This window comes from Cibotium barometz, chromosome 54, assembly GCF_041138505.1.
Source record: "Cibotium barometz isolate CiBa-2024 chromosome 54, ASM4113850v1, whole genome shotgun sequence".
Classification (NCBI taxonomy): domain Eukaryota; kingdom Viridiplantae; phylum Streptophyta; class Polypodiopsida; order Cyatheales; family Cibotiaceae; genus Cibotium; species Cibotium barometz.
The window spans coordinates 37,126,488-37,270,666 of NC_141099.1; the positions used below are offsets into that span (position 1 = coordinate 37,126,488).

The 144,179-nt window shown below is 44.0% G+C and overlaps 3 protein-coding genes across 4 annotated transcripts; all 3 read left to right on the forward strand.

The window, feature by feature from the left end:
* Positions 1–21,122: 21,122 nt before the first annotated feature.
* Positions 21,123–86,086, forward strand: LOC147608111 (Plasma-membrane choline transporter family protein). 2 transcript variants are annotated; one of them, XM_086789565.1, is made up of 4 exons: positions 21,123–21,250; positions 77,631–78,841; positions 78,967–79,315; positions 85,413–86,086. In XM_086789565.1, the coding sequence occupies exons 2-4, from the start codon at positions 77,676–77,678 to the stop codon at positions 85,665–85,667; spliced, it is 1,770 nt and encodes a 589-aa protein (XP_086645691.1). In that variant the 5' UTR covers positions 21,123–21,250; positions 77,631–77,675; the 3' UTR covers positions 85,668–86,086. The 2 variants fall into 2 exon arrangements, with proteins under 2 accessions (XP_086645691.1, XP_086645693.1); XM_086789567.1 differs by having other exon boundaries at positions 21,136–21,250; positions 77,620–78,841.
* On the forward strand, positions 50,329–51,165 carry LOC147608112 (uncharacterized). Its single transcript, XM_086790159.1, has one exon. The coding sequence runs from the start codon at positions 50,329–50,331 to the stop codon at positions 51,163–51,165; it is 837 nt and encodes a 278-aa protein (XP_086646285.1).
* Positions 86,087–105,133: 19,047 nt separating the features above from the next.
* Positions 105,134–105,629, forward strand: LOC147608113 (flowering-promoting factor 1-like protein 5). The gene has a single exon (XM_086790097.1). The coding sequence runs from the start codon at positions 105,205–105,207 to the stop codon at positions 105,619–105,621; it is 417 nt and encodes a 138-aa protein (XP_086646223.1). The 5' UTR covers positions 105,134–105,204; the 3' UTR covers positions 105,622–105,629.
* The last annotated feature ends 38,550 nt before the right edge of the window (positions 105,630–144,179 follow it).

Genomic DNA, 144,179 nt, shown 5'->3' on the forward strand with positions numbered 1-144,179 from the left:
TAAAAATGCTCTGTTTTTCTGTAACCAATGGACAGCCTGTTTTAATCAGCTCATTCCCAACTCAATTAGGCATCATTGACCAAGCAAATTACATAGCCCTCTTCTCCAAGGTGTAAAGCATCCAATTGCTAAAGAAGTTGTGGAAGATATCAAGCACCCACTGAGAATTTGATCTCCTCGTAGTCAAAAAATACAAAATCTACCCTGTTTTCTCTGTCTGGCTGTGCCACCTGCTGCTGTAGAGCCCTTTGGGAGTGGTTGTAATGCTCAATGATGAGGTAATAAAGTCCCCAACACTCCTAGGTATGTGTGCAATCCACCAATGCTTTGATTTTTAAAAAATACATGCTCCAATTTCATCAATTTTTGGCTTCCTTTTCTCTGTTTTGTGTGAGCTCAAAAACCAGAGTTTTTCACACTTTGAAATGCATTCAAATTGCTCCAAAATTTGTTCAAGGCTTCTTGCACATGGGTTGCCAATACATCCCTCTTTGTCAAATACATATGTCTTTTGCCAAAATCACACGTATTTCCACCATACATCAATGTTCCCAAGCTTTAATGGAAAGCTTCAAAAACCAGAATTTTGCTTTGCTTTGTTTTTGCCTGTATCACCTGCAATCCGCTCAAGGATGTTTAGAAGACCTTACCCGGTAGGCCAAGCTCTCAGATCTGATAGTATTTGGTGTGCTCCAAGCTTCACAGCTCCAATGGCCAGCTTCACAGCTTCTTTTCACAGCTTCTTCTCCCTCTTCACTCACTCACTCATAAACCCTAATAAACAGCACAAGGCTCTGATACCATGTTGAAAGAACGGTAGAGGGAGAGGAGACACACACACAGGAGCAAACCCTAATGTATATTGCAAACCCTAACCATAGAGGGAAGCCATGTCCACTCTCACACAAAGCATAATGCCCTAATCCATAATCCACACAACACACAATGAGTTGTGTCCACACTCCACTAACCCTAGCTAATGTCCACACTCCACTAACCCTAGCTAATGTCCACACACTATGACCAGCTAGACACACGGTCATTTATGTCTCACACATGTTCCTACCTAATCTGCCAGCACATAGCATAGCTGGCTCACACTGACATCGAGCTTGAATCTCAACAATTATCACACCCCTAAACATAATTGGGGTAAGTAATCAAAATCAAAGGTAGATCCTAAGAAATCTAGATCACACAAAGTTGAAATGTCATGACAACAAAACAGAAGCCTAGACAGCACGGGCGGGGTTCAGGGGAGCCAAGAGGCCAGTTAGACTCTAGGGTGACCAGGCACTAATAAGAGGGTCTAGGCACATGTGAAGAGCACTATGCTATTAAAAGATATTGGGTCTTGATATAGGAATTGGGGTTTACTTTTGGCAAGGTTGGGTGGAGAACAAGGAGCTCTCAGCCCCAGTCTTAAGAGGAGGTCGCCTGCATGAGGGTGCCACAACATGAATGATATCACCTAGCTACAATCCCAAAACCAACATGTTCTTGAGCAACGATCTGTGGCCTCGATAGCGGAATCTAAGAAGAAAAAGAAAAATAGGAGAAAAGAGTTCGTCAAGAATGGGAAAATAATGGAAACCAAAAAGACAAATCTTGGAGCACCTCAAGAGCTAGTCTTCATTAGGAACCTAGATGAGGACTCATACTCCTTAGACACAAGGGCTGATTCTAAACATGGTAGGGAAATACCCTCCAAAACCAAGAGCACGGGGAAGGAGACCCACGGGAACATGCAATTCTTGAAACTAGATCACACATGAAAAAACTTGGCTCTTTTCCTGACCCTTAAAGGGAAATTTAGCAACTCTAAGAATTCGGTGATTCACGCATAAGGCACGTCCCCAATACACAATGGAGACACCTCAAGTTGTACCCGAATCGATAATATCGATGGAAGAAGAAAATACGAGATCTATGTTTAAAACTCCACTCAACAAACTAGGACAATATTTTGAAGGTAATGAATCTAACGCATTACTATCAATTATGGCTAAGGGCATCATAGTAATGACAATCCTAGAGGGTGGTTTAAGAGTGAGAATAATCACCAAGAAATGCCACGAGAAGATGGACAAGCCATGTCTAGAAGTCTTGAACATCATTGTCAAGATGGCTGACAGGACTGTCGCCAAACCTATTGGGATGCTACAAGATTTGAAGATAAACGTTCTTAAACATTGAGTCAAATATACCTTCATTGTTATGTACTTTTCTAAACAACAAGAATGATATGAAATGATCTCGGGATGCTTGTTCATGAGAGAAGCAAAGATGGAATGATATGAAATGATCTCGGGATGCCCGTTCATGAGAAGCAAAGATGGTACATGACTGGCGTAAAAACCATGTCTATAGAGATGGGCAAACTAACACCGAATTCTCTATTTCTGAGTCTACTGCTGACATAGGGTTTGGTTCTAACAAAACTCATTACTTCTACCCATTAGATAGAAAAGATGATCTCAGGAATGCCTTAGAACTAGGATACAACTATGTACATCTAGGCGTAATCTCTAGGCACCATTCCACTATATAGAAAGGGTATGCCTATTAGGCTTCTAGTTTCTCTTATGGGGACACAAGAGTCAAAGACATGTAGAAGTCTATAATTGCTGCTTGGGACACTCCCCTCTCTGAAGGACCCTCATTCTCTATAGTCTATCCAAACTATCTTCTATCCCTCAGAGATCCCTACTACCATCTTAAATCCCTTGCCATCATGGTAACCCTTGACACACAAAACTTCATGAATTTCACAGAAACTGTGTGTGTGTGTGTGTGTGTGTGTGCAGTGGAGAATGTGTAACAAATATGTAAATACTGGAATTCCTCTGCTAAAGCATATAGCAGAGAAGGAAAAGATGCAGATCAAAGCATCACAATATTCATGAAGCTAGACGAAAGATCTATCAGTATTATGCTCGTGGTGGTCAGATCTAAAGATTTCAAAGGAATGGACCTTCGACATAGAGCAGAGAAGTCCCTTATCTAGTGAGGTTGCAGATCAGAGAAGAAGCCCCTGAAGCTTCAACCAACAAGTCTCTTTGTGTATCTACAAATGTCAGACCAAGGTCAAAAGAAGATAAGCTGGAGCTTGAAGATAAGCTGGAGCTTGAAGATTTGTCCCAAAAACTAGGGACAATGAGGCTTGATCTTTGTGATCACTCCCAAACCATCACCAATGGAGATACAAAGCTTTGCATAGCTTATGGATGCATGGTAGTTAGAGTAAAATGTAGAGTATCTATGATGAGTACACTTGCTAGTAGACAACAAGGTGACACTAAAAATCTATTTCCCACTCTAGATGTCACCATAGTCACTCACCAAGAAGGCATGAAGCAAAGATACCTCTACAAGTATATGCACCATATGGAAACTATCCAGCCGACCAAGCAGTAAACACTGGTCTCTCTATTTCAAACTGGCACTCTAAGGCTCTTTCTGCAATAAATGAAATGAAAATACCAAACAGGCAAGCTATCATGCCTTAGCGTCTGATGTGGTGCCCCCTGGCTATGCTTAGTGACTTAACAGCTATGGAATAGGCTTCAAGAAAAATAACACCTTAGACTGCAAGAGACAGATACTCAATTACTCCAATACAGATGGGCGAATGATGATCAATACCAAAGACTATAATAAGAACATTTAAAGAGAGATTAACAAGCTCTGATAATCAAGGAAAGCAATAAGGATAAATGACAAGAGGATCGGAAGGCCAAAGTGTTAATCCTTATTGCTTTCCTTCCCATCCTTCGATTCCGTGAGAATGCCACCCCAATATTTGTCAGAGGCATCTAAATAGATTGTAAGATGTTCATTTGTGGGGAGACGCATCTTTGGAGGAAGAGAGAGGGATTTTTCTTTGATCGTCTTGACCACTTTTGTTTGTTTGCTAGTCCATTTGGACTTATAAGTCAAGAACTTTTGGAGAGGTTACCGATCTTTGGGGAGGTGGAGGCGGTAGATCCAAGGGACATAGTTGAGACATCCAAGGAAAGTTTGTGCAACCTTGACATCCAGAAAATTTTTGGGAAAACTACAGATCTTCTATATAACATGTTCCTAGAGCATTATCAGTCCCAAATAGATCGTTACTTCTAAAAAAATTATCTTCTAAAGCATATGAAGCTTTGTTTCAAAAATCACAAATCCAGATTTCTGAAGCTCATCGAAGAATTGTTTCTAGGTGTTCGAGGTGCTCTTTTAGACATTTTGAGAAAATTAAAATGTCGTCGATGTAAGGAGCTGCAAACTTCCTGAATTGCCTGAAAATCGAGTAGATTCATCTCTAGAATTCCAAGGGTGCATTCTTTAGTTCGAACGGCATCACTTTCCATTGAAATTGTCGTCGATGTAAGGATCTGCAAACTTCCTGAATTGCCTGAAAACCGAGTAGATTCATCTCTAGAATTCCAAGGGTGCATTCTTTAGTTCGAACGGCATCACTTTCCATTGAAATTGTCCCTGTGGGACTACAAATGTTGTTTTATGTTTGTCTTTCTCGACAATCCTGATTTGATGAAAATCGGACTTCATGTCCAACTGAGAGAACCACATTTAGCAACAAAGATTGACTTGATCACGTCATCCTTGTTAGGGATAGGATATCTTTTATCTATCAGATATGTTGGTTCAGTTTCATGTAGTCAATCACCATTCTCTTTTTTCCTCTTTTGATTTCATTATGATTGTTGACAAAGAAAGCAGGACAGGACCAGTCTGAATCTTCTTCTTCAATCAATCCTTTGGCTAGCATTTCTTGGATAAGGCTTTTTCATTCTTTAAGATCATCGGGATTCATTACAGGGTGAGAGGCTTTGGTAGGAGTGGCTCCTTCTTTGAGTGGTAGCTCAACTTCAAATTTTGATCTTTCCCATCTACCAAGGGGGTCCTTAGAGCAAAGGGTTAGATACTTTTTATGCATAGCATTGATTTCTGAAGCATACCTTTGCCTTTTAGTGGTTAAGAATGCCTTTGTATAATCCTCTTTGTTTGGTAGCTCGACTACCTTCTTGATACGGCTGCTTGTGACAGTGGCTACTCCTTTTACCATACTATCCCTTTTTAATCTTCGAATTCCTCTTTAACAATTGATCTTCAAAATAGTATTACAAACAGCTTGAAGAACTACTGCGACAATCAGATGACTCAAAGAAGGAAGCGGAACATTCTAAAAAGAAGAAGAATCATCTCACCCTATAGAAGGTAACAGAAATAACAAAGGGATTTTCTTGGAGTAGAGATGAATCTCAACCCAGACTACCAGCCAAGGCAAAAGGAAAATTCCAGAGCAACACGAAAGAAGTGACAAAGCTTAAACCAAAATTGGCTGAGCGAAAAATTCCAGAGCAACACGGAAGAAGTGACAAAGCTTAAAGTAGAATTAGCTGAGCAATCAGAAGAACTAAGACATGTGACCTACTACTACAACCAGGCCATAAAAGATAATCAATCGTCTACCCAAGATAATATGCAGCTGAAAGAAGAACCTACAAAGTACAAAAAGGCACTTGCTAGACAGTAGGAAGATCTCGACTGTCTATTAGAAAAGAATAGTGAGCTTCAGGCCAAAATGGAGTTACTACAAATACAATGCATAAAAGCACTAGCCAATTCCTTCGAAACCAGTATCAAGATAGTCAGTAGCTCTCTCAATCAGATAATTCTAGGAACGAGGCTCAAAACAAAGATTGCCAACAATCAATCTGCTTTTCTCCCCCTCGACATGTTCATTGACACTAGCGCCACAATAAGCCTAATCAAGCCAGGGCTCATTCAACCCAAATGGATGAACAAATGCAGAATAGATGTCACTTATGCAAATGGCACTAAAGGGCTAATCACAGAGACATTTGTCCATAGATATCCTGATCAGCAATCTAGCAGTTCCCATCATATTGTATGTTCCCAGAATAGATGTCACTTATGCAAATGGCACTAAAGGGCTAATCACAGAGACATTTGTCCATGGATATCCTGATCAGCAATCTAGCAGTTCCCATCATATTGTATGTTCATGAGAAGCATGACTGTGATATCCTAATCGGCACTTTCTACACACCTTTAAAATGTACGCAGTATATCCTGAAAGGAACATCTTCAAAATCAAGATTAAAAAGGGACATTATGATGATCTGAAGATAAAAGAAGTAGCCGCCCTTTACAGGTAGCCCTATCAAGAAGGTAGTCGAGCTACCAAATAAAGAGGATTCTACAGAGGCATTCTTCAACACTGAAAGGCAAAGGTATGCTGCAAAAATCAATGCTATGCATAAAAATTATCTAACCCTTTGCTCCAAGGATCCCCTTGCCAGATGGGAAAGATCAAAATTTGAAGTCGAGCTACCACTCAAAGAGGAGACACTTCGACCAAAGCCTCTCACCCTGGAATGAATCCTCATGATCTTGAAGAATGCAAAAGCCTTATCCAAGAAATGCTAGCCAAAGGATTGATCGAAGAAGTAGATTTAGGCTAGTCCTCTTCTGCTTTCTTTGTCAACAATCATAATGAAATCAAAAGAGGGAAAAAGAGAATGGTGATTGACTACAGGAAGTTGAACCAGCATCTAATAGATAAAAGATATCATATCCCCAACAAGGACGACATGATCAAGTTAATCTCTATTGCTAAATGGTTCTCTAAACTAGACGTGAAGTCTAGTTTTCATCAAATCGGGATTGCCAAGACAAACATAAAATAGCCTTTGTAGTCCCATAAGGACAATTTCAATGGAAAGTGATGCCGTTTGGATTAAAGAATGCACCCTTGGAATTCCAAAGATGCATCGACTCGGTCTTCAGGCAATTCAAGAAGTTTGGAGTTTCTTACATCAAGGACATTTTAATTTTCTCAAAATGTCTAAACAACACCTAGAACAAGTCTTCAAATGAGCTTCATAAATCTAGATTTGTGATTTCTGAAACAAAGCTTCATATGTTCCTTCATAAGATATTTTTTTAGAAGTAACGATCTATTTGGGACATATAATGTTCTAGGAACATGTTATACAGAAGATCTATAGTTTTCCCTTTCCGGATGTCAAGGTTGCACAAAGGTTCCTTAGATGTCTCAACTATGTCTCTTGGATCTACCCCCTCAACCTCTCCAAAAGTTCTTGACTCACAAGTCTAAATGTACTAGCAAAAGCGGTCAACAAGATCAAAGAAAAATGTGTCTCTCTTCCGAAGATGCATCTCTCCACAGATGGACATCTTACAATCTATTCAGATGTCTCTGACAAATATTGCGGTGGCATTCTCACGGAATCAAAGGATGGGAAGGAAGAAATTAGCAGATATGCTGCAAGAAGATTTCATGATGCAAAACTAAATTACCCTTCCATCCAGAAGGAAATTCTATCTGCCAAAAATTGTTTTGAGAATTTCCGACTGTTTGGTATTCCCGTGGAATTCACACTAACGACATATTTCAATAATTTCATGGGCTTTCTCTCTTCAGAAAATGTGCAAAAAATCGGTAACGGTCGACTTCTTCGGGTGGGCGGGATGGTTTGCCTTGTGGAAGTTCAAATGTGAACACGTCAAGGACACGAATAATTGTGTTGCCGACATGCTGACTCGCAAAGGGTCAGTAGAATCATTATATGTGCATTACGCCAAAATTGATGTAACGTAGCCCACGTGGCTTGGGTGAGTGGTAGTACCTTTTTTGTCAACTACAAAAATATAAAGATGCTATCTATCGGGCTTGTCAATAGAGTATGCTACAAGTTACAATAGCGATATCTACCGTGCATGTTGGTAGCATACACCTCACTCCAAAAGGTACACTTTTCGGACTACACCATGCGCTTGTCGGTAGCATACACCTCACTCCAAAAGGTACACTTTCCGGCTTAGGCCTCAAAATGTGAACACGTCAAGGACACGAATAATTGTGTTGCCGACATGCTGACTCGCAAAGGGTCAGTAGAATCATTATATGTGCATTACGCCAAAATTGATGTAACGTAGCCCACGTGGCTTGGGTGAGTGGTAGTACCTTTTTTGTCAACTACAAAAATATAAAGATGCTATCTATCGGGCTTGTCAATAGAGTATGCTACAAGTTACAATAGCGATATCTACCGTGCATGTTGGTAGCATACACCTCACTCCAAAAGGTACACTTTTCGGACTACACCATGCGCTTGTCGGTAGCATACACCTCACTCCAAAAGGTACACTTTCCGGCTTAGGCCTCAAGGCATCTAGCTTGAGTAACAAGACATTCGGCTTGAGCCTCAAGGAATCAAGCTTGGGCATCAAGGCATGCTTGGGCATAAATAAGTGCCCTCATCACAAAGAGCAAGACATGCCTTAGTGTATGTATTCTCTAGTTTGTGAGCCTTCCTTAGCCATCATCTCCCTTCACTCTCTTGTACACTGAGTCGTAGGTTTTTTCATTCTCAGTCCAGAGTTTTTCCTGCCATCATAATATATGATTATTGAGATCATTATGTTCATTTGTCTCATTATACTCTTGACAAGTTTTTCTTTTACGACCTCTGTTAATACAACTATTAAGATTACCACTTTGTATAAGCCCAACTTTACCTCTCTTATCCGCAAAAAACTTTCTGGCCACGGATGTACGTTCGTAAGCGTATGGCCATACCCCAAAAAAAACTTTAAAAAAAAACCTTTTACGTCCGTTCCACACTTACCACATCCATTCCACACTAAAGCCATGAACGTACGTTCGTAAGTGTACGATCCCTCCCCCCCCCCAAAAAAAAACTTACCATGGCCATTCTACACTTGCCATGGTCGTTCCAACCTAAAGCTATGGACGTACATTCGTGCGTACAGCCATACCCCAAAAAAAAACTCTTTTTTCAAAAAAAAAACTTGCCACGACTGTTCCAACCTAAAGCCACAAACGTACATTTGTAAGCGTACGGTCGTATCCAAAAAAAAACTTGCCAACGGCTGTTCCAACCCTAAAGCCACAGATGTACATTTGTAAGCGCACGCCCATACCCAAAAAAAAACTTCTTTAAATTTTTTTTTTGAACGGCCATTTCAACCTAAAGCCATGTGTATTCGTTTGTGAGTGTACGTACGGCTGTACCAAACTCAAAAAATAATAATTTTTAAATTTTTTAAAAAAAATAAAAAAATCCTAAATTTACAAATCTTTAGAGGTGCTTTTGGTCTACCTCCTTGACTCGCTAGGGTCATTTTTACATGCATAAAATGTCTTAAAAGATCTCTTTTAACTTTAAGGGTACGTTCACGCGCAAGGCAAAAGTGAGCTAAAACTCCTATTTTGGCTTGCGACACCTCCCCTTACGCCACAACTTGACATTCCAAGCTTAGCACAAGCTCTAGGAAGAGGTGTTACCATATTATAGTAGTGATGTGTGTGAACACACTTAGGACCGCCGGGGCACTTTTTCCCTCACTAGGAGGTTTTTTCCCCCGTGCATTGTATATACGCCCATTATCTTCTAGGGCTTGTTATCTTTCATTTTTGGCACTCATAATACACTACTGTGTTGTGCTCAAGCTTCCTCATCTTCTTGAAGTTGTGTGTGCATTCCTGCAACCCTAATTCCAACAATTGGTATCAGAGCAGGCTTCCTCCTCCCGGGCAGCATCACCGGCACCTGCCGCTTCATCTCCTCCGATTGCGACGAGGTTTCACGAGCGTCTGCAGGTTAGTATATGCCGTGGGAGAGCCCGTAGGGCTCGGTAATTTCAGAATTTTGATCTGAAGTCATTTCGCCCTCCGTTTTTGCATTCCAAGTACTGCGCAGGCAAAATCGTCCTACTGTGCAGATTTTCTGTCAAGATTAAAATCTGCAGGACAGGTGCCCATTCGTCTGTTTTGGGCTGTGCTACATAGCACAGGTCGATTTTATACAGGTTTACCTCTTACAGACAGCATTTACATCTAATAGTACAGTCATTGGCCATGGCTGACAACAATGATGTATTCCGCATGTTGGCTGCTGAGGATAAGTTGGATGGCACCAACTATCCATTGTGGGCATATATGATGCGACATGTATTGGTAGCAAAGGGGTTATGGAACATTGTGCAGGGTATCGATGCACGTCCTATTGTGGCTGGGAATGCTGCAAACACATCAGAAACAGGTACTGTTGATGATGGTGCAGGCACAAGTGCTGTAGCAGCTGTTCGAGAACCACCACTTTCAGCAGAGCAGATTCGTTGGGATGGTAGAGATGCGCAGGCTCATGCCTTGATTGCGCTGTCTGTCAAACGTACCATTATCCCACATATTCGCTCCTGCAGGACTTCTAAGGATGCTTGGGATGTACTTGCCACATTGTATCAGGCAAGAAATGAGGCTCGTGTTGCTTACCTCCGAAAACAGTTGGAGAGTGAGCATATGAACGAAGGTGATTCTATGGATAGCTTTTTGACAAAGATCAAGGATTTCAAAGAGCAGCTCATTTCTGCAGATGAAATCCTGTCAGACAGTTCACTTGTGCAGACTGTTTTGAATGGTCTACCAGATTCTTATCAGGGTTTTGCTTCCACTCTTCGCTTGATGATGAAAGGCAATCCCAATGCCTTATCATTTGAGGAGTTGGTTTCTGTTTTGCTGCAAGAAGACCAGTCAAGGCAAAACAGGAATATTATGCGTGTCGCAGATCAAGCTTTCGTTGCTAATCAGAGAAGCGGGAAAGGTAAAGCAGGCTTTTCTTCTAGTAAGCAGAAATCTGCAAATGCTGCGCAACCAAAGAAGGAAGACAAAGATGAGAAGAAGGGTGACAAACAGAAGACATTTTGCAAGTACTGTAAGGGAAATGATCATGTCATCAAAGCGTGTCCTAAGCTGGCTGCGAAAGAGGCTAAGAAGAAAGAGGCTGGTATGGCTGTTGTTGCAGATGCCTCTCCTTCTAACAATGAATCTGCTAATGTTGTGCTAGATACAGAATGGGCATTCAATGCGCAGTGCAGTTATGACCCATCTTTGCATGACACATGTATGTCTGCAGTAGATTCAGATGTATGGTACTTTGACAGTGGTGCCACTAAGCATATCACCTCGCAGTGCAGTTTATTCACTTTCCTTGAGTCTGCTCCCACAGGGAATACTGTCACTTGTGCCAATAACTCCTCTTATCCCGTTAAAGGAGTTGGACAGATTGTGCTGAATGTTGCAAATGGCAACACCTTTACACTTTTTGATGCATTATATGTGCCAGGGATCAAAAAGAATTTGCTGTCAGTCTCCGCATTTGCCAAAACAGGTTTGGTTGTAAAATTTGTGGATGACAGATGTACTGTTCATGATCTCTCTTGTGGTGACATCATTGTAGCATCTGGTTCACTATGTCGAGGGCTGTATAAGCTCAATATGGATGGCAAATGTGTAGAGGATTCAGCATGTGCTATTATGGATACGCAGGCTATTTCAAATGCAAAACTGTGGCATGCACGTTTTGGTCATTTGAATTTTGCAAGTTTGCTGCGCCTGCAGAAATCTGAAATGGTGTCTTCTTTGCCTAAGCTTGAGGCACCTGTCAAGCATGTTTGTGAGGGCTGCATATTGGGTAAAATGCAGCGTGCTTCCTTTCCCAAAGATGGATCAGTGAGAGCTGAACGCAGATTGCAGCTTGTTCACAGTGATGTTTGTGGTCCCATGCAAACTCCATCATTTGGAAACTACCTTTACTTCGTGACTTTCATTGATGATTTTACCAGGCATGCATGGGTATATCCTTTGAAGGCAAAGTCCGAAGTGTTTTTGTGCTTCAAACAGTTTTTGGTTATGGCTGAAAATGTGTCAGAAAGTAAGATGGGCACCCTCCGTTCAGATCGAGGGGGGGAGTATATGTCTTCAGAATTTAATGCATTTCTGGCTGAGCGTGGGATAAAACACCAATGTACAGTGCCGTATACACCACAGCAAAATGGTGTGGCTGAGAGAAAAAACAGGTCTCTCATGGAAATGGCAAGATGTATGGTTAAGAGTCAAAGTCTACCACATGGTTTTTGGCTTGAGGCTGTCATGTGTGCCACTTATGTACTAAACAGGTGTCCCACCAAAGCATTACAGGTTGTCACTCCATATGAGGCTTGGCATGGCCGCAAGCCATCTGTTGGCCATTTACGTGTTTTTGGTTGCCTGGCATATGCATTAGTGCCTGTGCAACATCGCAGAAAATTGGATGACAAAGCTGTCAAATGTATTTTTGTTGGATATAGTGCTGAGAGCAAAGGCTATCGTTTGTATCATCCACAGACAAAGCGCATTTTGGTTAGCCGTGATGTTGTATTTGTGGAAGATGCAGTTCAGCCCTTGGTTTCATGTACTAAGGAGACAAGTATAAGCTCACGTGATGTCTATGATACATTGTTGCCTCTTTTCAGTGGTGCACAGTCAAGTGCAATACCTCATGAGGCAGTTTTTCAGCCTATGCAGGTTTTAAATGATGGCACAGATCAGCCTATATCTGATGCAGATGTGCATGATGCACTTGAGGATGAGAGACAAGAGATTGAGGGCTCTAGGAATATGCCTAGATGGCTGGTGCAGACTTTGCGTGACAGCAAGTTGGATGCCCCTATGTCTAGTCGCACTCGTTCTGGCTCTCATGGTGCCTCTTATGCGTCAGATTGTTATGCATTGGCTGTTTCTAATATGTGCGATGAAAGTGAGCCTGTTTCATTTGATGAGGCACAAAGTTCAGAAAATTGGATGGCTGCTATGCAAGCAGAATACGATGCTATTATGAAGAATGGTACATGGTCTTTATTTGACTTGCCCCCTGGCAAGAAGGCCATTGGCACTAAGTGGGTATACAAATTGAAGCGTAAGCCTGATGGCACAGTGGATCGCCATAAGGCTAGGCTTGTTGCAAAAGGTTATGCTCAAGAGAAGGGCATTGATTTTGATGAGACTTTTGCTCCCACATGTCGTATGACCACTGTTCGTAGCATCTGTGCATTAGCAGCTCATAATGGTTGGAATGTACATCAGCTGGACATAAAGACTGCGTTCTTAAATGGAGATTTGCATGAGGAGGTGTATGTATCGCAGCCTCGTGGTTTTGTTCAAAGAGGGCAGGAAAACAAAGTGTGCAGGTTAAAAAAGGCTTTATATGGTTTAAAGCAAGCTCCACGAGCTTGGTATGAAAAAATACATGCATATTTGACTGCACATGGGTTTCAGAATAGTCCAACAGAAAGCACTTTGTATGCTAAACGTGTGGATGGTGTACATCTAATCATTGCTCTCTATGTCGATGACATGCTGCTCACAGGACCAAATGAGAGTCATATTGCTGATTTTAAGGCTGATTTGAATGCCTCTTTTGAGATGTCAGATTTGGGGCATTTGCATCATTATTTGGGGATACAATTTAAGCAGTGTGATGGAGGTATTGCTTTGTGTCAGACAAAGTATATTGAAACATTGTTGCAGAGATTTGGCCTTGAAGACTGCAAGCCTATTGCTACTCCAATGGAGACAGGTTTGAAGTTGAGTCTTCATGAGGCTGGAGATCACTTTGATGTCACACTCTATCAGACAGCTGTTGGTTGCCTCATTTATGTATGCATTACGAGGCCAGACATTCAGTTTGCAGTCTCACAGGTGAGCAGATTTATGCATAGCCCAGGCATTAAGCATTGGCAGGCAGTGAAGCGTATCTTTCGCTATTTGAGTGGTACTCGGCATCTTGGGTTGTTTTATCCCAAGGGGGGATCATTGCCGCCAGATTTACATGCTTTTTCAGATTCTGACTGGGCTGGTTGTTATGACACACGCGTGTCCACGAGTGGTTTTTGCTTCATGCTTGGAAGCTCATGCATATCATGGTTGAGCAAGAAGCAGCCTACTGTGGCCACTTCTAGTTGTGAAGCTGAGTACAGGGCAGCTTTCACAGCTACGGTTGAGTGTGTGTGGCTCAGACGCCTTATGGCTGATTTGGGTGTTGGGCAGCCATCTGCCACCACCATCTTCACTGACAGTCAGAGCGCATTGGCAGTTGCGCGGAACCCAGTGTTCCATGCTCGTACGAAGCACATTGAGGTGCACTACCATTATGTCAGGGAGAGACTCTCTGCAGGAGAGATCAGTTTGGCTTATGTGCCAACACAGGATAACCTTGCAGACCTTTTCACAAAGGCTCTGCCTCGTGAGAAGTTCGAAGCTTTTCGCAAAGCTTTGGGCTTACTCCCTTTTGTGGATTCGTCCACATAGCTAGACACTTCCCTATACATGAGTGCTAGCTCTTGTTCACCGCATCACTCCAGGGGGGATTTGTTACCATATTATAGTAGTGATGTGTGTGAACACACTTAGGACCGCCGGGGCACTTTTTCCCTCACTAGGAGGTTTTTTCCCCCGTGCATTGTATATACGCCCATTATCTTCTAGGGCTTGTTATCTTTCATTTTTGGCACTCATAATACACTACTGTGTTGTGCTCAAGCTTCCTCATCTTCTTGAAGTTGTGTGTGCATTCCTGCAACCCTAATTCCAACAAGAGGAGTGTCATGACACTTACACCCACAAACATTGCATACAAAACCTATGTGGGTGAAAATTTTCAAACTTCTACCAAAATTCTAGGGAGTTGGAGACCCCGTATTCCACATCGAGGTTTTTAACCAAATCTGTCAAGGATTTGAAATTTTTGACGATACAACCAAAGTCCATCTGCTTGGACTCAGCCTTGAAGGCAAGGCCGTGCAATGGTTCCAATCCTTGGATCCTCAGCACAAAAGCACTTTCAACGCAGTGAGGGAGGCATTCATTCTCGGATTTGCACCCTACGGGCCCAAATGGAGCCCCGTCATCTGACTGTTCCAATTGAAACAAAAACTAGAGGAAACATTACGCAACTACATTACACACATCAACAAGTACCTTGATTCGTATTGCAAAGAGAGGGAAAAATTAAGGCTTCATGATCACATGTTGGTCAAGGACCCCTCCACCTTTAATCAAGCCTGCAGATGGGCGATCTTTCTCGATGACAATATGCGAGAAAGCTATTCCACGCAATTGGCCACCGCACCAATGCCACCTCTCAGGTCATTTGTAACATTACCTTTCTCTCCTCCCAGGCCCCAAACCTTATTGGTGGCACCACCCCAAGCTAACTACTCACACAAAGCGCCACCACGACCTTCTGCTGTGTCCATCTTTCCACTCCAACCGAAACCCCATTGCTTATGGAAAGATCCCAACTAGGTCCATTGCTAAACCTATGGAGCCCATGCGCTCCGCCATCCTCGAGGCAGCCCTACCACCTCATCTCCCTCTGCCAATGCCTCACATGGACCCTAAACCACTTGTTCACACTATAGGTGCACTCGCAGCTCTTCTGTGTTTTCTCTGCCTGAACCCCATAGAGTGGCGGACTGCCCTCAAAAGAAACGTCTGCCAATGCAACCACAATGTCATGGTTGTGGAATTGACCATTACTATAAGAATTTCCCTTTGCAATCAGTTTCTCATTCCACAGTCGAAGGTATGCCATCCCTCAATGTGTTGAGAGTTCAGCATGGGAAGATATCCACTATCCCATTGAATGTTATCACACGGTTGCAGGCCAAGCTAAAGAAAGCCACATCCCAAAAGAAACAACGCTCTAAGCACATTGGCCATGGTGAGGATCGGGTCAGCATCCTCACAGGCTCAACAAAGACCACATCATCATCCTCCTCCGCGGCGGCGAGTGATGATCGTGCCGAACTACCCCTCCCCCATGTAGCCCACCAAAAACTCACCAAATGGAAAAAATAGCTGACCACATATCCCAAAGCAATCCTTGAGAAGCAATGTCTTTAGGAGGCCCAAGCACTGGTAGAGCAATACCAATCTCAACTTGAACCGCCACCTATTTTCATAACCCCTTCGACCCCATACCGGAGTGTGCGCCATCCCCCATTGAACCTGAACTTTCGCACCAAGTCAGCACAGCAGGCAGGAGCCCCCGCAGCCGGTCCAGGCTGAGGAAGGTCCGTTCGCCAACATGACGTTAACAAATGACAATTTTGTCCCTCATGCACCTCCTCATCCTCCTATGCCTATTCCACAAACGGCCAAGTCCAAATCCCACGTTTACATCGAACAACTCAATGCAAACACACTAACACAAAGTCTGACACAGAGACTCACAAGGTCCGTACACCAAATTTGTGGAGGAATTGTATCCTCCTAGTGCAACTACCTCTCTCCTCCACACCTGTCAAATAAGGACCAAATTGACTTCCATATACTATTGCTGGTCCACCCTATGATCAAGGCCCCACCCCTCATGAAACTACTCATCAACGCGACCTGGCTGACCTCTTTGCCTTCCTTTCCTTCCAAATCCAAATGCCCATTGGTAAAAGGTAGTCCAAATTTATGGAATAGCCTTTGGGATTGGATGGAACACAAACTACAGGCTTATGTGGATGAGGAAGCCCCAAATTCCTTGGATGAATTTGAGCCCCGTCATCTAGACTTACTCCATCACCACCATCCACAACCCAAAGGTGCACCAACAATTCAAGTCAATGCGTTGGGACAATACTTTGAAGGTGATAACACAAATGCAACATTTCCCATTTCCTATAATGGACATATGGTCAAAGGCATCTTAGATGGAGGTGCTAGAGTAAGCATCCTCACACAAACATGCTGGGAAACCTGGGGCCAACCTCAATCCCACCACATTGGTGATCAAGCTTGCGAATGGAAACTCTGCAAAACCCTTAGGCCTAGTGCATTACCTCAAGGTAAAAGTCTATGGCATGACATTCCACCCCACATTTGTGGTCATGAACTTTCGTAACACCTCCTATGATGCCATCTTGGGTTGACCCTTCATGAGACAAACCTAACTGCTCCATGAATGAGGCCTACATAATGTCTACCTCCACAAAGCATCACAAACACTTAAGGTCAACTTATATACATGGCACACACATCCCATGGCATAATCTCCCCTTACTAAAGATTCAGCCGCTTCTGTCCATAATGACAAAGTCGACCACAATTGGCTTTAAATCATTGCTATAGTTGACACCCTCCCATGTCACAAACTCAACACACAATTTGTGCTCCCAAACGGCCAGACCCTTCATGAACCCTACAAAGCCATTTCCTCTCTTAACACCTTGAGTGCAAGCGTAGCTCCACAACCTGAAACAACTACCCTTTGGGTCTGGATAGATTTTCCCTTTGGTAGAAACATACAACGGAAATGTGCCTTACTGTCTCCCACAACGAGCCACAATCTTTTGCCATGGGAAACATGGGTCGCTCTGGGCAAACCATCTCTAAAAATTGCCCATGCCAAAATTCAATTACCGGGTGGACAACGCATAGGAAGTTGGGTCCAGAATGCTACAAGTAAAATTAACTCAACTAACAACACCGCTACCTTCAAGCTTCCCCAGGGCAAGGTAACAATGATCCTCTGGGACAGGGAGTGCATCGACTATGATCCTCTGCCCCCACGAACTGCTTCCACAAAGGGTATTCTCACACCTCCCCAACAATTGGTAAGTCTTCCACTGCCTCTGAACTACCACCAAGAATATGGACTCCCGAGATGGAGAATGGTCTACAATGGTGGTAAGCCCACATATATCCTATGGTCCACACCAATCTCATATTCTTGGAGGCATGGAAAGCTCGTGGAAAACCCACACTAACAAAAGAAAACACTTATATTCAACTTTCACATGAAATGCATCTAATGAGTGTTGGGTATTTCATTCCTAAAATTTCTATTGGAAATAACACTGCCAAATCAATTGGCGTGAAGAAACGAACACCATGGAAATCAATGGCAAAAAGTTCGTCGTCCTCTTGTGTCCCCAAGAGGAAATCATCCACACAGCCTCATCCTCGACTGCCCTTCCCCCTCACACCCCCTCCTCATCACCAGTAGTCTCCCCTATTCCCCCACCCCATGCCTCACCTAAGCTAGTCGATCGGCAACTATCGACACCACCCCACCAATGAAAAACAAGCCTTGTCATCGACATTGCCCCTCCACTCTACATCCTCAACCACCCACACTATAAGCACCCCGACCTCGTATCTTTATCATGACAATCAATGGTGGGTGACAAAGAATCTTCTTACTGCTCTCCGGGATTCTACGGTGGCTACCCATAATTATGGATCCCCAGACAGCCATCTCTAAAACCCAAGCACAAAAAGCCAACTAAGCCAACACACACCAACCCTAAGACAAAGCTTTAACGTTGACTAGTCCCCGACCACTTGTTACGAGCACAAGGCTACTATGAAGGCAACACTCACCTTTGGCTACCCAAGCATGTTGCTTGTGCTCATCCACTACAACTCCCCAAGAAGCCATGACAAAAGGTCCCATAACCACAAGTTTGGCAACCCCAAGCACAACGAAGCCAACACCGTTGGGTGCCTACCAATGTGCTCAAAGCACAAGGCTTCCATGAAGGTAACACACACTTGTGGCTTCCCAAGCGACAATCAAAAGCCTCTTCTCTACGTCGACAACCACCTCATAACTCAAAGCCTCGTCGACAAAAAAGCCGGAAGCCTCACCAACCAACGGACCTTCATAACTCAGCAGCGTTGGGTGCCCAAATGTCTCTTAGAAGACCAAGGCTTCCATGATGGCAATTCCATCATTTGGCTCACAAGGCATACCCCTCAGCAGTTCGCTCAAACCACACCTACCTATCCAATCGACAAAGATGGTTTGGCGACCACCAGGCAGGCAAGTCCCCTCTCCTTAACAAAATCCTTTGGACTGGCCCACACCCAACCCATGGACACTCCAAAGCTCAATTCGCCCAACCATTTCAACCCACGGAGCCTCATCCACGAAGCTCCACCCTGCCCCTTGACTTCATCACCAAACCAAGGGGCAGTGCTACACATGGATGAGCTTATCCAACCACTCAAAGATAAACTCAAAGGTAAGCTTAGCCACATGGGCCACTTAGTACAAAACCCTTTTTTGGGGTGCTGACTAATAAACACACAAAAAAAAAGAGAGAGATTCTCTAGGTGATTAGGACCATAGACACACCTTTTGCCCTCGCCCATGCATAACACCTGTAAATCTCACTGGGCTGCTCTGTCCTATGTGCACACACCACATAAAGCTTCATCCTCAATTGCCATCCAGATACATCTCTAGATGAGGGGACCATGGTGGGCGCAAGCCTGGTCCATGGTATGACCCATCGCCTGGATCTCCTTAATCACCCCTACTGCACCCGAATAATTGCGCTTCATGTCTAATCAATTGTACCCAAAACTTCTTCTTCGACTCAACACCTATGGATCCTTGACATCAACTACCACTCCTATCAACATAAGATCCCAGAGCTCCAATGATAGAAGAAGACAAAGCATACGTCAATGTACACCAAATGTATTAATATTTATAATGGTGGCATCACATATGCTACTAACATGATTTGGCATAATGAAAAGATAATCCAAGTATCCTCGAAGTATCTAAGAGGGTAGAATAATATTTTTAAGAGAGCTTAAAATACATTCTCATAACAACTATTTTGTTTTTTCTTGCTTTATTAGCGTGTAGGTAGTATTGGGGGTTGAAACATTTGGTAGCATTAAAAAAGCAGATATTTAAAAACTTATCATTTATGCAATCCACTTCAGATAAGCATCAATGTCATTTACTTTTAGTGTCCAGTACAATCTTGTTCCTATATTTGCAAGAAATACTAGAGTACAAAAGCCTATGTATATATATCATTTATGTGTCACAACATCACGAGTTTCTTGAAACCTTTCAAGTAAAATGTTTTAATTATTAAATTTGTCTTGCATTCATGTAAGTCTGAAGCTACTTATTTTTCTCATGTTCTTTCATGTAAGTCTTACTCTACTTTTTCTCATGTTCTTCATAACAACAACATGTTGAGACATTTTCGTATCATTTTCACTGCACCATTTCATGTTGCCAATTTGTGTTTTTTAAATCAAATTTGGCTTTTGACTAGCACATGGTTATGCATCCTTTCCCCCTTCCAAATGACCTCCTGGGATTTTATATTTTTCACACAAGTTATTCTTCCTTTCCATGCATAATCGATTTGAGAAATGTAAACTTTGATACCTACTCTTTAAAAAAAGAAAAAGTTCAAACGCAGTTCATTTTTAGAAAATAGTTCTTGCTCATCTCCTTTGTTAGAAGACCATGAACTATCGGGCAATCCAAACATTTCCACATCATCATTTAGCTTGTCTTCATTTTATTTTCAATTCCATAACCATTTGCCTCAACATCACTAGAATTTATAATGTGAAATGAATCGTACATTATCTTCTCTAGGCTTATTTACACCTATCATTTAAAATAGTGCATTGGCTCATGAATCTCTACTTAGTACACAGACCATGCAAAGTGCAAATTAGATTATAGATTACTAAGACTAACAAAAGTGTCATCCAAATCAAATTATAGATTATTAAGACTACCAAAAGTGTTATCCAAATGACATCTAGTAATAAGAAACAAAGAACACACACATGTGACACATATACATTGTTCAACCACAGTATAATAATCATTAATATAATTAATATATGTGCGTATTGAGATGTGTCAATAATGAGAGACTTACTTGATTACAATCTGATTTGTTTTTTTGGCTTTTTCATGGCATAATCACCAACCTAGACGTTAACATTTACACCCACATCTCCTTGTTCAATTATGTTTGCTTCCAATAACCAAAAGCATGCAAATCCTTGTGGAAATTAAAACCAAACATTGCCAACCTATAATGCAATGCTAGTGGCCCTTCACACACGAGTAGAGCGACCATAGTGTTTAGTGCTAGTGGTTCATCTTGAAACTCTATGAGTGTTAGGACTTGGGAGCTTCTTTGTAGTAATAATAGGACAGAGAAACGCTTTTGTCATTAGTTTTGTCGTCTCCAGTCTCAGAGTCGATTTAACATTGATATGGAGGTCGGTAACAACATTTTTGTGTTGTAGTTCACATGAGGATTCAACAGCTCTTAATGCATCTTACAAGATCCACAGTGTGTAATGGGGACTAAACGCAAAGGGTGTCCGACCGGACAATGTCCGAGTTGTTTGAAACGAAAGGCATTGGCCAGGCTGGCACATGGTAAAAAGAGGGAGTTCTGGCAGGTGACCAGAGTGCACTCACTCATTTATTTCTGTGAACGTTCACGTTTGTCAGCACGTTGGAACCTCGGTTCCGCCGGATAGAAGAGAAGCGGGTGCTGTAAGCGTGCCGATCAGGTAAGAAACCCCTCGTTTTCGAACTTCTGAGGCAGTCTGCTCTTGCAATTTAGGGGATGTATCTATCCATTCGCCATTACATCAATGGTATTCTGTCCCTGCGTGTGAAGAGGCCTGAGCACGTGGCCTACCCCCCCTCCCCCTTCCTCCTTCTCCACCAACACCCACACCCACACTTACACTCACTCACAGACACATTGTCAGCACAGCCTCCATTGTCCATCCGGCACTGGAGGGTAGCCGGGCACTCCTTGAAGTGTTAACCTCTTTAGTATGAGCTCTGTCCATGGGCAATCAGCAGCTATAATTAATTACTCCTTGAGCCATAAACCTCTTATTCAACCACGTTCTTTCTGCAGTGTTATTAGTGAAGACTTACCATCCACATAACCGAATTCTTAAAGACGGGTGTTCTTCGAGAACTTGCATCTTGTCTTTTGGGTTGTCTGCTTGAGAAGAAAAGAAAGAGAGACAAAAAAACTCTTTTAACATATGTGGAAGGTCAAAATGACCTATGAGACCAATACATAAATGAAGACCATGGAGGTCTTATGCCCATGTCATTGGTCCATAATAAAAAGGAACATCAAACCAAACAAAAACTTTAGAAGAAAATGTCCTAGTGCTCATCTACTATGTCACTAGAAGATGCAACATTTGCAATAATACAAGATTGTTGGTCGTTGGATGTTGGTGGTGAGGCTACATTGACAGCAGCAGCTACCACTTGCAAAGCAAGTAAGTTTTTAATGAGGGGCTTTTCCATGGCTCGTGAACTTTATGCGCCTTTTGAACTTTAGTGAGTTTGGCACCTTTTCGTGCTTTAGGTGTGTTGAGGTAAGCCCATTTGCAATCCATACCTTGGTTTTCTTTGATTACTTAAGGATATCCACCTTGTTGGCTTTGTAGGTGGAGAGAGAGAGAGAGAGAGAGAGAGAGAGAGAGAGAGAGAGTTGTATTAACATCTTCCAAAGGCCAAAATGACCTATGAGACCAAAAGGTTACATCATATCCATGAGGTACATCATCCTGGGTACAAAATTGTAATAAAGAAAGATAACAAAAATCTAGAACTATAAAATCTAATCTAGGTACATGAGCTGAGAGCTCTCATATCACCCTAGTACATCCCTTTGTCAGAATATGCAGCGGAGATGAAGACAAAATCTGAAAACACAAGAGCAAGTGCACTGCAGAAAAACACAGCAATAGAGAGGGAGAGAGAGGCGTGTAACTCTGCTATATATACACAAGAAAATCTCGGAAACTGAATACTACAAGTGGGGAGCAAGGGGCCATTATATATGGCCCCTGTGATCCAGTTGACCAGCAGTAAGGACAGCCGACAGCAACATAGGGACACCCGACCTGCTGAACTCCAGTCGGCTAGCTTCAGTGAGTTGGCCATCACACGTGTGAAGTCGGCCAGCAGAGCAGAGAGAAGCAGGGAGCAGTAGAACCAGCCGCCCATCACCTGGATCACTCCAAGAACCACAGGACAGCCTCCCACACCTGGTAAAAATAGGGAAAAATATGGAGAGTGGGGAAAAATGAGAAAACACCTAAATCGGGCGGGCACACCCACAACAGAGGCCCTGGTGTAAATATACAGACAAGAGATGACTGCGAACACCCCCTTTCAGCTCCTGGATGTGGAACCAACCCCAGTGAGTTGGAGTGCCACCGGAGCATAGCCCGAGGTAGAGACTTCGTTAAGAGGTCCACGGCACTGTTCTCCGTCGAACAAAACTCGAGCAAGATGTCATCAGCAACAATCTTTTCACGAACAAAATGCCTCTGGATGACCATGGGTTCCTCCGGTGTGGAAACCCAATCTTGCCAAGTAACCTTTGCAACCTTACCACCTCGTAATAAGCAGCACCACAAGTAGCCCGATACTTTGCCTGAGTTGACGACAATGCAATAGATGGCTGCCTCGTACTACTCCATAAAACTGCGCCTGAGCCAAGGGAAAAACTGTAGCCTGATGTCAAGGTCCTCGTGTCTGGCTCTCCTCCCCAATCTGAGTCATTCCAACCGTGGAGTCTGACTCCATCCATCAATCCCCCTCCTGTGTAAAAGAGTCCAAGATCCTTCGCATGTGTAGAAACCACAAGATACGCAATCCTGCCTCCCAAAGAGTCCTCTGCAAACATGAGCTCAACAGCCTCATCAGGAAGCTCCCGTTCAATCTGGTATCCAACAACTAGATCAATGAACCATCCTGCTTCCCAGTCAAGGAGGCATCATACTGCTCACCAGGATCAACACCTATTATGGTGGGACGCCAAGTCTTGGAAACCTGTGGAAGACCACTCAAGGCCTTCGGAAACCTGTAACCAACCCCCTCTGAATCCGGAACCACAAAAGTCCTCGTGGAACGAACTTCCTTATCTACAGGAGATTCTTTGTCCCGAATACTACGAGACATCAGAGCACAGGTTACCTGTAAAGTTTCCTTTGACTGACGAACACAAGAGCTACCAACATCTGTAGTGGAAAGTTCTTGCCAACTGGTGCCATCATCTGGCAAGCCATCCACCATTTGGTCCGGGAAAGCTTGCGTCTGCAGCGTATCGACACTTAAGTGGCCATTACCAGACTGCCACTCATCACAAAACTGAGGACCTGTGAGAGAGAGTGCTGAAAGTTTGTAAACTCCATTCTCCACTCCACCTTCCCAAACTACTTGGCTTGTTGCTTTGTCCCGGAGAGCAACAAAATGCTCATCAAACTCCACCCGTATGCCAATCTTGCAAACCTGATGCACTGACAACAAATGAAAACCAAGTGATGGAACATACAGCACCTGGGAGGAATGCTTCCTCCCTCTGCCATCGGGAACTATCTTCAACCTGCCCTCACTATGAACTGGGATAGTGGATGTATCCCCAATAAGGATGTGACTAGAATGCTTGCAAAGATCCTGTAAAGCCGAATGGGAAGGAGTCATGTGCGTGGAAGCACCACTGTCTAGAATCCACTCCCGAGTATCCGTAGTGGAGAGTCCTCCAACCTCCTCCTTGCACGACGAAGATGAAACACCGGTGTCCATAACCTCCAGGTGCACAAAAGCTGGAGTCTTCACGGTTGCTGCCGAGGATTCTGCACCCTTCTCGGTGCTCCGCTTGGGACACTGCCTCCAATAGTGGCCTTTCTCGCCACAATCATTACAGGTCCTCTCTGCGTTCAGTTTCTTGTTGTCTGAGTTGGACTTCTTTTCAGAAGACTTCTCCGGTGAAGCCTTCCCTTTGCCCTTGTTATTACGGCCTTTCGACCGTTGGCCAGTTAAGGCCTCCGAACCTCCGCTACGGAGTGTCACACCTTCTTGGTCGAGCACTGCACTAGCCTGTGGTCCGAGTATGATGGGTGGTCTGTGTTGGTCCTCGAGCAAGTACAGCTGATCTGGATCTCACTAAGGACTCCCTGTGTCTATGGAGCTCTAGAAGAAAAAGTCCCAGGCATCTCTGATCCGAGAAGTCCATGATCCTGGAAAGTGGTCCAAACCCAGCTCGGAAGAGGCAGTGGAACCTCCCCTGAATCTAATAGTATATAGGGCATTGACATATGTAACGATCCTTTGTCTCGTGCTCTATCTGACAGAGCTGGCATATCCTGTCCTTTGGTGCGGCCGTCCTGGGCCCATATCTAGCAGTCTCCACTCTTAGTTGGTGGGACGAGGTGTGGATTTGGCCAATCGCACATCTCACCCCAAAATATAGGTGTGTCCATGTAGCATGGGCGGATGATGGAACCATCCTCTGTCAGGCATATGAGGTGATCTCTGTAGAAGGCCATCTTCGTCCCCAGTGGACGACTAGGTGAACACCATGTCCTCTGAGTATCCAATCTGACAATGTCCTTCCTAATAACCCTGTTCCGCTCTGTGCGGCTGAGAGCAAATGATGGGGCCTCTATGCTGTACTGGAACGGGGGAAGTGCCTCCATCTGCATACCGTGCATGCCAAACCAAGTGCCTACGTGTGCATACCAGCACTTTGTATCTCTCTCAAAGAGAGAGAGAGTTTATTTATGTCTACGAAAGGCCCAAATGGTCTATGAAACCAAAAGTAGTACATGTGATCTATGAGTAATTTTATACCAACAAAACATGTGATCTATGATTAATTTTATCTATCAGTAATTCTATGAGAGAGAGAGAGAGAGAGAAAGGAAGATATATTAAGCGTCTACTAAGACCCAATGGGCCTATGAGACCAAAGTGATACAATAATGTCCATGGCATATCTCATCATGGAATGGAAAATAAAACAGAAAGAAAACTTAAACATAAACATAAAGAGAGAGAGAGAGTTTATTTATGTCTACTAAGGGTCTATGAAACCAAAAGTGGTACATGTGATTGATGAGTAATTTTTTACCAACAAAACATGGAAGGAAAAACTAGCTACCCAAAAAACAGGGCTTGCATTCTACGTGAGTCCTACATGTACAATGGAATTAACTAATCTTGTGTTATCCTCATCAAGAGCCAAAGGTGACATAAATGTCAACCTCTTGTGACGAAGTGGCTCTATGGCGCTGGTGTACGTCTTTGATAAGGAGTTGACGAGAAGAGGGTCTAGATTAGGAGGCTTGTTGGCATCTAGGTCTCTGAAGAATTCGTTCTCTCGCATGACGTGTGTGGGTAGAGAATACATTTTTGGCACGAGGTGTACTCTCGTCACAGTCAGGAGGGTTCCCAAGAGCTGGCGGTCTACGTGGAATGCCAGCTATTAGTAGGTTTTAGCAAAAGAAATTAATGATGGTGGTATGGGCAGTGTCATTGTTGGGTTTTAGAGTCTTCACGTGTGTGTACGTGCTTGTGTCTGTGTGTGAATAGCCCTTTGTCACGTGCACACCATTCAGGTGTACAATGACATGGCATTGTTTTATGGCATGGCATCATCAGGCATTTAATCAAGATTTATCAGGCATTTTATGGACATTTAAATGAATGTTTCAGCATGTACCACATGGTATGGGTTGGATTCAGCATTGTAGCATCATATTAACCATCTAGACAAAAGCATTGGGGCTTGTGGAGGCAGCCGACAGCATTCAAGTCAGCCGACCAGCCTTTAAAGCATTTATGGCATTTAAATGGCAGTCGTGAGCATATTCAGAGCTGGCCGACTGTAGCCAAGCTGGCCGACCAGCACCAATTCCCCATATATAAAGAAACGCATCATTTCAGCATGGATATCTGGATCTCTTCAGCGTTTGAGTGGATGAAGGGGCATCTGACATCAGCGTTTCAGCCCTTCACCGCATACAGTCCAGCATCTCATCCAGTTGAGCATTCAGCCAAGTGTCCCTCAGCGTTTCTACTCCAGGAGGGCTGAGAACAGCAGCGCATCCATCATCATCAGCATTCAGTCCATCAACGCATCCAGTTCAGCCAACGCATCTGTCTCCTCAGCGTTTCCTTCCCAGGTAACAGGAGAGCATCTGCGTTTACAGCATCACATCAGCATTGCTTCAGTCCCAAAGCCATCCCTTCAGCGTTTCCTTCCCAGGAGACAAGGGAAAGACAGTGGGACAGCAGTTCATTCAGCATATCAGTATATTCAGCATATAGGCAGCATATTCAGCATCATAGATCTATTCAGATCTCATTGTAACCGCATTCATCATCTAATATAGCTGCATTGCATTGACACATATTTGTCTATCTCTTAAACATCATTAAGTGCAGTTTAGTTAGACTAAGGTTGTGTTTACTACGGTCGAAGACCTCACATGTCACATTGGTATCAGAGCGTTACAGGGTAACCAGCCTTAGAGCATGTTCATTCCATCAGTCATTCAGTCAGACATCATGATAATCGCTTCCGCACAGTTAAACCCAGTTCTCAAAATCTTGCAGGCCACCCTTAGGGATTTTCCCTTAGGTATGCATTAGTAACCCATCCATCTGCATTCTTGCACAGCATATAGGGTTGCACATGGCTTGCATAGTCATCATCATAGCAGTCTGTCATGTGCATCACAGATGCCATGGACATTTCTAGGGCTAGATCCAGAAGAGGCAAGCAGATAAAGACTATGAACCAGTAGAAGATGGACATGGAGCAGGACTTGGAGCAAAGCATGGATCAGAAGGGATGTCGGCTGGATGGAGGATGACATCAGCAACACCAGTGGGCTGTCGGCTGTAGGACAGAGGGGTGCTGGCTGAAGGCGCATCAAGAGATTCAGTCGGCAGCATTTAAATGGAATTAATGACTTATGAACTGGCCGACCAGCAGTCGGCCAGTTTCTCATGCACTCCAAGGGGCTATAAATAGCCCCCTTGCTCTTTGTAATAGGCATTCCACCCACTAGGGGTGTGAGTCAATAGGAGGTCCCATAGGGGACAGAATTTAGGGTTAGGAACCTTTTTATGAAGGCAGCCCATGGCTGCAAAGATCTGTACCTTTTTTGTACATAGTATATACTGAAATTCCAGCACTTCTCACTCTCTCTCTCTACTCTCTCTCTACCTGCGTTTTTGCATCAGATGGTGCGTTTTTGCATCAGAAGGTTTTCAAGAGTGTTTAGGGCTGAAAGAAGACTACCCAGAGCTTCCGCGCGTTACATTGGTATCAGAGCATCAGGCTCAGCCAAGCTAAACACTGAATCAGTCCCATATGATGGTGTACAGGTCCAAGGTACAGGAAAGTACACGGATTCGAAGCCCAAGGCGGGAACACAGATCGGGAAGAACTCCCAGGAGGTTTGTTGGCGGTGTTCCACAGTGCCAGACAGGGATGGCAGTTCCGTGAGCCAGATAGGTTCTAAGGGAAACGGTCCCAAGGGAGGTTGATCCTCCAAGGGTGATGTGAGAGTGCCAGACTCAGTTCCAGGAAAGAAGACCAAGACGGTGTTCAAAGTCAGGGCAGGAATGGTGTTGGAAGAGAATGACTCAAACACAAGAGCCTTAGCCAAGGAAGTGCAGAGGAGATAGAGAAGAGTGAGAGTGAGAGAGAGAGAGAACTCACACAATGCTCAAGAATATCTTGAATGTCTTATTGAGGCTCAAGGGAGACCTCGTATTTATAGTGATACAAGGGTATGGGCGGGCGCCCAACTTATGGGGCGCCCGGCGGACCAAATACAAAGAATGCCGTTACAAGGCCCAAATGGGGGCCAAATGTACAAGTAAATATATGGCCGCGAAGCTCTTGAAAAGAGCTACGCGATGATCAAGGTCCGGAGGCGAAACTGGGACTTTATACCCAACAACCTCCCACTTAAAGGGCCAGTGAAGCTCCTCTAAGCTATGTAACTCCCACCCGCTGTAGACACATATCAAGCTGTGCTTTTGGCAAACTTTTGGTGAGAGCATCTGCAGGGTTCTCATGAGTGCCAATCTTGACCAAACTGACCAAACCATCATCTAGCACCTGTCTGATGAAGTGGTACCGTACATCAATGTGTTTGGTACGAGCATGAAACATGGCATTCTTAGCCAGGTATATGGCACTCTGGCTATCACAACCAAGGACCGGAGCCCTCTCTGGCAATCCAAACTCTGTGACAAGGCGTGCTAACCAAATGGCCTCCTTAGAAGCCTCTGTGACGGAGATGTACTCGGCCTCAGTAGTAGAAAGTGCTACTATCCTCTGGAGTCTAGAGCACCAAGAAACAGCACCACCTGCAAGAGTATAGATGTACCCACTAGTAGACTTGCGGGTATCAGAATCACCTGCCATGTCTGAATCACAATAACCCTGCACCTCAAGTGGACCTTTACCATACATAAGGCATTTCTTCTGTGTCCCCTTCAAGTACCTCAAAATAGACTTTATAGCATCCCAATGTGCTTTGCCAGGGTTGGACATAAAACGACTGACTACTCCCACTGAATGAGCAATGTCTGGCCGTGTAGCAACCATAGCATACATAAGAGATCCACAAGCAGAAGCATAAGGGATCCCACGCATAGTACTGGCTGCATCATCATCTTTTGGGCAATCATCCTTGGATAGTTTAACATAGGGCTGCAATGGAGCACCCAAAGGCTTAGAATCAGCCATGTTAAATCTATCAAGGACTTTCTGGATATACTTCTCCTGTGAGAGGAAAAGCAACTTCTGTGCTCTGTCCCGTCTAATCCGAAGACCCAAATATGTTCAGCTGAACCCAAGTCCTTCATAGCAAAAGCTGACTTCAGCTGGTCCTTAAGAGCTTCCAAAATGCTCTTATTCTTCCCTGCAAGAAGCATGTCATCAACATACAGCACAAGTATCACTGGGCTGCCATCTGCATCAGTTTTAGTATACAAGCAATGATCTGCATGGCTACGATTAAACTTTTGGTTAAGCATGAAAGCATCAAACTTTTTGTACCACTGCCTCGGGGCTTGTTTCAGCCCATAGAGACTACGCTTCAGCTTACAAACCAGATGTTCTTTGCCAGGAATGACAAAGCCTTCAGGCTGCTTCATATACAGCTCTTCATCTAAATCACCATGTAAGAAAGCTGTCTTTACATCCATCTGATACAGTTCTAAATCCAAAACAGCAGTGAGAGCAAACAAAACACGAAGGGTGGTCATTTTGACCACAGGAGAGAAGACCTCCTGAAAATCAATCCCTTCCTTCTGAGCATAGCCCTTAGCAACAAGGCGGGCTTTATACTTAGGCTGGCCGTCAACTGTCTTGACTTTGTACACCCACTTGTTAGGAATAGCCTTCCTTCCTTTGGGCAACTCAACCAAGTCCCAAGTGTCATTTGCATGTAGAGACTTAATCTCCTCCTGCATAGCATGCTCCCACTTGTTTCGGAGTTCACAAGACTTAGCCTCTTTGAAAGTAAGAGGCTCACCCTCATCTGTAAGCAAAACATGTTGCAAAGAGGGATCAAAACGCTGAGGTTCCCTCCGAAAGCGAGTAGACCTCCGTACCCAATGATCATTGGCTGGTTGGGGGTCAATATCGGGAGGAATCATAATTTCAGCATCAAAAGGCTGCGGGTTTTCACGAACAGCTTGATTTTCAGCATATAGGGGTTGCTGCCCTACACCTCCAGGAGCATGAAGCGGCTGTCCAACCTCTTCTGGCTCAAATATCACGGACTCATTATCTTCAGCCCTTTGTGAAGCATCCTGGGGCTCATTTTCAGCATCAATGGGTGGCTGCCCTTGCTGAAATTTGACCTTTTTCTGATCACCATGAGAGGCACAAACATTACGGAGCAGCTTTGCCTCATAAAATACAACATCCCGGCTGCGAACCACTTTGTTGGTTGATGGCAACCACACACGGTAGCCCATCTCACCTTCATCACCGTAGCCAACGAAGGTGCCCTTCTCGGACTTAGCATCAAGCTTGTTCCGGTCTTCCTTGCGGATATGCACATATGCATCACAACCAAAGATGCGTAAGTGGGCATATGAGGACGGTTTGCCAGACCAAACCTCCTCAGGGATTCCACCTTTCAAAGCTGTGTGTGGAGATCGATTGCAAACATGAACTGCAGTTTTCAAGGCTTCTCCCCAAAAATCCTGAGAGAGATTAGCTGTGGACAGCATGCATCGAATTCTTTCACACAGTGTACGATTATACCTTTCAGCCACACCATTTGAAGAGGGGCTATAGGGGGGTGTAAGTTCCCTCTTAATGCCATTATCATCACAAAATTTCTGAAATTTAGTACTAACAAACTCACCCCCATTGTCAGTGCGTAAGCATTTAATCTTCACTCCTGTTTGAGTATGAACAAATGCATAAAACTTTTGAAATGCAGCAAAAGCATCATCCTTAGATTTCAACAAAGTGATCCATACTTTTCGTGAGTGATCATCCACAAAAGACACAAAGTACTTTGAACCACCTTTAGATTTAATGGGCATGCTGCACACATCAGAGTGGACCAAGTCCAACTTTTCAGCCTTGCGAGAGGCACGAGAGGAGTAAGAACTCCTATTCTGTTTCCCATACAAGCAATCATTACAAAAATCAAGCTTGCTTCCTTTTGCATCAAATTTGTTCAAAGAGGACAAAATGGAGAGACCCTTTTGGCTCATGTGGCCAAGTCTCTTATGCCAAAGCTCCATGTGGGAGCGTACCTCTGCAAAAGCAATAAACTTACCAGACAAAGCCTGACCATGAAGGCTATATAATGTTCCTTTCTTGCATCCTTTTGAAATCAGCCTTGTGCCTTTGGTCAATTTCCATGTGCCATTTCCAAATATGGCCGTGTATCCCAAGGCATCAAGCTGGCCCACAGACAGGAGACTGGTTTTCAAACCAGGCACATACCTCACATTAGGCAGCACAAACTCACTACCATCCTGCAAAGTCAAATTCACGGTGCCCATACCTTCAATATTGCAAGCATGATCATTCCCCAAGAACACCTTTCCTCGGGAGCCTGCAGTGAAAGTTGCAAAACACTCCTTGATAGGAGTTACATGAAAAGAGGCACCCGTGTCAATAATCCAAGTCTGTGAAAGCACATCAGATTCATACATCAAGGCATGAATAACATCTGGTTCTGTGACATGTAAGTTATGAACATCAAGTGCATTAGCAGAAAAAACACATAGCACATCATCTGAGTCAGACAGTTCCTCTATGACAACACCAGAGGCCACATTGGCCTTGCTCTTGTCCTTTTCGAACTCTTCTGCTTTGCTGGAATTACTCTCTTTTTCCTTCTTTTTGTCATTTGAATGACTGGATTTCTTCTTCCGGTCTTGCTCCATCTTGTAAAATTTGCAATCTGGCTTCTTGTGGCCTTTACGACCACACTGGTAGCATGTAACATCAGACTGCTGGCCCTTGCTCTTGCTTCTACCCTTTGAATTGGTAGTAGTATTTCCCCGCTTGGTCGTCCTCCCTCGTGAGACATTTGCAGAACCGCTAGTCTCTGAGGTCTTCCTCCGGATATCTTCATTGAGAATAGCACCCCTGACTCCATCAAAAGTTAGGTTGGGATTTGTCCCAAGTGACACCACAAGTGTTTCCCAAGAGTCAGGCAAAGTAGTGAGCAAAAAGATAGCTTTCAACTTATCATCAAAAGCAGGCAATCCAGAATCCTGCATCTGATTAAGCACCCCTGTGAAAGTAGTAATATGCTCTACTGCATTCTTAGAATCATCAAGTTGCATATTCATGAGTTTCCTGATGAGATGTACCTGGTTCACTGGCGTGGTGATCTCATAGGTGCTTCTCAGCTTCTCCCAGACGGCATAGGCTGTTGTCAGCCCTTTGAGGTCTACAAGAACCTCATCAGCAACAGCCATCTGGAGATAGGCAACGGCCTTTCTGTTCAGGATTCCCCATTCATCATCTGTCATAGCAGCGGGTTTGAACTGCTCAAGTGCAGTATCACATTCCCGCAGATAGAGGATATTCTGAATCCTCACCTTCCAAAGATCAAACCCAGTGCCTGCAAACTTCTTAATCTCTAGTAGACCCTTAAGATCACTTGTAGACGCCATGACTTATCAAACTGACACTTCAGAAAGTAAGTAATAGCAAGATGTTATGTACCAGATATGGGTTGACTGTAGGATGCTCGTAGATTGATGAAACAACTTCAAGTGAAGGTGACGGCGGAAGAGAATCACCGGATGTCGATGTAAACTCGCCGAGGGGCAGAAAGTTGCTGTCTTTGGTGTTGCTCCAAGATCCTGTCTGCTGGAGGCAGAGACGGCTGCTGCTAGTGGCCGTGGGACTGCTGGCTGCAGCCCGGACTGTTTGCTGGTGGCCTTGGGGCTGCTGGCTGCAGCGTTGGCTGCTGCTGGTGGTCGTGGGGCTGCTGGCTGCAGCCCTAGCTGCTGCTGGTAGTCGTGGGGCTGCTGGCTGCAGCCCTAGCTGCTGCTGATGGCAGCCGTACAGCAGGCAGAGAACAAGACCACAGAAACGCTGCTGTTTACAGCAGCGCAGCACCAAAAACGCAGCACAGAAACGCAGCAATGGAGAGCAAAAAAAAAACGCAGCACAAGGGGCAGCAAGGGATAGAAGAAACGCAGCACAAGGGGGCAGCAGAGGGAGAGAAAAAAAAAACGCAGCACTCTAGAAAGAAAAACGCACCATCTTGATGATAAAAAGGGAGGTGTTTGACGCGAAAAACGCAGACGATCCCGTAGTCAAGTGGTGGAAGACACCTCTAACTCCATAGCTTCTGCATACAGCTTCCCTCCATAGCTCTGATACCAGTTGTTGGAAGAGAATGACTCAAACACAAGAGCCTTAGCCAAGGAAGTGCAGAGGAGATAGAGAAGAGTGAGAGTGAGAGAGAGAGAGAACTCACACAATGCTCAAGAATATCTTGAATGTCTTATTGAGGCTCAAGGGAGACCTCGTATTTATAGTGATACAAGGGTATGGGCGGGCGCCCAACTTATGGGGCGCCCGGCGGACCAAATACAAAGAATGCCGTTACAAGGCCCAAATGGGGGCCAAATGTACAAGTAAATATATGGCCGCGAAGCTCTTGAAAAGAGCTACGCGATGATCAAGGTCCGGAGGCGAAACTGGGACTTTATACCCAACAAATGGGTTGTGGACTGGAGGAAGACCAGATGCATAGATCTTCATCAGAGACAGAGTGGTTTGGAGAACAGATCGGATTTTCAAAGAAAAAAGTTTGCCAAGGATGGAAGATGACAGAGGGACTTCGGAACAGGATTGGGATGATGACAGTCATCCAAGAGCAGGTTGGATTCCCGTCATCAAGTTTAGCAGAGGGGGATGTCATGTGCATCACAGATGCCATGGACATTTCTAGGGCTAGATCCAGAAGAGGCAAGCAGATAAAGACTATGAACCAGTAGAAGATGGACATGGAGCAGGACTTGGAGCAAAGCATGGATCAGAAGGGATGTCGGCTGGATGGAGGATGACATCAGCAACACCAGTGGGCTGTTGGCTGCAGGACAGAGGGGTGCTGGCTGAAGGCGCATCAAGAGATTCAGTCGGCAGCATTTAAATGGAATTAATGACTTATGAACTGGCCGACCAGCAGTCGGCCAGTTTCTCATGCACTCCAAGGGGCTATAAATAGCCCCCTTGCTCTTTGTAATAGGCATTCCACCCACTAGGGGTGTGAGTCAATAGGAGGTCCCATAGGGGACAGAATTTAGGGTTAGGAACCTTTTTATGAAGGCAGCCCATGGCTGCAAAGATCTGTACCTTTTTTGTACATAGTATATACTGAAATTCCAGCACTTCTCACTCTCTCTCTCTACTCTCTCTCTACCTGCGTTTTTGCATCAGATGGTGCGTTTTTGCATCAGAAGGTTTTCAAGAGTGTTTAGGGCTGAAAGAAGACTACCCAGAGCTTTCGCGCGTTACATTGGTATCAGAGCATCAGGCTCAGCCAAGCTAAACACTGAATCAGTCCCATATGATGGTGTACAGGTCCAAGGTACAGGAAAGTACACGGATTCGAAGCCCAAGGCGGGAACACAGATCGGGAAGAACTCCCAGGAGGTTTGTTGGTGGTGTTCCACAGTGCCAGACAGGGATGGCAGTTCCGTGAGCTAGATAGGTTCTAAGGGAAACGGTCCCAAGGGAGGTTGATCCTCCAAGGGTGATGTGAGAGTGCCAGACTCAGTTCCAGGAAAGAAGACCAAGACGGTGTTCAAAGTCAGGGCAGGAATGGGTTGTGGACTGGAGGAAGACCAGATGCATAGATCTTCATCAGAGACAGAGTGGTTTGGAGAACAGATCGGATTTTCAGAGAAAAAAGTTTGCCAAGGATGGAAGATGACAGAGGGACTTCGGAACAGGATTGGGATGATGACAGTCATCCAAGAGCAGGTTGGATTCCCGTCATCAAGTTTAGCAGAGGGGGATGTCATGTGCATCACAGATGCCATGGACATTTCTAGGGCTAGATCCAGAAGAGGCAAGCAGATAAAGACTATGAACCAGTAGAAGATGGACATGGAGCAGGACTTGGAGCAAAGCATGGATCAGAAGGGATGTCGGCTGGATGGAGGATGACATCAGCAACACCAGTGGGCTGTCGGCTGCAGGACAGAGGGGTGCTGGCTGAAGGCGCATCAAGAGATTCAGTCGGCAGCATTTAAATGGAATTAATGACTTATGAACTGGCCGACCAGCAGTCGGCCAGTTTCTCATGCACTCCAAGGGGCTATAAATAGCCCCCTTGCTCTTTGTAATAGGCATTCCACCCACTAGGGGTGTGAGTCAATAGGAGGTCCCATAGGGGACAGAATTTAGGGTTAGGAACCTTTTTATGAAGGCAGCCCATGGCTGCAAAGATCTGTACCTTTTTTGTACATAGTATATACTGAAATTCCAGCACTTCTCACTCTCTCTCTCTACTCTCTCTCTACCTGCGTTTTTGCACCAGATGGTGCGTTTTTGCATCAGAAGGTTTTCAAGAGTGTTTAGGGTTGAAAGAAGACTACCCAGAGCTTCCGCGCGTTACACAGTCAGTCTTGCATCTGCAAGGCATACATGTTTACCCATGAACTCTCTGGAAAAGAATGACATCCATCATCAAAGGAGGACATAAGTTTTGGGCTTCAACTGGCAGCAGCCGGGGGTTTCTCTTCCACAGAAGACGGAAGTTTGCTCCAACATCGCCTCAGGAGGTTCAGAGCTTCAGGAACGACGGAGATGGTAGGTGAAAGGTTTCCACAAGTAGGTCAGGGGTGACTCAGGTATTTCCAAGCAGTTTTTAGCAGCATTTGCCGTTCAGTTCCCGCAGTATATAGAGTCTTGGCTCAAAGGATTTCACTCCTGCAGACGACCTTAGTCCCGACAGCAGAAGACTGATATGCTGAATGAACTGCTGTCCCACTGTCTTTCCCTTGTCTCCTGGGAAGGAAACGCTGAAGGGATGGCTGAAGCAATGCTGATGTGATGCTGTAAACGCAGATGCTCTCCTGTTACCTGGGAAGGAAACGCTGAGGAGACAGATGCGTTGGCTGAACTGGACGCGTTGATGGACTGAATGCTGATGATGATGGATGCGCTGCTGTTCTCAGCCCTCCTGGAGTAGAAACGCTGAGGGACACTTGGCTGAATGCTCAACTGGATGAGATGCTGGACTGTATGCGGTGAAGGGCTGAAACGCTGATGTCAGATGCCCCTTCATCCACTCAAACGCTGAAGAGATCTAGATATCCATGCTGAAATGATGCGTTTCTTTATATATGGGGAATTGGTGCTGGTCGGCCAGCTTGGCTGCAGTCGGCCAGCTCTGAATATGCTCACGACTGCCATTTAAATGCCATAAATGCTTTAAAGGCTGGTCGGCTGACTTGAATGCTATCGGCTGCCTCCACAAGCCCCAATGCTTTTGTCTAGATGGTTAATATGATGCTACAATGCTGAATCCAACCCATACCATGTGGTACATGCTGAAACATTCATTTAAATGTCCATAAAATGCCTGATAAATCTTGATTGAATGCCTGATGATGCCATGCCATAAAACAATGCCATGTCACTGTACGCCTGAATGGTGTGCACGTGACATTCCCCGCTGCTAAACTGTTGCTGGGTGGTATACCTGGCAACCTTCGACTCCTCTGTGATCCTTCTCCGAACCACTGCCCCCTTCTGTCTATTCAGCATATAGGCAGCATATTCAGCATCATAGATCTATTCAGATCTCATTGTAACCGCATTCATCATCTAATATAGCTGCATTGCATTGACACATATTTGTCTATCTCTTAAACATCATTAAGTGCAGTTTAGTTAGACTAAGGTTGTGTTTACTACGGTCGAAGACCTCACGTCACACCCTTGTATGTGTGTGAACACTCACTTATGTGAGTAAATGTGTGTGAACAACCTCTTATAGCCGTTTTATGTGTGAATGTGATAAGCAATGATGTCATAGGCCTAGCCATGTGTTGTTGCCCCAGTAAATGTGATGTGCCAAAGCTACGGCTTTTAAGCCTATAAAAGCATGTACTTGGTGTTAGCTTTAATCATCAATTAGTATCATCATTTAGTTGTGCAATCGTGTTATTTTGTAACATCTCTCTCTCTCTCTCTCTCTCTCTCCACGGTACCAGGCTTTTGATACGGTACCACGGGCCAGGCTGATGCAGAGGATGTATGACTTTGGGGTTCTGCCAACACGCACTTTGGGGGTACTTACTTTATATGTCAGTCACACTGGTAGAGTGAAGACTGCGGAAGGAAACTCAGACTTCATTTACAGCACCATAGGGTTGAAACAAGGCTGCCCTTTGTCTCTGACTCTTTTCGGGCTATACATTGATGAGGTTTCAGATTTTATTGATAGAGGAGAGGGGAGAGGTGCTTCCTTGGCAGGAGTTTGGATACCATTGCTTATATATGCTGATGATATAGTCCTTAGAGCAGACTCTCCAGAGGGGATGCAAAGACATCTGGATGCACTACAGGCCTACACGGAGGCCAGGGACCTCATGGTCAACCTGGGCAAGACTAAAGTTATGATTTTTAATACCTCAACGCAATGGATTAGTAGATCAGCACCGGGTTTCATTTATCGAGGGGAGACTGCGGAGTAGGTTACCTCCTATGTGTATCTGGGAGTTCCTATTTAGGGGCCTATCTTTTTCCATGCGAGCAGCCGCTGAGGCGAGATTGACACGAGGATATGCTTCCCTAGGGATGCTAGAGAAGATGGGCTCACAGGTACAGTTTCAGGAGCCCAAAACCAAATTATGGCTCTTTGATACTTTGGTCTCCCCTACTCTACTATATGGTGCCCCCATCTGGGGACCAAGCCTAGATCATTGCCGCCGCCGCACGGGGGGGGCTACGATGGATGGGGGTCTATGGAGAGACCTCTTGTTATGATGATACGCAGTAAGTCATCAGTCCCCCATGAGATCATTCGAGCAGAGATGGTTGGTGCACCACTCATAGTAGAGGCTCTTACCAGGTCAGTATCTTTCCTCCACAGTTTATGGGAGCTCCCTCAACACAGATATGCTAGGCTCGCTTTCGAGTCATCACGACAGCTTGCAGAAAGGGGAGATGGGTATGACAGGTGACTACATGGGATCTCGATGGATAGATTGCCACCTTTTCAGTACTCTTTAGACGCCCCTTCGTTGCCTCTGCACCAGTCAGAGGTGAACAGAATCATCAAGCAGGATATTATCAATTTTTAGACACTGAGAGGACATGGGTATCACCAACGGCCCCTCTAAGGACGAAGATGAGTTTTTATAGAGATCACCTGCTTTGCCTCACAGAGGATGGTTTCATCACTCCTCCGAGATACACGGACACACATTTGTCACATGGCATCAGATGCACTATTGGTTAGATCCGCACTTCCTCTCATCAGCTGGGGATTGAGACAGGTAGATATGGACCACAAAGAGTACCAATAGAGCAGCGCATATGTCAGCTAGAGCCAGAGACGGAGGAGTACTACGTTTGCCGATGCCTCGTGTACTATGAGATTAGAGGGAGGTTCCATTGCCTTTTGAGAGAGGGGTTCGGCCCCCTTGCTAGAGTGATGGACTACAGTGACCAGAGATGCCTAGGACTTTTTCTACTAGAGATATGCCGGCATAGAGAGACTCATACGTGGAGGAGTAGCACACACACGTCTTGTGCAGGGACAGCTTACTGATTTCTTTGGGAGCACCACTTTAGCACAGCAGAGGTAGCGTCAGGACACAACTGCATCCACATCCAGAGGGATCACTCTTGAGCGTGCCTCTCAGCAATGTCGGGACAGATGCCCTAGACCTCAGGGTATCCGTAGCAGATCCAGATGGCATGGAAGGATTAGAGAGAGCATCTCAAATCACCAGCAGATACCCTCCAGGCAGTTCACCCCAGAGGAGCTTGTCTTCATGCTTCAGCGACCTATGAGCGATTTCATCAACTAAGGGCCCGTCTATACCCTCACACATTCATGAGCCTCACGTGCCTAGAGATCTCTGTGTGGACACTTTCGTCCCCTCTTAGTAGCTTCCTAGGTTTCCCATGTTACTCTTGATCTCTAGATCTCTAGATCTATAGATCTTTAGATCTTTTCTCACTTTTTTCCGTTACACACCACTGACATTTGTACTTCATCTAACCAGATTATTTATGATGTCAGTGGTTCTGTGTATCTGGTATGGTTCTGGATGCCAGATCACTGTGTAGACAGTTAGGGTCTGCATATAGGAAAGGGGCCAGCCCATAGGGCTACCCCAAGGACACATGTGGGCATGGGGAAAGTGTAAGACCACCCCCATAAGGGCCAGGAAGGCCCTGGCTGTACCCACCAGCCATGGGAGGGCCATAGGAGGGCTGTAGGACAGCCCTAGGGCTCTTGCAAGGGTAGCTGACTGGTTATCCAGCCCTAAGGCACTGTAGGGCAAGTGTGGGGCAGCCCACACAGGCTGCCCAGCAGCCAATACATCATGCGCATAGTGCCCAGCAGCCATTTTATCATGCACATAAGTGCCCAGCCCAGTGTGGAGTCATGTGCAGCATTTATTAGGATTTTTATGCTGTATATTCAGTCGTGGAGCTTATCTGGGCCAGCCGACTGCCGTAGGGCCAGCCGACTGCTGTCCAGAAGGGTATAAATACCCAAGGCCACAAATCATTTCATTTATCTCATCATTCATCAAGTGTTGAAGCTGAACCAAGGGCCAGGACAGCCTAGAACAAGCTAACACAGAAGGGGTGAAGGATTGAAAGTCAAGGGTAGAGATCCATCTCAGCCAAGAAGGTTCAGTCAGTCTTTTATTTCAGTATTTTACATCATTCTAATAAAAGCAAATACACCATTCGTGGTGGGGGCCCTACAGAGGGTATTCGGGACCCAATACTGTGTCCTCTTCTCCCTCTCTCTCTCTCTATCTTTCTGCACATCTATATTCAGTTTTTGCGTTAATTTCGTTGCAACAAGTGTGCTGTTTTTCTGAGCATTGAAGTTACCGATCTCCCCCGAAGCTTCCGCATGTTACAGCGGTATCAGAGCCTACTTCAAGTGTTAAGATTCAGCAAGAAACCGTAAATTTTTTCTCGCTCGTGTGGTTGGTTTTCAGACTCCGGTGGACTACCCCCTTTCGGAGTGACTCCTGTTCCTCGACAGGACGGTTGGTTTTCAGCCTCCGAAATCCTCTGGAAGTCTCCCACACATAGTGGATGGTTAGATTGGGCTCCGGGAAGGAAGTGCGTTTTCCTGCTATGGCGAGCTTTGACGATCAGAGAGACCAAGAACCTTGGGACTAGAGTGCACCAGGCAACCCAGCTAGGGCACCAAGCTTGAGTGTTACAGAGATGTTCCAACAGATGATGCGAGCAATCGCAGACTAGACGACTAAGTTGGAAGAGCAGAAGGCGCATATCTTGGCTCTGGAAGAGCATACCCGTTCTCCAACGCCGCGTTTATATCTCCTCCTCCCTCTCCTTCCGTATCCTAGATTCCAGATCCTCTACACAGGGACCCTCTCGCAGGGTCACGACCACAGCCGAGTTCTTTGCTTGAGTTGCAGATGCGTGCATTGGAGATCCGACAACGTGAAGACGAAGCCATGCGACGCGTGGAACATGAGCGATACCTTGCAGCTTTGGACGCCAGATTACACCAGCGGTGCCCTCGAATCATTTTCTCGAGAAAATGATAAGTATAATGGTGAACTTGATCCCACAACTCTTTATTCATGGTTGACAGAGTGATCTTAGCCAGTTGGTACCTGGAAGGTGAGGCCATTCCTTGGTGGACCCAGTGGGCTTATGCCCACACCGGATTAGGTATGACATCTTATGTGGGGGATGAATATTTGTGTATGCATAAAAAGGCGATACTGCGATGGAGACATGCTATGATATACACGGTTCATCACTGATAAAGGTGCTGTAATTTTGCTTCTAGGAATAAAGCGGCTTAGAAGTGTAAAAATTCGGCAAGAATTTCTAAAATTCCGGGGCGAATGATTAAAGAGTTAGACATAATGAACAACTCCTAGCCTTATCAAGATCATGGCTAGTGAGATATTCTACCTGAGTCTTTGAAGCTGATTGGTGTTGGGATGAGATAAATCCAAAGAATAAAAGAAAATACCCAAAAATGAGTAAATGCTCACATAAGATGAAGAGTTGACTGAGTACAAGGTTTATTAGTTAAAAATTAAGAGATATTACTAAAAGAATGAGATATTTTGGAGAAATGATGAATTTTTGACACCTTGGTAAGGAGAGGGGGAGCTTTGAGGTGGAAGGGTTAAGCAGCGGTTTCTACCGCCCCATTACCTTGAGCGACTCGAAGATGAGTTCAGGGGAGCGCGTCAGAATGCACAACCAGTCCTTCAATTTGCCAATAGAATTTCGACTTTATGTTTGCAATTAGGCTTATCTGATTCGGACAAGAAAGGGTAATTTTTGTATGGCCTTGACACACAAATCTAGTGGGAGGTGCGTATGTTGAGGCCAGCCACCTTCGAAGACGCACTCTCGCTTGCGCAGAGTGCTGAAATGAAGCATAATGGTGGCAAGCCCAAGACTTCCCAGCGGGCTACTCCCAAGGCTACCGCCTCGGGGGAAAAAGGCCAGAACCAGACGAGGTCTTCCCCAGGACAGAGCACGGGAGCCTCTGGCTCCAAGAACTCGAACAATGCGTCCAAGTTTACTCCAGACCAGAAAGCGGAGGCAAGCAAGACGGGTGGCAAGTTGAGTGCTGAGGAGATTTCTTTTGTCATACAAAAGAACACACTTCTGGGGAGTGTCCTAAGAAGACTACCGCTCCAAAGATAGCCGCCTCAGCCTCCACAGCTTCCGTGGTGAGCCTAGCTCCCACACAGACCCCAGTGGCTGCCTCTAGTTCTTCAAATCCCAATGCTTCAGTTGGATCAATCATTAGCCAGGAGCTCAAAGATAAGCAAAAGGACGCCCATGACCAGGAGTATGAGCGCAATGAATTGCTCAAGACCTTTGGCTACATAGGTGGCCAGAGAGTCGTTGTCTTATTTGACAGTGGCAACACGGAGGACGTGGTCACGGAACAGGCCGCTCGGTGTACCCGTTTCGTCTTGACTTCGGTGGACAAACAAGTTGAGGGTTTTAGCACAGGCATGACAACGAGCGTCAAGTATGAAGCTCTAGGTGCTAAATTGGTTATTCAGGGCATAGAGTTTGTGCGTGATTTTATGGTTGCCCCTCTTGTAGGAGCAGACATAATATTGGGCATTCAGTGGTTTCACAAGTTTCTTCTTGATGTCAAGTGGGACAAGCACACTTTCCAGATTAATCGGAATGTGTCAAATGCCCCAGTGACCATTAAATGTGAGCCAAGAATCCCGAACTTTCCGCTCATAAGCCACTTGCAGGCTAAGCGAGCAGTCAGGAAAGGCGCACATTGTGCGATGATATACATCCAGACGGCCCAGACGATGGCCAGTGCTTCCGAGAAGTATTTGGCTCTCCATGAAAAGTTCCAGAAGATTTTTCTTCGGGACATCTCCTTCCCCAGCTCCCCCCGTCCAGACCGGAGGACCACAAGATTGACCTCTTCCGAGGCTCAGAATCCACGAGCAAGTTTCCACATCGCCTTTCCAAGGCAATGGAATCGGAGTTGGACCGCTAACTCCAAGAATTGTTGCAATCTGGCTTCATCCGTCCCAGCGTGTCGCCATTTGCAGCCCTGATCCTGTTTGTCAAGAAAAAAGATGGGTCTTCTCGTTTATGTGTCGATTATCGTGCACTCAATAAGCTGACTCTCAAGAGTAGATTCCCGATGCCTCGAATAGATTATATTCTTGAGAGGCTGAATGGAGCTAAGGTGTTCTTGAAACTCGATTTAAAGAGTGGGTACCACCAGGTACAGATTGTGGAGGGGGACATCCCCAAGACAGCCTTCCGTACGGAAGGGGCCCACTTTGAATTTGTGGTCATGCCGTTTGGCTTGACGAACGTCCCGGCTACATTCAACCGCATGATGATGCGTGTTTTCCGGAAATTAATTGGAAAGTGTGTGTTCATATTTCTGGATGACATACTGGTATTTTCAGCTGCGGTTGAGCAGCATGACATTGATGTGGAGAAAGTCCTTAAGTTGCTGGAAAGCAACGAGCTCTACGTGAATGAGAAGAAGTCAGAATTTTATTTGTTCCAAGTTCATTACCTTGGATACATAATTAGTGCAGAAGGCATTCGACTTGATCCGGCTAAGGTGGCCGAGATGGAAGTACCTCAGACAACTTATGACATTAGATCCTTTGTGGGTATATGCCAGGCATACTCCATCCACATAGACAAGTTTTCTGACCTCTCGACGGATCTCACCGATCTGCTAAAGGGTGTCAAGACAAGAAGGCAATGGATTCGAACGACTCCACGAGTATTGGAGGCATTCAAGAACCTCAAGGTGGTTTTGTCAGAAGCGCCTTGTTTAGCAATTGCCTCGTGGGACGAGTCATTTCAGGTGATCACCGATGCGAGTAACATTGCAATTGGTGGTGTACTACAATAGAATGGTCATCCAGTAGCTTACATGTCTCGTAAGTTATTGCCCGCAGAGAAGAATTATTCAGTCTACGATCGTGAACTCCTTGCAGATATACAGGCCTTCAAACATTGAAAACATTTCCTTTATGGCCGTGACTTTGAGGTTCACACTAACCATCAGGCATTACGCTGGATTTAGACAATACCCAGTGCATAGTGGAGTGACCGACAACACCGCTGGAGCCAGATATCCGAGCAATTTGGTGGTATGATTGAGTACATTTCAGGAAAGGTCAATCTAGTGGTTGATGCTTTGAGCAGGAAGGGACAAGTGACTTGGATTCAGACCACTAGACTTGACCTTGGTGGTACGGGACTAGATGACATGAAGCACACGTACGTGGATTCCGAGGAATTCGGTACACAGTGGGAACAAGCATTGGATGCCACAGGACCATGCCACTTTTGGATACGCGATGGTTGGCTTTTCTACAAAGGCCAATTGTGTGTCATGAAGTCATTCAGGGCAGCTCTTCTCCATGATGTCCATGACGCCATTATTGGTGGTCATAGGGGCATGAATTTGACTTTGGAGAAATTGGAACGGCAAAAGGTGAAAAGCTCATCGTGGAAAGAAGATAGGGTTGTTACAGCCCTTGCTAATTCCGGAGGGACCTTTCCAAGATATTTCAATGGACTTTGTCATGAATCTGCCTCCCAGTCCGAGTAAGTGTAATACTCAGTGCTTAACTATAGTTGATAGATTTAGCAAATTTGTTATGCTTATTCCATGCAGGGCCAATGTGACCGCCGAGGATGTTGCCCAATTGTTCATTCGGCATTGGTATCCGATTGGCAGGATTCCTAGGACCATAGTGTCGGACCGAGGTGCCAAGTTTACCAATCATTTTTGGAGGGCATTGTTTGATAACTTTGGTACTAAATTGAATTTTTCCAGTGCATTTTATCCACAGACGGACGGCCAGACAGAGATCTACAACCAGTTGGCTTTTGATGTGTTGAAGTGTTATGTCCACGATCAACAAGGTAAGTGGGAATCATATTTGCCTTTAGTTCAAGCTTTTTTGAATGATTCTTTTTCTTCAGCTATTGGCAGGACTCCATATGAGGCATTGTTTGGAAGACCATTCCAGTCGCTATTGACCAGGGCCTCGTCTTCAGTACCTGAAGTGAACAGAGTGATGGAGTCTTACCAGGAGATTTTACAGTCAGTAAAAGACAGGTTGGCTAAAGCGCAAGAGGCCTACACTCGACAGGCCAATAAAGACCGAAGGGATATGAAGTTTTCGGAAGGGGATTGGGTTTATCTTCGGATTATGAAGCAAAGGTTGAAACAGGTGGGCAAGCGATGCCCAAAGTTGTCTTTCAGGAGCTTCGGACCTTTTCCCATCCAGAGAAAGATTAACGAGGTTTCAATGAAGTTGAAGCTACCTCAAAGTTGGACTATGCACGATGTGTTCCACGTCAGTTGGTTAAAGCTATATGCAAGTCTGATCCCTTCAGAAGTTATAGACGAGGTGGAACCAGATATTATTGATAAAGATGAAGTTATGGTTCCAGAACAGATCCTTTTGCACCATTTCAAGCATGGCTTAGGCCGAAGGCAAAGACAGTTCCTCACGAAGTTTCAGGACCGAGGGACCCATGAAGCAGTATGGCTTGACAAAGAGTCTTGACGACTATCCTGTGTTATTGATGGATTATTTGGAGGCTATGCATCTTCCGTCAAGTTAAGCAGAAGGGGATGTCACGTGCATCCCGCACTTGGATGCCACGTAGATACATCTGTACAGAAGGTGCAGGACCTGGGATGGAAAATTGGTCCCATGTGAGCCCAGTTAGGGACGAGTCAGCCAGGATTCCATCCCAGTCGTTCGAGATCACGTGTGCATTGTCCTGCACATGAGTCCAAGGTTAGGTGTGCATTGTCCTGCACATGAAACAGTGCCAGTCCGCGCTGTGAGTCTCTCCTCTGGAATGATGTCAGTGGTTCTGTGTATCTCGTATGGTTCTGGATGCCAGATCACTGTGTAGACAGTTAGGGTCTGCATATATGAAAGGGGCCAGCCCATAGGGCTACCCCAAGGACACATGTGAGCATGGGGAAAGTGTAAGACCACCCCCATAAGGGCCAGGAAGGCCCTGGCTATACTCACCAGCCATGGGAGGGCCATAGGAGGGCTGTAGGACAATGGTAGCCGACTGGTTATCCAGCCCTATACCCCAAATATGGTACAGGATGGAGCTAGCTAGGTTGCATATCATGATTGTATACTCCATACATATAGCATTCTCCTAGTAGTAGAGCTCCATCCTCTCCACCACTCATTGTACTTATTGCACACCCAGATTCAGCTTTTTAGTTCAGTACTTTTTCATTTTGTTGGGATGACAGAGGATACCCCATACAGGTACACCGATTTGTCTCATAGGCCGAGTTCGGTCTTTTGGAAGACGTTAATAAAATCTTTCTTTCTTTCTTTCTTTCTCTCTCTCTCTATCTTTCTGCACATCTATAATATATATTCAGTTTTTGCGTTAATTTTGTTGCGACAAGTGTGCTGTTTTTCTGAGCATTGAAGTTACCGAGCATTGAAGTTACCGATCTCCCCTGAAGCTTCCGCATGTTACACCAAACCCCTCCATGAGTGGACTTGTGTACAATCTAATCATGCATGTCAATGATTTTCAAGCTAAAGCTGGTTGATTAGATCCTTTAATGGTCAGATGGTATTGACAGGTAACAGTAATCCCCTTGGAGTATCATCTTACTCCCCACTTGGTTTAGACTAAATTACCATCTATCAGGGTTGCACATGATCATATTTGTGGCAAAAGTCAGCTGATCCTCTCGTCCTTCTGGCCTTGAGTGTTCTTACGATCATTCCGTCTTGGAGAGGGAACTCTATTCCTTCGTGCTGTTCTTGAACAACAGAAACTGTGGAGAGGATAAGGATGTTTGGGTCTGAGGTGCTCGGGACGGTGCTGCTGTTGAGAGGACATCCTCTATATCTGTGGGTTTGATCCTCCTTTGTCACGTGCACCATCTGCCCTAGGGTGCTACGTGGACATTCTCCTTTATGTAGGACAAAGGATCCATTTTCTGATGGGCCTTGAGCATGCTGTGATAATGTTGTGGACAGCCCGTGGACATCCGGACCAGAAAGTGCAATGTATAGAGTGGGCCAAAAGTGGGCGCCCATCTAAAAGGGGAATGGGGCCTTTGAAAAGTGTGCCATTCCCAGCCAACCCTAGCCCACCAAAGACTCCTATTTAGGACTATTTTGGGCTGACTTGGAGCATCTTCCAGCCATAGCCAAGAGCTCTTGAGCAAGTTCCACCTCAGCCTATCAAGCAAGAGTTGTACTCTCAGCCAAGGGGCAGCCTGGGTAGGAAAACACACATGAGCAAGGCAGTCAAGGCATCCAGTTTCAGCCAGCAGCATAGAGCATTAAGGCACATCCATAGGCGACTTGTGGGCAGCATAATGCAGTTCATACAGGGCAGCCAGATTAGCAGGGGCGGCTTCAGGACAGCAAACACAGCTCAGAGGGGTGGCCCAAATCAGGTCATATTCTGGTCCTAAGAGTCCCGTTCAGTCCAAGTCAAGTGCGGTCCAGTGGACAGCAGTTTTCAGTATTGTACTTCATCAATATATCAAGCAAATACGCTGGCCAGCGGTGGGGGCCTTTGAGAGGGTAGTTTAGACCCACCTAATACTGTGTCCTTGCGTATCTTCTAAACCCTAATCTCTGTGCATTGAGTTTTCAGCAAGTGTTAAGCATCAATATCTTATCATTAAAAATGCTTCTGCAAGCAAGTGCATGCTACATTGGCATCAGAGCTTCAGGCCTTGTTGCTTTGATAAGAGAAGGTGCTAATTTTTTTTCCACATGGTTAAAGAAGGCTTTGGTGCATTTTGGGCATTGTGGCTTTCCCTATCTCACCCACCCTTCCTTATGGCTTCATTGCAAAGGGATGAAGCCCTCGCCATGGCCTTGACGAAGAAGTGTTGAAAGTTTTTTTCTTCTCTCACAACAGTTATTTGTGTGGTTGGTTTACAGGCTGTAGGGAGCACACCCTTAGTACCGAAGTGGCTTCCATCTCTCTAAGTGTGGTTGTTGGTTAACTAGCCTTCTAGGAAGCCCCTAAAAGAGCCTCCCACGCTTGTAGTGGATGGTCTTAATGCGTTCGGGCATGAACAAGAAGGCTTCCACTATGAGTAACGAAGAAGACAGTTCCAAGGTAGAGAGGGAGCAGCAAGGCTTCCATATCTCTACAAAAAGCTTCTATTGCAAGTGTTCCCCCTTCCATGGATGCTTACGCTACGATGCATGTATGATATAGTCCACACTTCAGACACTACTTCCGGCATTGCAACCCAACCTCAAAGACGATCCGGAAGTGACACATGGAGCGGTTGCGACATTCCCTTGTAGCACCGAAGCAGATGGAGATGTTTCAAGCTAACCTCTCAGCCAACAGCAGGAAGTTACGGAGGCACAAAGCTTCCAAAGCGACACACCAAAAGAAAGTACGCTTCCGCCAAGCACAGAAGAGCTCTTGAGAACGATGATGGAGCAAATAAATTCATTGAAGATTGAGCTTGTAGCCGAAAACAAGAAGCCCAAAGGTGGCCTCCGAGATCTGGCAAAATGTTCTTCGGTTTGAAGGAACAAAGAAGAAAAGGCGACGAAAGATGTGAAGAAGCAAGAACATAGAAGCTAAAGTATGCGTATTTTATATGAAGTACTCTACATTACGTTTTTTTAGTAAAAAACGTCTACATGATAAAAAACGTGAGTCTTTGTAGTCTTAAAAAAAAAAAAAGATTTTATAAGGTTGTGAAAGAGAGAACGTTTTAATGTTCGAAACTACAGCGAATACTCCCGTGTGTGTTTCTCTCTCTAGAGTTTGGCGATTTGGCCGTTTGAGCTAACTTGGACTCCTTGTCTTCTCTGCGCACAAGCTTGGTAACCAGAAGTCTCTCTCTCCTCTTCTCTACCTTTGCTTCCCTAGAGACAGATATGCTCGCTTAGCCCTGGAGTCTTCACGACAGTTGGCATCACAGGGAGACGGATCATGTTGGTATGCGCAGATGACAGCTTGGTTCCAACTGCATGGCTTTAGTATGGACAGGCTACCTCCATTTCAGTACTCCCTAGATGCACCCTCCCTCTCTCTCACGCGGGCAGAGATTACCAGACTTATCAAGCAGGACTTGACTCAGCTAGACACTAGGAGGACATGGATACAGCCGACACACGAGCTTGGTACGAAGATAGCTTTCTATAGAGATCATCTTCTCCAGCTCACGGAGGATGGGTTTGTGATTAGACCCAGCTACATGGATACTCATCTTTCTCATGGGATACGGTGTGCTATTGGTCAGATGCGCACATCCTCACACCAGCTAGAGATCGAGACTGGCAGATTCAGAGTACCAGCTGAGGCCAGGATTTGTCAGTTGTGCCAGATGGAGCCAGAGACAGAGTTACATTACATGTGTCACTGTCTAGTATATTATGAGATACGAGGCCATTTTCACTGCCTGTTCAGAGAGGGTTTCGGACCACTTTCCAGAGTCATGAGATACCAGGATCAGAGATGCCTCGGATTATACTTGCTGGAGCTGCGTAGACATAGAGAGGGTCTCTTGAGAGGGAGGGGATCAGAGAGGGAGAGACACCTACAGAGGCAGATTATAGACTTCTTTCGACCAGAGATTGAGCAGTCAGGCGAGCATGTATTGCAGCTAGCCCCATAGTATAGCCGCACCAGAGGTACACTGATGATTGATCGGGCTATAGAGTTGGGGTGGTCCAGGCGTCCCAAGATGAGAGGCCCATCTCGACACCGGCGGAGACTACAACAGAGGATCAGGACCATACTAGCACGGCATGGGTCAGAGTACTCACCATGGAGGACATTGAGGATATCCGCCATCGACCGATGAGAGACATCTTTGGATAGTGATGTATATGATGCTTACCTTTGTTGCTGGAGTTTTCCTTCCCAGATGTTATCCATTAGGAGCTCCTAGTACCTTACTTTTCCTCATAGTTGTTTCAGTTTCAGTTAGTTGTTTAGTTGTTTTAGCTTTTCTTACACAGACATTGTATCAGATCCACCAATTGTTGTAACCTTTTTGGTCTCATAGGTCATGTTGGCCTTTTGAAGACGTTAATATATCTTTTCATTTCTCTCTCTCTCTCTCTCTCTCTCTCTCTCTCTCTCTCTCTCTCTCTCTCTCTCTCTCTCTCTCCGCCGCCTTCTGTTCGCTTTGTTCGCTCTCTCTCTCTCTCTCTCTCTCTCTCTCTCTCTCTCTCTCTCTCGCCGCCGCCTTCTGTTCGCTCTGTTCGCGCCTCTGTGCGTAGCCGCTACCTTCGCTTCGCTACTGTTCACCGCCCGTAACTCTCCCTCTCTCTCTCGCCTTCGCTTTGCTACTGTTCGCCGCCGCCTCTCCCGCCTAGGCTAGCTCTGTTCTGTCTGGACACGCTATGCTATTCTGTTCGCCTTGCTGCCCTGCTCGCGCTATGCTGGCCCGTCTCCCTGTCCGCTAGTCTCTCCTCCTCCCTTTTCCCATCCACCCTTCCTTAAGCCCCCAAGGCAGCAACATAACTCTCTCTCTCTCTCTCTCTCCCCTCCCTACCTATGGGAAGCGCTGCAGAGTAATCTTGAGGAATGGCTCCGAGTGTCCAAGAGAAGCTCGAGGCCCTTGAGACAGCAATGAAGACACTAATCAAGGAGAACAAGAAGACATCCAATTCCAACAATGAGGTGGAGAACAAACTACACCGGCACATCATGGCCCTCGAAGCACGGGTCACGGACCGTGAACAAGAGAACACGGCACTCAAGGAGGAGGTGAGTGCATTGAAAGTGGAACTGGTAGCCGTCAAGAACACCGAGAAGGAAGAAGGGGAGATCAATAACAACACTCTCACGGCGATCAAAGAAGAGATCTCCAAGGAGATCTCAAAGGACATGGAGGGAAAACTCGAAGCCAAGCAGTCAGGATGGGTTGAGGTGGTGAAGAAGAACATCCGTAAAGAAGTGAGGGAGGAGACTCAAAGGGAAGAACACCAAATCATTCACACCACCATTGAGGAGGAGAAGATGAGGCATGCCCGCCGCCTCAACATTCGAGTCACAGTCATAGCCGAGACACCCGACTCCACTCTCGAGAAAGATGGACAGCTTCTATGCATGAAGCTCGGCTACAGGGAAGAGGACCCTCTCCCCTTCACCAAAGCATGGAGAGCCGGGAAAGACTCAACACGCAGGCGAGCCCTCATCCTACAGTTTGCAGGAGAGATGGAGAGGGTCACCTTCATGAGGAAGAGGGTGATTCTACGAGGCTTACAGGGAGATCCCATCTATTTGGATGACGATCTTACAAGGATGCAGATAGAACACATGAAAACATGCATGCTGAGAGTCCTACAGGCCCGGAAAGAGGGCAAAAGATCATTCTATCGCGATGGCTGTGTCATCATCGATGGCAAGGCCACTGATTAGCGCTAGGCGGCCTATGGGACATCGGCTATGGAGGATCCAGATTCACAGATACACATAGCAGTTTGGAACTGAAATGGAGCACTTTGGACACATCCTGGGAGGATGGAGGAGGTCATGGAGGGACGGGACATCATACTACTTACAGAGACTCACCAGAGCCCAGAGAGGGGGCTACCCAAAGTAGAGGGCTATCAATGGGAGTTTACATACAGGGGGACCACATGGCAGAGCACATCGAGAGGATCTAGAGGTATAGCGGTACTCTTCAAGCAAGAGCTACAGGAGCGCCTACAGGTGGTAGCACGTGACCAGGAGGCTAGATACATGTGGATTAGACTGCAGCTCTCAGCAGACAGGGTGTTATACATTGCTCTATGCTACTTCTCTCCTAGAGGATCGAGATATGCCATGACAGCAGAGGATGAGAGTAGAGGCGAGGAGGAGGGCACAGGGCCATTGGGAGAGTCACCATATGCAGCCCTTTCAGATGAGATCATACACTACTCCAACCTGGGGGAAGTCCTTATGGGGGACTTCAATGCACGGAGAGTGTGCGACATTTATGATTTCGAGCACCCCGAGGTGATGCACACACTAGAGGTGGAGGACACGGGAGCTTGCAGGGTGTTAGAGGACATGGGGCCTGATAACACCAGATATGGTCATCGCTTACTTGAGTTGGGAGTGCGACACCATCTCGTTATTTATAACGGGATGAGACAGTGGTAGGATTCAGGAGCACTGACATGCTTTCCACGATCCGAAAGGGGGGGGGGGTAGCACAGTGGACTACATCATGGGGTCCATGGAGACCACACAGGCAGTGACATCTTTCACCATCCCCCCCTGTTCTATTGGTGCAGATCACATGTACCTCTTACTGTCATTGGCGAGCTCCACACCAGAACCCACACAGCCCACACAGGCATCGCATACAACTTTCTACTTCACCCATGACTTGGCAGACATATATGAGCATCATGTTTATGACTGGCTATTCCAGATGGATCCCCTGTCACCTCTAGAGTCTAGACACACTCACCACCCAGCTGTCATCTCTACTACATAGGGCCGCCAATCGCAGCTTCCCCCATCATACACATTGCACACACAGATAGATCTGGGAGCATGCCCCAGAATCGGTGGTATGATGATGAGTGCAAAGAGCTATATAGACACCGCCGTGCCCAGAGAGCACTGGGGACCGTTACACAGAGACAGGCGAGCCGACAGATGAGGACCCTCACACGTCGTAAGAGGCGTGCATATGAGGAGGCACAGTATTGGGATATATACCACCTACTCATGAGCAGAGATGCAGCCACTGCATGGTGCAGGATGAGAGAGCCTCGCCCTCGTACCTCGATTGAGGATCCACACACATGGCACATATGCAAAGAGCCTCTACCATATCCCTCATCAGCCGCCCATACCACAGCCACAGGAGTCCCGCCCTACCACCTCTACTTTCTTTACCGCCTCGATGGTAGAGAGAGCTATCCGCCGGTTACAGCATCGGAGATCGGTTGACCACACAGGTATACAGAGTGAGCATCTTATTTATGCAGCTAACACACTGGGACCCTTTGTTGCTCACCTCTTTAATAGGGCACTAGTGGAGGGCCTACTATAGCTGAGTGGACTATGCACACCATCGTGCCTCTCCACAAAGCGGGAGACATGCTAGACCCCAGCAACTACAGGACTATCATGATTGGTCATACATTGGCCAAACTTTATGGCGCAGTGCTCGAGGGAGAGTTGAGCTCATATGCGGAGAAGGAGGGACTGCGAGCACCAGGGCAGGCTGGATTCCGACGAGCTTTCTCCACTATTGACCATATATTCACTCTGAGATGTCTGATTGACCAGGCTAGGGCGCGGGAGAAGAGATTATACTGCTGCTTTGTGGATTTCCGCAAAGCATTTGACACAGTGCCACGAGAGAGACTCTTCCAGCGCCTACAGTCATTGGGGATCCCATCAGAGATGATTTGGGGCATCTAAGCTTTATATGAGCAGGTCCTCGGGTGCATACGATGCCCCGAGGGGCTATCTGATGTTATTGCTAGCACCATAGGTGTGAAGCAAGGATGCCCACTCTCTCCTACACTATTTGGACTATACATCGATGAGGTGGCTGACTTCATTGGTCACGATGGTGGGGACGGGGTAGACATCTCAGGTACCACAGTCCACATTATGCTATATGCAGATGATATTATTTTGGTCTCTGAGTCGCGGATGGGACTACAACACCATCTCCATGGACTCGATGACTTCTGCACACAGAGGGGGCTTACAGTGAACCTTGGGAAAACCAAGGCCATGATTTTCCACACCTCAGGGCCGGTTCGAGGACAGGCCATCTTCACACTAGCAGGAGGACAGGTAGAGGTGGTAGACTCATATGTGTACCTGGGGATTACATTTACGACCCCGCCAGGAAGATTTACTACGGCACAGGCAGCCAGGGATAGACTCACACGAGGGTATGCAGCTCTGGCCATGCTAGAGAGACAGTGTGACCATGCACACTTCTAGGAGCCCCGCACGAAGGGGTGGTTGTTTGACACACTAGTCACCCCTGCTTTGATGTATGCTGCAGCAGTATGAGCACCTGGGCTCGCCACCTCCACATGGTCCAGATAAAGAGGCCTCAAATTCTCATGCTCTCACGGATGATCCGCAACAAACCCTCCGTCCCACATGACATTGTCCGGACAGAGTTTGCTGCACCTCCTATGCTAGTAGAGGTCCTCTTCGAGATGATCTGCTTCATACAGAGGATCAGAGATGCCATCAGATTGACTCACACATAGAGCTTTTGAGGCGTCTAGGCAGCTCGCAGAGAGTGGAGATAGTATTCACAGATGATACAGTGGCTCACTCAGCATGGTCTCGACATAGATCACCTGCCACCTTTCCAGTATGATATACATGCACCACACATCCAGCTCTCTCACAGTGAGAGGAACAGAGTCCTTCGGCAGGATTTATGGCAGCGATACACTCAAGAGACTTGGATTACACCCAGTCAGCCTCTACCGCCGAAGATGCTATACTACAGAGATCAGTTTCTGCGTATCTCAGTGGATGGATTCATACATAGACCTGGATACATGGATGTGTACATGCCTCATAGTGCCCGAGTGGCGATTGGCCAGCTCAGAGTGTCATCACACCAGCTTGAGATTGAGGCAGGTAGGGCAGCACGGATCCCCAAAGCTGAGAGGATATGCAGACTATGCCAGGAGGAGGTTGAGAGTGAGGAACATTATGTATGCAGATGCAGAGCATATTGTGTCATTAGAGAGAGATACACCACCATCTTCAGTGGACATCCTTCACTCCGCCAGATCATGGAGTCTGTAGACCAGCGCAGATTTGGCCAGTTCTTGTTAGAGAGACAGCGCCACAGAGAGACACTGATACGGACTCATACCATAGGAAGAGGTGGGCGACAACTCCAGCTCACTGATTTCTTCCAGAGATCTATCCCAATGCCTACCCTGACACAGGAGGGGGTTACACTTCAACGCGCTGCAGACCTCCAAGCCGAACGGAGACCGAGAGCACTAGGCCACCAGACTCCCAGACTACATCAGAGGGAGATCATAGAGATACGGGCTCGACATTAGCACCATATCCAGGAGCGGCTAGCTCACTTACACTCACACCCGGAGATCATGCTCCGAGGTATTTTTGCCTCGCCATTGCCTATGTATCACATATTACACCCCCATTATGGTACTGGTTGGAGCTAGACAGATCTGCATTGCATTCTTGTATACCCTACGGATATAGGTTGCATACTGAGCCTCTAGAAGTAGTGCTCCATCCATCACACCCCCCCACTAGCTCAGTACTTTCATACTTTATTTCATGTTCATTTTGTCCTTTTTTTTCGTGGACATCCAGAAGACATTGACAGTTGTACATTGATTTGTCTCATAGGTCGAGTTCGGCCTCTAGTAGATGTTAATACAGCTTTCTTTCTTTCTTTCTTTCTTTCTCTCTCTCTCTCCCTAGTTGCTACTTCCGGATGCTCCCTACTGATGTACTCTAGGGCTAGATACTTACCTTCAGTTCTTTTTTTTCTTTTCTAGACAATGTATTAGATGTCACATGGTTGTAACTTTGGTCTCATAGGTCACTTTGGCCTTTTGAAGACGTTAATATAACATTTCATTTCATCTCTCTTTCATCTCTCTCTCTCTCTCTCTCTCTCTCTCTCTCTCTCTCTCTTTGTGTGTGTGTGTGTGTGTCTCTCTCTGCGTTGCGACTGTCTCCGCCTGCTGCACCTTGTTCACTGCGCTGCTGTCTGCGCCCCCTCTCTCTTTGCGATGGCGTGAGCACCCTCGCGGCCTCCTCTGTTTGCGCTGTGCGCTGGTGGCCCTTAATGTTCTGTGCCCCTTCAATGTTGCTGTAGGCACTCATTGTGCTGCCGCGTTGCGACTGTGTGCGCCTCCCTTTTCCCACCCGCCCTTGCTCAGGCCCCCAAGGCAGCTCGGGGGAAATAGCCACAATGAACCTACAGGAGCTGGATGCATACATCAAGATAGTGGAGGACAACACCAAGAAGTTATTGGGCGAACAAAAGAAGGTGCTGGACAGGGTTCTGAACCAACATGAAAAACAGTTGGAAGGCCTCTGCAAGGAGATACAAGGAAAGAACAAGATTGAAGAACTGGCAGCCCAAGTGAACCACTAGGAAGAGGTGATTCAGATGTTGAAAGAGACCCAGCTGTAACAAACAGGAATGCCAGAGGCTGCCCCAATGATAGGGGAACTCCGGGCAGAAATGGAAGCCCTAAAGGCTACGGTCAAGGACTATACAGTGGAGAAAGGGGAACTGAATATTCAGGAGGGTCTAAGGACTGACTTGGAGCAGTTGAAAGCTGCGAGTGATAAGCTGCGGGAAGAACTGCAGACCACTAAGAAAGATTGGGTGGAGGTGGTGAAGAAGCACAAACCCCCACCACATAGCATCATACATGAGACTCTCGAGGAGGAGAAATGCAGGAAGGATAGGGGCCCTCATGTGCGAGTACAGGGGCTACAAGCGGGGGACTTCCCCCAAGGAGGATGCCATGACGCTTTGCCAGATGCTAGGAGTGGACGGGATCGCCTCCCCCTTTGCAGATACATGGAGGGCAGGCAAGGATATGACACAAGAGCGGCCCCTCATCATTAGATTCCTTGATGCCACCAGCAGACAGGCCTTCTTAGACATGCGGGTTGCCCTCAAGGGCACACAGGTGTACATGGGAGATGATCTCACTCCAGCACAGGTGGCACACCGGTGTGAGGCGATGGTGACTGTTCATGAGGCCCGCAGAGCAGGCAAGTGGGCTATCTACAGAGCTGGTAGGGTTATTATCACTGAACGCCGTTCCAAATAGGGACGCGGGGTCTATGAGACCAAACACTTGAGGCTGGCAGTATGGAACTGCAATGGCATGCTGTGGTTGAATCTAGGATGCTTGAGCGAGATTCTCACAGGCAAGGATGTCATTTTTTATACAGAGACTCATCAGAGCCCTGAGAGGGGCTTACCATACATAGCCGGGTATGAGTGGGAGTCAACTTTCCGAGGTGAGACCCACACATCAGGAGTACGTGGCTCGGGGGGGGGGGGGGGGGGGGGGGGGGGGGGGGGGGCTGTCCTTTTTAGATCCCATCTCTGACAGATTCTCAGCATCGTCCGGAAGGATGAGGATGCACGGTATCTTTCGGTGCGGCTACAACTTAGCAGTGACAGAGCCATCCACATTGCTGTGTGTTATTTTGCACCACGCCACCCCCCTTACGCTGCACAGCATGGGCAGTCACCGTACTTACCATTATATGGGGATATCATGGAGTTCATAGCTGGGGGAAGTCCTCCTGCTCGAGAATTTCAATGCTAGGACGGGAAGTCAGCAGGTCTAACTACTCAATCTAGACGACCTTATGAGACTACATGAGTTGGACATCATTGACACAGGGCTGCAGCGATCATCACAGGACCGTGAGGAGGTCACAGTGTATGGGAGATATTTCTTAGAGTTGGGAGTTGCACATGGTCTCGTTATCTATAACGGGATGTCCCGATGGCCCTTCTCTGGCGCCCTCACCTCCTTCCCTCACTCAGGAGGTACTAGCACCGTGGACTACCTTATGGGATCTCCGACTTTGGTACACCTTCTCCCCGACTTCTCCATTCCGCCACCCCCTTTTGAAGCTGACCATGCCTACCTCTCTTTCACTCTTACTTGCACACCACCCGTCTCTCCACCACCACCCCTCATCTCACATTACACTCAGGTCCTTTTTGATCACGAGCTTGACCGTGTTTACTCCAACCACATCTACCGCCAACTCCAAGATGTGGAACCTACTGTACCCCTATCCACCCTCATAGCACAGCTCACCACCATACTCCACACATCCGCGACCGCTTCTTTCATCTGCACGCGACGGTCTACCGCCAAGCCACCTTGCGGTTTCATGCCCCAGAACTGTTAGTATGATGACGAATGCCGGGCCACACGCTCTCGTCTTAAGCATGAGGTACGGATTGGGCAAATCACGAAGCGCCAAGCGCAACAGATATCTCAACGGCTCACCCAACGCAAGAAACGAGAGTTCTATGCTCGGAAAGAGGATGAGTTATACTGACTTTTCTTAGGGCCGAACTGCAAAGAGGCCTGGAGGAAACTCCGAGAACAACGCCCTCCCACACCTATCACCTGCTCGGACACATGGCACTCCTATGCACGCTCCCTCTATCATATCCCCCATCAGCGACCCCTACCCCCACCACCAGATCCTTGTCCCACCACCTCCACCTTCTTCACAAAGGCATGGTCCTCAAGGCCATTCGTAGACTAGGCAATGGGCGAGCCCAGGATCATGAGGGACTCACTGTCGAGTACATCTCGCATGCCGATGATACCCTGGCGCCCCTACTAGCCTACATGTTCAATAGAGCCCTTTGTGAAGGATTTCCACCCTCTTGGTCTACCAACACCATCACCCCCATCCTCAAAGCCGGAGATCCACTTGATGGTAGTAACTACAGGACGATTGGCCAAACTCTATGGATTGGCCAAACTCTATGGATCAGTGCTAGAGGCGGAGCTCAGTTCATTTGCAGAGAGCCAAGGATGCAGAGCCTCAGGATAGGCTGGCTTTCGGAGGAGCTACTCTACCCTTGACCACATCTTCACCCTCCGTGCCATCATCGAGGAGGGTAGAGCACGACATAAGAGGATTTATTGCTGCTTTGTGGATTTCCGCAAAGCTTTTGATACTGTACCCCGAGCCCGCCTCCTACACCATCTACAGGAGATCGAAATCTCATCTGACATGGTTTGGAGCATCATCGCCCTCTATGAGTCCGTCATCGGACGAGTGAGAGCCCTAGGAGGTACATCACAGGAGATTTCTAGTACTATTGGGGTGAAACAGGGCTGCCCTCTATCACCCACTCTTTTTGGCCTCTATGATGAGATCTCAAGCTTCATTGATGGATTAGGTGGGGTTGGTCCCACACTGGCAGACATATTGATCCCCATACAGTAGTACTTTATGCAAATGACATCGTCCTCCTGTCAGACTCAGCTGAAGGGCTTCAGAGACAGTTGGATGCCTTACATGACTTTTGCACTCAGCGGGACCTCTCTGTTAACCTTGGTAAAACCAAGGTAATGGTCTTCAATACCTCTCGCCCCTTCACATCCAGATTGAGCTTCACATATAGAGGGGATCCTGTGGAGATTGTCTCATCCTATGTCTACCTTGGTGTCACTTTCAGTGGCCCATGCTTTACCATGGTTCCTGCAGCAGATATGCAGCCTCGTCTCACGAGCCTTGATGTATGGAGCAGCCTTTTGGGGGCCAGATTTATCGGATGAGGATTGGCAGCGAGTTGAGAGGCCCCAGGTCATGATGTTCTCCCGTATGATTCACAGCAAACCATGAGTCCCACACCAAATTATCCAGGTAGAGTTTGCTGCAGCCCTGATGGTAGTGGATGCACTCTTCCAGACAGTTACATACCTCCATCGCATCAGTCACATGGATCCCCACAGGTACCCGAGGCTTGCCGTGGAGTCCTCCAGAGAGCTAGCACTTGAGGGCCACTCTGGAGTATGGTATGCACTAGTTTCCACTTGGCTCTCAGTATATGGGCTCAGTATATGGGCTTTGCATGGACCGCCTACCGCCCCTTCAGTATAGTTTGGACTCCCCTTTTCTCTGGCTTTCTCATGAGGATACCAACCGGGTTATCCGGTTAGATCTTCTCGGCCTCTACAGACATTGCACATGGATCACAGCTCCGGAGCTCCCCACACGAAGATGCACTTCTACAGAGATCACTTCCTCACACTCACTGAGGATGGATCCAGCAGCCGGGCTACTTGAGTGTTCACATGTCCCATGCCATGCGGATTGCGATTGGCCAGATACGGGTTTCATCCCACCGCCTCAGAGTGGAGATAGGTAGAGTTGAGTGCATCTTCAGAGCCGGGAAGCTCATACGGAGACCCAGAGAGGAGAGGATCTGCTGACTATGCCACATAGAGGTTGAGACGAAGAAGCATTACATATGCCGCTGCCCAGTATACTATGAGATCCGCGGGAGGTTTCATTGTCTATTTCGTGAGGGATTCGGTCCACTCTCCAAGATCATTGACTTCTAGGACCAGCGTTGCCTTGGCCTCTTCCTGCTTGAGCTCCGTAGACACAGGGACACCTTCTTGAGAGTGCCTCGGCCCGAGCCACCCCGCCCCCTCCCTCGCTAGCCAACCATCACCAGTTTCTTCCGGACCCAGTAGGTGGAGGACACCGACATAGTGGATCTTGTGGACCCTCCACAAGGTGCTCTGGACCTACCTCGCCCGAGAGGAGTTACCTCGGACCAAGCCTCTGCACTCCAGCATGCCCGTCGCCCTCGGCCCCCCTGTCGGCCACGATCACCTCATCAGCTCCAGATCCAGGACATGCTCCACCGCCATCGAGCTACCTTTCCACGTGACATAGCTGAGGGAGACCTCTTGGGCCATACTCATTAGCCCCAAGCTTGATATTTTGGAGAGTGGTATACCATCTACTCGGAGCTGATGTTGCTCTCATGTTTCTATGTTCTTAGTATTCCATGATGAGTTTCCATGGACAGTTTTGTAACACCCCAGTGAGATAGCTATGTTTTGTAACACCCCAGTGAGATAGATATGTTCATGTTTTCTTTCTGTTTTATTTTCCATTCCATGATGAGATATGCCATGGACATTATGTATCACTTTGGTCTCATAGGCCCATTGGGTCTTTAGTAGACGCTTAATATATCTTTCTTTCTTTCTCTACGTTCTTCTCTACTTTCCTCCTTCCTATCTCCTACTCTTTCTTCAATTTCACTTTCCTTATTCAATTTCTCTCAGATTCTCTCTAATTCCCCCCAAAATCTCCCAATTTCTCCAATTTCTTAATTTCCCAAATTCCAATTTTTCCCAATTTCTTTAATTTTGTCAATTTTCTGAAATTGCCCCAATTTCTTACCCCCAATTGTCCCCAATTTCACCAAATTTCTTAATTTTCTCCATTTTTTTTGATTTCCCCCAATTTCTTAAGTTTTGCGTATTATATGTCCTGTCCCGTACTTGGCTTCTATGAGTAAGAAGAAGAGTTGAAGAGAAAAAAATAAAGTAGAATAGAAACGTGCAGAAGAACAGAGGGATAAAGGAGGCCACACGTGAGCACGAGGAAGACCAACTCTATCGGGAAGCCGTTGACGGAGAGTTTCAGCAAAGACTTAACTAGGAGGTTATACAAATCCAGCGTTAGCAGACGATGGTACAGATTCTGGCATCCCTCCCCAAGATGGCTCCAAATACCTCGTCCTCCACCACCCCTACCACCACCGTCATCAAACCTCTCCAAACTTCAGTAAGTATGATGGTAAGTGTGATCATGCTGCTGCTTCTCAATTCATTTATCAATTTGAAGCGCATTTTCCAACTAAAGTCCTAGATCCACAAGACAATGTCCATGTGGCAGCACCCCAACTCATTGGGGAAGCTGTTGCTTGGTGGCAATATTGGTCAAAACTTCATACAGATCCCCTCATAGGCCAATTCCAATTTGATTTGGCTACTTGCATGGCTGAACTCAATGCCCTTTTTCTTCCACCGTAGTATATGACCAATCTTGAGGATGAGTTTTATAAACTCACTTAGGGTGGTTGCCCTGTTTTGACCTATTGCAAGGTCATTACCATGGCCCAACAGTTCATTAGAGGTTTAGACAACCATTCGGTACCCAGTTAGGAATTTTCAGCCTCAGACTTATGCACGGTCACTGACCCTCACTTAGAATCAGGAACTGATGCGGAACGGAGGTAAGCCCAAGCAATGACAACCAGGAAGCTTTGTGGAAAATCCGGTGCAAGTTTGCACCCGCAGTTCGGTCTGTTGTAACAGTTATCCCTGGAATAAAGAAGTTCCTATGGGGCTCGGCCGTTTCGACTTAGTGCTATGTTTTTGATATTGTTTGTGGTTCTCTCGTTGTGTTTTCATAGCTTTGTTTGGTATCTGAAGTGTCTGTCTATTGCTCCAGGTCCCCGTCTAGTTACATTGGTATCAGAGGATGTGACCATTTGGTCCCTTCACCAGTCTTGACCAGTGTTTCACACATTGAGCAGAGCCAAGGTGTGAACGGGGATTTTCCACAAAAGAAAGGATTCATTGGCATATTTGGCCTGGAAGATGGCAACAGAGTATGAGGTACATGGGATTTTATTTGTTGGTTTGCTTCTTAAGGAAATAGGTTCACACATCATTAAAGTGTGGCTAGATTTATCACCTTTTGGGCATGCATATGTGGACCAAAAGGAGGCGCCTAGAGGAATCTTGACCAACCAGCTGGGAAAAGCATGAAACTTGATATTTTTGGCAACTCAGCCACTTTTTTCTCAGAAGGGAAAAGCACAGCTATTTTTGGGGCTGGTTGACTTTATAAAAGGAGGGATGGATTTCTCTTTTGGATGGATCAGCAGGCGTCCCCTTCCCTGGTTGGCAACAACCTCTTCCTCTCTTCTGGGTGCTAGCTGTACAGCAGACGAATCATCAAGCACCCTTTTTCTCTCTGGCCAACTGCAGCAGCAGCTTGCTGTCTCCCTCTTGATGCGCTGTCCGTACAGTACAGCATCAGCCGTTTGGTGTTCTCTCTCTCTTGATGTGCTGGCCTTACAGCAAGGCAGCAGCCTGTTTCTTTGTCTGCTGTGTGCTGGTCGTTCACAGGCGACAGCAGCTGATTTATCTTCTCTAATGAGCGCTGGCCACACAGAGGTGACCGTACAGCTGCCGGTATCTTCACTCTTTTCTGGCCGTGTTTGGGACTGAATTTGGGCCTGTTATGAGACAGGATTTGGAGAGTTTTCAGGGCTGATTTGCCTTTGTATTTGTATAGATATATGGGCAAAAGTGTTTGTTGAGCTTTGTGGAAAATCCGGTGCAGGATTGCACCCGCACCTTGGTTTGGTTGTAACAGTTTCTTCTTTGAATAAAGAAGATCCTACGGGGGGCCAGCCGTTCCAGTTTAGTGCTGTGTTTTTGGTGTTGTTTATGGTTCTTCCACTGTGTTTTCATAGCTCTGTTTGGTATCTGAAGTGTTTGTCTATTGCTCCGGGTCCCCCGTTACATTGGTATCATAGCTTAGGCTTTCTCGGAAGCAGAGGCTTCCTTCCAATATTGAGAAAGAAAAGATCAGAAGTGAGGACTACACTAACCAACAGTTTTTGCTATTGAGCTTATAGAAGCAGTCACGTGTCCAGAGCATGAGCAGTAGACAGCTTGGCATAAGGATTTATGGATTCACAGAATTTATTCTCGAAGTCTGGAGTTGGTTTTATGTGCCCGAGTTTAGCACTCGTTCCACATGGACTTTTTTGGATTATAAATCAATTTTTTTTCAAGCGAGTTATATGGAGCTATAGCTTATGTGTATGTTGAGGAGACATTCCCCTACCTCTACCTCCACCATTTCCTCCACCGTGTCCTTCACCATATGCATAATCCCCTAGACCAGGCGGCCTATATTCTCTACCTCTTCCTCTTCAACTCCACAATGGACTTAGGGAATCCATGGTGCTTTAAAATTTGTCGAATAAATAATCTTGCTATATGTTTTGTGCGAATGGTCTTCTTCATTGGAATGAAGTGGGATTGCTTACTGAATCTATCAATATAGTCCATATTCCCTCATTCCCATATCCTGACTTTGGCAATTTGTAGTCAAGATGTCTCTATGTTCCATGGAGGGTGGAGCATGGCATTCTTCCATTACTTTTGGCCTTAAATCTTTAGTCACACATAATCGGGTTCGCATCGTAAGAAAACCCTTGTTGATGACATAGGAGGTCACCAGTGAAGGCAACAGAGGTGCTAGGGTTAGGGTTTAGAGAAGCTTCAAACAGGCGTGGAAGCCAAGAGAGAGAGAGAACACGACTTCAGTGTATTATGCTTGATGAAAAGTGAAGTACAATAGCCACATAATAGTGACCTAAAGATATGTGTTCACATGTCCGGCCATAAAATGTGCCGGGTGGACCAAAACACCTATAAACTGAATATAAGTGAAACTAAGCTAAACTGGGGGAAAAAACCTCCACTAACTGAAGTAAAAAGTGCCCCAGTAATCTACTGATGATCACTAGCACTCCTCTGGGTGCATACACAGCATAAAACCCAACAAACCCCCCTGGAGTGATATGTGATCACTGTACATCATCCACCAAAAGGAAACAAATTCAAAGCACTGCGGAATGCTTCAAATTTCGGACGTGGTAATGCCTTGGTGAAGTAGTGGGTCATATAACCGGTAGCCCTTGCTCTCACGGCTATACCCAACAAAAATGCATTTTGTGGCTTTATCATCCAGCTTCCTCCTCAACTCTTTGGGTATGTGTGCATATGCAAGACACCCAAAGATACGAAAATGCGATACAGAAGGCTTGCGGCCATGCCAAGCCTCAAAAGGAGTAATAGAAACCAATGCCTTTGTGGGACATCGATTCAAAATATGACAAGCACACATGACAGCTTCCACCCAAAAGATATGTGGTAGCCTTTTTGCCTTTAGCATACATCTGGCCATCTCCATGAGTGACCGATTCTTCCTTTCTGCAATCCCATTCTGCTGTGGAGTGTAAGGAGTAGTATACTGATGTTTTATACCTCTACTCCCAAGAAAGGAATTCAGCATATGTGACATATACCCCCCCCCTCGGTCAGAACGGAGAGTCTTGACCTTGCATCCTGACTCTGTCTCAGCAAGTGCTACAAAGGCCAAAAATGCATCGTATACCTGTGATTTCTGTGTCAAAGGATAGACCCAGCATATACGAGAGAAGTCATCGCGAAATAAAAGCAACCACCTAATGACTTCGTTTGCATGGGACCACAAAGATCACTGTGTATAAGTTGCAACTTTGCAGTTGCTCTTAGAGCCTGATCACGTGGGAAGGAAAACCTATGCATTTTTCCCAAAATACATCCTTCACAAATGTGATCTGGAGGCTTCTCCATGAGAGGTAGATCTGTAAACATGTTATGTCGCTGCATAAGCATAAGACTACCAAAATTTACATGCCCCATGCGAGCATGCCATAACTCCGCATCAACCATAGCTGGAGTAAGAGTGAATGCATTATAAGCAGACTGATCCACTGGGTGAAATGCATCCAACTGATAAAGTCCATGACATAATGTACCAGTAAGCATCAAGGTCAAGGCATTAGCTTTGTCTCTGACCATGCATTTATCATCATCAAAGTGAACTTGCATACCACAATATGCTAAAGAAGAAATGGACAACAAATTCTTCTTTATCCCTGGTACATATAAGGCATCTGTAAGGCGGAGAATGGAGCCATCAATGGCTGTAAGCTGAATCTCCCCAATGCCACGAACTGGATATGAAGCATTGTTGGCACACTGAACAGTTTTGCCAACAGGGGCAGGGCCAACATGACTAAACAAATCCCTGCGAGATGTGATATGCTTTGAGGCACCACTATCAAAATACCAAGTACATGCATGCTCTGTCATACTGAGTGCCTGTGAAGACCAAGAGGCATCATAGCTGCATGTATAAAAACAGTAATCCTTGTCCTCTACAAAAGAAGCAGTCTCTGGAGGAGCTTTAGAAGCATCATTAACAGACATCCCAGCTTCCTGTGCCTTCTCTTTGGCAATCCTCTTCCTACATTCAGTGATGTAGTGACCTGGCTTCTTACAGTAATGACATTTGCCCTTCTTCTTGGGCTGTCCATCACCTTTCTTGGTATCCTGTGAAGAACCACCATCACCTGAATTTTGATTTGAACTCTTTGGCTGAGTTTTTCCTTTCCCCTTTTGACCTGTAGTAAATGCTTGTTCAGCATTTGTGTTCATATTCATATTCTTCCTCATTTGCTCCTCTTGTAGTAAGAGAGCAAAAAGTTCCTGATACTTGAGGGGTTCAACAGCATTCCTCATGCTGAGGTTCAAAGAGGTATGAAAAGCCAAGTAAGATCTTGGCAAAGAGTGCAAGATGGTGGACACAAGCTGTGTCTCAGGAATAATCTCATCCACATTGATGAGTTGCTCTCTCAAATCCTGCAGCTTGTTTAAGTGGCTAGACATATCATCTCCTTCATTCATTTTTTGATTTTCCAGCTCTCTTTTCAAAAATAAGATCCTAGCCTCATTACGAGCAGCATACATTTGCTCCAAAGTCACCCATGCATTCTGTGAAGAGCCAGCTGAACGAATATGAGGTATAATAGACCTGTGTACTGACAATGCAATGAGTGACAAAGCTTGTGCATCCCTGGCATCCCATGTCTTTTGAGCATTTGTTCTTTGAACAGGCAATGGCTGTCCTGGAGCCTGTACCTGTTGTCCTCGTCCACGAGCACCCCCTTGGGGAGGAGTCTTTGGAGCCAATGGACCTGGACGTGGTTCATCACCACTAACAAAATCCCAAAGACCTTTTGCCACAAGCACATTTTTCAGCATAAAACTCCACAAGGAGTAGTTCGTGCCGTCCAATTTGTCTTCCTTAGACAAATACGTGAATACATCACTCTGCTGTTGATTTGCCATTATGCCTACGCACAATGTTGTACCTGTGTATCAAAAAACCCAATAGCAAGAACCCTGAAAACAATTGTACTCCACTGAATACAGTTCACCCAAATATGCCTGCACTCTCAATCCTCTGAATGTGCAGCTCAAAGCACCAATGACTGAGTAGAGCAGCAAATGGCGTACACAATGCCAAAATGCCCCAAAATTTACTGCACCCAAACTGTGCAAAAAACCTGCATAGTTCTTTGCTAGAAAATCTGCCTGTTGTGCCTGTAGAATTACACAGAGAAAATAGTATTGCCCAAAAACAGAATGTTTAATGCTTACCACCACAGATTGACTGAGTAGCTTGTGGTACTTAAGCAGGTACAGTCCACCAAAGAGCAAGTACAGTTGATTGTATTGTGCAGGTACAGTCGACTTGTACTACACAAGACTGATGGCTACTGCACGCTAATACTTTGCAGGTACTGTGAAGATACTGATGAGGCGGTGCTGCTGTGTGCAGGTACTGACAAGGCAGCGCTGACGTATGCTAACTGGTACGGAAGGAAGGCGACGCCTGTTGCACAGTGTAGAGCAAGTCGACCAGGTACAGTATACGAGCTGCAGCAGTCGACTGAGTACAGTCGACAGACGACCAGCGTTGAGGCGACCAGGTACTGTATACGGGCTGCAGCAGTCGACTGAGTACAGTCGACAGACGACCAGCGTTGACAAGTACAGTCGACGCTGATTGTACGGAGCAGGTACGGATGCTGACAGTGACGAACAGGTACGGCAGCTGCTGCAGGCGAGCAACTGTACGGTTACTGGCAGGCGGCGCACAGTGTACGGGCAGCAGCAATAATGTACGGGTTGTACGGGCAGCAGCAATAATAACCTGGCAGTGTACGGGCAGGGCAAGGCAAGCCTTCAAAGCTCTGATACCAAATGAAGGCAACAGAGGTGTTAGGGTTAGGGTTTAGAGAAGCTTCAAACAGGCGTGGAAGCCAAGAGAGAGAGAGAACACGACTTCAGTGTATTATGCTTGATGAAAAGTGAAGTACAGTAGCCACATAATAGTGACCTAAAGATATGTGTTCACATGTCCGGCCATAAAATGTGCCGGGTGGACCAAAACACCTATAAACTGAATATAAGTGAAACTAAGTTAAACTGGGGGAAAAAACCTCCACTAACTGAAGTAAAAAGTGCCCCAGTAATCTACTGATGATCACTAGCACTCCTCTGGGTGCATACACAGCATAAAACCCAACAACCGGGTCTCCATTTCTGTTCCAAATATCTTTGAAATTCTCATCTGTAGCATAAAGATCTTTCATCAAAGTGAATTCCATAGAGATTGCATGGCTCACGGGTCTTTGAGACAATGCATATGCTACCTTATTGTCTTTACCATGGGTATGCATAATTTGGGAATGAAATTGGGCCACAAATAACTAGCCCATCTTATATGCTTTTTGGATATCTGAGGTTGAGACATGAAGTACCTAAGACTTTGATGATCCGTCTTGATAACAAACTCAACACCCATAAGATAGTGCTTCCAAATCTTCAATGCATGAATGATAGCCATCTACTTAAGACTTTGATGATCTGTCTTGATAACAAACTCAACACCCATAAGATAGTGCTTCCAAATCTTCAATGCATGACTGATAGCCATCAACTCTTTCTCATATGTGGGTGCGGTCTTTTCGCCTCCTTGAAGTCTTCAACTTTCATAGGCCACAGCACGGCCCTCTTAGTTCAAGACTGCTCCAATGCAATTTCCCGAGGCATCACATTCTACCATAAAAGGCTTTGACAAATCCGGAATAATCAATATCGGTCTTTTGCTAGCATAAAATTTTAATGCTTGATAACACTAGTGGTGCTTGGGTGTGGCGTGGGAACAGCCCACAATGGCAATTTAAATCTAAAACATGAAATGCTAAGGTACTAAGCCTTAGTCAAAGGCTAATCCAGGAAGATAGCCGACGGACGATGCTGTTGCATGATGCACACTTGGATTGATATGGTGATTGAGATGATGATGAAGATGCTAAAGAACTGACGTGGCAAGGCAAGTAATAGCAAGATCATGGCTGCCAATTGTGGACGACATGGTTGCATGCTGGCATGGCCTGGGCTGGTCTCGACAAGGGTTGGCAACAAGCATGAGTGCCACTCGGCATTTGCCATATCCATTCACATGAGGAGGGCGTAGGCAAACCGAGGCAGCATATGGTTATAAAAGGAGTTCAAGGGGGTGGTGTTAAGGGCGTTTGGCGTTGATGTGAAGGAGACGCTGCTGAAATTTTGAGCAGAGCATATATAGTGTATACTTGAATAGCTCGTGATGGTGTGGAGAACTAGTGGAGTATGAAGCTTCTTCATGCTGTTAGCCTTGAAGACCTTTACCAAACTTATTGAAGGTCGAGATACTGCTGAGTGAAGATGGTGGACCTTCCAAGTAACCATCGAGGCATCAAGAAACTTTTCTATCTTGGAAGCTGGTGAAGATCGTGAAGTCTCTTGCTGCTGAAATCTCAAGACTATGGTATGGCGTTTGTGTGTTTGAGTTTTCTATACTCATTCTCACAAGACCTTGACCATCAAGGAGTGACGGGCTGACATCCCGCCGATGGCTCGATCTTTCACATGTGATGGCAACATAATGACTTTGATCCTGAGCTTGGATATTTTGTGTGTGAGAGTGATGTTTGTGAATGTTGGTAGTTTCATGTTCTTTTATCCTGGATGGTTATCATGTTGGGTCACAATTTCAACAACGTATCAATCTTGTTGACATATCTAGAAGTGATTTTTTGTACAAAAGCAAGTTTCTTTGCCATATATCAGTGGTGTTCCTTTAGATGATGTTTTTTATGTTAGGCATTGGGTTTTTGGAGTCTCGTATGTGAGGTTGAGTGCAGTGTAATTGTTTTCCATTGAAGTGTGTCTGTGGTTTTTTGCTTGTCAGTTGGGTGTGTGTTGACCCAATATCTAGCAAGATTACCATATCAACTTCTTCGAACCGAAAGATTATTGTGAAAGTTGCTTAGTAAGTGTATGTTGTCCAGACTGGGATTGCCATGATTAGGGATTGGTGTTTTGCAAAGGGTCATAGAGTGTTCCTCGAGTATATTTGAGGGTTGAGAGTCTGATAGAGGTTAGCTATAGAGGCAAACTGTCATGTGCATCAGCAATGCCATGGACCTTCTCAAGGCTAGATCCAGAAGAGGCAGACAGATAAAAGGGTATGAACCAGATAGAGTCAGATTTGGAGCACAAGGTGCAGAAGTGGCCAGGTTGGACTTGGAGAAGCACCAGGGGGGGCAGTCGGCTGAGTACAGAAGCTGTCGGCTGACGTCAGCAAGGTGTAGGCAGCATGCGCACCAAGATCAAGGAGGAATATCCAGTCGGCTGAATTAATAGATCATTTAATGTATTAATACTGGCCGACCAGCAGTCGGCCAGCTCCTACCTTGTCCAAGAAGCCTATAAAAGGCATCAAGCGCTCATAGCATTGATCACTCTCTCCCACTAGGGGATTGGGTCACTAGAGGTCCCAAAGGGGACAGAATTTAGGTTTAATCACCTTTTTATGAAGGCAGCCCATGGCTGCAAAGATATGTACCCTTTTTGTACCATAGTATATACTGAAATTCCAGCACTTCTCACTCTCTCTCTCTACTCTCTCTCTACCTGCGTTTTTGCATCAGATGGTGCGTTTTGCATCAGAAGGTTTTCAAGAGTGTTTAGGGCTGAAAGAAGACTACCCAGAGCTTCCGCACGTTACATTGGTATCAGAGCATCAGGCTCAGCAAAGCTAAACACTGATTCAGTCCCATATGATGGTGTACAGGTCCAAGGTACAGGAAAGTACACGGATTTGAAGCCCAAGGAAAGAACACAGATCGGGAAGAACTCCCAGGAGGTTTGTTGGTGGTGTTCCACAGTGCCAGATGGGGATGGCAGTTCCGTGAGCCAGATGGGTTCTAAGGGAACGGTCCCAAGGGAGGTTGATCCTCCAAGGGTGATGTGAGAGTGCCAGACTCAGTTCCAGGAACGAAGACCAAGACGGTGTTCAGAGCCAGGGCAGGAATGGATTGTGGACTAGAGGAAGACCAGATGCATAGATCTTCATCAGAGACAGAGTGGTTTGGAGAACAGAACGGATTTTCAGAGAAAAAGGTTTGCCAGGGATGGATGATGACAGAGGGACTTCGGGACAGGATTGGGATGATGACAGTCATCCAAGAGCAGGTTGGATTCCCGTCATCAAGTTTAGCAGAGGGGGATGTCATGTGCATCAGCAATGCCATGGACCTTCTCAAGGCTAGATCCAGAAGAGGCAGACAGATAAAAGGGTATGAACCAGATAGAGTCAGATTTGGAGCACAAGGTGCAGAAGTGGCCAGGTTGGACTTGGAGAAGCACCAGGGGGGGCAGTCGGCTGAGTACAGAAGCTGTCGGCTGACGTCAGCAAGGTGTAGGCAGCATGCGCACCAAGATCAAGGAGGAATATCCAGTCGGCTGAATTAATAGATCATTTAATGTATTAATACTGGCCGACCAGCAGTCGGCCAGCTCCTACCTTGTCCAAGAAGCCTATAAAAGGCATCAAGCGCTCATAGCATTGATCACTCTCTCCCACTAGGGGATTGGGTCACTAGAGGTCCCAAAGGGGACAGAATTTAGGTTTAATCACCTTTTTATGAAGGCAGCCCATGGTTGCAAAGATATGTACCCTTTTTGTACCATAGTATATACTGAAATTCCAGCACTTCTCACTCTCTCTCTCTACTCTCTCTCTACCTGCGTTTTTGCATTAGATGGTGCGTTTTGCATCAGAAGGTTTTCAAGAGTGTTTAGGGCTGAAAGAAGACTACCCAGAGCTTCCGCACGTTACATTGTATGCGGAAGCTTCGGAGAAGGATCGGTACTTCAAAAACTCAGAAAACAGCACTCTTTTCGCGACGGAATTAACGCACAAACTGAAAGACGATGTGCAGAAAATAGAGAGAGAAAGGGGAGATGGAGAGGACACAGTATTGGGTCCCAATTACCCTCTGTAGGGCCCCCACCACGGATGGTGTATTTGCTTTATTAGAATGATGTAAATCTGAAACAAATACAAAGTACTTGACCTTTTCTTGGTTGGAAAACCTGCCCTTGACCTTCAGTCCTTCACCCCTTTGCTTTAGCAAACCCTTGGCTGTCCTGGCCCTTGAATGCTTGGAGCTCTTGGTGAAATATGAGATGGATGAAATGATTTATGACTTGGGTATTTATACCCCTCCCTTCATGCAGTCGGCTGGCTTCAGGACAGCCCACGACTGAGTATTTTAATAAAATACTCACACACTTAATAAAGTGTTTTCACACTTGTTTAATGACTCTGTCCAGCCTGCGCATGACTCTGGGCAGCACCCTGGCTGTTGGACATGCTGCGCAGAGGTGTGGGACTGCCCCCTACACCTGGCCGCCTGCTGTTCTAGGGTTTTAATCTCTGTCGGCTGCCTGTCCAGAAGCTCTGGAGCTGGCCGACAGCCCCTCCAGCCCTTGCCTTGGCTGGTGGGCAATATCTTGGGCCCTCCTGGCCCCTTGGGGGTGGTTCTATACCTCCCCCATGCCCATACTAAATATGCCAATGCAAAACCTTGCCCTGGGGTAGCCCTATGGGCTGGCCCCATCTCTACATGCAAACTACATGCCTACAGAGGCCTGGCATCCAGTTGCAAACCAGATACACAGCACATCTGACATCATTCCAGAGGGAGACTCACAGCGCGGACTGGCACTACTTCATGTGCAGGACAATGCACACCTGACCTTGGACTCATGTGCAGGACAATGCACACCTGACCTCGGACGACTGAGATGGATCCCTGGCTGACTCGTCCCGGACTGGGCTCACATGGGACCAGTTCACCATCCCAGGTCCTGCACCTTCTGTACAGAAATGTCTACGTGGCATCCAAGTGCGGGATGCACGTGACATCCCCTTCTGCTTAACTTGACGGAAGCTGCATAGCCTCCAAATAATCCGTCAATAAAGCCGGATAGTCTTCGAAAAATTCTTTGTCGAGCCATACCGCTTCATGAGTTCCTCGGTCCTGAAACTTCGTGAGAAACTGTCGTAGTCTTCGGCCTGAGCCATGCTTGAAACGGTGCAGAAGGATCTGTTCTGGAACCATTACTTCTGCTTCATCAATGATGTCTGGTTCCGTTTCGTCTTTGACCTCTGAAGGGGGTGGACCTGCATATGGCTTTAACCAACTGACATGAAATACATCGTGCATAGTCCAACTCGGAGGTAACGCTCGTGTTCCACTCGTCGCATGGCTTCGTCTTCTCGTTGTCGAATCTCCAATGCCCGCATCTGCATCTCAAGCAAGGAGCTTGGCTGCGGCTGTGACCCCTCGAGAGGGTCCCTGTGACGAGGATCTGGTATCTGGGGTACGGAAGGAGAGGGAGGAGGAGATGGAAAACGCGACGCTGGAGAGCGAGAACGCTCCTCCAGAGCCAAAATCCGCGCCTTCTGCTCGTCCAACTTGGTTGTCTGGTCTGCGATTGCTCGCATCATCTGCTGGAACATGTCTTGTACACTCAAGCCGGGTGCCCTAGCTGGGCTGCCTGGTGCACTCTGGTCCCATGGTTCTGGTTCTCTCTCGTCGCCAAAGCTCGCCATAGCGGGAATATGCAATTCCTTTCCGGAACGCAATCTGACCATCCACTATCTGTGTGGGAGACTTCCGGAGGCTAAAAACCAACCGTCCTTCGAGGGACAGGAGTCACTCCGAAAAGGGTAGTCCACCGGCGTCTAAAAACCAACCACACGAGCGAAAAAAATTTCTGGTTTTCTTTGCTGAATCTTCGTCCTTGAAGTAGGCTCTGATACCACTGTAATATGCGGAAGCTTCGGAGAAGGATCGGTACTTCAAAAACTCAGAAAACAGCACTCTTTTCGCGACGGAATTAACGCACAAACTGAAAGACGATGTGCAGAAAATAGAGAGAGAAAGGGGAGATGGAGAGGACACAGTATTGGGTCCCAATTACCCTCTGTAGGGCCCCCACCACGGATGGTGTATTTGCTTTATTAGAATGATGTAAATCTGAAACAAATACAAAGTACTTGACCTTTTCTTGGCTGGAAAACCTGCCCTTGACCTTCAGTCCTTCACCCCTTTGCTTTAGCAAACCCTTGGCTGTCCTGGCCCTTGAATGCTTGGAGCTCTTGGTGAAATATGAGATGGATGAAATGATTTATGACTTGGGTATTTATACCCCTCCCTTCATGCAGTCGGCTGGCTTCAGGACAGCCCACGACTGAGTATTTTAATAAAATACTCACACACTTAATAAAGTGTTTTCACACTTGTTTAATGGCTCTGTCCAGCCTGCGCATGACTCTGGGCAGCACCCTGGCTGCTGGACATGCTGCGCAGAGGTGTGGGACTGCCCCCCACACCTGGCCGCCTGCTGTTCTAGGGTTTTAATCTCTGTCGGCTGCCTGTCCAGAAGCTCTGGAGCTGGCCGACAGCCCCTCCAGCCCTTGCCTTGGCTGGTGGGCAATATCTTGGGCCCTCCTGGCCCCTTGGGGGTGGTTCTATACCTCCCCCATGCCCATACTAAATATGCCAATGCAAAACCTTGCCCTGGGGTAGCCCTATGGGCTGGCCCCATCTCTACATGCAAACTACATGCCTACAGAGGCCTGGCATCCAGTTGCAAACCAGATACACAGCACATCTGACATCATTCCAGAGGGAGACTCACAGCGCGGACTGGCACTGCTTCATGTGTAGGACAATGCACACCTGACCTTGGACTCATGTGCAGGACAATGCACAGACGACTGAGATGGATCCCTGGCTGACTCGTCCCGGACTGGGCTCACATGGGACCAGTTCACCATCCCAGGTCCTGCACCTTCTGTACAGAAATGTCTACGTGGCATCCAAGTGCGGGATGCACGTGACACTGAGCGATTCCCGTCACCTCACGACGTTGGCCCTGGTAACAATACCCCATAGCCGATGATATTTGAGTAAAGTCTTCATTTGCAAAGACCAATCAAGGTAGTTGGTCCCATCTAGGATGGATTCCTTGGGAAGTTGGGGAATAGATGAAGAGATGACAAAAGCCATGGAATCCTCCTCTTGAATCTATAGTGGAAAGGCTCCAGGTAGGTACCCAGGGGCTGCCCACTCCTCCCTAGACGCTAGGTGAGGTGAAAGAAAGATCTGGAACTGAAGATGTGGAACTGTACTCCTTTGGGAGATCAATGCACACGCGTGAAGGCGGGAGCCGATCCGATGTGTGATGAAGTAAGGGAGGGAGAGGGTAATGGAGCAAGTGCATAGTGCTGCCATTGGTCCGGGGTATAGACAAAGCACATAAATTAGGGAAACACAAAATGTGCGTTAAAAAAAATTGCCTCCTCTGCAGTGAGAGAGGTTTGGAAAAAAGAAAACGCTCATTGATAGTCTTCATGTAGGGTGTAGAAGCAAGGACCTGGGAACCACAACACTATGATACCACGAGAGAATGGTTGAAGGCAGCAAGCGGAAGCATTTGAGAGACTTGGAGCAGCCAACAATAATCCAACACTTGAGCAAAGTGATAAATGAATCAAATGGCAAAAAGCTTGTTCTTGCATACAGCACAAATAGCCAAGTCTTACATACAATGGTCCGGGGTATAGACAAAGCACAGAAATTGGGGAAACACAAAATTTGTGTTAAAAGAAATTGCCTCCTCTGCAGGGAGGGCGGGCTGGAAAAAACAAAATGCTGGCTGATAGTCTTCTTGGGCTTGGGAACCATAGCGCTTTGATACCACGAGAGAACGGTTGAAGGCAACAAGCGGAAGCATTTGAGAGACTTGGAGCAGCCAACAATGATCCAACTCTTGAGCAAAATGATAAATGAATTAAATGACAAAAAGCCTGTTCTTACATATAGCACAAATAGCCAAGTCGGCCAGTAGAAGAAACCCTTGATTGCTGAAAAATACCTACGATTGGGGAAAAATGCCTAAAATGTGGGAAAAAATACCCACGACTAAGTAAAATACATCAAATAATGTAATAAATGGGATAAATGCTGGAGATGAACATAGTCCAATAGGACCTTGGAAAAGTGTGCCATTCCCAGCCAACCCTACCCACCAAAGACCCCTATTTGGGGTTGTCTTGGAGCATTTTCCAGCCATAGCCACAAGCTCTGGAGAGAGTTCTACCTCAGCCTATCAAGCAAGAGTTGTACTCTCAGCCAGGGGGCGGCTTCAAGAAGACAGAAAACGCACCTCAAAGGGGTGGCCCAAGTCAGGTCATATTCTGATCCTCAGAGTCCCGTACAGTCCAAAGTCAAGTGCAGTCCAGTGGGCAGTAGTTTTCAGCATTGTACTTCATCATTCTCTTGCAATATATCAAGCAAATACACTGGTCAGTGGTGGGGGCCCTTGAGAGGTTAGTTGGGACCCAATACTGTGTCCTTTTGTATCTTCTAAACCTGAATCTCCATGTATTCAGTTTTCAGCAAGTGTTATGCATCAATACCTTATCATTAAAAATGCTTCTGCAAGCATGGTATGTTACATCCTTGGTGTAAGGAGCCTAAAGCTCCTGACCCTTGGAAGTCATGTTTGTAAATACAATGTCTGAAAACCAATGCCAAAACTTTCTCCCGAAGGAGAAAAATTCCTTGCCCAAGATTGTCCAAAGGCCTATATAAGGCACTCATGGCTCATTGTGTTTTTCATTCACTCCCCCTTTGGGTGTGGGTCTAGACTAGGACTAGAATAGGTGTTATACCTTTTCATGGAAGGCAGCCCATGGCTGCAAGAATCTATGTACCTTTTTGTACCATATGAAGATACTGAATTTCCAGCCATCTCTTCTTTCTTCTCTCTCTTCTGTCTGCGTTTTTGCATCAGCATGTTCTAAGTGGTGTTTAGGGCTGAAAGAAGACTCTCAGAGCTTCTGCATGTAACATTGGTATCAGAGCATTAGGCTCAACAAGGCTAAACACTGATTTAGTCCCATATGAAGGTGTACAGGTCCAAGGTACAGGAAAGTGCACAGGTACGAAGCCCAAGGCAAGGAACACAAGACCGGGAAGAGCTCCCAAGAGTTTGGTTGGTGGTGTTCCACAAAGCCCAAAGGGGATGGCAGTCCTATGAGCCAGGAAAGGCTCTCGGGCAACGGTTCCAAGGGAGGATGATCCTCCAAGGGTGGAGTGAGAGTGCTAGACTCATTTCTCAGGAATGAAGACCAAGACGGTGTTCAGAGACAGGGCAGGAACGGATTGGGGACTGGATGGAACAGATGCATAGATCTTATTCAGAGTTTGAGTAGTTTTGGAGAACGGGCCGGGTTTTCAGTGAAAAGGGTTGCCAGAGATGGATGGGATGATAGAGGGACTCCGGGAACAGAATGGGATGATGACAGTCATCCAAGAACAGGTTGGAATCCCGTCATCAAGTTTAGCAGAGGGGGATGTCATGTGCAAAGGTTTTGCTCATGGACATGTCCTGAAGCTAGTCCTGAAGGGGCAGCCAGAAAAAGAGATTAGAACCAGGGATTTTGGAGCATGAAGTGCAGATTTGGCGAGTGTTGGACTAGGAGGAGGACAAGGAAGACCTGTCGGCTGCAAGAAGGCAGGTCGTGAAGAGATTTTGCAATATATGTCTAGTCGGTTGACCGACCAGCAGTCAGCCAGCTCTCTAGTATGTCCAAAGGCCTATATAAGGCACTCATGGCTCATTGTGTTTTTCATTCCATCCCCCTTTGGGTGTGGGTCTAGACTAGGACTAGAATAGGTGTTCTACCTTTTCATGGAAGGCAACCCATGGCTGCAAGAATTTATGTACCTTTTTGTACCATATGAACATACTGAATTTCCAGCCATCTCTCTCTCTCTCTTCTCTCTCTTCTATTTGCGTTTTTGCATCAGCATGTTCTAAGTGGTGTTTAGGGCTGAAAGAAAACTCTCGGAGCTTCCGCATGCAACATTGCTCTAGGTTTTAGGTGAAAGGGTTTTGTTCTGAACTAAGATTTCATGCAGGGAATAATAGAAAATTGAGAAATGGATTTCATGCAGGGAATAATATAAAATTGAGAAATGCCAAGAGGGGGATTTGAATGTCTGGATTTTCTTGGCGCTTATAAATGTATTATTAGATTTTAGGAACTCACGTCATTGTTTTTTGTTTCAAAATAAAAGGGAAATTTTTGCTCAGGTATCTGGGGCGATTATTTGGCAACATAAAATTTGTAAAGATTTCAATTATTACAACTTCTTGCATGAGTGAATGGGCCTTTGACAAGCTTTTATTTTAGTTTGTGATCAGGTTTCAGATGCCTGTTGGAGTGCTGGCCTAATCATACAAAATAATATGGATTCGGGGGCTGCACAGATTGAAGTGGGTGTTGGGAGCTCAGAAGAGAACTTAGAGCCTTTGCTGAATAAATCAGGTGGGCCGGATGAGGGAGAAGATAAGGCACAGGGCCCACCACCACCTCTCCCTTACTATCCCGGATTTGGTTATGTTTATGACCCAAGACCGTACCAAGATATTGCATTTACAGTCGTCTTTGTTATTCTAGTTCTTGCTAGTGTTGTGTGGGGAATATTCTGCATCGTCAATCATAATGAAGACTATGGACTGGCTGATTCTGCATTGTACAACAGCTCATCTGGGTTATGCTACACCTACTCTGGGTACGGAAGTGATTTATCAAATTCTAAAAACTTTGAGTTCAAGTCTCTGAGCAGCATGGAAAGTGTTGCGATGTTCAACAGAAAGAAGAGCTTCCTCAACACAGCAAAGCTTGGGTGGATAGAGATGCTTCCGCAGAGAGGACTTGGGCAGTCTCTCAGTACGGATTCATTTGTCAGGGTCTTGGTGTGGACATTCGTGGTGACGGTGGTGTTGAGTGTCCCTTTAATATTCGGCTTTCTGTGGCTTTTGAAGGCTTTTGCCAAGCAGCTTGTGTACGCTTGCCTCCCTTTCTTTATTCTTATACCCGTGTTCTTGAACATTTTCTGGTTCGTAGCCTGCATAGTAACCAGTGAATGCCAGGAGGCATTTAGTCTTGCCGGTCGGATTGCACTCTTCATCTTTGTATTCTTATTGTGTGGAATCTTTGCATGGATAATCTATTCCAACTGGGAGCGAGTAGAGCTCACAATCAAAATTATGCAGACCTCAGCTGAAGCCCTTCTAAGTAATTGGATGCTGTTGTTGGTCTTACCCAGCCTCTCCGTGGTGCTTCTCATCTACATTGTGCCTTTTGTGGTTTTTTTGATTTTTGCCTACATGAATGGTGAGATAGTCGCCACTTCAGGATCGTATTGTGAGGGAGATTCTGCTACCGATTGCTGCACGTGGACTGCTGACCGGTGGGTCCCGGCATATTACGTTCTCACAATATTCACAGTACTTTGGTCCATATTGTTGATGACAGAGGCCCAGGTTTACATCATTAGCAGCACAATTGCACAGTGGTACTTTGCAACGTCAGGTTCGCGTGTTACCGGGAGCATCAGGCACGCTTCAAAGTAAGCCACTTTCTCCATAGCCTCTTTGCTCATGAGCATGTAAAGAGATTTTACTAGCATTTGTGGTGTATGTTCAGAAAGCTGGCATGCTGTCCCTAATAAAATAAAGGTGTATGGAATTGCAGGAATGCTTTCGGGCCTTCTTTCGGCACAGTTTCTTTCTCAGGACTTGTCCTCTCGTTTGTCCGCATGATTCGAGCAGCTATAGATAGTTCTCAGAATGCACAAGGCCGAGGAGGATGCTTTATTGTTCTACTCCGCTGCTGTGTCAGCTGCGTACTTGTTGCAATTGAGTTCCTCAACAAGTTTACGATAATCTTTGCAGCCATAACAGGAGAGAATTACTGTAGTTCTGCCAGAATGTCATATGACCTTCTAAAGCGTAATCTTCTCTCGCCCGTCTTTGTAGAGGTGATATCGACTCGTCTGCTGGCAGGGATGGTCTTTGTCCTCTCGGTTGTCTATGCTATTGTGGTATGCGTTACTCCTCTTATCACATGTCAAAAAAAAAAAGTACAATCTGAAGTGCCTCAGGTGTTTTTTGTATATTTGGAATCATAAAGTCTCCCCCACCCCCCCCTCCCAACACACACACACACACACACACACACACACACACACACAAACATGTGTACACCCCAAAAAAATTTCAAGTTTCTTATTGTTATATGCAGTATAAACCCTCTTCCTCAATGTGTGAGGTACAAAAGCATTTTTCCTTCTTGTGCAGCGAGGATATGTATGGGGCCTCTCCTCATCTCACCGTACCGAGCCCGTGTGGAGAAAGGCCATGTTACATCACCCATGTTAATGAATTTCCCCTTAGGGCGAGTGTGTGAATAGGGAGTCTAGTGGGCTAGGCCAGTGTGTGAAGTGGCCAATGTGAAAATAAATGCCCCAGGGAGAGGCCATAGGACATTTTAATTGATTAATTTAAGGTAATCATAATTGAGCCCAGTAATAAACAAGCTATATTTGGCCCATTGCTTCTATTATAAGTTTTTAGTCATTAGAAGCCTTAGTTAGCTTTTTTATTGATTCTTGGCCAAATCCTTGCTAGCCCTTAGCCCTTGGGCTGGTCCTAAGGGTCCCTACACCTAGCTAAGCCTGAACCCTAAGGGTCCCTTGGGCTGGTCGTAAGGTTCCTTACACCCGGCTAAGCCTTAACCCTAACCTTCGGTTAACACATCCCCTTAACCTTGGGTTATCCGAACTCCCCGTCAACATTGGCGCAAAGGTCCTAGTTAATGATGTAAGAGTATCTCCCCCTTCTATTAGATTCATGTCCTCGTGAATCCAAGTAGGAGACAATCCACTGTAAGCCTAACCTTGAATTTGTATATCCCAACATAGCATTTGGAGAACCTTCTTGGCCCTTACCTAAGCTAGTGTGGAACCCTGGTAGTGGATCCTTGCTACTAGAATGGCAAGATTCCTATGAGGTAACTGCTTACCAATCCAATTCCATGCTGATGCAAAGGTCAAAGTTAGAGGCAAAGAAAAAATTGAAATGTAAGGAGTCCCACCAAGGACAACTATAGTACGAGTCCACTCCACAGTTCAACCCTCATGCCAAACTGTCTATGCCAGTGCTTACCAACAGTCACTAGCTGACTCTATGTTACAAAGCTGTTAGTGCCTCCTGTTCGCTCTTTGCTCAAAGATTGGACATGGAGACAAAGAAAAAGCTGAAATGTAAGGACCAAGAACAACCGTAGCATTAGTCCACTGCAGCCCTCACGCCAAAATATATATGCCAGTGCTTGCCAGCAGTCACTAGCTGATTCTATGCCGCAAAGTTTTCAGTGCCTCCCATTCGCACTTCGCTTTGTGTTTGTGAGACCATCATGCCTAGTGCGAAGGCTCACATTCCATCCTTGTAGCATTAGGACAAAAACCTGCAAAGAGACTTGCGGAAGACCAATGTTTACCTGATCCAGCACTTTCCATTTGTCCAACGCCGCAAGCCATTGAGTATCCTCCCATGGTTTAGGAGAAGAACACTCCAGAGAATGGCCTTGCAAAACTCCGTTATCCACTTTCCATCTACTAATGCATCGGCTTAGATGAATCACAATACTTGCTTGCACAAACTCTAATGTAGTTTGGTGGAAGGAAGCACAACTAAAAACAAGACTCTTGAGAAGTGCTGCACCAAATCTGTATCCACTAGTACTTCTTGGCGCCTGCATGTCTAGATCACCATCTTCGACTCCTCTTGTATATCCTGAAGCAAAAACCACAGCGGCTGTTGTTGGTACGGTCTCCAAGAAATCTATGCACTGTGAAATACACCAATTAGCATATCCTCCAAGATGAAGACAAATCTGGTGGCATGTCTTCTTGTGGTGCCTCCATGAAATCATACACCAAAGGTACTCCACCCAATGTAATCGGTAGATGAGAAGTGTAGAACACTTGCGTGTTTTCTAGAGATAGAAAGAAGAGTGCGGCGGAATCACACATACAACACACACAAGAATCCTAAACTATGCTTTGTATTATGTACAAGAAAGAAGTAATACAATTGAAATTCAAGTACAAGATGTGGTTGAGAATGAAGAAGTCAAATCACAGTCGTATGACCTACTGTACACTCCTGCTAGCACTTTGCCTACAGAGAAACACGATATGGCTACCCACGTATATATAAACACCAATGCTCCTAGTCGGCCAGTAGTAATGCTATCAGCCAACTGCACTTGACTGCCATGTCATCAATGCCACATCATCACTGCCATATCATCATTGCCATGTGTCACTTGGATGTCCAACCCTACCCGTCGACCTATCTGGTGTCTGACTATGCCTTGCATACTCGTAGGTGTGTCACATTCTCCCCGCAACTGTCCTTAGCTTCATGAGCTGCATGGTGTCCATATAAAATGGCCTTCCATAAAAGAAAAAGACCCAAGCAAAGCTCATCCAAGATACCCAAGATCCCGAACACTGCGAGACCATTTTGTGTCAATTGTTGCGAAGGCTCACATTCTGTCCTTGTCGCCGCGTCAGCACAAAGACTTACAAAACGTGCTAAAGACCAACTTCCACCAAATTGAGCACATTCCGTCTGTCCAACCATCCATGAAAAAACACTGCAAACCACTGAGTATCCTCTAGTAGCCCACGAGAAGAACATTCCAGAGAATGGCCGAGCAAAACTTTGCTATCCAAACTCCAGCTACTAATGTGTCACCAGATTTGACATTTTCTAGTATGAAAGGAGTCTAGTGGACTCCACAACGTCTAAATATTTGGAAGTACAAGCTTTGGGAATGGGGGATTATCCTAGAATACAAAGCATTAGACTCCTAAAATCTAGGAGAGCTACTATTTTTGAACAACCTCGATGGAAATTCTGTTTGTGTCATTACATCCGTAAGCTAAGCAAATGTCAAAGCACATTTGGCAGAAGGTCTACTAGTTGGGATATTTTTAGAGGTGAAGTTTATGGGGAGAACAATCTCTATGTGGCAAGGAAGTGGATCAAATCGAGACAAGTGGCCTCACATGTCATGTGCATCCACATGAACATGCTTAATCCAAGGCTAATCCCTGTTGGACAACAGATAAACACAGATTGTGGACATGATTAGGGTCTTGGCAAGCACGAAGAGATCCAAGTGGACAAGTATCAAGTCGGCCAGGTGTGAAGAGTCGTGTACTGGTGGTCGGAAGCTTTTAGCATTTATTTGTCCAAAGGACTTGCCGACTAGCAGTCGGCCAAGGCACTTTGTGTTCTAGGGCTTATTTAAAGGCAAGGCGAAGATCAGTCCATTCATCTCACTCCCCAAGGAGTCAGATCATAGGAAGGTAGTTTAGTACCTCTTTTGGAAGGCCAAAGGCCACTGAATACATGTACCCTTTTGTACTATACGAATGTACTAAATACACGGCCATCTCTCTCTCTTTCTCTATTCTTTGTCTATGCTGATTGTTCTTGCATCAAGAATTCCTATGCAGTGCTTAGGGCTGAAAGAAGACTCCCGGAGCATCCACATGTGACATCACACTTGTCACCTCAGCTCTCCACTTGTTGCTAGTGTAGCCTTCACTTTCCATTCTTGCTCATAGGAGCCCCAAATCTATAAATTGGAGTTCTCTCTCTTCATTTTAAGAGGCTTTCTCTTGTTGCAGGCTCTCTTCTACCGTCTTGGCTGCCTGCTTTCTTGTCTACATGACTCTATGGAGAGTCTACACTACTTCACTCCCCTCTACAAAAGCCATTGTACCTGTTGTACCAGCCACTGTACGTGCTGTACAAGCCGGTTGCACCAGCCCCTGGACCTGCTGTACTAGCTGCTGTACCGGTTGGACCAGCCCCTGTACCTGCTGTACCAACTGCTGTACCCACTGCACCAGCCCCTAAACCTGCTGTACCAGCTCCTATATCGGCTGTACCTGCTGCACCAGCCCCTGTACCCGCTGTACCAGCCGTTGTACTTGATTTTCCGGCTGAAGTGAAGATTGTACCAGATGTACCCACCCATACGGTTCTATTATGGTAGAGAGAGAGGTATTTATGGTGCTGAATATTTGCAGTCTTTCTCTAAGAGTTGGAAGGCCTGGTCATTGGGGAAGATTAGTACCTTAGCTGATGGCTGAGCTTAGGCTTAGCTAGCCTAAGCCTAGCCTAGCTAAGCTTAGCTAAGCTAAATGTAGCAATGAGATGGAGGGCTGTTGGTGATGCGCATAGTTATGATGGCGGGCTGGTGGTGATGTGAGTGTAGTAGGCTTTGATACCAACTATTTAAAATCAGGCCTAGGGTTAGCTGCTTGCACACGAGCTATGATGGCTTGTACTGAAACATGGCTATGGCATTGGAGCAAAGAGAGAGAAAGAAAGTTATATTAAAAGTCTTCAAAAGACCCAGTGGGTCTATGAGACCAAAAGTGATACAATAGTGTCCATATAGTCTCATCATGGTACAAAAGAAAACAAAGACGAGAGCTATAAGCTTGGAATGTCAAATCCGAGCCATATGATACAAAGTGGGACCATCATCATCATACAATCTATGGAGAGCTAACCCCCAAGTAGGGGGAGGGGGCCTTCAAGAATATTGAGCATGGGGTTAGCCTGTAAAAGGCTCTGTAGATCCGTCGGGTGTGGGAAGGTGGCTATGTGCCTCTAAGATCTCCTCAAGCTGGGGCTGATGTCTGTGTTGCTGGCGAGGTCGAGGGAGTCTGGGGCGTCGGGCTGGCTGTAGTGCCGTGGCCCGGTCTGGAGTCACGCTGACCAACAAACCCCCCTCAAGTGAACGGTGTGAACGGGTAGCAGGGTGATAAAGCTGTGAATGCTGCCTTACTATGCTCCACAATAAGAGTGATCAAGAGAGATCACGATGGCAAAGATGAACTACAATGCCAATGGGAAAAGCAAGCACTATATGACGGGGAAAAGGAGAATTCCCAATGTCATAGTGCTAATGCTAGAGCACAGTAGTACATAAACGCATCACCTGAAATGCATGTCAAAGATCATGTGGACATCAATTGCATAAAATCAAGAGGCATCGCATAACACCCCCCTGAAGGCAAGCATCCAAATGCCAAGCTGAACTGCATGTAATCCACATCAATGACAACAAGAGAGCAAAGCATAGCTCTGTAACTGCACCAGTGATAGGCATAAGAAGAGGTAGCAGATATATGCATGTGTAAAGGCAACAGGATCCAGAAGTCATGCCTGTGAGACATGCAATGTAAGTTGCAAGATAGAAACTCATCAATGGAGGGATCCGAACAGAGAGGGCGGCTACGCACAGGCGCGAAGCGAACAGCGAAGTGAAGCAAGCGGCGAACAGCGAAACAGGGGCGGCGAGGGCAGAGGCGAGGGTGAACAGTTGCGGGCGGTGACAGTAGAGAGATTAACAGCGAACAGGGGCGGCGAGGGCAGAGGTGAATTGGGGCGGCGAGAGTAGAGGCGAGGGCAGGCAAGGGCAGAGGCGAACAGGGACGGAGGAAGCGTGGGTGGGAAAAGGCGGAGGGGAGAGAGAGAGAGAGAGAGAGAGAGAGAGAGAGAGAGAGAGAGAGAAGAAGAAGAAGAAGAAGAAGAAGAAGAAGAAGCTCTTTTAACGTCGTAGGAACAATCCCAAGAGACCAAATATGATCTATCGGACGGGAGTGAGATTCGAACACAAGACGTGTTGAATAACAACTCCATGAGCTAACCAATCTACCACACATTGGGTGATAGAAAGGTTAGCCCATTTTGTTTATTTACCCACACACCCGTTTGAAGAAGCTCTTTTAATGGAGAGAGAGAGAAAAAGAGAGAGAGAGAGTCACACAAGTGTGTCAGTAAGGTTGTACGATCACGTTCATCATTGTTTTGAGTAGGCCCTTCATGATTTTGTGTTGTTATTATTGTATGCAAAAGCTTTGGCGTCTGACTCTACTGATGTGGTCATAATTGGCATGGCACTTCTGAGACATTTTACTGATGCATAATAATAAACTTCTTATTTTTTAAAACAGAATTTTATACTTCCTCTATACAGATGCAAGATTGTGAGATTTCTTGGGTTATTGCAAGCCATCTAAATATGTTGTCTGCATTCGATCGCAGGTGTGTGCCATTTTAAGGGCAGGAACGGATTTGGAAGCAGCTGCTTATTATGTGACTGTACTTGCTTGGGCTCTCTTGTTTGTCATACTTCTCCTATTCTGCCAGGTTCTGGACAACATCATTGATACAATCTACATTTGCTATGCCATCGACAAGGATTCAGGGACTATGTCCAGAATGGAGGTACATGATGTATACATTATGCTCCCTGTTTCTCGTGACCAACCACCGGCACTGGCGGTACAGCAGCCATGATTTCCTTTGAAGTTTCGGGTTTTCTGGATGTCAATATGATTCACCGGCTCCAATTTGCTCTACTTATCAAGATAGCAGACGAGGATGTGGCAAAGACTTGAATTTTTTGTATCATGTATCATTAAAAGTTATGGTTTGATTGATTTGGCAAAATAAGTCTGAATTTCATTAATGATGTTCATTTGTCATCTTGGACTAAGTTTGGATGCTCTTGCACCATGCTTGGTTAAGATGATCCTTAAGCAACCAAACTGATTGCAAGAAAATAGCATTGCAGTTAGCCACTGCAGGGTTTGCTAAGGCCTTGATTTGTGATTAGTCAAGCAAGGTAGCCATTGGGTTCTAGCTTGACGCCAACTGGGCCTGTTGTGAGGCAGATCCCAGGTTCGAAGCTTGGCTAGGAAAAACTCACAAAAGAATCTAAGCAAGGCTACTAGTACAGGTACCTGGAACCTAGAATATTGAAATTGCAAAGTGGATAAAACTATGTGGTTTTTGGTGCTGCTAGGTAGGACCTAGTTCTCCTTGCATTTTAGGGGGTCAAAAGCCTCTTAGTTGAACATGCTTGGTGCCTTGTCAAATTGTCAGTAGGTTCAGAAAAAAAGGATGGGCAAGTAATCACATGAGTTTTAAGATTTATGACTTGTTTTTTATAATGTGGTGTTTACATAAGGATTTGTTTGTTATTGAGTGCCTAAGATGTGCTCGGATTGCTACCTCCTCCTGAATATTCTTAGGTTGTAGGGTAACAATAAACGACTCAACCAGCTAATATCCATGTGCACTCAAAGCCTTATGAAAGTTTTTGAGAGGTGTAGACTCTACCATATCTCGTTGAATCCACTCAAATAGAAATTTTGGGTTAAGCATTGAGTCCTTTTTGGACACATTGTTTCCAAGAATGGAATCTCCATAGATGAGAATAATATCCATATGATCTTGGAATCACCTCCAATTTCACATAATCTTGGAATTTCCTCCACCCACCAGCTACAAGGTGGTGGAGAGATTCATGAGGCATGTCAAGTATTATATGTTGGACCCTTGTGTAAGCTAGAGGGTACTAATATATGCAAGACCCTTGTATAAGATGAGGCTCCTAATTACCTTTAAATGGACAAACAAATGCCAATGGGCATATGAAAACCTGAAGAGGCATTAGCAAGTGTACCCATCTTGAGATCCCTCAATTGAGATTTAATTTTCCATGTGCACATTAATGTATCAACATTGCACTATCATGTGTGTTAACAAGGGAGCACAATATGGACTTCCCTCTTATCTTTGTTGCTAGATGTCAACAACTACAAAGAGAGAGGGGTTAGCCATGATGTATGGTGTTGTAAATAGTAAATGCATCATCTCTTGGCTACTGCCGGATTGTTTTCCTTATTGACAATCAAGTCTTGTTGTTTTTGGTGAGCTATATTTGGTGAACAATCTTGTTGTATCTGGTCAGATGGCTGGTCATTCTCTTTTGGAATTATACTTGACTATCACAAAGAGTAGTCCATACATGATCATACTAATCACCTTTCTAGAATTCCAAATAGAGAACTCCCTAGGAGGGGAAGATGATCTTCACACGATACTCCTTCATTTCACATTAATCACAAACCATAATAGAATTAAGACATTACCCCCTTCTTGTAGCCAATGGATTCCCCAATAAACTATCCCATCAAGAAGGACCAAACACCACATGAAGAAATCTTCCCTTGATAGTGGGAATACTTTATAAGAAGGGTCAAGTCAGTATAATGAGAGAATACATGCATGACGATGATTTTATTAAGAAAGCCAATGCTGGCACAAAAAAGGACACTATTGGATCGCAAGGTTCTCCAAGCCAGCCTATGGTGGCCTATACTTTTTGAAGATGTAGTGAAATTTCTCAAGCAGTATGATGAACATCAAAGGTTCTAGCATCAGCAGAGCAAAGCAAAGCAAACTATATGTTCTCCATGCCCACCTATGGTATCTCGCACTCTTTGGAGATATAACTAAATTTGTCAAGCATTATGATGAATGTTAAAGGTTTTCCATGGTCCAATAGAGAAGGATCATATGTCCCTAACCCCCATAATCTAAGAATAACCATTTGAAAATGAAGATATGGGCTTTACCGACTACACCACCAAGTGGGATAAGGCCAAAGCACGAATGAAGTGTGGATTTCTTTTTCAAGGAATTCGGGTAGCAAGAAAGTTAATACCTTACTATACCTTTTGTGGTAGCATAGAAAGCTAACATGTTCCTGGCAAGCCAAGAGCATAAACAAAATATTATACACCATTCTCACTAATATGGTATAGACATGGAGCAAAAGTTTCACTCCACACTATAGGCTTACCACACTGCCTAAAAGGTGGTAGCACACCTTTCCAATTTTCATGTGGGTTTGATGTAGCCATGCTAATGAAGCACTTGGTTTCAAGGCTATGAATCATAGAAACAAGACATAATCTTCACAGAAATCCCCTTGCAAAAAGATTGGTTGCTTTAGAGAAAATAAGTGAGCTCGATGACAAGCAATGCAATTTGATGACCAACTCAAAGACAAATGCATGACGGAAGGGGACATGGCACTCATGTACGGTACTCATGTAAAATGTCAAGAATAATAAACAAAATCTCAAATAAAGGAAGATAGCTACTCTCTCAATTTAAGTTCTATATCGAGTCACAAAAATTGCTCCTCTAGGTGTAGTGAAGATAGAGATAGTGGATGGAGTTGAGATGGAAAGATACTTTAATGGTAGAAATCTAAAATGCTAATATGGGCCTCTCACCCATAACATGATCTATAAAATCCATAAGAAAAAAGAGAAGAAACAAAAAGGAGGCCAACAAAAAAATTCAAGACCCCTCATCCACGACACGCTCTATAAAATCCATTAAAAAATGAGAATAAAAAAAAGGGGGGCCAACAAAAAAGGTAGGGCACACCTTGTGGTGATCCCTCTTTTTCAAAAAAATAAACAAAGAGACCAAAGGCCCACAATTTCCATCTAACTTGGGAAGAGCACATTGCTATATGTTGATGGTGAGCCTTAGAATGGTGATGGTAAAATGATGTAGCAAAGAAGAACTGACTTGTCTAACCTCACCATCAACTACCCCTCTAAATCGATTCCCATCTTTAATGTCCAAAATCCTCTCCCAAATAGATGAAGCTTCACATGAACTTTGACAAGCCTTACCAAGGAAATCAAGAGCCTCGACATTGATGCCCCCGCTTTACACAAATCTAACCTTGCTAATAGATCCTCAATCATTGAGATCCCTTCTTCACAACATCCACTGAGCAAAGGAGAACATAAAATCTCTTGTTACCTTGTGCCTTCATAGCCTCGTTGAAAACATCAACAACTATAGTGTTAACCATAGTTGTTGAAAACATCAACAACTGTAGTATAACCATGACCCTTGATATAGAGTAGCCTCCTTCAATGCCACTAACATCTTTAATAGGTTGACAAAGTGGTCGTAAACAAGCATAAAAACACAATACATGCCAAAAATAGTCAGTCATTATCGACACTTTTATAGAGTTTTTAATAAAAACCTTAAAGGCCCAAAATGGGACCTAAAATGAATCCAAATTGACATTTGGATTAAAAGATTTTAAGGAGTTTGATAATGGTGAAGGAATTATTGTCAAAGTTCATGGTGGTAGCTATCGCTTCTAGTCTTATCACTCCTCGATTTTGTAAGATCTGATAACATTCAGGGGCAACCACCTTGATCTTTATCCTATCTTCATTATCTCCAGCTTCTCTAAGCCAAGTTTTGGTATAGTTAACTCCCTTTGACATGATCTGACCACTTTGTCCTTTATCCTTTCTTCGTTATCTCCCAACTTCTCCAAGCGAAGTTATGGCATAGTTGTGAACGATGGCCCACCCATTTGCATCCAAAAGGCTATCCTACGAAACCTCTTGGCTTCTTTTGAGTTTTGGTCCTACTTTTAGCCTTGTTTGCTTGTGAGCTGGATGACATTTTCTGTTTTTATATATTATTGTTAGCCCACGGGTTTTTGATAGTTGTGGTGAAAAAATGGAAGATAATGATTATAGTGCCTATACAATCTCCTTTTGAGAAGTTTTGGCATGGTCCTAAAGGTTGTGACCCTATAGAACCCTTTCCCTACCTAAGCTAGATACATTCTTGCATGAGTATTGCAAAAAAAGGAAAGATGATATGTGGCACAAGAGCTCGACATTGCTATATTGGGTGTATACTTAAGGGGCATGTTCAGATGTTAGCCCATTACACATCGCCATACCCTTGCCTGCCCATGATGATGTGGTGTGGGTATCCACCGCCCATAATTCATGGGCAGGCAATCTCCCCCGCCCATACATGGGCGGTGGGGTATGTGTAACGGGCCTAAACTTGTTGAAAATAGGTGAGACCTTGGAGGACTTTGAAAAGGCCATGCCAAACTCATGAGAAAAATTTGGCAGCCTTTCAACACTATTTTGGGTATATTTTTAAACCTTGATTGAAAAAATAGTTTTTTTAAAATCTTGAAAAATAACTCTCCCTACCTATATTCTAGATCAGATTCCGACAGGGATGGATGTGGAGAGAGCGGTGAGAATGCGAATTTTTAGAATGTCAAAAATCATGATTAGCTAAGTAATTACGTAATTTATACTTAATTATGGATCCCATAAAACTTTGCTTGTGCCAGAAATTTGATGAAAAATCAGATGAAATTCACATAAGAGCTGAGAAAAATGCAGTGCAAAAAGTCATCCAAATAATGGATTTTGGAAAGAAATTGTGAATTTGATTTTCAGCCATGCGTCTTCTGTAAATTAATAATAATTATTTTGTAAATTAAAACCCAAAAAGCAAAGAAAAAGCTTTAAAAATCAGTTTTTCGACTTACCTGGAGCAAAATTGGAGTGTAAAAATGTGAGAATTATGCTAAATTATGTTAAATATAAGCCCCAAAAGTAGGCACCCAGCTTCTCCCCAAATTCGGTAATTACCGTGAATTGTATGTAGAGTAATAGTTATGTAAGTTCATGTATCTTACATTGAGGCAAGTTTTTTAGAGTATACATGTCCCAAGATTTGATATGGGGAACCTTTCCAACATTTAGAAGATTTGTACTTGAGCATGTATCAATCCTATTAGAAATTGATTGCCAACCCTATTAGATGCTTGTTGGACTTGATACAAGGATTAACAACAGTAGTTAGAATAACATGCTTGTTGCAAATGCTCATTGTGAAGGCCTTCTCCATAGCTGACATAGAAATCTGTGGATTTCGGAGCTAAGTGGTATACCTTTGTTGGGAGACTATTTTTGTTTTCCTAAAAATAATTCATATGATGTCGATATCAGTAGAGGTTTGATATGCATTAAGGATTGATAATCAAGGACCTTTGTATGAGAGCATGAAGTAATTAGACTCCTATAGGCCCCATTTTGAAGTAGGCATGGAAATCAAGAACTTTGTTTGAGCATTTTGAAGTAGGCATGGAAATCAAGAACTTTGTTTGAGCATCTAGGCCCTCAAATCTACCCTCTATCGCTTGGATTAATATTTGGTTAGTTTTGGTTGGCCAGAATTGGAAAAAGGCAAATACTGGCTTGCATAACTATCGGAAGAAGGTTTTCAAAGCTCCCACACTTTTTATGTCCACTTTTGTCAATCTTTGCTAGGAGGTCTCTTTGAACAGCTAGAGAAGACCTCCAAATGATCCACTAGGTTTAATACACAATCAAGTATAGACAAAGTTCCCCTGGCATATGGTTTTGTGTAGCCAACAAAGGTTGGGAAGGCTTTTTTTTAAGGCAGGCGTGGAAGCAAAGTGCTCGAGTGAAATTGCTTTTTTCCCAATGCATAATCGGACACTGCCCGGCTTGCAACATTTGATAAACTTGGTTTAACTCAGACCTAAAAATAGCTCCAGATCGATTGGTAAAATATCTTGTCTTAATTGGTCTATGACATATGATTTTAGCCATAGAAACTACATGTTAAGGCAACACTCTTTGCCAAACCTTACATTGTTTTGCCATGGTTTGAGCCATAGTAACTGCATGTGAATGCAACACTCTTTGACAAGCCTTACGGTGTTTTGCCATGGTTAAGACCTCCAAACTACAGGAGCCAGAAATTAAAAAGCATATCTTGGTTTGGCTAAGAATAGCAATTAAAAGGCATCTTGGTCATTACAAGGCAAGTTCATATGCCCATTCACCCATGTGCAGAACTTGGTTTGAAGATTTGACTATTACGTCCCCTTATTTCCCAAACAAAGAAATCCATATTTTCCTTTAGAACTTTTAACTGTAGGCCCTAGCCACCTAGGATAAACTCTAGCTAGACTTATGAGAATTGGGCACATTGGTAGGCTTCAAGTGCCGATGGAACCTTATTACTAACTACTTTGAGATTTGAAAGTAAGTAAATGGGGAGAGAGTTATTTCCAAGCATGGAAATCTCAACCCTCTGGTTTTGACTTCTCCTAGTGTCACCACTTCCTTTCTTCTTGTCAACACTTGTTCTTGACTTAACTCAGTGGATGCATTATCAATTGTTCCCTCATTAGAACCATCATGTATCATGGGCCACGATAGAGTCTGTATCAATACATTCCATTCAGTGACTCCAGACCGGGACATTCTTCAGCAACATAGAGAGGCACCACAATAGGCAGTGGATACAGAGGCCCTGTACTCCATCCACGGGGAGGATGACACATGATGATTCCTGATATGAGTGGTTTTTGCTGCTTACTCCATTGTATGCAAAGGACCTACATACTACGTTGGTGGCTGTGTTCCTCTTTTAGCAGCTAGTTTTCTTTTTTTCATGTTGTCATGACACCTACTTTATTCATGAATGACATGTAACATCTTTTTGGTCTCATAGATCCTTCGGGTCTTTTATAGCGTTGTTTCCTCGGGTCGTGTTGCCACCACCCTTGATTGCACCCTAATCATTCGGAGTCCCATGGTTGGGTCAGTGTGGCCATCAAAGTCTCTCCTATGCTTTTATAAAAATAACATTCCTTAATTAAGTGGTCAATTTTGCATTTCACACAACTCAACCCTGGGTGTGTACGTTACTTGGGTATTGTATGGACCTTGTGAGGACACTTAGCTACACAGTGAGGTCCTTGTGGCAGCGATAACATTGCAGCCATGACCTCCTTGTTGTGGCATTAATGTTCTTGCCCTTCTGTTACGTTGTAGCCTAGAACAATGGTACTAGTGTATTCCCTTGCATCAAAAAATACTGTGGGGTTACCTCCCAAGTGTCACCAAACTCCATGATTTGTTAAGGTTCTCTTATAATCTCCTTCTTCGACACCTCTTCAATGATCATTTTGTTCATTGGCATTACTCTAGGTGCCGATGGTTTTGGTGGTAGGATAGGTTGTGGTATAAGCAATTTAGATACTCTATACATTTCCCTCGTTTGGTTTTGCACATTTGACACATGCCCTTGGAGCATGCCCTTGCCTAGGTGGTGCTGATAAAGCTAATGGGGTTATACCTTATAGGAGGCAACTGAGGCAATTGAGGTTGTTGTTGAGACGTGGGTACCTACACATGCTAGTATCATGGTTTCCAAGTCACGTAATACATCAGTGTGGGTTATACCTTATAGGAGGCAACTGAGGCAATTGAGGTTGTTGTTGAGACGTGGGTACCTACACATGCTAGTATCATGGTTTCCAAGTCACGTAATACATCAGTGTGGGCCTCGTGTGGGCGAGGCCTCAACTGAGGACACTCAGTGCTCCTGTGATTTTGTCGGCATATTGAACACCATGACAACTCCTGTTTGGGCTATATATGTTGGTTAATGGGCACATCCCTTACATCCTTTAGCTTTATTTTGTCTAGAAGTGTAGCACTTAGCTCATCTAAGCTCATATCCTTAATTCATCTCTCTGATGTTTGTCACATCCGTTCGGCTCGAAACATGCAACAATGGAACTACCAAAGTGATGGATTTGGCATCATCAAGCTGTGGCAGTTCAAGCATGTTATTCTCGAAGTTAATGGCTAATTGACAACAATCATCAAGTGATGTTGGCTTAGCCAACAACAAATAGTCATGCATCTTTTTGTTTCGTACTCCCCCTTTGGAAGAAAGGAAACAATTGCTCATCTATTTATCTTTCTCTAGGTTTACACCTCAAATTCAGTTTTTTAGATGTGAGATATAATCTCTCATAGAATCGTTCTCTTCTTGCTTAATGTTGTATAGTTGAGCTACATGGCTCCACTTGTCTCTGCTTTGTGCTAAACTTGGTATGAAAACATACCTAAGCCGTGTAAAGTTAATCCTATCATCAAGCTTAAGTGATCAATACCATTGATGTGCTTTCCCTTCCAATGTAAGAGAGAATGCAAAGATTTTTGTTTGGTCACTAATAGGCCCACAAGTTTTGCACACTGATTTAAATATCTTAAGGTGTCGTATGGCATCACCATTACCTGAGAATTTTTGCATTAGTCTTGCCACATGGTTGGACTTGATTGGTGTTGCCCTTTATGGTGCTGGTGTGATACCTAACTTCGTAGCAACCCCTCTATACCTATTTCTTTAGCCATTCTTAATAGGTCGATAGGTGTTGTGACTCCCATGTGAGGGGTCACTCTGATTGGATCCCTAATGGCTTCAGAATGTCGATTTGTATGTATCATTAGGTCAAGTGGTATGGAACAACTCCCGCATTACTGTTAATATCATCATTGAAAACTGCTTCTTGTATACTCTTGGATTCTGGTGCCCTCAACATGTCGTGACTTCTCCCTTGGTGTAGGTCTTCTCTGTGTTTTCTCTTGACAGATCATTATTGACTTGACAAAGGTGTTACAAGAGTGGTCACGTCTTCTTGAGACTCCTCCATAATAGGTTTTAGAGGTGGCATATCTTCTTTTATTTCCTATTCAATCTGTAGCATTGTCTTGTGCGACCAAGTCTTCCTCGTGTCTTAATCCACTAAGGCTGGACGACCCTTTGCCATGTCAAAGGCACATCTCTTGGCTAATTTCTTGAGTTAGGCTTGGCCTTGCCTCATTCTTTCTTCAGTTTTTAGTTCCCTAGAAGTAGGAAAATACATTTTACCCACCCTTTGGGCACTTATAGAGTCCCTTCTAATTTTGGGAGTAAATTGTGCCATGGGTTGATGATTGCCCTCCCTTGATAGTCAGTCCTCCACTGATTGTTGCTCTCTATTCTCAGGTCTTCTAGTGTCTATTGCCCTATTTGTGCTTGATGGTGGCTATCCCTTGGCTGCAGCAGTTGGTGGATCTTCTCTTTTAAGCTCATAGGTGTATCCTAAGATTTCTTGGGCTAAGACCACGAATCCACCATATAATGTTGGAGAAGAAGTGCCCTTCTCCCTCACCACCAATTTTCCATGGTTTCCTCACTACTTGATGATTCAAAGGATTTCAACCTCTGTAAGCCAAACCCTCCTTTATGTGATGGCCGAGCGAGTTGACCCTAGGCCTCTTTGGCAGGAGGATCCTAGTTGGTTTGATGCATTATCGCGTCATGAGAGGCAATGTCATCACCAAAAAAACTTCTTGACCTTAAGTGTATGAAAATGTTTTAATTGGCAGGAATTTCAATTTGCACACAATTGGAATCAATCAAATGCGCAATTACCAGATTCTTGCAGAATCATGGGCGTGATAATGTTAGGAATCACAGAAAAATATCCTTACACTTTTAGCTATTTGAAGCTACCCCTAATGTTAGGGTGTCCTTAGGAATCCCCTTGAGAACTTAGGTTACTGAAACTCAAGGTCTCAATAGACATGATTTTGCAGGGCAAAGAAGTATGGCCGTGATCTTTTGTAGAATCATGGTAATGATTTCTACCCTAATAAATTCAATGGTGGTATATATAATTTCCTTGAGGTCCCTAGTAACTATTTTAGGTGACAATCCGATCAAATCATCAAGTTGGATCACTGTGATTGATGATGTGTCACCGTGATTGAAGATGTCAGCAACAATCAGGGTGTGATTGCTAGTCTCATAGATGGTCATGAACCATGAACTATGGTCCATGATCAGGGTTAGATAAGATCAAATACGATTGGATACAATGCACAATCTCAAGGTCAATGGGACAACTGGAGTGTCAGAGAATCACGGTCGTGATTAGGAATCACGAGCATGATTTTGTGCTGTATAGGATCATGTTAACGTGAATCTATAGGTTTCGATGAAAAATCGATGGTTGGGGGTGCAAATCTCAAATTTTTTAAGTCCAAAGTTTCCAGTTTGGTCCTTTGTAACATAAATGTTTATGTGTTAACTAGCAAAAGAATCTACTTAAAATTTTAAAGATTAAGAAAAACGTAGAAAAAAGGGTGTTCATTGCATAATCATAGCATGATTAATGAGCTTCCACATGCAAGTACATATGCAAATGACTTGTTTTTCAGCTTTTCTAACTCTTTACCAATGCAAACAATTATACAAAATGCAAGAACAACAAAAAACAATCATTCTTTTCTCTTTTCTTCTCTTTTATCGCTGCAACGTTATCCACTTCTTTTCCACTTCTCAACCATTCACACAGCTTCAAGAAGCCATATCTAGGAAAAAGGGACTTGTAAGAAGTTGACATGAGTAGAAAGAGACTGATGACTACTACTCAATAGTGGTGGGAAAAATGTTAATGGCTATACTACCCCTCCTCAAATGCAATGAATAATGCTTCCCTTAGCATGTCATGGCTACACCACCCCTCCTCAAATGCAATGAATAATGCTTCCCTTAGCATGTCATGGCTACACCACCCCTCCTCAAATGCAATGAATAATGCTTACCTTAACATGTCGTGTGAGTGATGGGGAACTTGTCCGAATCCTAGCTTGTGTCTCTTCTTGAAAACTCCAAGATGCACTAGTGGTTGCTAGTTCCACCACTCCTTTACCTCCTTCTTCAAGCTATTACCAAGAGGCTGCCTTTCTTCATACAAGGACTCTCACTCCTCTCTACTCATAGACTTATAAAAGCACAAGGAACATGCACCAAGAATGTAGTACTCTCTCCTCTCAAATCTCTCACACACCATAGACACAAATGAGAGAAAGGAGATAATCGTGTCCTTACATTATGAGAAATTGGTATTTATACAATTGCTCCCTTTTTTTTTTCTTCAGGAAAGAGACTTCTACTAAGTATGAAAAAGCATACAACAATCATAGCTATAAGCTAGAATAGAATAGAATAGAATCACCCCAATATGTAAGGCGATTTTAACCACTGAGGAGCATCATGATGCCATGAAAGACTTGTGGGACTAGAGGAAAGGAAAATGCCATGGTCTCACTCTCACATAAATACAACGCACTTTGCCTACGCGCGGAACAAGAGGACCCCTAAATACGAGCCCAAGTAGCCATGAGAGTATGGATGATATCACCCCATATAGTACTAATGCACTGAGACACAAAAATTTGGACACCCTCAATAGCCTCCATGCATCTAGCTTTCCAGATTTTCCATGCTGTAATACTGCAAACAATCTCCCAAGTGGTATCAATCCTCTATTTGGGGGGCATATAATCAAAGTGAGGGATATCCTACAATAAACCATGCTGGGCAATACCTCTCTGAGTGAAAATAGCAGAGTCTGTACCACTTCCCTTGTAGAAAAGCTGCAAGCCAGATTGGGAGAGCCAAGCAATTGTCCCCCAAGTCACATACAAGTCACATACATGGCGCGACCACTCAATCTGCCCATAAGTTGGGCTATAGAGATAAACTTAAATGATTATAAATGCTACTTAGTCTTGGGCATGGCCCCGACCGTTCTCATAATTACAACCCTTATAGTGTAGTTTCATGACACTTATTATGCTATCTCCCATATGTAGCGGAGATATGCTAGGTTAAGCTCAAAATGGGGTTAACATTGCTCTAACGCAAAGAAACACTCCCAAAAAAGAAAACATACTTAGTAGGTCTCCTGCCTAAGTCACTACTAGCCCAATCAATATTTGTATACCCATGTAGCTATATCTCTCTATCACGTCATAGAAAAGCCCATAATCAATAGGTGGACTCCATGTATCTGAGAATATGTCTAGCCACATCCAAGTGTGTCTTCCTTAGGGCCTGCATAAACTGACTTCATGTATTTGGGAATTTATCCAGCTGCATCCAAGTGTGGCTTCCTTGGGGATTGCATAAACTGATGTATAAGTCTAACTCACAAGTCCAATACACAGCTCAAATCTGGATGGATGATTGAGACCCTTGATGAGTAGACATGATCGGTAATTGTAATGGAATACTAATTGAATCGATGATCTAAATTTGAGATTAACAATCTAAAAAGCACATTAAAGATGGTAGTTGGCACTGGTCCTTCTTAGTTACTGTTTGCAAGGGAGTCTTTCTCTAATTTATTCCCTCTTAGAGAATATATGTTAGGTACTTTATCAGCCCCCATAACTTATGCTCAAGCATGTGTGGTAATGAAGGCCATTGCCCACAAATCGCCAAAAATTAATTATTTTTAGGCTCTGACTACTAGTGATCTGGATGCTTATGCGGTGGCAAGTGGATCGAATGATGATCCAAAAATTCCAAAGAACATAATACATAGTTTTCTTTAGATTTTTTATTTTTCAGAACATTTGTTACAATTTTTAAGGGTTTTTTGACATGATATAGTTTCTGCTTAGCAATACTCCAATGTTGTAATTATACTCTCAATTTAACATTAATGCCTTGATTAAGCTAGTCTAGAAAAAAAAATTAAAAAATGCTAATGTATACTAATATCTTTGTTATGATGAAATCCACCCAGTGTGGAGAGATAGTTGACCTCAATCACACTCGGGGCTTGCTCCACCACTCCAACAAGACAAAGAATTGAACAAAATAAGCACCATTAAATACTAAAGAGTTTAAAGTTGGAAGCAAAAATCTATTCTAATCACACAAATCTACTCCTAATCACATAAGTGATCACTCAATGTAACTCCGATCCTACACTAGATATATTTCCTCAACATTTAACCAAGGATTTGCATTGAAGGGCAAGATAGAGTGGGAAAAATTACAACATTTAACCAAGGATTTGCATTGAAGGGCAAGATAGAGTGGGAAAAATTACAACATTTTTGAATAGAAAAACAACTCTACTCCCTTACCTCATCCAAGACTACTAGCCCGATCCCTAGCAGTGTTGCCATTTATTCATGTAAATAACCTTATTGTTTTCTAGCAATAAATCATAGTGCTTGGTTAGACCACTTGTCTTTGATCATGGAAGTCCCTTTAGAGAGGCTAAATAAGCCAAGAGGTGTGTCAATCTCTCTTATTTAGGCACTCTCTACTCACCAATCAACTAAATATCTCTTTAAGACAAGAGGTGTATCAATATCTCTTGTGTGTTTAAGTCCTCTCTACTCACCAATCAACCAAACAATTCTTCATAATAAAGGCAATGCATCACTCTCTCACTCAAGCAAGCAAGCATGCATGCATGCTCTATACACACCATCAACACACACAATCATGTAACCTATAAGTAACAAACAATAAGGCAAGAGTAGCTCAAGAGAACAAGAAAGCTTTGCACTAGAGAAATGATAGAATCCCCTCATTCACATTATCCAAAAGTTGTATATATACAAGAGGGATTTGCCTGGTCACGCCTAGCCTAAGTGGGTGCGCATTCCTATCTCTACCTATATATTCAAGGTTTTTCGTTATGGTAGGATTCAATATAATAGTGGTCCATGGCCTAAACATAATGTAAATACAACTGAAGCTAGAGGTGAGGATTTTAGGTGTACAAAAAAGAGTTAACCCTGCTCTGCTCGTGTGGGGAAGTAGTGTTGGAATTAGGGTTGCAGGAAAACACACAAAGCTTGGAGAAGAAGAAGCAAGAATGCACACAACACAAAGTGTATTAGATTGTGTCAATGTACAAAAGATAAGTTAGCCCTAGAAGGATGGGCGTATATACAAGCCGGGGGAAAAAACCTCCTAAAGAGGGAAAAAGTGCCCCGGCGGTCCTAAGTGTGTTCACACACATCACTGCCTATATATATACGGAAACAAATCTCCCCTTGGAGTGATGGTGTGAACGAGAGCTGGCACTCATATATAGGGGAGTGCCATGCCCGAAGTAGATCAGTCCACAAAGGGGAGCAAGCCCAAAGCTTTGCGGAAAGCTTCGAACTTCTCACGAGGAAGTGCCTTTGTGAAAAGATCGGCGAGGTTGTCCTGTGTTGGCACATAGGCCAAGTTGATCTCTCCTGCTGAGAGTCTCTCCCTGACATAGTGATAATGCACCTCAATGTGCTTTGTGCGAGCATGAAAAACTGGGTTTCTCGCAACTACCAATGCACTCTGACTGTCAGTGAAGATAGAGGTGGCACAGACTCCTGTCCAACACCCAAGTCAGCCATAAGCCGTCTGAGCCACACACACTCAACCGTAGCTGTGAAAGCTACCCTGTACTCAGCTTCACAACTAGAAGTGGCCATAGTAGGTTGCTTCTTGCTCAACCAAGATATGCATGAGCTACCGAGCATGAAACAAAAACCACTTGTGGACACTCTTGTGTCATAGCAACCAGCCCAATCTGAGTCTGAAAAAGCATGTAAATCTGGCGGCAATGATCCCCCCTTGGGATAAAACAACCCAAGATATATGGTGCCACTCAAGTAGCGAAAGATGCGTTTAACTGCCTTCCAATGCTGAGACCCTGGGCTATGCATAAACCTGCTCACCTGTGAGACTGCAAACTGAATGTCCGGCCTCGTAATACATACATAAATGAGGCAACCAACAGCTGTCTGATAGAGTGTGACATCAAAGTGATCTCCAGCATCATGAAGACTCAACTTCAAACCTGTCTCCATTGGAGTAGCAATAGGCTTGCAATCTTCAAGGCCAAATCTCCGCAACAATGTCTCAATATACTTTGTCTGACACAAAGCAATACCTCCATCACACTGCTTAAATTGTATCCCCAAATAATGATGCAAATGCCCCAAATCTGACATCTCAAAAGAGGCATTCAAATCAGCCTTAAAATCAGCAATATGACTCTCATTTGGTCTTGTGAGCAGCATGTCATCGACATAGATAGCAATGATTAGATGTACACCATCCACACGTTTAACATACAAAGTGCTTTCTGTTGGACTATTCTGAAACCCATGTGCAATCAAATATGCATGTATCTTTTCATACCAAGCTTGTGGAGCTTGCTTTAAACCATATAAAGCCTTTTTCAACCTGCACACTTTGTTTTCCTTCCCTCTTTGAACAAAACCACGAGGCTGCGATACATACACTTCCTCATGCAAATCTCCATTCAAGAACGCAGTCTTTATGTCCAACTGATGTACATTCCAACCATTATGAGCTGCCAATGCACAAATGCCACGAATGGTAGTCATACGACAAGTGGGAGCAAAGGTCTCATCAAAATCAATGCCCTTTTCTTGAGCATAACCCTTCGCAACAAGTCTAGCCTTATAGCGATCAACACTGCCATCGGGCTTTCGTTTCAACTTAAAAACCCACTTACATCTAGCCTCAAGCCAAAACGCATGTGGCAAAGCTTGGCTCTTGACCATACATCGTGCCATCTCCATAAGTGACCTATTTTTTCTCTCAGCAACACCATTTTGCTGAGGGGTATACGGCACTGTACATTGGTGTTTTATTCCACGACTAGCTAGAAATGCATCAAACTCTTTAGACATGTACTCCCCCCCTCGATCAGAACGGCGGAGGGTGCCCACAGTACAATTGCAAGCGCTCGTGAAAACTCACCTCAATCGGAGAACGTGAGTCAGAGGGTGCTGGCGGTGTAGCCCTGGGAGCCTATGCCTGCTCTGATACCAATTGTTGGAATTAGGGTTGCAGGAAAACACACAAAGCTTGGAGAAGAAGAAGCAAGAATGCACACAACACAAAGTGTATTAGATTGTGTCAATGTACAAAAGATAAGTTAGCCCTAGAAGGATGGGCGTATATACAAGCCGGGGGAAAAAACCTCCTAAAGAGGGAAAAAGTGCCCCGGCGGTCCTAAGTGTGTTCACACACATCACTGCCTATATATATATGGCAACAAGTAGAAGTCCTCAAAATGTCTTGCAACCTCCACTTGAGCCTCAAAATGTCTTGCAACCTCCACTTGAGCCTCAAAATCTCTATAAACAAGGTCCTCAAAATGTCTCACAACCTCTACTTAAGCCTCAAAATTAGCCTAGTGACTCGGGATAGTCTCAACTTGATCATTTATTGAGCCATTTGAGCCATCAATTGAATATTAACTTATAGTATCATCCCAAGATTTCTCTTCTGATTTATCCTCAACCTAGTTTGATGGATTGGCTTTGGTAGTCTCTTTCTCTTAAAAAGGATATTGGTACTCCTCTTCTTGTTAATATTAACTTATAGTATCATCCCAAGATTTCTCTTCTGATTTATCCTCAACCTAGTTTGATGGATTGGCTTTGGTAGTCTCTTAAAAAGGATATTGGCCAATTGGATTAATTAGACCTTTCATTTAACCCGATTGAAGTTGATTTATTCCAATACTATCAACCTTGGACCTCAAGTGAGCCCAATCAAATCCAATTGAATTTAATATTACTTAATTGGATCCAACTCAAGGACCATGATTAAACCTTGATCAACTCAAAGGGGCCCAGGAATTTGGACTCTAGTCCAAATTTAATTAGATTTATTTTGGCCTATAGGCTCTAGGCTAGGGGTGCAAGATAAGTTCAAAGATAACTTGGACACAAGGACTATATAAGTTTGGTATATAAGCCAAGTTCAAAGATTCGGACCCAAGTACGAATCTCCTTAGATTTGGATGGCTATTCCAAAACCGATTCATTAGGGACTAGGTCAACTCTTAGCCTAAGCCCATAGATTTGGACTCAAGTTCAAAACCCCTTAATTTTATTTGGGCCCAAAGACTCTAAGGTAAGAATGCAAGTAGGGATGCAAAACAAGTTCTTAGGTTTGGACTTGAGTTTGAAACCAATAAGTGATTCTTGTTTTTTCACATGAAGAAAAAAAGTGCACAAAATAAGACAAAGGGTTAAACAAACTTAAGTGAATATCTTTTGAACCAATGCATGGTTTCATTGAGTCCTGCACATCATGAATAAGCTTGATCTTGTAAGTTGGAATTGAAGCTTGCTACAACGCGCTGAAATTATTTCTTCCACTAGGCAAAATATATAATGAATCATAGAAAAAGATATGTTGGGAAGCCAATACTCTTGCATTCTTATTCTCATATAATAAGGCTTTGATTTCACCACCATGAAAAAAACAGGTTGCCATAGTAAAAATTAGAGAGATACAAAGTTGCAAAATGTAAAACATATATTACACAAACAATTTGAAAACATGATTAATTATTGGCTAAAAAATAAACCAGATACGTACTCATTGTTTGTCTTAGTGTCTTAAAATTTGTTGCATAGTAGGGATGCATGTGAATATCTTTGTGCATGTAGACATGCCGAATAAGAACCTTTGCCACATAATGTCTACCATCACTTTGATGTCAGAAAACTAAGATTCTCCTTGCTTCTTGGATAGATCATCGCTGTCCTCATTGGAGGTAACTCTAAATGTGTCCTAAGTGCTTGGTTGCATAAACACCCATGAGAACTCAGAGTAATATTGTGGAATCCACTCTACCTCTTCCACTTTCTTGTTTGAAGCCTGCACATGGAGTGAATATTACTTCTTGAATTTCTTTGATGAGACATTAGATAAAAGTTAGATATTATCAAGAAACCTTAAAAAAAAGGTATGTAAAAAAGCAAAAAACATATGAGAAAAGTAAAACATATTTCTTAATAAAATATAACATTTGAAAAGATCTTTAGGCAAATTTACCTTTGCCCTCTAACAGATCTTAACAGACAGCCACTATATATAGCATTAAAGTTATATTGTTAAATATCTACATGTAGAGAAAAAGAACCCCATATAGCTTTACAGTTGTAATGTTGAACATCTCCCTACGGAGAAAAAGAAGCACATAACAACCTAAATTTTTTATTTATGGTGGTAGAATTCTCTTTTCTCTAATCCAACTAGATTTTATGTTTTTTGGCATTAGGCAAAAGGACCCGAGGGATTGTCATATGAATAGGGGCCTATAATGAGTGAAAAATAAAATTGATTAATTAGCGAATGAGATGCGTTTTTTTTAAATGAAGGTGTTTTTAAAGTTTTTCGCATACTTTTTATCATAGAATATAGAAATAGAAGGGGTTTTGACTAATTAGTGAACGAGATGCGTTTAAAAAAAAATGAAGGTGTTTGTAAAGCTTTTTGCATACTTTTTATAGAATATAGAAATAGAAGGGGTTTTGACTTTAATGGATTCTGCCGAAAACCAATAGTCGAGATGGTGGAAGTGTTGAGTGCCTCCCCGAGGTCGTGAGATCGAATCTCCTTAGAGACGAAACCGTGAGGCACCTAGTTGTAGGTTGTGGGATCGAATCTCCTCGGACGAAACCGTGATCGAATCTCCCTGAGGTGGCAGGATCGAATCTCCTGGGACGAAACCGTGAGGCACCTAGTTGTAGGTTGTGTGTGTTCAATTCAAGTTATCTAAAAAAAAAGACTTTAAGGGATTCATTATATATATATATATATATATATATATATATACGCTTCGAACTTCGCAGTAAAAGAATTATTTAGCGTTTTTTTTTGGATGTAGCGTTTTTTTTTGTCATATGAATAGGGGCCTACAATGAGTGAAAAATAAAATTGATTAATTAGCGAACGAGATGCGTTTTTTTTAAACGAAGGTGTTTTTAAAGTTTTTCGCATACTTTTTATCATAGAATATAGAAATAGAAGGGGTTTTGACTAATTAGTGAACGAGATGCGTTTTTTTAAAAAACGAAGGTGTTTGTAAAGCTTTTTGCATACTTTTTATAGAATATAGAAATAGAAGGGGTTTTGACTTTAACGGATTCTGCCGAAAACCAATAGTCGAGATGGTGGAAGTGTTGAGTGCCTCCCCGAGGTCGTGGGATCGAATCTCCTCGGAGACGAAACCGTGAGGCACCTAGTTGTAGGTTGTGGGATCGAATCTCCTCGGACGAAACCGTGATCGAATCTCCCTGAGGTGGCGGGATCGAATCTGGCGGGATCGAATCTCCTGGGACGAAACCGTGAGGCACCTAGTTGTAGGTTGTGTGTGTTCAATTCAAGTTATATATATATATATATATATATATATATATATATATATATATACGCTTCGAACTTCGCAGTAAAAGAATTATTTAGCGTTGTTTTTTGGATGTAGGGTTCACATGATCACATCCCATGCCGTTTTGTTTTTGTGCGGTAACGTACGCACGTTTCCAAGAGGTTTGCCGAGCTTTGCATGGTCGAAGCGACGTCCGTTCGGATCAGTGTGTTGGCGGCAACGCGCCTTTCGTTGGGATCGGGAGATGCGGACAGATCCACGACGACACAGAAACGACGTATCACGTTAACGAGAATGCGACGTGCGGGCAAAGTATGGTACGGGATTCTGCAGGACATGGAGTCCCTGCAGAAACAGCCGGCGGGGACGGGGCCCACGTCGGCGGCGCCCTTGGCGGGTGAGGCGGACAGCTGGGCGCCGGCGCGGAAACTGCTGGTTTACCGGGCGACGGACGAGGTGGTGTCGTCCTACGAGGCGCTAGAGGGCAAGCTCTTTGCGCTGGGGTGGGAGCGCGGCACCGACTGCGGCGTGGCCGCCCGGCAGTACCACCGCACGGAGAGCGGGCCGTTCTCGCAGCTCCTCTGCCTCCCTAACCTCGAGTTCCGCAACCTCAAGTCCATCCACCTCTACAACATCGTCGTGCAGACCCGCACCGCATTTGAGGTGCGCGACGTCGTGGTCAAAACCTACAGGGCCAAGCGTCCCGTCTAGAATCCACATAACGCTCAAGCTTGCTAGGGTTTATCCATTAAAATCAAACGCTCAAGCTTACATACCTTAAGATTTCTACACATCATCTATCCTATAGTTGCCTATAGATAGCTAGATAAATTATATAATTATAATCATATGTATATATATATATATATATATATACATAATTAAGAGAGAGAGAGAGAGAGAGAGAGAGAGAGAGAGAGAGAGAGAGAGAGAGACCTACCTTCACATGCTTACATGCAATAGCTTTTGGAGGATCTCTAGGGCCACGATTTTGAGCTCTCATCTGAGCCTAAAAAGCCATACACGACATGAGAACCAAGAGGTTGAGTTGAGGGAGAAGTTGCCATAGAAGATTCTAAATCAATAAATCAACCAAAGAGGTTGAGTTGAGGGAGAAGGTTTCATAGAAGATTCCAAATCAATAAATCCTCTAGTTTTGGGAGTGCTTTCTTATTAAAAGGCAACCTCAAAATTACAATAGGCTAAGAAGTGGCATGTTTCATGTGGGGGATGTTGTGTACCACTAGGGCATTAGCTATAACTATAGAGCGCATCTCCTAATACTCATTATCTATGACTTTTTAGATGGCATCTCCTAATACTCAATATTATCTATAACTTTTAGATGGCATCTCAAAATTATAGTAGGCTAAGAAGTGGCATGTTTCATGTGGGGGATGTTGTGTACTACTCCGGTAGCACCTATAACTTTTAGAGGGTATCTCATTAAACTTCTAGGATGACCAATATTCTATGTAGACTAGGATTCATAGTATGATTCAACTTAATTGACAAGGAAATACCTAGGGTATGGTTTGAAGCTAAAGGCCAAACATAGGTGCTTTAAAAGATGGAAGAACGTGATACGACTGGGATAGTGAAGATACAAGCAAGATGTGTATTTAGTGAAGGTGTTTAAATTATTGAGATGTTGAAAATTCATTTTTAATCGTACTTACATGTGTATTAGGCCTAATCGTAGTAGGAATAGGAATGAAAAAAGTTAAGGTGCACTGCTCCCATAGTGATAATATTCTAACATGGTATGTTATTTAAGAGTACCAAAAAAAATCCAATCTCTTATCTTCTAATGTGATGTAGAGGTTATCCCATGTTGAAAATTAACAAAAATGTGAATATAAGTCTCTAATTTATTAACAAAATATTTCACAATCTATTTTATTAACAAAATATTTCACACGAGTAATCTAATTTTTACATTCCATCATTGACGAACAAATAGAGAACTAAATCTTTAGAGTGGTGCTCCACCCTTCACCAACAAATAGAGAACTAAATCTTTAGAGTGGTGCTCCACCCTTCACCAACAAATAGAGAACTAAATCTTTAGAGTGATGCTTCACAAACCCAAAAATGTGATTATAAGTCTCTAACCTTATTAACAAAATATTTCACATGAGTGATTTTTACATTCCACCCTTGACCAACAAATAGAGAACTAAATGTTTAGAGTGGTGTATTGGTATTAATAACTTAAGTAATCAAGCCCTATCGGGCTTGATCCGGGCTTGAATAATTAACTAATAACTTAGTGTAGTCTAAGGTATTAAACATTAGTGTAGTCTAAGGTATTAAACATTAGTGTAATATCTTAGTGTAGTCTAAGGTATTAAACATTAGTTTAATACATTAGTGTAGTCTAAGGTTCAAAACAATCTCCCCATACCCAACATTGATTAGTTTGGAACCATATCATATTGGAACCTTCACGACCTGTCAACAATAAAATTGGTGCTTAAAGGTCAGCTTGCTATAGCTAATTAATGAGGATTAAGAGAGAAACTGAATGTCTCTTGGGTGGGAGTAATCCCATACTTCCTTAGAAAAGTACGAGGGATGGGGGCTACAGCACTGCACGGGTCGATACATGCACACATGTAAAAGGGTGGCACCAACAACTCTTGTAACCCCCATTATATGGAATGGGTTTAACGTTCAATTACCCGCTCTAGTCTTTAGCGATTAGTGTGACTTATCTAGTCTTTCAGTGCTCCATGCAGAATCATACTACTTAACGCTACTTCTCTAGTAGGTAAAGATCTATTCTAGTGGCTTGTAGGTGTGTAATCTACAACAACAAAATTTCATCATGTTTCTTCATTGTTAGTTAGATTAATCCATGTTCAATCCAAGAGCTTACCTTAGCCCACCAAAGCATGTGTCCTTGGGTCTTGCCTTCAAGCAACAAAAGTGACTTCCCATTTGTGAGTTCATTAGCTTGTCCGTGCATCCTCACTCCATTGTCACACTACTGTAAATGCTCCTTGCCAAAGGAGTGACTTAGAGAGAGCTCTCAATGCCTAGGTAGAGGAAAGAAGAGATTTGTATTCGCATTGGTTCTCTCTCACAAAAGGCAGGGGAAGAAGAAGCAAGAAGAAAACTGACAATTAAACCTATCTAGCATGCATCCATCAAGTAGGCAAGATTCAATGGCACACAAATAAGCAAAAAGAGGAAAGAAGGAGAGATCACAAGTAAACTATTGTAAGGGAATGACTGTGTATTACTTATTATAAAAAATGGCTTATATATAAGTGACTAGTTTTCACACTAGGCTGATCAAACGTAAAATTGGTTTGGCATCCATCAAAGCAAGCCAAATTCAATGGCATACAAATAACGAAAAAGGGGAAAGAAGGAGAGCCCACAAGTAAAAGGGAATGACTGTGTATTACTAGGCCGATCAAACATAAAATTACTGTGGCCTCTATTATTACTCTTAAACAACTATGTACAATAAGTGTGTAGACTTTCCCTATTTGACATTAAATGTAAGTTAAGGTTGCTTTATATGTTTTAGCACGGTCTTAAAAGAGATAGATACCCATTCACATGAGTAAGATGGCAAAGCACCTTATAGTGGGTTGGGCAAGAAAAACCATGTTAACCAATGGGGAGTGGTTATACCAATCCACAACGTGTAAGCCACAACAATAAGTTTCATCATGTATACTTATTGTAAACTAGATTAATTAAGAAGTCAAGAGAGTGAGAGGATAAATTTCTTGTTAGGGTTATGAGAATCTCCCTAGTTTTTGTGATTCATTATCTAGTTCATCATACGATTGTATTAAGCTTTGTTAATATTATAAGCAATTTTGCCTACAATCACTTGTGATGTTCAAACTTGTGTTAAATACTGTTGGTGTTTAATTATCTCTCTAATTTTAAGAGTGATTTTGTATTTATAAAAGCCTAACACCCCCATTTGAGAGCATGGTATCAAAGCAATAAAAGTGTTTGCTTTCTATCATATTGGTGGTGCTAGTTGCATATTACTATTCTTGGTTTATTTTATTGGTTGAAAGTGTATTTTTTATTTTTTGGAAGAGAAATATAAAAAAATCATTGTTAAAAGAGCTTTGTAAAGAGTTTAGTGTCAAAAGAAATTTTGTAGAGGTTTGGAGGCTTGATGGGAGCATATTGTTGAGACAACTGTCAAAGTAGAATGATTAAAAGAGGAAGAATTAAAACAAAGGTATGGCAAGCTTAAATACACAATTTGAAGCTAGTTGAATGGAAGAAACTATGGCATGTGTAAACTTAGAAAGGAAGACTATTTAGTTATAAATGATTGTCACGTGACATAACACAAGGTAGAGTGAGTTCAAAATACAAGTGTGTAAAAGGAGGCCAAAATATGAATTAAATTCCATTAGAATTAAAGTTATAGAAATTATATTGAGTTAGTTGTATAGCATGAATATACCAAGATATGTTAGACATTATATTGAGATAATTATATAACATGAATATACCAAGATATGTTTTTAGTAAATTAGGTGGCATCAATACACCAATAGATGTTCAGAAAAAACTTGAGAAACACATATAAGTCAAGAAGCACATCACTCTCAAAATATTAAATGATAAATGGTCATGGATACATCTTAAGGTTGAGGATCAACTTGCAACCATAGGAGAAACAATGAAATTTAGAGAACTTGTGACAATGGTGCTAAATGGATTAGGGGAAGGTGATGATAACCTTGTTCAAAGCATATAGCAGTGCAAAGGAAGAAACAAACTTCAAACTATCTTGTCATAAGAAGAGCATAGAACTTGATGCATGTAAGGAGAGAAAGTTTGAACGAGGAAGCATTCATGTGAAATAGAGGAAGATGTAGAGCTAGAGGAAGATGAAGATATAAATTTTGCTTTTAAATTAACCCTCAAATTTAGACCAAACATTTCAATAATAGTAATAATCTTGGAGAAAATAGCTCCATTAATCACTTCATGAGTTAGCATCGTTTCACCTGCTCGACCTACCCTAAGGCACTTTACCATCTAACCCATAGTAACAAAAGCTCATCTTTCATAAAGACAATGTTAGACTTTACAAAGTGGCCTTACCTTAATCTTAACGCCAAATGGATAAGTGATAAATTTTATTTATATATTTGCTTAATGCTAGAACTAGTGCCAACATACTATTTTAAAGTTTTTTCTAGGAAAGCTTGTCATTGGTATATAAGTCCATTTTAACATTAAGCAATTGTTATCTTAGGAAATAACCCACCACAATAACTTTATAACCTTAGCTTAGGGGTATCTTAGGAATAGGATTCCAATAGTCACAAGTATCATTCTAATTCTCAAAGCCAATAACTATATACATGCTTAAAAGCGGTCATTGTAATCATGCTTGAATATATGGATGGATAATCATGAAGAAGAGCTTTGAGTCTACTTTCTGTTTTTTACATTGTCTAATGTTGCATTTGCAGTATGTATAGATAAACTATCTATTGTTTAATTTTGCAATCAGATTTAATGTTAAATATTCTATTACTGTGTTGGTTTATCCACCAACACTTCTGGTGATCCTTATATTACTGTGTTGGTTTATCCACCAACACTTCTGGCAATCTTGTTGCGATCGATTCCCTGCCCATGCTTTGGTTTCATCCTCTAATCATTATGTCTGCTGCATGGAGTTGGCCTGGGTGGATTCTCTACCCTTGTTGGTTAAGTAGCACATTGTTTATTGTTTGCTTAGCCCTCTTTCCATTTTACTTTGTTCTCATTTAGATCAAGATGGTGTTCGTCGCTCTGTTCTGCATGTTGATGTGTTTTCTCTATGTGAAGAGGACTTCAGCCCATATACCGCTATTTTGCTCACTTGTTTGTGGCGTCTGGTCGATCGTGTCAAAGTAACCATATTTCGTGGGTCTTCATCTCTGGGTATTTTAGAGCATTTACCATTTTTCAAATTCAAGCCTTATCTGGTCACATTTCCTGCTCATGCTCAATCCAATGTGGAAAACCTTATTTTGCAAGAAGATGAGCAAGGCAATGACTGTTATTAGCCACTTACAAATTTTGAGATTATTCACCGCTACATAACGGACCGAGAATGGCATTATGATGCTCACCTGGAGCATCATCAAGGGAGGACATTGACGACGATGATGTCTCTGTTTGTAGAGGAAGATGATGGTGCCAGTGTAAGGCTCGAAGAAGAGAGTGTCAATGTAAACTCGGAGGATAGTTGACATATGGACGACTTCAATGTCAACTTGGAGGATAGTTAACATATGGACGACTTCAATGTTCCACTAGTGGTGGTAACCTCCGGTGCGACTCAAAATTTGCTGATTATCGAATTGTTGCTTGTCAGAGTGGGTGTGGAATTGCCTTTGACACATTTTTCTATTTCTCTAGCTCCAATAGGACTAGGAACCTTTTCAAGTCCACTTGCCCTTGTCGGTGCAACCGTTCCCCTATAACTTTCAATCATGGTCCAACGTGTGCCTCTTAAGTATTCAAAGTTTCATGGGGTAAGAAGAAAAGAGGATCCGAATACATGTTGAAGGATTGAATAGCATGTGAAAGCAGGCTATGGTGGCTTAAAGATTAATTCAAGATTAAAACACATGATGAGTAAAAATGGTAGAAAGGGTTGTGCACACAAGAGAGACAACAATGTTGGGTAAAATAAGTTGATTGAATTACTTCATAGGTAAGTGCCCTTTTATAGATCCCATATAACTCAATACCACTTAGTGGTTTCACCAAAACAAGTGGTTTAGCAAAAAACTAGGTGCTAGAGAAGCTTCACCCACAATCTAAGTGATTTGGTCCCTTTCACATGTACATGGTCCATTTGGCCCCATCCTTCTAGGGATGTGTTTGGTGCATATTCCAACACCCCCCTTCAAACTCTTGATCATTACAATGGTATTGACGACCTTTAATGACTCACCACAAACTTATGGTTACTTAATAACCATGCTAGATGATTTCCCTCTCACAATGACTGCTTACCATGAACATACAAGTTTAGGATGGGAATTTAAGCTCGAGGCTAGTTAGGAGTAGTTGGGCAAGAGGTTTAATGGCTGATTTACAAAGATTTACAACACTTATGTAAAGTTGGGTATTAAGAGTTTGGGGCCGGGCCCAAGACATGATATGAAGAGGTGATCACTTTGCATTATGAGGGCTTCATGATGCCCCTTGTTGTCCTTGTTCTCCATGTTCTTCAACTTAATCTCCATACTCTTCATGCATAATGTAGGCCTTTTGAGCCTTCTTCTAAAATGAACAATCTTTCTCAATGTGCCAAGGTTTGTGACAAAAATTACAAATTATTGAAGAGTTGTACTTAGCCTTCCCCTTGTAGCCTTTGTTTGATGTGTAGAGAGCTACTTCATTTGATGAAGTGTAGGACAAGGTGTCCTCTTTTGATTTGATCTTCTTCTCTTCCTCCAAAAGATAAGCTTCAACATTAACAAGCTTTGTGATAGGCATGTTGGTCAAAGTTGTCACAATGTTGTCAAAATCGAGAGGCTATGACTTGAGTAGCATCGCAATGGCAATGTCTACATCCACCTTTAGTGAGATGCCTATAAGTTGTGTCATAAGACTTTGCATATAGTTAAGATGAGATGCAAGAGAAGTTTTAGAATTCATATCAAGTTTAAAAAACTCAATGAGTAAACCAAACTTAGAGCTCCTAGATTGAGCCCCAAATAGGTCATCCAATTGATCCCATGAAGCCTTGGAGGTTTCACACCCATCCACATGGTGAATGTATATGTTATCCACAACTCAAGAGTTATGATGGCTCTTGCTTTGTCTTCTCTGGTCTCCCATGTTGGAATAGTAGCTTGGTCCCTTTGATTCTTCTCCTTTCAACTTGTGATGCTCCATAGGCCTTTCTTTACAAGGATGACCTTGATGCAGGTTCGCCAACCCTTGAAGCAAAATGTAGTATCATGTGAGGCCATTAGGGTTGAGAAACACACTTGAGAGAAAGTATCAAAGAGGGTTTGAATTAGCCTCCCTTGAGTCACCTTGAAGCTCTTGGTGAGTGAGAGATTTGAACTAGAAGCTTGTGAAAGGCTTAGAAGAGGCTTGGATTTTCTTTCAAGAGATTTGTTAGGCCTTGTAAGAGAGGCCAGGAAAAGTGGCAAAGCACATAGGGAAAGCTTGATTAGACTAAAAATAAGGTAAGGTTAGTGATAATTAATCGTTAATTAGGATCATAAGAGCTTGTGGCTATAGCTATGAAAAACACAGCTCTGATAAAGAGCTTGGTTCCCATAGTTGAGAAAACCTTTGGCCAAGCCCTCTTAGGGAAAGAAAGGGCACATATGAGCGCATCCATGGCTAAGAGCAATTAGGCAATGATGCACTTTAGAGGTGACACAAGCTCTATGACCACACATGAGTAGAAAATCGACTCATTTTGGGGGAAATGAGGATAACGTGGTGCATACAAACAAATCGGCCTAACTGTTGTACCAAGCTAGGGAAGCCAGAGCTAGGGAAGGTTCCCACAAAATTTTGTGGTCAATGGTTTAGCCACTTGGGAGAATTAAAACCTCAACCAAGGCAGGGTCAGGTTGGCAGCTTTTTGGAAGGTAGTGAAACAACTAAAAATAGTTGAAAATGGGATAACCACACAAAAAAAAACAACCTAGTAAATGACAAGGCTCTAGATACGATGTTGAAAGATTGAAGATCATGTGCAAGTGTGCTATGGTGGCTCAAGGATTAATTCAAGATTAAAACACATGATGTGTAAAAATAGTAGAAAGGGTTATGCACATAAGGGCAAAATAAGTTGATTGAATTACATAGGTAAGTGACCTTTTATAATCCCATACAACTCAATACCACCTACTAGTTTCACTACAATAAGTGGTTTGGCACAAAACTAGGTGCTAGAGAAGCTTCACCCACAAGCTCAGTGATTTGATCCCTTTCACGTGTACATGGTCTATTTTTCCCCATTCCTTTAGAATGTGTTTGGTGCATATTTCAATAATACACATGTGGCAAATTTTGAAAATACTTGGTTGGCCAATGGCATGCCACTTACTATCACTATGGTTCAAAAGCACAATACATGTAGTGGAACATTTGATGGACGAGCAACAAATTGGCATGTGCAATATGGCACCAATGCATTTCCAACTTATGCGGCCCTGCACAATGACGTTTTGCATCGGTTCCAGAAGGATAAGACCTTCACAGGTCTTGGAGAAATTGTGCTATCTAAAATAGAAGAGCTTGCTAGTGGAAGATTATGCGGCCAAATTTTGAATTTACGGAGTCAGGTTGATCCTACCGATCGACCAACTGAGGCCCTCATGGGAGAATGGTTTGTTTGGGGCTTGCAGAAGAAGCACCTACAGTGACATATGTGGATCTTACAGACAATGGATTTGATGGATTGGTGGAAGCTTCTCAAAGAAGAAGGATACATAGTTAATGTGTTATAAGAAGAAATGTCTCATAGCCTAGGCATCACAGATATTGAATCCGCACCTTTCGCTATCAAGATGGCGGATCAACGAAGAGTGATGCCTACATGCATTATCCGGGAATTAAGAAATTAGTGTGGTTGATTGTAAGTTTGAGGCATCCTTTGTGATACTTTGGAACATGGAAAAATTTGACACAATTGGGAGATAATTTGCCTAACCATCCAAAAAGCAAAGAAGAAGATCCTGGCGTCTATGTTTTCAAATGGAAAAGTCAACCCCTTGGATCGACCACTCTATGCGCAAAAGGACTCAACTAGCTAGAAGGAGTGGAAGATGAAGAAGAAGAGAAAATTTTAACAGAAAATCCAGATTTAGTCTCGTTGTTTGAGGTGGATGTTTACCAGATAATGTCACAATATGAGCCAAAAGACATGGCAGTGCAACTATCTATGGGAACCATGGAGGACGGAATCTTGGCCAATTCAGAACACAAAATACCAGAGCATAAAAACAAAGAAGTCTGTCTAGAAGCAAAAAAAGATGAGGTTCCAGAAGCAATCAAGGCACTCATATCTACCAGAGAAGCCCATGAGAGGAACAAACAAAAAAGTAGTTGGTGCAAGAAGATTTGCCCGACATGAACTTGGGGGATGATTGTTAGCCTGGTTAGCCCGGAAGTCCTTGGTGTGAATAGCCCTACACACGGGCACTTTTACCCTATGATGGTAGGGGTTTTTTCCCTGTGTAAGAACACTCTTATGTGTTAGCCACATCAGCCCTAGGGCTAGGGCTTCTATCCGTACTCTTGTATTCCACTCATTTCTTATCATCATTATCATTGAGTACTTTCTAGCATCGAGCTTTCTCTCTCTCGCTCTCTGATCTTCTCTATCATTCATTGTGTCTGTGTGTGTGTCTATGTGAGTGTGCAAAGCATCTTTTCCCTCATTAAACATTGGTATCAGAGCTAAGGTTTACAACCTTGTTTTCAGTGTCTTGGTTTTGAAGCATGTGCGCATTTGACTATTGGCACCTGCCATTGACATTCGTGCCTCCTCTTGCCTCGACTTCTTGCCATTTTCCTTGACACTCTCCTTATCGTTGTTGGGATGGCCACTTATTAGCTTTTTAGAGCTGGTTTCAGAGCTGGTTGTAGAGCCATTAGCTCCTTGACCATTAGTCTCTAAAGTGGCGAAGCTTGGTGTACATTGTTGGTGTTTTACATGTACCTTGCCGTACATCCCACAAGCCCGGGTATGCTCTTGCACTTCTCACTTTACACAAATCTAGGGTTTTTCTCTACTGTGTACATTGGTTAGCTTTTCTCTATGCTACTGTACATTCTGGCCAACCCCACACTACACTCAGCTCAAAGATTATCTCGCCAAAAGAATCAGTCACACATTAGCTAGAGTAGTTACCTAGAGTTGGGAGAAAAAAGGCTCTAGAGTAACTAGAATGCTCATGTCATCTATAAGCGATAGAAGTTTTTTGTGGAAAGAAATGATAAATTCAAAATTTTTAATGTAGATGATCCGTATTAATGTTTAATTCCAGAATGGGTCCACATCCGAGTAAACTCAAGTTAAGGCGGACAAGCCCATACTGGATATCCAAAAATATCAACCAGAACATTTAAATTAATATCATTAGATGGTGTGAACTCACTAAAGCCTATAAATGGATTCAGATTGAAGCCTTGGCTACTAGAATCAGTGCCTGTGCTAGCATGCACTAATTTTTTCACACACTCAAATGACATGTGTCTGTATCCACATAGTAATCATGCATTGGCTAGCTTGCAAAGCCATTGGGTTATTATTATCATATCGTGGAGTGGCCTCCACTTCATTTCCTTAGATACCTTGTCACATCAAGTTGTATGCCACCGTGATTCCAGTCAATCATGAAATTGAGTCCGCCGATGGAGCAGTTGCATAACGTCAGACATCAGATAAAGAGATAGTGAAACCATCTGAGACTATATCAATAGAGTCAGATATCTCCCCTCTCGTAGTTCCAGAGACAAGTTCTCATTAGGGGGCATTTGAACATATTTTGGGCCTGTTACTAATGAAAGTAATTAGTAACAGACCAATAAGAATAGAGGAGTGTGTACATTTGGTCTCCTTTGTATATAGGAAGAGAGACTAGGCGCAGTAGGTTACTAATGAAAGTAATTAGTAACAGACCAATAAGAATAGAGGAGTGTGTACATTTGGTCTCCTTTGTATATAGGAAGAGAGACTAGGCGCAGTAGGTAGGGGGACTAGGCTTTCGGCGCTTATAATTACATTTGTCTCCTACAAAAAGTAGGGGACTAGAGTAGGTAGGTGTGATCCCACAATTTTCGTGGCTCATTATTCCAAAATAGTCACTTTCCCCCCCAAAAACTCATCTCCAACTTGATTATAGACCAAAATCTCATTTTCAAGTCCGCTTAGCTTCTTGAACATCCAAACTATACTCTTGTTAATCTCCTCCCTTCTTTCATCTCTTCATTCTCCAAGGCTCCTCCAAAACCCTAATTTACAGATCTCATTCTAGAACATTCACCCAATCCTAACCTTTCACCACAACAAGCTTCACCTTTAGCTTCAGGTTGATATGGCCACACTAAGAAGACCAAAAGATGAGATTGAGGAGATATCGCTACACAATAGGAAGGACGACGATGGTGTTTGGGTGGGAGAGGCATTTCGCAAGGGTTCTTGGGTTTATCTACAACCCACTGCAGTTGGTCCCCATCGAGTTCGACGTGGCGAGATGTGATGGAACTTTATTGGAAAGGTCGTTTACAGGGTTTCAAAAAGATGAGCAATGGAGAACTAGTGGCCATGGTAGAACATGTTTACACAACACGAGATATCCATCTTCGCCAACAAACTAAGTTTTCATGCAGCTGTGAGTATCATGAGTTTGAAAGGAGCATATGATTTCATGACTACCATAAGTTTATTTCTTTCTAAGTCATCTTATTTCTTGTTTGTAGACTTATTTCCCTCAAACTTGGTAGAGGAGCAACCATTATGCAGTCTTACTAGAACATTTCAAGCATTACATGGAGATATCGGTGAAGCAATGTTTTCTTGTAGAAACAATGCATAACTTCTCAAAGAAAAAGTTTTCTTTTACCAGCACTCCTATGTGGTTCCAAGGCATGATGGTGGTTTTGGTAAGCTACAGATGATAACATCTCCTCCCCTCTCTTCTATTGAATGGCCAATTGTTGTTGCGTGACGAGTGGTGATCAATGCAAGGATGCAACACAAAGATGCAAGCAGGAAAACAAGAGACTTGACATTCTTATTTAGGGCTCTTGTAAAGAATTCCAAGTTGTAGATGAGTGTGGGAGTGGGCTTAAGAATAATCCCACATGGGAAGTTTTGGGAGTTTTAGGAGTTTTAGTATAAAAAGTGGCTCATTTGAGAGCTTAGGGACACATTGGGCTAAACTTATGCTTGAGCTCTCTTGAGACTAGCTCTCCCTCTTATTCATAGAGGTGCAAGCTCTTCTCTCTCCCCATCTACATTATTGTATGAGCAATGCTCTTCTAATTCCATGCAATGATATGAGGTTTTTCTCTCTTCTCATTTCTATTCTTTAGTGTGCATGGTTCTTTGTTGATGCTAGTGGATTCTCTATTAGGCTTTGTGTGGTAGTGGATTCAAGCTTAAGCTTTTCCATAGCTTGTAGCTTATCCATGGGCAAGGCATTGCTTGAGTAGTGATTGAGAATGCATGTTTATTTCAAGTTCCATTAAGCTTCAAGGTTTGTGTGCATGCTAGGGAAGTAAGAGCTTGAGAATGAAGTATGCTTTGAGCTTGTGTATGCATTAAGCTTAGCTTTCTTCTTGTATTGGATGCATGAATGAGTGGGATGATGAGTGAATGAGTTATGGCAAGATTGAGCTTGTGTGTGTAAAGTCTATGTCAAGGTAGTGGTGTTCATAGCATTTTCTCCATTCGTGGATAAGCTTTCGTGCACAGGTACGGGTTGAATCCCTAGCTCCGAAAGGGATGCAAATCCCATTGGATTGAGCTACACACGGATCATACTACTCATGCTACAAGTGAGAGAGTCCTTCGTCTCTCCATTGGTACCGCTGCCGCCCGCGGAGAAGACTCAAAACCGGTTGAGAAGCTTGCATTACTACCACTATTTCTTTTTGTTTTTAGGTTTAGGGTTAGCACGAGTGTGGAATCTCGGAGCTAGTGATTAGAAGAGAAAAAGTAGATTAGTACTTACTTGTGCGGTTGAGATCTACTCCCGCTAATGTTTTCTCATTCATGTATATGCTTTCCATGGCTGTTTTCATCGTTGTGTTCATGTTTTGTTCATAGATTAGAAATGAAATTTGAATAATACATTAAGCTCAATGCATTATGTGTGAGCTTATTTATTATGCATTAAACTTGTGCTTAATGCAATATTACATAATGCATAATGCTCTACCCGCAGAGCAGTAGAGGTGTGAAGCAGACAAAGGCGGCCGCAAGAAGGCTGGCCGGCGGTGGTGAAGTGGCTTCCCGTTTGAACCGCTTTAGCGCTAGAGAGCACCTAAGGCAAGAGATCCGCAGGCTGCTAGATCTCTACAAGGATGATGCGATGGAGCTCAGTATCATGGTGACTGGCCACAGCCTCGGGGGGACTCGCCACCGTCAGCGCCTACGACCTGGCCCGTTCGGGCAAAAAGTGGTCAAGAGGTCGAGTGTCAGCGAAGGCCAGAAAGACGAAGCAAGGAGGTGAAGGCGGTACTGGCTACAGCTGGAGAGACGAAAGAAGCAAAGAAAAGTGGTGAAGAGGCCGAGCGTCCGCTGAAGGCTGAAAGCAAAGAAGCAGGGCGCCAAATGCTGAGGTGGCCGATGGTGGGGCCAGAAGGAAGCAGCCACAGCAGCTGTGAAGAAGGCGAGGCGGCGGCTGGCTGTAAGCGAGGTGAAGGAGGCGGAGGAGCCAACTGGCCGGCAGAGAAGGTGAAGACGCCAGAAGGCAAGGAAGCGGCTGCAGCCAAAGGCGGTTGGCTGTAGCAGAAGAGAGAGCGAGGAGGAAAAGAAGGCCAGAGAGGCTGGTGTGGAAGCAAGGGCGAGGAAGCGGAGGGCGGCGAAGCGGTCGGTGCGATGGCATCCACAGCATCCGCAGCAGATAAGGTGGCCGGCGAAGCCACACAAAGAAGGTGACTCGTGAGGAAAGAAGGTGCGGCGGAGTCTGAGCCTGCAGAGCAGAGAGAAGTGGCCGGCGGGGTCAGGAGGTAAGGTGGCCGCTCTGAAGGGCAGCGTGGAAGCAAAGGCCGGCTGTAGCAGAAGAAAGAGCAGGCTACCGCCGCGGGTGGCTGTAAGCGAGGTGCGAAGGAGGTGAGAAGCAGAAGAAGGCGGTGCCAAGCTGGTGAACTTGCCGAAAAAAGAAGGTGTAGCAGCGAAGGTGACTGCAGAAGGCGGAGGCCACGCCGGCCGGCGGCGGGAGGAAGAGAAGGCGACCGGCGAAGCAGAGGTGGTCGGCTGCATCTGAGGAGGCCGGCGGAGGTAAACGCAGGAGACGAGGACGGAGTCGGTGACTGTAGCAAATGTGAGGGCTGGTCGAGCGTCAGCTGACAGAAGAAGGCGAAGAGCCAGGCGGGTGGTGTTCATTGAGTAGGTTTAGCTACTTGGCCTGGCGGTGGTGAGGAGAGGCAAGAGCCGATAAGCAAGGAGGCGAAGGTGCAGCTGTGAGCTGGCAATTAAAAGCGGAGGTGAGCTGGCCGTTGAAAGCGGAAGAGGAGCGAGGAGGCGAAGCAGAAGGTGCCAGCGCACAATTCGGAGGCAATAAGGCAGATAAGATTAGTATTTTTTTATTTTTTATTTTTTATTATTTTCTTTTTTTGGGGGTTAATTTTCATGTTTTTTGCATTTTTTGGAAAAAATAACAATAAAAATAAAAAGAAAAAAAAATAATAAAATAATAAAAATAAATATTTTTTTTAAAAAAGAAGAAAAGAAAAAAAAGAGAAAAGAGAAAGAAAAAAGAAAAATTATGTAAATTATGTGTTTTATTTTGAGTCCATATTTTTTGCATATTTTGCATCTTTTTTTAAATTTTTGTAATTTTTTACATAATTAGTATTTCTGTGTAATTAGTTTAAAAAAAAGATAGTTACACACATATTCATGTTAGTGGCATTTAGTGGTTAGGTAGGGTTTAAATATATATATATATATATACATAAATATATATATATATTTATATATATATTAAAAAAAACCTTAAAATTTGACCTTATGCACTTGCGGTCGGGACGTCATATAGACACTGCCATAGGGCCTAGGGCACCTTCTAGAGTACCTATGCAGGAAAGTGGGACCCAATCGGTAGGAAATTTGGCAGATATTGCTGAAACCTTTTTCGAATCCCAATCTGATACCCTTTCCAGAAGAACAACTAGCTCATTGTCCATGGACAATCTAGGGCCGTCAAATAGTCATCCCTTAGCCCCAAATAGGACACCCACAAGATCTTTTAATCCATTTGAAGCCGACACCATGGGGTTACCACTCAATGTGAGACTTTAATATGTCTACACGAATGCTCAAGGAGCTGAGATCTTTAGGGATCCACAACAACGGTATCTTGTTAAGATCGCAGAATTTTTCTCAGAGCTTGATAGAGCACCTCTACTCAATGACCAGGGTAACATGTACATGGGTGGAGATGGTGTTCGCTACGAAGTCGCCTATCATTCAGAGAATGTAGACAAATTAGGGGAGCTCTCTAAAAGCGAGTTCTTAGACTTATCAAAGCTTTCCAGAGCAAGGGAGTCTAGAGATGAAATGTCATTGAGCCGGACGTGCTTGGACCATCCAATGCCCAGTTCTCAAAGCCATCCAATGCCTAGTCCTCAAAGCCATCCATAGATGATTTACTTTTTGTAGATCTAAATTTGGAAAGGGATAGGAAAGGCAAGAGCAAAATGGATCAGGGGGCTGAGAACCAATGGGAGTTTGTACGACAAATTCCAGTGACAAAGGTCTTACAGGATGACCCACTTCAAGAGGCCTATAAGGACTCTTTAGAAGTATATTATGCCACAACTAGATTGCGAGAGCTAGATCTTCCTCTAGCACTTGTGGTGGTAGTCGAGAAGCTTGCAGAATACAAGAACCGAATTGTTGATAAATGGGCCAATGAATACCGAACCTTAGATTGGAAGGAGATTCGGGAGCTCACGTGGAAAGGACAACCATTATTCATGGAAGTGTTCTCAACAAATACAGCTAAACCAGGAGAGACAGCCTTCCTTGGAGAAACTGCTGCTCCTCCCCTACGAGAGTTCATTAGAGAGGGACCCTCAACATCAAAGTGGACCACTGCAAGTAGCCCAACTCTAGCACGAAGATATTATCGTACACCAAAAGTGCGACCATAGATCACACCACAACAACGTTTCTCTCACTATGACAATCGGAGGGTAGGGGAGCCAACTCGGCCTCCCATAAATGCACCTCCTGAAATGCGGGTAACAAGATCTTTGGTGGGGGTTGGTGAGGCAGGTAATAGGGAACCCACACCAATTTGGGATGCATGTGGACCATCTTACCAAAGAGAGGAACAATTCCCACTGAGAGTGAGAGGCCGTAGGCCCTATGATGAGTATTCAAGACAAGTAAGGCCATCAACTCTTCAGAAAAACTGGTAAAGAAGTACGAAGGGTCGGGAGATCCATATGACCATGTAGCAGCATTTGGGTAAGCAGTTCGAGCTGAGCAAGTGACTGACAAGCAATGTGTTATAAGAAGAAATGGCTCATAGCCTAGGCATCACAGATATTGAATCCGCACCTTTCGCTATCAAGATGGCAGATCAACGAAGAGTGATGCCTACATGCATTATCCGGGAATTAAGAAATTAGTGTGGTTGATTGTAAGTTTGAGGCATCCTTTGTGATACTTTGGAACATGGAAAAATTTGACACAATTGGGCGACAGTTTGATTGTAAGTTTGAGGCATCCTTTGTGATACTTTGGAACATGGAAAAATTTGACACAATTGGGAGATAGTTTGCCTAACCATCCAAAAAGCAAAGAAGAAGATCCTGGTGTCTATGTTTTCAAATGGAAAAGTCAACCCCTTGGATCGACCACTCTATGCGCAAAAGGACTCAGCTAGCTAGAAGGAGTGGAAGATGATGAAGAAGAGAAAATTTTAACAGAAAATCCAGATTTAGTCTTGTTGTTTGAGGTGGATGTTTACCAGATAATGTCACAATATGAGCCAAAAGACATGGCAGTGCAACTATCTATGGGAACCATGGAGGACGGAATCCTGGCCAATTCAGAACACAAAATACCAGAGCATAAAAACAAAGAAGTCTGTCTAGAAGCAAAAAAAGATGAGGTTCCAGAAGCAATCAATGCACTCATATCTACCAGAGAAGCCCATGAGAGGAACAAACAAAAACGTAGTTGGTGCAAGAAGATTTGCCCGACATGAACTTGGGGGATGATTGTTAGCCTAGTTAGCCTGGAAGTCCTTGGTGTGAATAGCCCTACACACGGGCACTTTTACCCTATGATGGTAGGGGTTTTTTCCCTGTGTAAGAACACTCTTATGTGTTAGCCACATCAGCCCTAGGGCTAGGGCTTCTATCCGTACTCTTGTATTCCACTCATTTCTTATCATCATTATCATTGAGTACTTTCCAGCATCGAGCTTTCTCTCTCTCGCTCTCTGATCTTCTCTATCATTCACTGTGTCTGTGTGTGTGTGTCTATGTGAGTGTGCAAAGCATCTTTTCCCTCATTAAACATTGGTATCAGAGCTAAGGTTTACAACCTTGTTTTCAGTGTCTTGGTTTTGAAGCATGTGCGCATTTGACTATTGGCACCTGCCATTGACATTCGTGCCTCCTCTTGACTCGACTTCTTGCCATTTTCCTTGACACTCTCCTTATCGTTGTTGGGATGGCCACTTATTAGCTTTTTAGAGCTAGTTTCAGAGCTTGGTTGTAGAGCCATTAGCTCCTTGACCATTAGTCTCTAAAGTGGTGAAGCTTGGTGTACATTGTTGGTGTTTTACATGTACCCTGCCGTACATCCCACAAGCCCGGGTATGCTCTTGCACTTCTCACTTTACACAAATCTAGGGTTTTTCTCTACTCTGTACATTGGTTAGCTTTTCTCTATGCTACTGTACATTCTGGCCAACCCCACACTACACTCAGCTCAAAGATTATCTCGCCAAAAGAATCAGTCACACATTAGCTAGAGTAGTTACCTAGAGTTGGGAGAAAAAAGGCTCTAGAGTAACTAGAATGCTCACGTCATCTATAAGCGTTAGAAGTTTTTTGTGGAAAGAAATGATAAATTCAAAATTTTTAATATAGATGATCCGTATTAATGTTTAATTCCAGAATGGGTCCACATCCGAGTAAACTCAAGTTAAGGCCGACAAGCCCATACTGGATATCCAAAAATCTCAACCAGAACATTTAAATTAATATCATTAGATGGTGTGAACTCACTAAAGCCTATAAATGGATTCAGATTGAAGCCTTGGCTACTAGAATCAGTGCCTGTGCTAGCATGCACTAATTTTTTCACACACTCAAATGACATGTGTCTGTATGGACACATAGTAATCATGCATTGGCTAGCTTGCAAAGCCATTGGGTTATTATTATCATATCGTGGAGTGGCCTCCACTTCATTTCCTTAGATACCTTGTCGCATCAAGTTGTATGCCACCGTGATTCCAGTCAATCATGAAATTGAGTCCGATGGAGCAGTTGCATAATGTCAGACACCAGATAAAGAGATAGTGAAACCATCTGAGACTATATCAATAGAGTCAGATATCTCCCCTCTCGTAGTTCCAGAGACAAGTTCTCATTAGGGGGCATTTGAACATATTTTGGGCCTGTTACTAATGAAAGTAATTAGTAACAGACCAATAAGAATAGAGGAGTGTGTACATTTGGTCTCCTTTGTATATAGGAAGAGAGACTAGGCGCAGTAGGTAGGGGGACTAGGCTTTCGGCGCTTATAATTACATTTGTCTCCTACAAAAAGTAGGGGACTAGAGTGGGTAGGTGTGATCCCACAATTTTCGTGACTCATTATTCCAAAATAGTCACTTCCCCCCCCCCAAAAACTCATCTAAAACTTGATTATAGACCAAAATCTCATTTTCAATTCCGCTTAGCTTCTTGAACATCCAAACTATACTCTTGTTAATCTCCTCCCTTCTTTCATCTCGTCATTCTCCAAGGCTCCTCCAAAACCCTAATTTACAGATCTCATTCTAGAACATTCACCCAATCCTAACCTTTCACCACAACAAGCTTCACCTTTAGCTTCAGGTTGATATGGCCACACCAAGAAGACCAAAAGATGAGATTGAGGAGATATCGCTACACAATAGGAAGGACGACGATGGTGCTTGGGTGGGAGAGGCATTTCGCAAGGGTTCTTGGGTTTATCTACAACCCACTGCAGTTTGTCCCCATCGAGTTTGATGTGGCGAGATGTGATGGAACTTTATTGGAAAGGTCGTTTATAGGGTTTCAAAAAGGTGAGCAATGGAGAACTAGTGGCCATGGTACAACATGTTTACACAACACGAGATATCCATCTTCGCCAACCAACTAAGTTTTCATGCAACTGTAAGTATCATGAGTTTGAAAGGAGCATATGATTTCATGACTACCATAAGTTTATTTCTTTCTAAGTCATCTTATTTCTTGGTTATAGACTTATTTTCCTCAAACTTGGTAGAGGAGCAACCATTATGCAGTCTTACTGGAACATTTCAAGCATTACATGGAGATATCGGTGAAGCAATGTTTTCTTGTAGAAACAATGCATAACTTCTCAAAGAAAAAGTTTTCTTTTACCAGCACTCCTATGTGGTTCCAAGGCATGATGGTGGTTTTGGTAAGCTACAGATGATAACATCTCCTCCCCTCTCTTCTATTGAATGGCCAATTGTTGCGTGACGAGTGGTGATTAATGCATGAATGCAACACAAAGATGCAAGCAGGAAAACAAGAGACTTGACATTCTTATTTAGGGCTCTTGTAATAAAGAGTTCCAAGTTGTAGATGAGTGTGGGAGTGGGCTTAAGAATAATCCGACATGGGAAGTTTTGGGAGTTTTAGTATAAAAAGTGGCTCATTTGAGAGCTTAGGGACACATTGGGTTAAACTTATGCTTGAGCTCTCTTGAGACTAGCTCTCTTGAGCTCTCTTGAGACTAGCTCTCCCTTTTATTCATAGAGGTGCAAGCTCTTCTCTCTCCCCGTCTACATTATTGTATGAGCAATGCTCTTCTAATTCCATGCAATGATATGAGGTTTTTCTCTCTTCTCATTTCTATTCTTTAGTGTGCATGCTTCTTTGTTGATGCTAGTGGATTCTCTATTAGGCTTTGTGTGGTAGTGGATTCAAGCTTAAGCTTCTCCATAGCTTGTAGCTTATCCATGGGCAAGGCATTGCTTGAGTAGTGATTGAGAATGCATGTTTATTTCAAGTTCCATTAAGCTTCAAGGTTTGTGTGCATGCTAGGGAAGTAAGATCTTGAGAATGAAGTATGCTTTGAGCTTGTGTATGCATTAGCTTAGCTTTCTTCTTGTATTGGATGCATGAATGAGTGGGATGATGAGTGAATGAGTTATGGCAAGATTGAGCTTGTGTGTGTAAAGTCTATGTCAAGGTAGTGGTGTTCATAGCATTTTCTCCATTTGTGGATAAGCTTTCGTGCACCGGTACGGGTTGAATCCCTAGCTCCAAAAGGGATGCAAATCCCATTGGATTGAGCTACACACGGATCATACTACTCATGCTACAAGTGAAAGAGTCCTCCGTCTCTCCATTGGCGCCGCTGCCGAGGAGAAGACTCAAAACCGGTTGAGAAGCTTGCATTACTACCACTATTTCTTTTTGTTTTTAGGTTTAGGGTTAGCACGAGTGTGGAATCTCGGAGCTAGTGATTAGAAGAGAAAAAGTAGATTAGTACTTACTTGTGCGGTTGAGATCTACTCCCGCTAATGTTTTATCATTCATGTATATGCTTTCCATGGCTGTTTTCATCGTTGTGTTCATGTTTTGTTCATAGATTAGAAACGAAATTTGAATAATACATTAAGCTCAATGCATTATGTGTGAGCTTATTTATTATGCATTAAACTTGTGCTTAATGCAATATTACATAATGCATAATGCTCTACCCGCAGCAGTAGAGGTGTGAAGGAGACGAAGGCAGCCGCAAGAAGGCTGGCCGGCGGTGGTGAAGTGGCTTCTTTGAACCGCTTTAGCGCCAGAGAGCACCTTAGGCAAGAGATCCGCAGGCTGCTAGATCTCTACAAGGATGATGCGATGGAGCTCGGTATCATGGTGACTGGCCACAGCCTCGGGAGCACTCGCCATCGCCGTCAGCGCCTACGACCTGGCCCGTTCGAGCGAAAAGTGGTGACTCGAGGTCGAGCATCAGCGAAGGCCAGAAAGACGAAGCAAGGAGGTGAAGGCGGTACTGGCTCTGCAGAGCAGCTGGAGAGACGAAAGAAGCGAAGAAAAGTGGTGAAGAGGCCGAGCATCCGCTGAAGGCTGAAAGCAAAGAAGCAGGGCGCCAGATGCTGAGGTGGCCGACGGCGGGGCCAGAAGGAAGCTACCACAGCAGCTGCGAAGAAGGCGAGGCGGCGGGCTGGCTGTAAGCGAGGTGAAGGAGGCGGAGGAGCCAACTGGCCAGCAAAGAAGGCGAAGACGCCAGAAGGCAAGGAAGCGGCTGCAGCCAAAGGCGGTTGGCTTTAGCAGAAGAGAGAGCGAGGAGGAAAAGAAGGCCAGAGAGGCTGGTGTGGAAGCAAGGGTGAGGAAGCGAAGGAGGGCGGCGAAGAGGTCGGTGCGACGACATCCACTGCATCCACAGCAGATAAGGTGGCCGGCGAAGCTACGCAGAGAAGGTGACTTGTGAGGAAAGAAGGTGAGGCGGAGTCTGAGCCTGCAGACAGCAGAGAGAAGTGGCCGGCGGGGTCAGGAGGTAAGGTGGCCGCTGAAGGGCCGCATGGAAGCAAAGGCCGACTGTAGCAAAAGAAAGAGCAGGCTGCGGCGGCTGACTGTAAGCGAGGTGTGAAGGAGGCAAAAAGCAGATGAAGGCGGTACCAAGCTGGTGAACTGGCCGAAAAAAGAAGGTGTAGCAGCGAAGGTGACTGCAGAAGGCGGAGGCCACGCCGGCGAAGCAGAGTGGCCGGCTGTATCTGAGGAGGCCGACGGAGGTAAATGCAGGAGACGAGGACGGAGTCGGTGGTTGTAGCAAATGTGAGGGCTAGTCGAGCGTCAGATGCAGAAGAAGGTGAAGAGCCAGGCGGGTGGTGTTCGTTGAGTAGCTTTAGCTACTGGGCCGACAGTGGTGAGGAGAGGCAAGAGCCGATAAGCAAGGAGACGAAGGTGCAGCTGTGAGCTGGCCATTGAAAGCGGAGGTGAGCTGGCTGTTGAAAGCGGAAGAGGAGCGAGGAGGCAAAGCAGAAGTTGCCAGCGCACAATCCGGAGGCGATAAGGGAGATAAGGTTAGTATTTTTTTTATTTTTTATTTTTTTTGGTTAATTTTCATGTTTTTTGCATTTTTTTGAAAAAAATAACAATAAAAATAAAAAGAAAAAAAAACAAAAAACAATAAAAATAAATAATTTTTTTCAAAAAAAAGAAGAAAAGAAAAAAAAGAGAAAAGAGAAATAAAAAAGAAAAATTCTGTAAATTATGTGTTTTATTTTGAGTCCATATTTTCGGCATATTTTGTATCTTTTTTAAAATTTTTGTAATTTTTTGCATCATTAGTATTTTTGTGTAATAAGTAAAAAAATAAATTAAAAAAATAGATAGTTACACACATATTCATGTTAGTTGCATTTAGTGGATAGGTAAGGTTTAAATATATATATATATATATATATATATATATATATATATATATATACATACATAAATATATATATACATAAATATATAAATATAAATATATATATATATATATTAAAAAAAAACCTTAAAATTTGACCTTATACACTTGCGGTCGGGACGTTATATAGACACTGCCATAGGCCTAGGGCACCTTCTAGAGTACCTACGCAGGAAAGTGGGACCCAATCGGTAGGAAATTTGGTAGGAAATTTGGCAGATATTGCTGAGATCTTTTTCGAATCCCGATCTGATATCCTTTCCAGAAGAACAACTAGCTCATTGTCCATGGACAATCTAGGGCCGTCAAATAGTCATCCCTTAGCCCCAAATAGGACACCCACAAGATCTTTTAATCCATTTGAAGCCGACACCATGGGGTTACCACTCAATGTGAGACTTTAATATGTCTACACGAATGCTCAAGGAGCTGAGATCTTTAGGGATCCACAACAACGGTATCTTGTTAAGATCGCATTCTCAGAGCTTGATAGAGCACCTCTAGTCAATGACCAGGGTAACATGTACATGGGTGGAGATGGTGTTCGCTACGAAGTCGCCTATCATTCAGAGAATGTAGACAAATTAGGGGAGCTCTCTAAAAGCGAGTTCTTAGACTTATCAAAGCTTTCCAGAGCAAGGGAGTCTAGAGATGATTGGCTCATTAAGCCGGACATGCTTGGACCATCCAATGCCCAGTCCTCAAAGCCATCCATAGATGATTTACTTTTTGTAGATCTAAATTTGGAAAGGGATAGGAAAGGCAAGAGCAAAATGGATCAGGGGGCTGAGAACCAATGGGAGTTTGTACGACAAATTCCAGTGACAAAGGTCTTACAGGATGACCCACTTCAAGAGGCCTATAAGGACTCTTTAGAAGGATATTATGCGACAACTAGATTGCCAGAGCTAGATCTTCCTCTAGCACTTGTGGTGGTAGTCGAGAAGCTTGCAGAATACAAGAACCGAATTATTGATAAATGGGCCAATGAATACCGAACCTTAGATTGGAAGGAGATTCGGGAGCTCACGTCGAAAGGACAACCATTATTCATGGAAGTGTTCTCAACAAATACAGCTAAACCAGGAGAGACAGCCTTTCTTGGAGAAATTGCTGCTCCTCCCCTACGAGAGTTCATTAGATAGGGATCCTCAACATCAAAGTGGACCACTGCAAGTAGCCCAACTCTAGCACGAAGATATTATCCTACACCAAAAGTGTGACCATAGATCACACCACAACAACGTTTCTCTTACTATGACAATTGGAGGGTAGGGGAGCCAACTCGGCCTCCCATCAATGCACCTCCTGAAATGCGGGTAACAAGATCTTTGGTGGGGGTTGGTGAGGCAGGTAATAGGGGATCCACACCAATTTGGGATGCATGTGGACCGTCTTACCAAAGAGAGGAACAATTCCCACACTGAGAGTGAGAGGCCGTAGGCCCTATGATGAGTATTCAAGACAAGTAAGGCCATCAACTCTTCAGAAAAACTGGTAAAGAAGTACGAAGGGTCGGGAGATCCATATGACCATGTAGCAGCATTTAGGCAAGCAGTTCGAGCTGAGCAAGTGACTGACAAGCAATGTGTTATAAGAAGAAATGGCTCATAGCCTAGGCATCACAGATATTGAATCCGCACCTTTCGCTATCAAGATGGCGGATCAACGAAGAGTGATGCCTACATGCATTATCCGGGAATTAAGAAATTAGTGTGGTTGATTGTAAGTTTGAGGCATCCTTTGTGATACTTTGGAACATGGAAAAATTTGACACAATTGGGAGATAGTTTGCCTAACCATCCAAATAGCAAAGAAGAAGATCTTGGTGTCTTTGTTTTCAAATGGAAAAGTCAACCCCTTGGATCGACCACTCTATGCGCAAAAGGACTCAACTAGCTAGAAGGAGTGGAAGATGATGAAGAAGAGAAAATTTTAACAGAAAATCCAGATTTAGTCTCATTGTTTGAGGTGGATGTTTACCAGATAATGTCACAATATGAGCCAAAAGACATGGCAGTGCAACTATCTATGGGAACCATGGAGGACGGAATCCTGGCCAATTCAGAACACAAAATACCAGAGCATAAAAACAAAGAAGTCTGTCTAGAAGCAAAAAAAGATGAGGTTCCAGAAGCAATCAAGGCACTCATATCTACCAGAGAAGCCCATGAGAGGAACAAACAAAAAAGTAGTTGGTGCAAGAAGATTTGCCCGACATGAACTTGGGGGATGATTGTTAGCCTGGTTAGCCTGGAAGTCCTTGGTGTGAATAGCCCTACACACGAGCACTTTTACCCTATGATGGTAGGGGTTTTTTCCCTGTGTATGAACACTCTTATGTGTTAGCCACATCAGCCCTAGGGCTAGGGCTTCTATCCGTACTCTTGTATTCCACTCATTTCTTATCATCATTATCATTGAGTACTTTCCAGCATCGAGCTTTCTCTCTCTCGCTCTCTGATCTTCTCTATCATTCACTGTGTCTGTGTGTGTGTCTATGTGAGTGTGCAAAGCATCTTTTCCCTCATTAAACATTGGTATCAGAGCTAAGATTTACAACCTTGTTTTTTTAGTGTCTTGGTTTTGAAGCATGTGCGCATTTGACTATTGGCACCTGCCATTGACATTTGTGCCTCCTCTTGCCTCGACTTCTTGCCATTTTCCTTGACACTCTCCTTATCGTTGTTGGGATGGCCACTTATTAGCTTTTTAGAGCTGGTTTCAGAGCTTGGTTGTAGAGCCATTAGCTCCTTGACCATTAGTCTCTAAAGTGGTGAAGCTTGGTGTACATTGTTGGTGTTTTACATGTACCCTGCCGTACATCCCACAAGCCCGGGTATGCTCTTGCACTTCTCACTTTACACAAATCTAGGGTTTTTCTCTACTCTGTACATTGGTTAGCTTTTCTCTATGCTACTGTACATTCCGGCCAACCCCACACTACACTCAGCTCAAAGATTATCTCGCCAAAAGAATCAGTCACACATTAGCTAGAGTAGTTACCTAGAGTTGGGAGAAAAAAGGCTCTAGAGTAACTAGAATGCTCATGTCATCTATAAGCGTTAGAAGTTTTTTGTGGAAAGAAATGATAAATTCAAAATTTTTAATGTAGATGATCCGTATTAATGTTTAATTCCAGAATGGGTCCACATCCGAGTAAACTCAAGTTAAGGCGGACAAGCCCATACTGGATATCCAAAAATCTCAACCAGAACATTTGAATTAATATCATTAGATGGTGTGAACTCACTAAAGCCTATAAATGGATTCAGATTGAAGCCTTGGCTACTAGAATCAGTGCCTGTGCTAGCATGCACTAATTTTTTCACACACTCAAATGACATGTGTCTGTATGGACACATAGTAATCATGCATTGGCTAGCTTGCAAAACCATTGGGTTATTATTATCATATCGTGGAGTGGCCTCCACTTCATTTCCTTAGATACCTTGTCGCATCAAGTTGTATGCCACCGTGATTCCAGTCAATCATGAAATTGAGTCCGATGGAGCAGTTGCATAATGTCAGACACCAGATAAAGAGATAGTGAAACCATCTGAGACTATATCAATAGAGTCAGATATCTCCCCTCTCGTAGTTCCAGAGACAAGTTCTCATTAGGGGGCATTTGAACATATTTTGGGCCTGTTACTAATGAAAGTAATTAGTAACAGACCAATAAGAATAGAGGAGTGTGTACATTTGGTCTCCTTTGTATATAGGAAGAGAGACTAGGCGCAGTAGGTAGGGGGACTAGGCTTTCGGCGCTTATAATTACATTTGTCTCCTACAAAAAGTAGGGGACTAGAGTGGGTAGGTGTGATCCCACAATTTTCGTGGCTCATTATTCCAAAATAGTCACTTTCCCCCCCCCAAAAACTCATCTAAAACTTGATTATAGACCAAAATCTCATTTTCAAGTCCGCTTAGCTTCTTGAACATCCAAACTATACTCTTGTTAATCTCCTCCCTTCTTTCATCTCTTCATTCTCCAAGGCTCCTCCAAAACCCTAATTTACAGATCTCATTCTAGAACATTCACCCAATCCTAACCTTTCACCACAACAAGCTTCACCTTTAGCTTCAGGTTGATATGGCCACACCAAGAAGACCAAAAGATGAGATTGAGGAGATATCGCTACACAATAGGAAGGACGACGATGGTGCTTGGGTGGGAGAGGCATTTCGCAAGGGTTCTTGGGTTTATCTACAACCCACTGCATTTGGTCCCCATCGAGTTTGATGTGGTGAGATGTGATGGAACTTTATTGGAAAGGTCGTTTATAGGGTTTCAAAAAGGTGAGCAATGGAGAACTAGTGGCCATGGTACAACATGTTTACACAACACGAGATATCCATCTTCGCCAACCAACTAAGTTTTCATGCAACTGTAAGTATCATGAGTTTGAAAGGAGCATATGATTTCATGACTACCATAAGTTTATTTCTTTCTAAGTCATCTTATTTCTTGTTTATAGACTTATTTTCCTCAAACTTGGTAGAGGAGCAACCATTATGCAGTCTTACTGGAACATTTCAAGCATTACATGGAGATATCGGTGAAGCAATGTTTTCTTGTAGAAACAATGCATAACTTCTCAAAGAAAAAGTTTTCTTTTACCAGCACTCCTATGTGGTTCCAAGGCATGATGGTGGTTTTGGTAAGCTACAGATGATAACATCTCCTCCCCTCTCTTCTATTGAATGGCCAATTGTTGCGTGACGAGTGGTGATTAATGCATGGATGCAACACAAAGATGCAAGCAGGAAAACAAGAGACTTGACATTCTTATTTAGGGCTCTTGTAATAAAGAGTTCCAAGTTGTAGATGAGTGTGGGAGTGGGCTTAAGAATAATCCCACATGGGAAGTTTTGGGAGTTTTAGTATAAAAAGTGGCTCATTTGAGAGCTTAGGGACACATTGGGTTAAACTTATGCTTGAGCTCTCTTGAGACTAGCTCTCTTGAGCTCTCTTGAGACTAGCTCTCCCTTTTATTCATAGAGGTGCAAGCTCTTCTCTCTCCCCGTCTACATTATTGTATGAGCAATGCTCTTCTAATTCCATGCAATGATATGAGGTTTTTCTCTCTTCTCATTTCTATTCTTTAGTGTGCATGCTTCTTTGTTGATGCTAGTGGATTCTCTATTAGGCTTTGTGTGGTAGTGGATTCAAGCTTAAGCTTCTCCATAGCTTGTAGCTTATCCATGGGCAAGGCATTGCTTGAGTAGTGATTGAGAATGCATGTTTATTTCAAGTTCCATTAAGCTTCAAGGTTTGTGTGCATGCTAGGGAAGTAAGAGCTTGAGAATGAAGTATGCTTTGAGCTTGTGTATGCATTAGCTTAGCTTTCTTCTTGTATTGGATGCATGAATGAGTGGGATGATGAGTGAATGAGTTATGGCAAGATTGAGCTTGTGTGTGTAAAGTCTATGTCAAGGTAGTGGTGTTCATAGCATTTTCTCCATTCGTGGATAAGCTTTCGTGCACCGGTACGGGTTGAATCCCTAGCTCCGAAAGGGATGCAAATCCCATTGGATTGAGCTACACACGGATCATACTACTCATGCTACAAGTGAAAGAGTCCTCCGTCTCTCCATTGGCGCCGCTGCCGAGGAGAAGACTCAAAACCGGTTGAGAAGCTTGCATTACTACCACTATTTCTTTTTGTTTTTAGGTTTAGGGTTAGCACGAGTGTGGAATCTCGGAGCTAGTGATTAGAAGAGAAAAAGTAGATTAGTACTTACTTGTGCGGTTGAGATCTACTCCCGCTAATGTTTTATCATTCATGTATATGCTTTCCATGGCTGTTTTCATCGTTGTGTTCATGTTTTGTTCATAGATTAGAAACAAAATTTGAATAATACATTAAGCTCAATGCATTATGTGTGAGCTTATTTATTATGCATTAAACTTGTGCTTAATGCAATATTACATAATGCATAATGCTCTACCCGCAGCAGTAGAGGTGTGAAGGAGACGAAGGCGGCCGCAAGAAGGCTGGCCGGCGGTGGTGAAGTGGCTTCTTTGAACCGCTTTAGCGCCAGAGAGCACCTTAGGCAAGAGATCCGCAGGCTGCTAGATCTCTACAAGGATGATGCGATGGAGCTCGGTATCATGGTGACTGGCCACAGCCTCGGGAGCACTCGCCATCGCCGTCAGCGCCTACGACCTGGCCTGTTCGAGCGAAAAGTGGTGACTCGAGGTCGAGCATCAGCGAAGGCCAGAAAGACGAAGCAAGGAGGTGAAGGCGGTACTGGCTCTGCAGAGCAGCTGGAGAGACGAAAGAAGCGAAGAAAAGTGGTGAAGAGGCCGAGCATCCGCTGAAGGCTGAAAGCAAAGAAGCAGGGCGCCAGATGCTGAGGTGGCCGACGGCGGGGCCAGAAGGAAGCTACCACAGCAGCTGCGAAGAAGGCGAGGCGGCGGGCAGGCTGTAAGCGAGGTGAAGGAGGCGGAGGAGCCAACTGGCCAGCAAAGAAGGCGAAGACGCCAGAAGGCAAGGAAGCGGCTGCAGCCAAAGGCGGTTGGCTTTAGCAGAAGAGAGAGCGAGGAGGAAAAGAAGGCCAGAGAGGCTGGTGTGGAAGCAAGGGTGAGGAAGCGAAGGAGGGCAGCGAAGAGGTCGGTGCGACGACATCCACTGCATCCACAGCAGATAAGGTGGCCGGCGAAGCTACGCAGAGAAGGTGACTTGTGAGGAAAGAAGGTGAGGCGGAGTCTGAGCCTGCAGACAGCAGAGAGAAGTGGCCGGCGGGGTCAGGAGGTAAGGTGGCCGCTGAAGGGCCGCATGGAAGCAAAGGCCGATTGTAGCAGAAGAAAGAGCAGGCTGTCGACGGCTGACTGTAAGCGAGGTGTGAAGGAGGCGAAAAGCAGATGAAGGCGGTACCAAGTTGGTGAACTGGCCGAAAAAAGAAGGTGTAGCAGCGAAGGTGACTGCAGAAGGCGGAGGCCACGCCGGCGAAGCAGAGTGGCCGGCTGTATCTGAGGAGGCCGACGGAGGTAAATGCAGGAGACGAGGACGGAGTCGGTGGTTGTAGCAAATGTGAGGGCTAGTCGAGCGTCAGCTGCTGCAGAACAAGGTGAAGAGCCAGGCGGGTGGTGTTCGTTGAGTAGCTTTAGCTACTGGGCCGACAGTGGTGAGGAGAGGCAAGAGCCGATAAGCAAGGAGACGAAGGTGCAGCTGTGAGCTGGCCATTGAAAGCGGAGGTGAGCTGGCTGTTGAAAGCGGAAGAGGAGCGAGGAGGCAAAGCAGAAGTTGCCAGCGCACAATCCGGAGGCGATAAGGTAGATAAGGTTAGTATTTTTTTTATTTTTTATTTTTTTTTGTTAATTTTCATGTTTTTTGCATTTTTTTGAAAAAAATAACAATAAAAAATAAAAAGAAAAAAAAACAAAAAACAATAAAAATAAATAATTTTTTTCAAAAAAAAGAAGAAAAGAAAAAAAAAGAGAAAAGAGAAATAAAAAAGAAAAATTCTGTAAATTATGTGTTTTATTTTGAGTCCATATTTTCGGCATATTTTGCATCATTTTTAAAATTTTTGTAATTTTTTGCATAATTAGTATTTTTGTGTAATAAGTAAAAAAATAAATTAAAAAAATAGATAGTTACACACATATTCATGTTAGTTGCATTTAGTGGTTAGGTAGGGTTTAAATATATATATATATATATATATATATATACATAAATATATATATATATACATAAATATATAAATATAAATATATATATATATATTAAAAAAAAACCTTAAAATTTGACCTTATGCACTTGCGGTCGGGACGTTATATAGACACTGCCATAGGGCCTAGGGCACCTTCTAGAGTACCTACGCAGGAAAGTGGGACCCAATCGGTAGGAAATTTGGTAGGAAATTTGGCAGATATTGCTGAGATCTTTTCCGAATCCCGATCTGATATCCTTTCCAGAAGAACAACTAGCTCATTGTCCATGGACAATCTAGGGCCGTCAAATAGTCATCCCTTAGCCCCAAATAGGACACCCACAAGATCTTTTAATCCATTTGAAGCCGACACCATGGGGTTACCACTCAATGTGAGACTTTAATATGTCTACACGAATGCTCAAGGAGCTGAGATCTTTAGGGATCCACAACAACGGTATCTTGTTAAGATCGCATTCTCAGAGCTTGATAGAGCACCTCTAGTCAATGACCAGGGTAACATGTACATGGGTGGAGATGGTGTTCGCTACGAAGTCGCCTATCATTCAGAGAATGTAGACAAATTAGGGGAGCTCTCTAAAAGCGAGTTCTTAGACTTATCAAAGCTTTCCAGAGCAAGGGAGTCTAGAGATGATTGGCTCATTAAGCCGGACATGCTTGGACCATCCAATGCCCAGTCCTCAAAGCCATCCATAGATGATTTACTTTTTGTAGATCTAAATTTGGAAAGGGATAGGAAAGGCAAGAGCAAAATGGATCAGGGGGCTGAGAACCAATGGGAGTTTGTACGACAAATTCCAGTGACAAAGGTCTTACAGGATGACCCACTTCAAGAGGCCTATAAGGACTCTTTAGAAGGATATTATGCGACAACTAGATTGCCAGAGCTAGATTTTCCTCTAGCACTTGTGGTGGTAGTCGAGAAGCTTGCAGAATACAAGAACCGAATTATTGATAAATGGGCCAATGAATACCAAACCTTAGATTGGAAGGAGATTCGGGAGCTCACGTCGAAAGGACAACCATTATTCATGGAAGTGTTCTCAACAAATACAGCTAAACCAGGAGAGACAGCCTTTCTTGGAGAAATTGCTGCTCCTCCCCTACGAGAGTTCATTAGAGAGGGATCCTCAACATCAAAGTGGACCACTGCAAGTAGCCCAACTCTAGCACGAAGATATTATCCTACACCAAAAGTGCGACCATAGATCACACCACAACAACGTTTCTCTTACTATGACAATTGGAGGGTAGGGGAGCCAACTCGGCCTCCCATCAATGCACCTCCTGAAATGCGGGTAACAAGATCTTTGGTGGGGGTTGGTGAGGCAGGTAATAGGGGATCCACACCAATTTGGGATGCATGTGGACCGTCTTACCAAAGAGAGGAACAATTCCCACACTGAGAGTGAGAGGCCGTAGGCCCTATGATGAGTATTCAAGACAAGTAAGGCCATCAACTCTTCAGAAAAACTGGTAAAGAAGTACGAAGGGTCGGGAGATCCATATGACCATGTAGCAGCATTTAGGCAAGCAGTTCGAGCTGAGCAAGTGACTGACAAGCAATGTGTTATAAGAAGAAATGGCTCATAGCCTAGGCATCACAGATATTGAATCCGCACCTTTCGCTATCAAGATGGCAGATCAACGAAGAGTGATGCCTGCATGCATTATCCGGGAATTAAGAAATTAGTGTGGTTGATTGTAAGTTTGAGGCATCCTTTGTGATACTTTGGAACGTGGAAAAATTTGACACAATTGGGAGATAGTTTGCCTAACCATCCAAACAACAAAGAAGAAGATCCTGGTGTCTTTGTTTTCAAATGGAAAAGTCAACCCCTTGGATCGACCACTCTATGCGCAAAAGGACTCAACTAGCTAGAAGGAGTGGAAGATGATGAAGAAGAGAAAATTTTAACAGAAAATCCAGATTTAGTCTCATTGTTTGAGGTGGATGTTTACCAGATAATGTCACAATATGAGCCAAAAGACATGGCAGTGCAACTATCTATGGGAACCATGGAGGACGGAATCCTGGCCAATTCAGAACACAAAATACCAGAGCATAAAAACAAAGAAGTCTGTCTAGAAGCAAAAAAAGATGAGGTTCCAGAAGCAATCAAGGCACTCATATCTACCAGAGAAGCCCATGAGAGGAACAAACAAAAAAGTAGTTGGTGCAAGAAGATTTGCCCGACATGAACTTGGGGGATGATTGTTAGCCTGGTTAGCCTGGAAGTCCTTGGTGTGAATAGCCCTACACACGAGCACTTTTACCCTATGATGGTAGGGGTTTTTTCCCTGTGTATGAACACTCTTATGTGTTAGCCACATCAGCCCTAGGGCTAGGGCTTCTATCCATACTCTTGTATTCCACTCATTTCTTATCATCATTATCATTGAGTACTTTCCAGCATCGAGCTTTCTCTCTCTCGCTCTCTGATCTTCTCTATCATTCACTGTGTCTGTGTGTGTGTCTATGTGAGTGTGCAAAGCATCTTTTCCCTCATTAAACATTGGTATCAGAGCTAAGATTTACAACCTTGTTTTTTTAGTGTCTTGGTTTTGAAGCATGTGCGCATTTGACTATTGGCACCTGCCATTGACATTCATGCCTCCTCTTGCCTCGACTTCTTGCCATTTTCCTTGACACTCTCCTTATCGTTGTTGGGATGGACACTTATTAGCTTTTTAGAGCTGGTTTCAGAGCTTGGTTGTAGAGCCATTAGCTCCTTGACCATTAGTCTCTAAAGTGGTGAAGCTTGGTGTACATTGTTGGTGTTTTACATGTACCCTGCCGTACATCCCACAAGCCCGGGTATGCTCTTGCACTTCTCACTTTACACAAATCTAGGGTTTTTCTCTACTCTGTACATTGGTTAGCTTTTCTCTATGCTACTGTACATTCTGGCCAACCCCACACTACACTCAGCTCAAAGATTATCTCACCAAAAGAATCAGTCACACATTAGCTAGAGTAGTTACCTAGAGTTGGGAGAAAAAAGGCTCTAGAGTAACTAGAATGCTCATGTCATCTATAAGCAATAGAAGTTTTTTGTGGAAAGAAATGATAAATTCAAAATTTTTAATATAGATGATCCGTATTAATGTTTAATTCTAGAATGGGTCCACATCCGAGTAAACTCAAGTTAAGGCGGACAAGCCCATACTGGATATCCAAAAATCTCAACTAGAACATTTAAATTAATATCATTAGATGGTGTGAACTCACTAAAGCCTATAAATGGATTCAAATTGAAGCCTTGGATACTAGAATCAGTGCCTGTGCTAGCATGCACTAATTTTTTCACACACTCAAATGACATGTGTCTGTATCCACATAGTAATCATGCATTGGCTAGCTTGCAAAGCCATTGGGTTATTATTATCATATCGTGGAGTGGCCTTCACTTCATTTCCTTAGATATCTTGTCGCATCGAGTTGTATGCCACCGTGATTCCAGTCAATCATGAAATTGAGTCCGATGGAGCAGTTGCATAACGTCAGACATCAGATAAAGAGATAGTGAAACCATCTGAGACTATATCAATAGAGTCAGATATCTCCCCTCTCGTAGTTCCAGAGACAAGTTCTCATTAGGGGGCATTTGAACATATTTTGGGCCTGTTACTAATGAAAGTAATTAGTAACAGACCAATAAGAATAGAGGAGTGTGTACATTTGGTCTCCTTTGTATATAGAAAGAGAGACTAGGCACAGTAGGTAGGGGGACTAGGCTTTCGGCGCTTATAATTACATTTGTCTCCTACAAAAAGTAGGGGACTAGAGTAGGTAGGTGTGATCCCACAATTTTTGTGGCTCATTATTCCAAAATAGTCACTTTCCCCCCCAAAAAACTCATCTCAAACTTGATTATAGACCAAAATCTCATTTTCAAGTCCGCTTAGCTTCTTGAACATCCAAACTATACTCTTGTTAATCTCCTCCCTTCTTTCATCTCTTCATTCTCCAAGGCTCCTCCAAAACCCTAATTTACAGATCTCATTCTAGAACATTCACCCAATCCTAACCTTTCACCACAACAAGCTTCACCTTTAGCTTCAGGTTGATATGGCCACACCAAGAAGACCAAAAGATGAGATTGAGGAGATATCGCTACACAATAGAAAGGACGACGATGGTGCTTGGGTGGGAGAGGCATTTCGCAAGGGTTCTTGGGTTTATCTACAACCCACTGCAGTTGGTCCCCATCGAGTTCGACGTGGCGAGATGTGATGGAACTTTATTGGAAAGGTCGTTTACAGGGTTTCAAAAAGGTGAGCAATGGAGAACTAGTGGCCATGGTACAACATGTTTACACAACACGAGATATCCATCTTCACCAACAAACTAAGTTTTCATGCAACTGTAAGTATCATGAGTTTGAAAGGAGCATATGATTTCACGACTACCATAAGTTTATTTCTTTCTAAGTCATCTTATTTCTTGTTTGTAGACTTATTTCCCTCAAACTTGGTAGAGGAGCAGCCATTATGCAATCTTACTTGGAACATTTCAAGCATTACATGGAGATATCGGTGAAGCAATGTTTTCTTGTAGAAACAATGCATAACTTCTCAAAGAAAAAGTTTTCTTTTACCAGCACTCCTATGTGGTTCCAAGGCATGATGGTGGTTTTGGTAAGCTACAGATGATAACATCTCCTCCCCTCTCTTCTATTGAATGGCCAATTGTTACGTGACGAGTGGTGATCAATGCAAGGATGCAACACAAAGATGCAAGTAGGAAAACAAGAGACTTGACATTCTTATTTAGGGCTCTTGTAAAGAGTTCCAAGTTGTAGATGAGTGTGGGAGTGGGCTTAAGAATAATCCCACATGGGAAGTTTTGGGAGTTTTAGGAGTTTTAGTATAAAAAGTGGCTCATTTGAGAGCTTAGGGACACATTGGGCTAAACTAATGCTTGAGCTCTCTTGAGACTAGCTCGCCCTCTTATTCATAGAGGTGCAAGCTCTTCTCTCTCCCCATCTACATTATTGTATGAGCAATGCTGTTCTAATTCCATGCAATGATATGAGGTTTTTCTCTCTTCTCATTTCTATTCTTTAGTGTGCATGCTTCTTTGTTGATGCTAGTGGATTCTCTATTAGGCTTTGTGTGGTAGTGGATTCAAGCTTAAGCTTCTCCATAGCTTGTAGCTTATCCATGGGCAAGGCATTGCTTGAGTAGTGATTGAGAATGCATGTTTATTTCAAGTTCCATTAAGCTTCAAGGTTTGTGTGCATGCTAGGGAAGTAAGAGCTTGAGAATGAAGTATGCTTTGAGCTTGTGTTTGCATTAGCTTAGCTTTCTTCTTGTATTGGATGCATGAATGAGTGGGATGATGAGTGAATGAGTTATGGCAAGATTGAGCTTGTGTGTGTAAAGTCTATGTCAAGGTAGTGGTGTTCATAGCATTTTCTCCATTCGTGGATAAGCTTTCGTGCACCGGTACGGGTTGAATCCCTAGCTCCGATAGGGATGAAAATCCCATTGGATTGAGCTACACACGGATCATACTACTCATGCTACAAGTGAGAGAGTCCTCCGTCTCTCCATTGGCGCCGCTGCCGGGGGGAAGACTCAAAACCGGTTGAGAAGCTTGCATTACTACCACTATTTCTTTTTGTTTTTAGGTTTAGGGTTAGCACGAGTGTGGAATCTCAGAGCTAGTGATTAGAAGAGAAAAAGTAGATTAGTACTTACTTGTGCGGTTGAGATCTACTCCCGCTAATGTTTTCTCATTCATGTATATGCTTTCCATGGCTGTTTTCATCGTTGTGTTCATGTTTTGTTTATAGATTAGAAACGAAATTTGAATAATACATTAAGCTCAATGCATTATGTGTGAGCTTATTTATTATGCATTAAACTTGTGCTTAATGCAATATTACATAATGCATAATGCTCTACCCGCAGCAGTAGAGGTGTGAAGCAGACGAAGGCGGCCGCAAGAAGGCTGGCCGGCGGTGGTGAAGTGGCTTCTTTGAACCGCTTTAGCGCCAGAGAGCACCTTAGGCAAGAGATCCGCAGGCTGCTAGATCTCTACAAGGATGATGCGATGGAGCTCAGCATCATGGTGACTGGCCACAGCCTCGGCGGGGGAGCACTCTCCACCGTCAGTGCCTACGACCTGGCCCGTTGGGGCGAAAAGTGGTGGAGGTCGAGCATCAGCGAAGGCTAGAAAGACAAAGCAAGGAGGTGAAGGCGGTACTGGCTACAGCTGGAGAGATGAAAGAAGCGAAGAAAAGTGGTGAAGAGGCCGAGCGTCCGTTTGAAGGCTGAAAGCAAAGAAGCAGGGCGCCAGATGCTGAGGTGGCGGACGGCGGGGCCAGAAGGAAGCAGCCACAACAGCTGCGAAGAAGGCGAGGCGACGGTTGGCTGTAAGCGAGGTGAAGGAGGCGGAGGAGCCAACTGGCCGGCAGAGAAGGCGAAGACGCCAGAAGGCAAGGAAGCGGCTGCAGCCAAAGGCGGTTGGCTGTAGCAGAAGAGAGAGCGAGGAGGAAAAGAAGGCTAGAGAGGCCGGTGTGGAATCAAGGGCGAGGAAGCGAAGAAGGGCGACGAAGAGGTCGGTGCGACGGCATCCACAACATCCACAGCAGATAAGGTGGCCGGCGAAGCCATGCAGAGAAGGTGACTCGTGAGATAAGAAGGTGCGGCGGAGTCTGAGCCTGCAGCAGAGAGAAGTGGCCGGCGGGGTCAGGAGGTAAGGTGGCCGCTGAAGGGCCGCGTGGAAGCAAAGGCCGGCTGTAGCAGAAGAAAGAGCAGGCTGCCGGACTGTAAGCGAGGTGTGAAGGAGGCGAGAAGCAGATGAAGGCGGTGCCAAGCTGGTGAACTGGCCAAAAAAAGAAGGTGTAGCAGCGAAGGTGACTGCAGAAGGCGAAGCAGAGGTGGCCGGCTGCATCTGAGGAGGCCGACGGAGGTAAACGCAGGAGACGAGGACGGAGTCGGTGGTTGTAGCAAATGTGAGGGCTGGCCGAGCGTCAGCTACTGCAGAAGAAGGCGAAGAGCCAGGTGGGTGGTGTTCGTTGAGTAGCTTTAGCTACTGGGCCGGCGGTGGTGAGGAGAGGCAAGAGCCGATAAGCAAGGAGGCGAAGGTGCAGCTGTGAGCTGGCCATTGAAAGCGGAGGTGAGCTGGCCGTTGAAAGCGGAAGAGGAGCGAGGAGGCGAAGTAGAAGGTGCCGGCACACAATCCGGAGGCGATAAGGCAGATAAGGTTAGTATTTTTTTATTTTTTATTTTTTGTTAATTTTCATGTTTTTTACATTTTTTTGAAAAAAATAACAATAAAAATAAAAAGAAAAAAAACAATAAAATAATAAAAATAAATATTTTTTTTAAAAAAAAAGAAGAAAAGAAAAAAAAGAGAAAAGAGAAAGAAAAAAGAAAAATTCTATAAATTATGTGTTTTATTTTGAGTCCATATTTTTTGCATATTTTGTATCTTTTTTAAAATTTTTGTAATTTTTTGCATAATTAGTATTTTTGTGTAATTAGTAAAAAAATAAATAAATAAAAATAGATAGTTACACACATATTCATGTTAGTTGCATTTAGTGGTTAGGTATATATATACATATATATATATATATATATATATATATATATATATATATATATATATATTAAAAAAAACCTTAAAATTTGACCTTATGCACTTGCGGTCGAGACGTCATATAGACACTGCCATAGGGCCTAGGGCACCTTCTAGAGTACCTACGTAGGAAAGTGGGACCCAATCGGTAGGAAATTTGGTAGATATTGCTGAAACCTTTTTCGAATCCCAATCTGATACCCTTTCCAGAAGAACAACTAGCTCATTGTCCATGGACAATCTAGGGCCGTCAAATAGTCATCCCTTAGCCCCAAATAGGACACCCACAAGATCTTTTAATCCATTTGAAGCCGACACCATGGGGTTACCACTCAATGTGAGACTTTAATATGTCTACACGAATGCTCAAGGAGCTGAGATCTTTACGGATCCACAACAACGGTATCTTGTTAAGATCGCAGACTTTTTCTCAGAGCTTGATAGAGCACCTCTAGTCAATGAGACCAGGGTAACATGTACATGGGTGGAGATGGTGTTCGCTACGAAGTCGCCTATCATTCAGAGAATGTAGACAAATTAGGCGAGCTCTCTAAAAGCGAGTTCTTAGACTATCAAAGCTTTCCAGAGCAAGGGAGTCTAGAGATGATTGGCTCA

Bases quoted from the DNA above. Each gene is read 5' to 3' on its own strand.
- LOC147608113 (XM_086790097.1), top strand. From the start codon at position 105,205: ATGCGACGTGCGGGCAAAGTATGGTACGGGATTCTGCAGGACATGGAG.
- LOC147608111 (XM_086789565.1), top strand. From the start codon at position 77,676: ATGGATTCGGGGGCTGCACAGATTGAAGTGGGTGTTGGGAGCTCAGAA. The intron at 78,842-78,966 runs GTAAGCCACTTT...ATGGAATTGCAG, and splicing joins AGCATCAGGCACGCTTCAAA to GAATGCTTTCGGGCCTTCTT. The intron at 79,316-85,412 runs GTATGCGTTACT...ATTCGATCGCAG, and splicing joins CGGTTGTCTATGCTATTGTG to GTGTGTGCCATTTTAAGGGC.
- LOC147608112 (XM_086790159.1), top strand. From the start codon at position 50,329: ATGGCTCCGAGTGTCCAAGAGAAGCTCGAGGCCCTTGAGACAGCAATG.